Source organism: Crassostrea angulata, chromosome 7 (assembly GCF_025612915.1).
Source record: "Crassostrea angulata isolate pt1a10 chromosome 7, ASM2561291v2, whole genome shotgun sequence".
Lineage (NCBI taxonomy): Eukaryota > Metazoa > Mollusca > Bivalvia > Ostreida > Ostreidae > Magallana > Magallana angulata.
Window position 1 is genome coordinate 25,984,982 of NC_069117.1, and position 144,179 is coordinate 26,129,160.

The 144,179-nt window shown below is 32.4% G+C and overlaps 3 protein-coding genes across 6 annotated transcripts in view; all 3 read left to right on the forward strand.

Moving 5' to 3' along the window:
* The first annotated feature begins 4,049 nt into the window (after positions 1 to 4,049).
* Positions 4,050 to 13,531, forward strand: LOC128157219 (uncharacterized). 4 transcript variants are annotated; one of them, XM_052819672.1, is made up of 23 exons: positions 4,050 to 4,204; positions 4,452 to 4,669; positions 4,835 to 4,975; positions 5,245 to 5,406; positions 5,648 to 5,803; positions 6,066 to 6,212; positions 6,371 to 6,499; positions 6,745 to 6,885; positions 7,185 to 7,334; positions 7,728 to 7,886; positions 8,081 to 8,218; positions 8,338 to 8,499; positions 8,767 to 8,904; positions 9,006 to 9,155; positions 9,491 to 9,619; positions 10,070 to 10,207; positions 10,371 to 10,475; positions 10,716 to 10,868; positions 11,443 to 11,547; positions 11,640 to 11,844; positions 12,063 to 12,119; positions 12,330 to 12,425; positions 12,544 to 13,524. In XM_052819672.1, the coding sequence occupies exons 2-23, from the start codon at positions 4,479 to 4,481 to the stop codon at positions 12,811 to 12,813; spliced, it is 3,222 nt and encodes a 1,073-aa protein (XP_052675632.1). In that variant the 5' UTR covers positions 4,050 to 4,204; positions 4,452 to 4,478; the 3' UTR covers positions 12,814 to 13,524. The 4 variants fall into 4 exon arrangements, with proteins under 4 accessions (XP_052675632.1, XP_052675633.1, XP_052675631.1 ...); XM_052819671.1 differs by lacking the exon at positions 4,050 to 4,204 and having other exon boundaries at positions 4,248 to 4,669; positions 12,544 to 13,521; XM_052819673.1 differs by lacking the exons at positions 4,050 to 4,204; positions 12,330 to 12,425 and having other exon boundaries at positions 4,247 to 4,669; positions 12,544 to 13,531.
* A 5,815-nt stretch (positions 13,532 to 19,346) lies between these two features.
* Positions 19,347 to 107,226, forward strand: LOC128191702 (uncharacterized). The gene is made up of 25 exons (XM_052863909.1): positions 19,347 to 19,554; positions 38,727 to 38,819; positions 47,462 to 47,566; positions 62,223 to 62,264; positions 62,396 to 62,473; positions 62,565 to 62,705; positions 76,316 to 76,450; positions 77,382 to 77,522; positions 78,099 to 78,233; positions 79,132 to 79,272; positions 96,969 to 97,103; positions 98,045 to 98,185; positions 98,761 to 98,895; positions 100,109 to 100,249; positions 100,731 to 100,865; positions 102,219 to 102,335; positions 103,241 to 103,381; positions 103,596 to 103,730; positions 103,817 to 103,927; positions 104,420 to 104,563; positions 104,693 to 104,755; positions 104,913 to 105,111; positions 105,715 to 105,771; positions 106,601 to 106,696; positions 106,816 to 107,226. Exons 1-25 carry the CDS (start codon positions 19,514 to 19,516, stop codon positions 107,086 to 107,088), a joined length of 3,075 nt encoding a protein of 1,024 aa, XP_052719869.1. The 5' UTR covers positions 19,347 to 19,513; the 3' UTR covers positions 107,089 to 107,226.
* Positions 107,227 to 115,117: 7,891 nt separating this feature from the next.
* Positions 115,118 to 144,179, forward strand: part of LOC128191701 (uncharacterized) — a 78,787-nt gene continuing 49,725 nt past the window's right edge. The window contains exons 1-9 of the mRNA XM_052863908.1: positions 115,118 to 115,150; positions 122,089 to 122,145; positions 122,308 to 122,385; positions 124,588 to 124,662; positions 125,546 to 125,620; positions 128,902 to 128,976; positions 135,370 to 135,444; positions 142,385 to 142,456; positions 142,671 to 142,745. Coding sequence (XP_052719868.1) covers positions 125,610 to 125,620; positions 128,902 to 128,976; positions 135,370 to 135,444; positions 142,385 to 142,456; positions 142,671 to 142,745 — 308 coding nt within the window. The 5' untranslated portion in view covers positions 115,118 to 115,150; positions 122,089 to 122,145; positions 122,308 to 122,385; positions 124,588 to 124,662; positions 125,546 to 125,609. The remainder of the gene's footprint in view (positions 115,151 to 122,088; positions 122,146 to 122,307; positions 122,386 to 124,587; positions 124,663 to 125,545; positions 125,621 to 128,901; positions 128,977 to 135,369; positions 135,445 to 142,384; positions 142,457 to 142,670; positions 142,746 to 144,179) is intronic.

Below are 144,179 nucleotides of genomic sequence, written 5' to 3' on the forward strand. Positions count from 1 at the left end.
AAGCATTCCGCTGTGAATGTGTATTAAAGCAATATGAGCAGCAATTTTCATGTTGAAATTGTTTTTACAAAAATGTTTTTTCTAGTAAAAAGACAAAAAAGGTCATGTCTTATAAATTTCTGTTATCCATATTTTTGTGGGCAAAGCCGTTAAGAAGCCTTAATTGGAACAAAATTGAATTATTGTCGTCCTGTACAAAGATTGGTTTGCTATTATATAAATAGTGCCTGTTTGGGAGGGTAACAGTTGAAATTGACACCCCGAGAAAACCATTGTCAACCAACGCGAAGCTGACAATGGTTTTCGAGGGGTGTCAATTACAACTGTTATCCTCCCAAACAGGCACTATTTATTTTGTTATACTGAATGTCTTTTTTAAAATTTTTAAGAAAATTTTACTGCTTTTATATAGGAATAACGTGAATTCTACAGCGAACCGTACGCGCATAATTTTCGCGCATGTAACATTTTTTAATGTTACCCGTTGCCAAGAGCGTTGCTAACGCTGAGGGTAATAGTAAATATTATTAACTGCGTCTTAACCAATCAGATTTCAGTATTTAACATGAAAGTATAACAATATATTATATAATGACAAAAATCAATGATTTGTTCAAATCCTATTTATCATAAAAGTTCAAGTTACATGCAGACTTATTATACTGGCAGGTTTTTGTACAAAAATAAAATTATAAAAAATACAGCTCATATCGCTTTATATAAAGATAATGCTGAGTTTTTTTTTTATTTTCTGATGTTCAATTTTATCTTTAAACATTTGATAATTTTGTCTATACAATAAGTTTTGTTAACAGAGTTTTTTCTATTCCTAATTTGTATTGAGAATATCCTTATTGTTCAACAAAGCTGAGTAATATATGTTTTTTTAACTTTACTCTTCATGTCATGGACAGAGTATTCAGAATTCAGAGCCAATCCTTGGGTGAAAACAAGTACACGTAACAATATGAAAAATCGAGCATATAGAAACATATCCAGAACCATAAAGCTATGAATCTTAGACTTAAGTCAGAAATGGTACATTCTTCATAAAACCACTGAAAAAATTGAAAAAGATATGTGAGTGTCATCATAAAAAGTTGTTAATAACAATTTTAAATGTTATAGCAAAAACAATCATTTAATGACTGAATTTTTTTTACTTTGGTCTGAAATTCCTTTAAGTTCCTGAGGACAGTCTGTGGGAAAATTTTTGAGATCAAGATCAAATCTTTGGATATTTGACATGTTTATCTATCTGCAAATGTCCGTTTGGTCTACAAGTTTTGTCATCACTTTTCAACACTGCCAAAACATGAAGGAACATATGTACAACCATTTTGCGTCCAAAAAATAAGAATTCAAAAAGTATCCTGTTTTGTCACATTTTAATGTATTGAACATTGAGCAGATTTACAATCTCTAGATTATAGTTTGTTTCAACATCGTGTGAAACAAATCTGTACGTTTGAAGTCTAGCTCTGTCAAAATGTCAAATACCTGGAATTTTGATCGAGATCATATAATTATAAAAAAGATAATGCAACTAAAACCTAAGTTGGTAATTAACTCATCTGAAAAGATTCTAAATTTCATTACATTTATTTTGCCTATAGACGTACATCGATATCGCAAAAACGAATGAAAGAACACCTGTACGATACATTATTCTTTGATGTACATTTTCATGAATCTGAGCGTCAAATTCGTAACTGCGCACATTTTTGCTTGACTCCTCAACTTTGTCTTTTGCAGCCATCCCAAACTTTCACTTAGAAATCAATGGCAAGTATCGGAATATATAAAGCATTTTATAACTTATCTAATCGAGTTCATCGAAACAAATGAAAAATATGCTCGAATGGATATGATGGTAGTGAATATTGCAAAAAAAAATACAGTATAAACCATCCCTTTCGATTGATCTGCTAATAATCACACCATGTATATACATGTATGCATCCATAAATTGAAAAGCCTGAAAATGTGTCTCAAAGAAGAATTATGTCTTGTAGCAATCGTCCTGTAGCCTAGGAAGTTTTTAAAATTTAAAATACACGACATTTTGGAACAAAATGGTTTATATGTTTACAGCAACAAAATAAAATTACGTTCAGCTGAAGGTCAGGATAATTAACCCTTTTTTTTTTTTTTTTTTTTACAATCCAGTCATCTTGGATAGATTTTTAGCACGTTATTGTCATTCAGTGTTTTTAGAACGTTAGATGTAGTTTTTAATATTTCAATTTGTATTAAAAATGCAAGCAGGTATGAAGATATAAATAGTAGTCAATTTTTAGGTTGTATAACTTGTTTATCTCAAGTCAAGAAGCCTGACTGAACAATATAATCTCGATTAGACCTTGAATATTGTGCACTTTTGCTGCACTAATTACATGCAAGTAGGTCACCAATGTAATGTACGATAAGTTCCGTTCCGACAGTGGTTGCGTCGTTTCAGGCGACAATGTAAATACTTCAGTAAACAAATGAAGTAAACGGCGGTATTTTTAGGTCATCAGTGTTAAAGGGTTTTTAGTTCATTGTCGTGTTTTTTCAAATATGTTTCATATTATAATTTTGTAATGATCAGTTAATGTCGCATTTACTGTTAGACTGATGTCATCATGAATCTTGGAGACAACTGTGTTTCTAAAAACGTTATGCGTGGATATTACTCGAGTTCAAAGAGGTGGGGTGGCTGGGCAACCGATATATTTTTATGTAATTAACATTGCAGCATAAGCCTCAGATGAACAAAGAGTGGCTATTTTAAGGATTACGGATATTGAACAATTGCTACGTGAACACCATAGTGAGCGTACATTTATATGTAATAAGGGAACTAACCCATTTAACAGTATGACCTGCTCAGATCAGATATTGAGAAAGTTCCTTTTACCTCCCGTTGTACACATGATAGTTAGAAACAGCCAGTTTTTTCTTCTGGGAATTTAAAAGTACATTTTTTTAATATTTAGATGTATATTTATATTTGCAAGCATCATTCACTCCTGAAACACATGAGTTGTGGAGTTTCTCTTGGAAAGCAAAGATTCTGGTACATTTAATACTCAAAATACGTTGCCAAAGGGCAATTTTTCCAATCAGTAGCTTGTTTTTAAAGAAAAAGAATGTGTGTAAACGTTTTTTTATACTTTTTTAAAAACTAGGATTTTAAGGAAATTTTTTTTTCTAGAAAGCAGGTTTTTAAATTTTTTTAATTTTTCTAGAAAGCGGGTTTGTAAAATTATTTGATAAGAAAACTTGAGATACATTTAGCAAGTATTAAAATAAGTGTTATAAAAAAATTAAACATGTCAACATTATAAAAATGTATTTTGAAATTTTTTTTTAGAAGACTTAGGTCTTCTGTAGCATAATTGTCAGCTTAATACGTACGTTAACATTTTGATTTGTCATTATCATTTAAAACATTTCCGGGCGAATTCATCACTCGCACTCGATGATAAAAATGTCTTTTTTATAACCTTTGTTGTTTATCGATTTCTATAAAAACTACTTTTTAAAAAAATTTAAAATGTAATAAGTCATTTCTACATGTATGTGTGGGAAAATTATAATTTTATTTTGAATTCAGGATCTACGAGGAATTATAGTATTCGGATATTTCGTGAAATCAACGGACATGTTCCAAATGAAGAGAAAACAAGTTGAAAAGAATTGCAAGAGCGAAAGCGAGAATAATGTTCGCTTGATCCCCTATATCTCTATCCCTGGATGTAGGGATGATAACCTAAATCACAAGAAAGTAGACCGATCGATAATCACGGAAGCAATTGTTTCCCGTAAAAGAAGTATTTACACTGCGCTTTTGATAAATTAATCCGGAATATCCAGGTGTTATTCAAATCTATGATCTGAATCCTATCGCATTTAAAACGATATTGATATCGACAACTTATCAAGAAGTCAATACTTGCAAATACATTAGAAATTTCACGCGGTACAAAACAACTTTAGTGCGTATTTTGCTTTATTGCCCCTCTTCTCATTTATTTATAAGTTAGTGCGGGATTTGGGGTTAGCGGTTTTCTATATGCCAGGAATCGTTACGGTAGCAATTGTGAGTGGATATCGCACAGAGTGTGTCCTGACATTGGAAAAAAGAAGACCAGATCTAAATCTTCTTAATATGTTTACAATACGTATGTCTTCGGAGATGTAATGGGATCAGAACGAAGTAAGGGACCTTTAATTGTCTTTAGTCCGGTCCTCTTTAAATTCTCTTTGTTGTTCGCTGTCGCAAGACCAGCTCTGTATTAAAGACAATCAGTTTTAAATTTAAATGCAATTCTGTGTGTATGTCAGGAAACTTTTGTACTGCCCTAAACAAATATTTAGTGGGGGTATTGCCACAAGTCGGGTCCTTAATTGCATTTGAGTAGCGATTTCACATTGTCAAATATGGAGTCTTTGTTGTTTAATAGAGAAATATTTTGATATCAAATTGCAATATGAGCGACGAGGATCCGCAGTTTCAAGGCCTACATGTAGGTACCGCACCGATTGACTTTGATTTCCTGCAAAGTTTGGAAAGAAATTTAGATTCTGGCGGAGAATCAGCGGAAAATGGAAGGAACGTAAACTCCACACTTAGCCAGCATTCGGAAGAAATGGCAGATATGATAGACTACGGGATTACGTCGTAAGTGGGAATTTTTTTTTATTAGCTTTTTGTGTTTGCTTAATTAAGTTTAAAATGTTTACTTTAAATCTGTGACATTATTTGGATAGATAAAATGTTTAAAGAGGGTTGATATTTCTTACACCACACATCACTCCCCTTTCTTCTTTTCACCCCCTTATCTAGACAACCTGCAAGAAAGGAGAATATTAAAAAGAATACTAAATCTCAAACCCATACTTGTCACAATGTGCGCAATCGGCAAACAGCGAGGGAGAGTTCTAAAAATTCGAAGAACGCACGGCGACCTCGAAGTGGAGGGGCTAAGTAATATTTATTGGTTATCATTGACTATATTTTAATTATTGTATTAATAACATCATTTTAGTAAAAAATCTTTTAACGTTAAACTTTTTTTTAAAATGTGGAAATAAGGATAAGTACCGTAATGTTTACATGAGTATGTTGCCGATAATTGTAGGAAAATGGTTATATACAAGTAATTAAGAAAATTAATTCTTACAATATGAAAAAAAAAGATATTATTAAGAAGTAGATTTTGTAAGTAATATTTTTGTTTTTTGTTTTTTGTTAAGATCCCCGGAGAGAAAAGTTACAAGAGGAATATCAATAAATGTGAATCAACAGACTGTCGAGATGAGAAGGAGGGTGCTGGACCTGGAGAAGGAAGTCGATCTTTTACGGGGGGAAAACGTGTCCCTCCGGAAACAGCTGACCATGCCCCACCCGGTCAAAAGGTCAGCGGGATTTCTTTATTTATTTATTTTTTTATTAAAGGCGCTTAATTTTAATTATTAAATACATGTATATGCAAAAAAAAAATCATGTGGCAGTATTTTCAAATGCCGAACAGTTTAAAAGAAGTTTTCATTGTGTCATGATTTTATATATCTTTGATGAATTTATGCTTTTCAAATGAAATGTGTTAATAGAGAATTTGCAAATCCATAAGTTATTATTAAAATCTTTTATAATTAGGTTGACGGATGAAACCATTCACAGCAGAATTCAGTCAGGGATGAAGAAGGAGAAGAAACTATTTGAAATATTGTTGTCAGACAACGAACGGAAGTTTCACGAATTAGAATCAAAACACAGGTATCTCATAGAGGACAAAGACACCTTACAATCCAGGTAAATTCAGGTCTGAAAACAGTATTTGTTCAAGAGTGGTAGAAACATTATTTTACGTCGTTAAATTGAATATATCTTGGAGCACGTGAAGTACCGAGGGCCTTATATTGCATTGTAGAATTATCTATGACAGATTTCGACATCTTGTATTTTTCATACAAATTGAAATCATTAAAAAGCAATAACTTCTTCTAACCTTTATCGAGTCTTTAAATTTTAAGCACATTTTAAGCTTAAGTTTGATGATAAATGATTTTTGCAGGATTCGGATTTTTGAAAAAGAGACCGAAAACCACATTAGCACACTTCAGCAAACAAGAAAGGAGCTCTTCGCTGTGTCAGAAAATAACAAGGTGATAGCAGAGGAAAATAGACTGTTAACGAAAGAAAACCATGCCCTTAAATCTAGGTAAAACTGTGATTATTTATTGAACAGATCCTAAATCCCACCTTTGTCTGAAAGATAACGATCAATCTTTCAAAAATGTTGTGGATTTAAAAAATCAATATTTTTAATGTGTTCCTGCTTTAATTCCTTGGTTAAAAGTTTTAACTTAATTAACATAGAATGCAAAAATTGGAAGCAAAATCCACGGAGAGTTCCGAACATGAGTTGATTCTTCGACAGCATATAAGAGAGGAGTACGAAAAGAAGCTCCGAGTGCTGGAGAAAGAAATACTGGCTACGATCTCAAAGTACTGAATGTCAATGTTGGTCGTTTGTCGCCGATTAATGGCATTGCAGTGTTTTGTGTAATTTCAATGCAATATACATTTTTAAAAAAAAAATAACTTTCTGTTTTATTCTGGACAATATATGACCAGATCAGAAAATGCTATTTTCATAAAAATATATCTTAAGAAAAGCAAGCAGTATTTTCAAATGTTGAAATAGCATGCTTTATTCTGATAAATGTAGTCCTGATTGTTGTTTTTCTCAGAGGGGACAAGAAAAAAGATATGCACAGAGCCAAAGGTAAACAAGACCTGGACATAGTGACGGAACATTATCAGGCCGTGATTAAAAATCTACAAGCAGACAGGGAAAAGGTGCAGAGGGAGAGAGACGCGGCTATCTTAAGGTACCAACAACAGGTTGTTTGTTATATTTTGTTTTAATAGGATATCTACGGTTGATAGGGTGATAAATGTGTTTTCAGCTGATCACATTAAAGGCTTGTAAAACTAAAGTTGTGATTAAAGAGAGATAACTCTATGTTTGCTTAGCCCTGCACTTTCATTGTAAAGACGCAAAACTAGTAATATTTAATTACCTGCCATTCTTTCAGTTTATTGTATGAATTATTTAATGACATTTTCAAGTATTTAACTTTCAATGAACTCACATTTCTAAATCAAGAACAACTAACTATTTTGAAAGAGTTCATCAATACAAAGAAAAATGGAGCGATAAATGTAAACGAGATGAGATTAAACACAGAGGGAAAATCCAAGTTCTCGAAAGACAAGTTCGTGAGATGGAGATGGAGAGGGGCTTCCTGGAAGAGGAGAAACACTCTCTAGAAGAAAGGTATATCTTTAAAATATCATATTCACTATTATAGCCAACACAGCCTTATGCTTAGGAGCGGACAGGAATAAGTCTTCACTAGCCAAATATAGTATTCCCTCATTAAGAATTGTTTCCTTTAAACTTTTACATATGAAAACGATAATGAATTATATATTAAAATGTACTCATCTTATGGAAGAGAATTTTCGCCAGAGAAATTGTGTTAACTAAGAATCATGCATTTGTCAATGATAAATAAATGCATGTTTAGAAATAAGTGGATTCAAATCGGACTCTTTGCTAGCAAAGATGTTAAAATCAAACCCGTTTTCAGTGATTGTGTGTGTGTGTGTTTTTTTTTTTTTTTTGTTTAATGATAGTTTTAATTCTTCACACTCTTTATATGTACAGAGTCGGTAAACTGTTGGAGAAGAATGAACAAGAGGCGGACACCCTGATGCAGATTGGAGACGTGCTACGTAAGCACGACAACGACCTGGAGAAACAAGTCCAGGAGTTACACCACGAAAAACAGGAATTAGACAAAGAGAAAGAGATACTACAAGAACAGTAAGGAACGAATCCATTTTACTTTGTTTTTACATGTACAACATGTATGTTGTATATCTTATCAATTAATTATAATATAGTATAGGTACAGTGTAATTCATTGTATAAGTTAAACAATCTATATGCTTTTCTAGAGTATTACTTTATTATGGAAAATAGTAAAGTGAACTAAAGATGTTTAATTATCTTGACAGAATATTGCTGCATGAAAAATCCCGAGAGAGCATGCAGTTGCAGCTAAAGACCACCAGAGAGGTTTTAGAAAACAGGATAAGTGAATTGTACCTGAAAAATGAACGGCTGCAGACAGAAAACGCAGAACTAAAAAGATGGTATGGGACACCACTTAAATTCAGTGATATTTGAATGGCAAATTGATCCGATGTTATTATAATTATCATCACGATTTTTACTAAGTAAATTAGGAACAGTTTCGTACTCTTTTTTCTAGTACGGATGCCAAGAAAGGGGATTGGATACGCACTATATCAGATATTATGGGATATGAAAAAGCCTCAAAAAGTGAAAAAGAGACCCAATTTCAAAATATGATAGAGACATTTCAAAACGAGAAGAAAGAATTGGATGGTGAATTAAATTTTCTCCGTGAAAGGTATTCAATATGTGAAGAGAACATTTGTTCTATTATTTATTCCAAATACCCTTATATGCATGTGTAATATATGAATGTATGATCGATGATAATTTGGATCATGTGTAATATATGAATGTATGATCGATAATAATTTGGAGCATCTTTTTTTTTTAAATTTCATGACAAAATATCACTTCATCTTAAAAAAAAAAGACAAAATACTTAATAACTAGAAAATGAATGACATTATCTACGGTGTTATGATACTTTTTTTCAAATATCAAGGTTAAAAAATATTGAGGAGGAGAAAGAAACAGCTCTTACTTCAAAAGAAGCTGCTTCCAAATCCCAGAAAGAAGAACTTGAAAGATATCAAAAAGAGTTAAAATCTCTAATGGAAGAAAAGAATATGTTAATCAAAAGGTAAAATGATTTTAATGTATAAAATAAATATAAATAAGTCGTGCATGAATTATAAGACTTTGATTTTTACTTTAAATAAAGTAATTTTGACTGAACCAAAGGTTTAAAGAAATTGAAAGGAAAAAGGAGGATATAAAAAACGAAATGGAAACATCAAAACAACAAATGAAGACAGAGTTTGAAGAAATGATTGACAAACTTAGAGACGAAAATAGTGTTTTAAGACAGGAAAAGGAATCCCTCCAGGCTAAGTAAGAAGCCGAGAAGCTCGTTTTCTTTTAATTAACTTAAATGATAAAATAACTAATATGCTCTCGATGAAATTCTTATAGCAATCATCATGATATTTAGACGTACTTTCAATATCACGTTACATGTATGACAAATTTATTTTATGTCACATTGTGAAAATTGAAGCTTAATTTTAAACAAAAAATATGATTTTTATAATTAATATATATATGTATATATATATTTAATATATATTTAATAATATATGATTGAAACAGATTTTAATTGATAGATATTTGTTTTCGGAGTTTTATAAATGATTAGTTGATAGCATGTATTATATGGATTATGATAGGGTAGATGAGTTGGAATACACCCTCACAGTGAAAGACATAGACGACGAGGAAAACACACAAAGTGACATCGCTAATTTCCAGAAAACAATTGAAGATCTACAAGAACAGGTCACAAAAGAAAGGCAAAGGTTTGTATCTGTGCATACAAAATAGAACCGTTTTAACAAGAGCTTGGACTTTAGGTAGTTGTGTCAAACAGCAATGTGACGCAGACCTGCATGTCTATTTCATTGCTGGCCACTCAGCCATTATACATGTAGCTCTGTGAAATCAACAAGATTTGTCTGGCTTTTGAGCTAAGACTACGCAATCGGTGTATATTTCGCTTGAAACCGCGTCATTTTTAACTTGTTTTGACGCAAGAAATAGATAGCTTCGCCCAACTTAAAGTCCAAGGTCTTGTTAAAATTGTTCTAAACAAAACCTAAAACCGGATCAGAGATACGTTTCTTTTCAGATAATACGTTAAAGTCTTAACCATAAGATTCTTATCATAAGTAACAGTCCTTATAATTATATGGAATTTTTCTTATTTCTATGGCCATGGATAAAATTATGATTTTGATTTAAAAAAAAAGATTCCATGAAAAAGAAGAAAAATGGAAAATATTTAATGAGGCACAGTCTGAGAAAGAGGATGCCTTGAATATTAGAAACGCTAGTCTGGAGAGAACCGTACAAAAGTATCTGAGGGAAATCGACACCTTGAAAAATAGGTATGGAATACAATGGTTTGATTTTGAAGCAAGATTTCTTTTTAAGCTTTCTGGTGAAATGTACATGTAGGTCTAAATTTTGATTTTTGTATTGATTGATACGCACATGCCAAGCAAGCTTCTTGCCAGTCACAACGCGTTTAGATATTTGATGCCATTGTAGAATTTTGGATCACGAGCAAGGAATAGGTCATTATCAAAATCAAATAGAACACATTCTTCAGGAAAAAGCTCTAATTCACAAACAATTAAAAGAGTACCAAAACAAGTAAGTAGAGGAGCCAATTTTTACATATTTTTGATTGAACATTAGAATCTATGTTTGCGTTATTTACATTCACTATCACAAAGTGCTTGCTTTCTTCGTAGAAAAGTGTAAAGTGTATGACTTGTTTCCACCAGCATTGTATTTTTTTTCATCATTGAGGAGTGCTAATATTAATATGGCATACTGTACACATAACAAAATGAAGAAGTTATAAGAGGTATTTTTTTTTAAACATTTCAGAAAAGAAACGACTGCGAACGAGGAGATGGTGTTACACATACAAACAGAAAGTAAAAAACTGAGAGAAATCGAGGAGCAGTTGGAAAGAGAAAACCAGGATCTGAAATCAGAGAAACTTACCTGGGAGGTGGAGAGAAAGAACCTTGAAGAGAGGTATATGACGTTCTGTTACATACATGTACTACTAATGATAGTTGTATACTGAGAAAAATAGTTTTGCCCGAATTTTAATACAGTTAACAAGGCTAGATAGTCGTGTGTTTTAAAAGAAATTGATTGCATTCAACATTACATGTATTAATTTTGATATGGAATTTTAAAAATCAATCAAGTGATTTTACTGTGCCATGTTTACAAGAAGTTGTAAATTCGTAGATAATTGTAGGCACCGACTAAATTGGATATTGGTCACCTTAACTCCTTAAATTAAAAAATGCTTTAAAATCGGACTTTAAGCTTGGCTGCAAGTTTTCTAAAGACAAATGAGAACTTAATTGCTTTCATTGTCATAATACCAATTGATAGCATATATTAGTGAAAAGGTCTACAAATTATCATACATGTCTTGTTTAAATTGTAATTCAATGTCTTCTTGGTATTGTTTGTTTTCTACAATGTAGGTGATGTTTTTAAAATACACTTTGTCCACCTCCTCTTTGAGAATCCGCTTCTAAGTGTATAGAAGTAATGGTGGTTTTTTATACTTTAAAGTTAAATTTTTCAACAGAATTAGGTCAATGGAAAACCAACTAAAGTTAAAAGAAAGTAAAGTCACCAATTTGACACAGGAAAAAGCACAGTTGCTTCAACAAAACGAAGCTATACAATCTAGGTAGGTCTTCTGCTTTGAAAAATGAATTGTTTATGGATTGTGTTATAAATGTGAATCAATTTAATTTGTTATCGTACTTTATTTTATTGAAGACATAGAGGAAGAGAATCAACAAAGATGAATGGTGACGTCAGCGCCGTTATACGCGGTAGCGGTATTGACGTCATGGATCTCGGTCAACGTTTCTCTGACCTGTACGAAAAGGAGTTCCTGGAATCCCTGAGATCGTTAGTCAGTGATTCAGAGCTTTGTCTGGATGAGGGAGACGCCATAGAAATTCTATTAAACATATTACAGGTAAACACTTTTATTTGCTAAAAAGTTCATTATAACGCTACATTTTTATGCAAATGCAACAAATGCGAAGAAATTTAAGAATACAGTTACTGTTTTAAAAAAAACAATGGTTTCATAATCTTTTTCATTTTTGTTAAAAAATATAATTCATATTCATTTTTCTTTCTTTTTGTTATCTACACTACATGTTAGTGTATGTCTTATTTTGTCTTATTTAGACAATCATCAAAGATTGTGAGCGATTGGCAGAGGAACAATTAGATGATTTACAAATGGTTAGTATTACATTTACCTTTTTTTCATAAAACCTGGGAAAGCATAAACATATCATTATCAAGTCATTCATTTTGCTTTTGCTTCAAATTGCATTTTGGATTGGTCACATCGCACACTGCAGAAGGAACAGTTTGTTGTTTGATTATCATATTGTGTGAAGAAGTGTTTATCATTGTTAACGTGGAGTGGGTTCATTATATTACATGTAGGTAATGGGTATGGATGTGGAAAGTGAAGAAAACTTAACAAAAATCAGACACATTAGAAATTTCATGGCAGTGGACTGTTTGTCTAATATTACAAAGGTATGATGCCAGCAAATCATTCATCTTATTTTGAATTATAGTTCGACCACAGATTCTAAGACTTACATTGTATGAATTATGAATGTAGTTTTTATTGTTCCCAAAATTTTGTTTACAGAAAATTCAACAGGGGACATTAAAGAAATCCTTTGCAGAATACATTGAACATTGTAAAAATTTCGTGGAAAAGGCCATTGTGCTTTGTTGGTTGATGAAGAACATGGAAGAACCAATTAGATTAGACTTTTCTGTGAATCACGGGGATACCATGAATGAACTAAAGTATCAGTGCTATTCAGAGTCAGGGAAGGAAATTGACTATATGGTTTGGCCAGTCTTGTTGTTAAAAGGAGAGGTCCTACAGAAAGGAGTTGTTCAGACGAGCTAATGTGCGCTATATCGAAGTGTTTTTTTTATTCTGGCAGTTCATTTAAACTTTAAAAATTGATTTATATAAAATAAATAGAAATTGTCCAATATTGATTTCTAAAAAATGAAAAAAAAACTTGTTTTAGACGAAAATGACGGCAAATCAAGATTAAAATAGAAATGTACAATGTACGCAAAACAATCCCATACACGAAATTACAGGTAAATTATTGTTTTGTGTGAACACCATTCTATTTATTCCTACACAATGTTATAGTGTTAGACAGAGAAGGCCATCACATCAAATGATTGTTTTTAACAGTGAGTGCGCCCATCTTGTTATTTTCGATTTAAAAATGATTTTCATATTTAACAGTAGTGATCTCATCGAAACAAGAAAATTTAAAATATGTTCGTTTCGTCCCATTTCCCCATGAGCAATTTATAGCACAGTCACATGGATCAGCCGCTCATGAATTCAAAACAGATTACAAAAGAGCAGATTTCGAATATTGCATTACAAACAACTTATTTTAGATCCGTCTTTAAAATAAGATATTGCAAACTAGTTATGGATAGGGTTGATTACTCTCAAAAGTAATCGATTAAATTACAATTACATTTGATTTTAAAAGTAATTGATTACAAGTTGATTACATCCATTTTTATAAGTAAATGATTATATTTTATTACTTTTTTCATGTAATCATGATTACTTACGATTACTTTAGATTACATTGCTAGTATTTATGTTTTAGTGTTTCCCTTTTAAATGCTTAATGTTTTGAAGATAAAAAACCTACATGTTGACATGACACTTCTTCAGATTTATTTACAAGTGTTTTCAATCATTACAATACATTATCATTACTACATGTATTTGATTCACTTAGATCTTTCTTTGACTCTCTGAATACACTGTGACAGTTGGTCTTAGGAAACTCAAAATGTTGGTTAGCAAACACATTTATCGTAAATGACACTTAATAATGTTTTTCAGTATATAATTCAGGGTTGGCAAAAAAAAAATTTTTTAAAAAAGCAGCCGGGAATGATCAAATTTCACAGGACAGTGGAAATAAAGTACAACTACATATACTTTAAATCAAATCTACTAATTAGAATGTAATCAGAACACGTAACTGTGCCTATGATATAGCTTTGATATTAATAACTGGCGGCTTTCATCTATGTTTATCCCAAAATATTTTTGCCGCATATTTTCTTAAATTGTTCTATGTCTATAAATACCACTGGGTTCATATGATGTCCATTCGATAGTATGAAAAAATCCCAAGATTTCCCCTTTGAAACGCCCCTCTAGCTTGTCAGGTTTCAATACACAGATAAAAATAAAAAGCCTTTGGGGATTTTGCATTACATCAGCCATTAAATAGCCCGGATGATAACGTTGAAAAAATGTGTGAGGTATTCAGAGTGATCATGACTTCCGAGCGCAGAAAAGATGTAAACAGTCCCCATTATAAATCTCCGTAAGAAATCGGTTTTCGTTTCTGTGAGTTTTTATGAGTGAAAAACAATAATATGTCAATGAAGATATCTTGAAAATTTTCTCTTTCGTCGATTTCATTGCACTTGAAGTCTTCTCTCACGGGTATGTTTATTTTTATCAAAAATCGTCAAAATGTGCGGCATAAATATCCTGGGACAGACTATAACAAATAATCAGAACTCATTTTATTCATACACCAGTGTCATTTGAGTCAAGTATAGGTGCATATGCAGTTGCTATAAACATAAATCCCAAAGATCCAGTTTAAAGTTTCTTTGTTATTCACAGTGTGTGAAGAAGGCAGCTAAGAATATTGTGAAATGTAAAGAGTGACTGTGTTACTTACATTGTACCTCAGTATGCAACCTACCTAAGAAGCAAGCCAATTAGCTCTACTCAAAGAAAATACCTCTCTAAAACAGGAGCACATAACTGTCAAGAGTCAATTTGTTTAAGCAACACATTGTTGGATTGTTGTTTGTATCACCGACTGTGATTATGAAAAATTTTGAATTTATTGTCTGCTTTGAATGATTAAAAAAATGTAAACTACAAAACTTGGGATGGGAAAGCTGGACTGAAACTATTCTGCAATAAGGTGCTAAGAGAAAAGGATAATGGTGTATTTAAGATTCATAATTCATACATGTACACTGAAATCGCTAAAAATGTTAAATTCACTTTTTAATTCGTATTTTTATGTTTCCTGTCAATATCTGTTTCCCAAAACACGTTTTACATTGAACAAATCAAACAAATATAGAATTTAAATTGTAGTCCCAGTATTTCCTAATCTAAAGAAATTCAGTAGTATTTCCCAAGATGAGATATACCTATATTGATTTTACCAGTGGTAAGTAGACATTGTTTTAAAATGATTCTAGCCAATTTAAAAACTAAGTCTTATTCACCGAATACCTCTAATAAATAATGATTTCAAGCATTATGATGTAATCATAAAAGTAATGAAAAGTTATCATAATTAAAGGACTTTTTCTTAGTAATCGATTATATTACGAATACATGTAATTAGAAAAATGGATGATTACTGATTACCCATAATTATTCAGCAATCTGTTATTTATTATACATGTATTGTATTGTATTGTTTATTGGCTAAATTCAAATGAATTATAAGCTGTTGAAACATATGTACATAATTATAAATATATAATGCTACACTCTATCCAAACAAAATCAAACAGTTCGCTATTGACGTTAAACAATATTCTAAAAAAATATTATTCATACATGTACATTCATAGGAGGAGAGACCCTATAAATCAATAAATCAAATGATTATAATAATGATAATAATGATAATAATAGTAATATTAATAATAATAGTGATAGTAATAATACATCAGTTGGATGTACTAGTTATCCGACATCCCGTTTTTTACCTGCCTCACGCAGAAACATTGCGAGATGGCACAATTGTTTGCGATTATGAATGGCAAGGAGTTGAACTAACTTAAACATTGAAGGACGAGACCAGTAATATTTTTTTAAATACAATACCCGTAGACTTTTATAAAATGGACAGATAAGTATGAAATGGAATTCATCCTCGACTTCACCTAAATTACAATATTTACAGATACGCATCGATCTGACAGTTCCATTATAACGGCCTTGCTCTACCAAAAGCATATGCGATGACAGTCTATATTTTGTTAAAAGGACAACAAGGTTTTCCGGAATATTTTTACTCAAATAAAATTGTAACGAAAAAGTGTCAGGCAGATACTTGTACAATAAACATTTAGAGGATGACTCGAAAAATGCGTCTCTTTCCTGGATAAAAAAATCAGACAACCTCTGCTTTACAATTTTTAAGAAAACATTAGTGTTAGCCACATTTTGTGAAAGCCAGACTTCATGCATACCCAGAGATACTAATAATTCTCTGACATTAAAACACCATGTATTTGGTATCAACTGTGAGACCATTTCCTCATATACATTGCGTAATATACAATTTTCTGTTTTAATCAATTTCAACCAATACTTAATGATACGCAATTTACGTATAATACTCATAGGTAGACGACCTAACTCTGAATAAACCATAAAGTTTGACGTACATTTTTTAACTTTCAAAATTCTTTTACAAAAATTTGTGTGAACTCGTTCTATTTCATCACCAGAATGAAAACCCCATATCTCGGAGCCATAGTTAAGAACGCTAGATACATAGGTGTCAAAAATGCTTGATTTAGTCTCAATATTTAAATAAGTTTCATTACATAGTTTTAGAATACCAAACATACATTTCCTACCCTGCATTGCAATTGTTTTCTGTGTAACATTAAAATTCCCATTAAAATTCAAATTGATTCCTAAATAATTGAAACAATTAACAACCTCAACATGCTTTTGGTCATAGGTCCAAAAATCATTTTTACACATTCTACCCGCATGTCGAAAAACAACTATTTTAGTTTTATCTGTGTTCACACCAATATTCCAATCATTACTAAATTGATACAATTGATTCAACATACCCTGTAGACTCTCCCTTGAATTAGCTATTAACACAGTATCATCAGCATACATTAAAAGAAAAAGCGAAAGGTCTCTGAAGTCAACAGGTTCACAACAACTTCGAATAAGATCCATTTCAAAATCATTTATATATAATGAAAAAAGAAAAGGCGACAAAGCCTCTCCTTGCATAAGTCCAGTTGTTGACGAAAAATAATTTGACAGTTCAGACTTATATCTGACACATGATTTTAACTCACAATAAATATGCTTAATAATACTTAACAACTTTCCCGTGACTCCATTTGTAGCAAGTTTGTATAATAACTTGTTTCTATTCACACTATCAAACGCTTTTCTGTAATCAACAAAACAACAATATAATTTCTTTTTCTTTTTCAAATATAAAGATACTAAACTAGTAAGTGCAAAAATGGCATCTGTGGTACTATGACCTGGCTTAAACCCAAACTGCGCATCGCTTATGATACCATTGTCGTCAGACCAGCGAAGTAATCTATAGTTCAACACTGTGGTAAATATTTTTGCCAGATTACTAACAAGAGTTATTCCCCTGTAATTGTTAACATCATTGGTGTTACCTTTTTTAAGAAGTGGAATTATTACACCTATAGACCAGCTCCTTGGGAAAGTACCTGCATCCAAAATTTTATTAAAAAGTCTAACTAAAACTGGTAAAAAAAACTCTTTAAATTTAACAAAATATTCATTTAACAGGTGATCTGTTCCGGCAGCTTTCCCACATTTTAATTTTTTTAATACTGAAAGTAATGTACATGTAGCTGATTACGATTACTGATACATGTAATAATTACCCTATCCCTGACCATAGTCCTTCCATTGATAAATAATTGACAGTTTAATCTACAATAGGGTTTTATATATTGCCATAAAAAGCGGGGTTCAACCTGTATGATAAACATTAGAAAGCTAATGAAATTGTTACAGAAATTCAATCCGATAAGATTATTTTCAATAACAATAATCATTTTGATTTACATTGACCGTGGATACTACATATATGAATAACGTTGTTCTCTATTCTCCCTCCTTACAAGTACTAGATTAAAATGCAATTGTATGAAAACAATTCAACTACAAGTATGTTCTAACATAGGCGTCGAAACCGAGGGGGGGGGGGGGGTGTTGCAAAATTAGACCTAACCATCAGGCACATAGCATCAGAGGGGGCCAGCCCCACCCTACTTTTTCTCGCAGCAAACATAATTTTTCTTAAATTAATTAGACTTAACTCACTATACGTTAAGTGCCTTTATGGAGAGTAAGCCAGACTCCTGTTGTTAGGGCCCTTGTTATATCCCGTGTAATCCCCTATTGCCCATATTAGGAAATTTCGGTAAAAACATGCGCAAATAATCCGCGTTACGACCTCCTTTTGCTGCTGACGCTGGCCGGGATAAGACGCATTAACCCCTCCCGCTCTCCCTTTAGCTTATTTTAAATATTTTTAAATTGTTAATGTAATACAAATTATCCCGTATGAATTATTTTATTGATATTGTAATTTTTCTTTAAGACAAATTAAACAAGTATTTTTATGTAGTTGTCTCTTGTTGCTGCTGTTGTTTTTTCGTATTTCAGATATTGATCACGTCTCACCAACAACCTGTATCACGTCATGGCTATGAGGGATTTTGGTGTTCTGCCGAATTTTGAAAGGAGTCTCGCTGCACATTCTGTTTTAGTCCAGGGTCTGCGGCCAGTAATATGGGCTCCTGCCATTTTCATTTAATTTGCTACATCATATTCTCGTGTGTGAAGTCGATGTAGTTCATTGCCATTTGTCATTGTCATTTTATATAATACAGTTTTATTCCAGGTAAAATCATTTATCATAAACAACGTCAGTTCAATATCATTTATCATTGTCTTATAAACACTTCATTGACTTATAAAACATTATCATTGACTTGATTATTGTTTTATACATATCAATTTATCATTGTTTCATTTATGTACAATAAATAATAAAGCCATGACAGGAACTGCCAAAACGTTTTCTTTTACTCAGTTCTGTCGAAATAACTTATTAAAAAATTGAAGTATCAGGAAGATGCCGCCCCCGTCCCCACATTTTCGGTAGAATATAAGGAATTGAAATGAAAATAAGGAAATGTTAAGAGTGATATTAAAAAAGTTTTAGGTATACTACGCCGCTCCCCCCCCCCCCCCCCCCCCCCCGATTAGGAATTTCATGATTTTGGGAATATTTTGTTTTCTAGTAGGTAAGATTTTTAGGGATTATAGGTATACTATGCTACCCCCTCCTCACCCCCTACGGATTTGGAATTTCATGAATTTGGAAATTAGTCCTTTATTTTTTGCTTGTCAAGATTTCTGATGATTAGCCTAGCCCCCCCCCCTTTCAATTTGCTTCCGACGCCTCTGTTTACAGCAAACCCATATTGATTTTATTATAATAAAGTACTATTAGTAATATTCCCGGCGACATGTTCTACAGAGCGAAAGCTCTGCCTAAAATTCCCTTTAATTTGGCAAGCGCTCGCGAGCAATCGCTCTGCTAAACTCGCCTCTGAAGACCTCGAACCTTATACTGAAAATACCGAACCAAAAACGTAACTCGAAGTAATGGAGAAGAAGCAAGTATGTTGCAGGGATATAGACCTTCAATGAGGACTTGATAGGAACTAAATTCTAGCTAGAAGTGGAATAAAAAATGGCACAACCAGGAATCAAGATCCCTAACGAGAATCCCTCGTAAGTTCATTCATTTTTTGGCTCGTAATCAAAAGGTAATAACCAATGTCTAAAACGAAAGTAGATGAAATTTAATAAATACCTTGTCTGTATATATATTTTGAATAGAACACAAACTGTATGTGGCTTATTTAGTAATTGAATCAGATTATAAGTTAACTCTAGATCTTATAATTTTTTACAATTACAATGTAAAAGAATCATATACATGTACATGACTGTATTAATTAAGATTGCCTTTATCTTTCACGCAACAATTCATTTTACAGTCTTATTAAAACATAACATCAACTATTCTATACCTATCCTATGGATACATTAAGGTTTATTCTTTTATTGAAATACACAAGAATTTAAAGGCCACAAGGACGTTTGCATGATTTGCATCAATTCTAATTCAAATAGCTATTATAATTAATTTATTGACGTCTTCTTTTTATGTAGATGTACTTTCGATGTTATCGTTGCATGGATTATATCTTGATCGATTAAAACTTAAAAGGCTTTAGATTCCGATGGAAAGTTACATATGGCTCGACAGTGGGATCATTTTATGAATGAACTATCTATACTACTATATTAAAATAATAGACTCGAATTTTGTTTTATATATTCTAAACGTCATTGGTACTTGAAGATTACCAATTTGTTTTTATTTTTTCTCAGTTAAGCTTTGCTTATTAATAATCCACGAAAGTTCCTGAAAAATATTCCGGAAATCAACTGGATTTTTTTGGATTTTACAATCTTGCTTTTGCGCAATACATTCACGCTAACGGGATCTTTAGTTTATGTTTCCACAATATCAGATATTTGCATGAACAAGCTTATCTTTTAAAAAGATTGGTGAGCTAGCGCTGTAGCCATCATAAAACACAGAAGCAGATTCCTAAACATTGGTTTATATGTCTGAATCGATTAATTAAATAGGATGGCACAGTGGTGTACTGGAATTGTGCTGGAACGGGGTCTCAATTTAGAACTGTGAATCTAGAGGCATGGCATAGATCATTGATATGCCTTGACTACAGTCGGCATTATCCTGTTATTAACATCGCGATGCTGATAATTTTTGACGTTATTTTACGTAACGTCAGAAGCGTTAAAATTATCAATACATAACGTTACTCTTTATACCTTTTTAAAACATCAGGATGATGCATCTGTGTAGAATATTACAAAACATAATATCACTTATGTGCATTCCAGTACTTCATCGCAAATACACTAAATATTCATACTTTGGCGAGAATGTTTCGTCTCTCTATATATACTCCTGTTATTGACATCGCGATGCTAATAACAGGAGTATATATAGAGAGCGAGAATAATTCGTCCCTTTATATATTCACTCTGAAATGGCTGGAAATTATTAGCATCGCGATGCCAATAACAGGGGTTTATATAGAGAGACGATGTTAAGAAATCATTATTAGAACTCCACGAAGGGAAGTATTCCCGGGAAAGAGGGTTTCTTTGGGGGGTCCATCAAAAAAACTGGGGCTTGGTTTTTTTTTTTGGGGGGGGGATGTCACTGTTACAGTGTTCAGTTCATCCGAAATAAAGCTGGATATTATTAGCATCGCGATGCTAATAACAGGAGTATATATAGAGAGCGAGAATGATATATATTCACTCTGGAATGGCTGGAAATTATTGGCATCGCGATGCCAATAACAGGAGTATATGAATGATTCGTCTGTCTATATATTCACTCTGAAATGGCTGGAAATTATTAGCATCGCGATGCCAATAACAGGAGTATATATAGAGAAACGATGTTCAGAAATCATTATAAAAACTCCACGAAGGGAAGTATTCCCGGGAAAGAGGGTTTTTTGGGGGGTCCATAAGAAAAAAAACCTGGGGCTTGGTTTTTTAGGGGGGGGGGGTGTCACTATTACAGTGTTCAGTTCATCCGAAATAAAGCTGGATATTATTAGCATCGCGATGCCAATAACAGGAGTATATATATAGAAAGCGAGAATGATTCGTCTGTCTATATATTCACTCTGAAATGGCTGGAAATTATTAGCATCGCGATGCCAATAACAGGAGTATATATACATGATATAGAGAGCGAGAATAAATCGTCTGTCTAGTTATTGTCCCGTTATCGGCATTCCTGTGTAATGACAATGGATTTAAAGTCCGTGCATTTAAACCTCGTCCAAATTTCACGCATTCTTCTACGGAATAAAGAGCAAGAATGTAAATTTACTCACAAACCCATCATTATCAATATAAATTATGACATTTCTTGACATATTATTCAACGGAATAAATGGTATACATTACATACAAGAAACAACTTCGCATTTGACCTTTATTCCGTAACAAAGTGGATTTTAATGATAAAACCCCAATGCCATTTTCCTTCACGGAATAAGCATTAAAGATTGAAATGGACTCGATATCCGACCTTTATTCCGTAATGAAATACTTTTAAAATACAACTTTGGTGCCTGATTCTTCATCTTAATACGACATGGATTAACATATATCTTAATATATTTTACCTTTATTCGATCCGTAGTAGGTCATTACAAAACAAAATGTTACTGTCGTTACGCTTTAAATACCGTTATGTACAATACAGAGAAACACACAAATATATACATTTTAATAGATTCAACAAATAATAACGTGAACTTTATACTTTCCCTCTTAAAAGATAATATCATAAAAGTATTACAAGTGGGCCTACAATTGACGTTAATAACGTCAACAACGTCAAAAATTATCAGCATCGCGATGCTAATAACAGGATAATGCCCTACAGGGCTATATATTCACTCTGAAATGGCTGGAAATTATTAGCATCGCGATGCCAATAACAGGAGTATATATAGAGAAACGATGTTCAGAAATCATTATAAAAACTCCACGAAGGGAAGCATCGCGATGCTAATAACAGGATAATGCCCTATCCTGTTATAAGCATCGCGATGCTGATAATTTTTGACGTTGTTGACGTTATTAACGTCAATTGTAGGCCCACTTGTAATACTTTTATGATACTTATCTTTTAAGAGGGAAAGTATAAAGTTCACGTTATTATTTGTTGAATCTATTAAAATGTATATATTTGTGTGTTTCTCTGTATTGTACATAACGGTATTTAAAGCGTAACGACAGTAACATTTTGTTTTGTAATGACCTACTACGGATCGAATAAAGGTAAAATATATTAAGATATATGTTAATCCATGTCATATTAAGATGAAGAATCAGGCACCAAAGTTGTATTTTAAAAGTATTTCATTACGGAATAAAGGTCGGATATCGAGTCCATTTCAATCTTTAATGCTTATTCCGTGAAGGAAAATGGCATTGGGGTTTTATCATTAAAATCCACTTTGTTACGGAATAAAGGTCAAATGCGAAGTTGTTTCTTGTATGTAATGTATACCATTTATTCCGTTGAATAATATGTCAAGAAATGTCATAATTTATATTGATAATGATGGGTTTGTGAGTAAATTTACATTCTTGCTCTTTATTCCGTAGAAGAATGCGTGAAATTTGGACGAGGTTGCAGGTGTCATAACAGTATTTCAAGTAACATTTTGTTTTGTAATGACCTACTACGGATCGAATAAAGGTAAAATATATTAAGATATATGTTAATCCATGTCATATTAAGATGAAGAATCAGGCACCAAAGTTGTATTTTAAAAGTATTTCATTACGGAATAAAGGTCGGATATCGAGTCCATTTCAATCTTTAATGCTTATTCCGTGAAGGAAAATGGCATTGGGGTTTTATCATTAAAATCCACTTTGTTACGGAATAAAGGTCAAATGCGAAGTTGTTTCTTGTATGTAATGTATACCATTTATTCCGTTGAATAATATGTCAAGAAATGTCATAATTTATATTGATAATGATGGGTTTGTGAGTAAATTTACATTCTTGCTCTTTATTCCGTAGAAGAATGCGTGAAATTTGGACGAGGTTGCAGGTGTCATAACAGTATTTCAAGTAACATTTTGTTTTGTAATGACCTACTACGGATCGAATAAAGGTAAAATATATTAAGATATATGTTAATCCATGTCATATTAAGATGAAGAATCAGGCACCAAAGTTGTATTTTAAAAGTATTTCATTACGGAATAAAGGTCGGATATCGAGTCCATTTCAATCTTTAATGCTTATTCCGTGAAGGAAAATGGCATTGGGGTTTTATCATTAAAATCCACTTTGTTACGGAATAAAGGTCAAATGCGAAGTTGTTTCTTGTATGTAATGTATACCATTTATTCCGTTGAATAATATGTCAAGAAATGTCATAATTTATATTGATAATGATGGGTTTGTGAGTAAATTTACATTCTTGCTCTTTATTCCGTAGAAGAATGCGTGAAATTTGGACGAGGTTGCAGGTGTCATAACAGTATTTCAAGTAACATTTTGTTTTGTAATGACCTACTACGGATCGAATAAAGGTAAAATATATTAAGATATATGTTAATCCATGTCATATTAAGATGAAGAATCAGGCACCAAAGTTGTATTTTAAAAGTATTTCATTACGGAATAAAGGTCGGATATCGAGTCCATTTCAATCTTTAATGCTTATTCCGTGAAGGAAAATGGCATTGGGGTTTTATCATTAAAATCCACTTTGTTACGGAATAAAGGTCAAATGCGAAGTTGTTTCTTGTATGTAATGTATACCATTTATTCCGTTGAATAATATGTCAAGAAATGTCATAATTTATATTGATAATGATGGGTTTGTGAGTAAATTTACATTCTTGCTCTTTATTCCGTAGAAGAATGCGTGAAATTTGGACGAGGTTGCAGGTGTCATAACAGTATTTCAAGTAACATTTTGTTTTGTAATGACCTACTACGGATCGAATAAAGGTAAAATATATTAAGATATATGTTAATCCATGTCATATTAAGATGAAGAATCAGGCACCAAAGTTGTATTTTAAAAGTATTTCATTACGGAATAAAGGTCGGATATCGAGTCCATTTCAATCTTTAATGCTTATTCCGTGAAGGAAAATGGCATTGGGGTTTTATCATTAAAATCCACTTTGTTACGGAATAAAGGTCAAATGCGAAGTTGTTTCTTGTATGTAATGTATACCATTTATTCCGTTGAATAATATGTCAAGAAATGTCATAATTTATATTGATAATGATGGGTTTGTGAGTAAATTTACATTCTTGCTCTTTATTCCGTAGAAGAATGCGTGAAATTTGGACGAGGTTGCAGGTGTCATAACAGTATTTCAAGTAACATTTTGTTTTGTAATGACCTACTACGGATCGAATAAAGGTAAAATATATTAAGATATATGTTAATCCATGTCATATTAAGATGAAGAATCAGGCACCAAAGTTGTATTTTAAAAGTATTTCATTACGGAATAAAGGTCGGATATCGAGTCCATTTCAATCTTTAATGCTTATTCCGTGAAGGAAAATGGCATTGGGGTTTTATCATTAAAATCCACTTTGTTACGGAATAAAGGTCAAATGCGAAGTTGTTTCTTGTATGTAATGTATACCATTTATTCCGTTGAATAATATGTCAAGAAATGTCATAATTTATATTGATAATGATGGGTTTGTGAGTAAATTTACATTCTTGCTCTTTATTCCGTAGAAGAATGCGTGAAATTTGGACGAGGTTGCAGGTGTCATAACAGTATTTCACTGAAGGTTCACGTCAAAACATGGCTGAGCCAAAATAATTCCCGAATTTTCCCTTGAATTCGGGGCGTTTCCGCACGCGACAGGAGCTGATTTTTTTTATGAGCTGAAAAACAATGTGTAAGAGGTCTAACTATCCCATTTTTGTAATAATGCGAGGTCATTTGAATTTTTGATGCGTGTTGTTTCCGGAGGGGGGTGAAAAGGCCCGGGCTTGATTTTCAAGCACATGTGTAACTTCGAGGTAAACAAAGTCTCACGCCTTGCTGGATGCACGTGTGTATTTTGCTAAGAAATTGTAAATGAAGCGTTGTTTAAAAAGATGTCAAGAGGATTTTTTCCAGAAGTTCGTTTTGAATTTTTAATCTGTATCTAAAGTTGTGCAATTTTGGTAAGAATATATAGTAAAATTTAATACTGTAGTGCAACCTTAAATGCACGGACTTTAAATCCATCGCGATGCTAATAACAGGATAATGCCCTACAGTCACACCTCACAGCCTTATTAGCATAATCGGAACCTTTCTAGTTTTTATATTCACGAAAGAATGAAAAAACCCGAGAAAGTCAAACCTTCGTCGGGATTTTAACGAGACCAGTCTAATACTCATGAAAATCGAGAGAGGAGTTTAATGGAAAAAGTAAGTAAATGTTTTTGTTTCTTATATTGGCAAGCTTTTAAATTATTTAAAGTTGCAGAACAATTGTTTATTAATGTGAAGTCAAAGTTTGGGGTGATTAGCCTTATCTTGTTAAATTTTGTTCAGCATGAAACAGTCTGAACAGCAATCCTCGATTTTGTCAACAATCTAAAACGTGCTAAGGAGTAGTCATTTGTCGGTAAGAACATACTTACTTACATTGTTAAACTACTCAAAAACTCTTTTAAAAGCCTACAATGCATTAAGCTGTTAAGTCTAGTACACATTTTACAAAAATGTCGATAATAAATGGTCGTTGTGAAATGTGACTTGAAAGACATGTTTTAGTATGAAATGTGTATGCAGGTGTATTATAGTCAGTTTTTACACATATTGTTACGTAGCATACGCTAAAAAATATTGGTATGTTTTTCCTAGAATATTGAGTTTGAGTCAATCATGCTTTCAGTCATTTCCATACAGAATTTCCTCGACACGTACAATGTACACTGTACATGTGGTTTTGATATCTGTATCTCATTCAAATTGTTAACTTTATGTCTTATTTATCTATTAACGATGATCGAGAGGGTTTATGATTCAAGCGTCTGCATTTGTTATGTAAATATAACATTATACGATTGAGAGTATGAGAGAGATAGACTCAGAGAGAGAGAGAGAGAGAGAGAGAGAGAGAGAGAGAGAGAGAGAGAGAGAGAGAGAAATTACAGTGTACATGTAATTGTTATTGATTGCCTTGCTTCCATGAACCATATATATATATTTCAATAATGCCACATTGCACTAGAAATATTGCTGACAAAGATGTTGAGAGAGATCATGGAGAGAGAGAGAGAGAGAGAGAGAGAGAGAGAGAGAGAGAGAGAGAGAGAGAGAGGAGAGAGAGAGAGTATGAAAAGCCATAACAAATTTATTGTTATATGTCATTTCCCACTTAATGAGTTGTTATAGCTGTTATCATGATAATGTTTTGACCAAGTCTCAGATACTGCATGTGCCCATAAAAAAGTGTAATCTAGGACACACCCTTTTGTTTTGATAATGACAGCATTTAGCTTTGTAATGATAGCTAGTGTATCTTTTTTCTTCTAATCTACAGATTTACCTGCGGCTTCCAGATGATCTGAAGATCGGGAATATAGAAAATATTGTCAATTTGATATTGCTAATGACCCAGTCATGTCTGCTGAAGCCCAGAAGGTACTTCTTTGTCATGTAATAAACTTACAACTTGTCTTCCATATGTAGATATATTTGGTTTAAGCTGATTGAAAGCCAAGCAAGGTCTAAATAGCTACAATGTCTTGTGTAAAAGGGAAAGGTTTATATGGGCATCTTGTTGCAAATCTGCTTGATTATCTGTAATTTAAGGGGTAGGGAACCTCTAAAAGGAATACCAGGAGTTTGAAAATATTATAAACTTTAAGAGATGTGTTTTACACTCTCTGAGAAAATGGGATTTGCAGAAATCCCATGAATTTCTTATGCTGGAAATATGTTTTCAGATTAGTTTTTGTTATTGACGCAATCATATTTTGGTGTACATATAATGTTGATAGTTGAAACTCATATAGACAATCATATGTTACATAAGTGTTACATAAGTGTTTATGACTTTGATCTTTGTTCAATATATTTAATATCTTTCTGTCCACTGGATATCTAAATATCTTTGAAGTTACACCATTGAAGTTACACATTCATTACATTTATCATGTGTGTGCAGAATTGATTGAGCCAGGTTTCCTGATGTTGTCATATAAGTGATACATTGTACTGCTTTAAAAAGTATATATCACTTGTGACTTACTGGTATATTAGTACATATTTCATTTGTAAAATCATTTGACAAATTTAAAGTGTCTTGTAGTACTGAAATGTTTTTATGGCTTTTAAAATTACTGAAAGTACACGCACATGATGCAACTATCTTTTGACGCTGTATATATATATAACAAAAAGAAACCGTCAGCTGGGTTTAAAATTAGTGGCAAAATGATGTAATACATGTATGTACAATATTAGAAAAGATTACATTGTTAGTAATTGCACATTCCATAAATAACTTCATTGAATATATACATGTAAGTATTTGATGACTGCACAATGTTTGCAAAAATTACATATAATTCTCTTAACACTTTATGTTTATTCTATTTCAGTTTCCAGACCATGACATTAATGAATATTTCTTGAATGGAATGCATGAGGATTAGAATGGAACCTTATTCTGCCTTTTTACCAACTCACACCATCTTTTCAAGATTTATGGAGCCAACCACAGAAGAATTTGTTCTATACACATCATTCATAACATTCTTATTTATGTTACATAACGTTAAAGCTATACACGCTATAATTTACGTCAATTTTGAATGACAGTGAAAACGCATGTGTTTGTCTACTTATAAAAGTTATCCTTAATCTGTAAAGTACAATGGTGAATTCCATCTCGTTACAAAGATATAGATTTTTAATTGTTTATTTTCCTGCCAGGAAAATATACCTTTTCATGAATATTGATGAAGGAAGAGCGAAACCGACCTCATTGCGCATGTCCGCGGAGAACTAGGTGGTCGTTATTGTTTGCCTAATTAAATATCCAACTTGATTTTTAATATGCTTAACAGTAGTTAATTTGAAATACATACATGTATAATGAGTAAAATACGTTTTGTCATTCACGATACCCTTACTTCTGCATTAACACTTATAGGATCTATAAATAGCACATAGGGGAAAAACACAGGTGTACGTCATTTTTTTAAAGGAAGTATTCATATCTACTCACAGGCTTGTATTTTTTTCTTTTGTTTGTACTCGTATATCGGACAAATTTATGCTTTACTGAAAATATCCTTTCCTTTGTGATACTATCACAATTATGAAGATGTTGACCCTTCACCAGTTGTGGTATGATAGACTAAATTTAGCTGTCGATATCACGTGATAGATTGATATTCACAAGGAGGCATTACTTTCCTGGGAGGAAAATAAATATTTTTTATTGTTTAATATTTGATATATTTGTTACGTGATCGAATTGAGCAGTATAATTAACAGCATAAAGGTAACTTTTATTAGTAATCAAACACATACATTTTCCCCTTTATTCAAAATTGACGCAAATTATAGCGTGTATAGCTTTAAATGTTACTGGATGAATTGTGTTCACATAATGAATACCAGCAAACTTTTTATCAAGTGCACTTAATTTGTATTTTTCCTACCCATCCATCTAACATATGTTTTTATATAACATATTCATATACATGTAAAATTTTTGGAAACAGCTATTTTTTTTAAATTGGAATTTAGCCTTACTATTTTATTATTAGGTTTTTTTAATATACTCTTTTGTATACAAACAGAACAAAAATACTTAGTTACAATGGGAAATGGACATAATATATATAAAAGTGTCTGATAAAAGTATAGGTCTTGTTCATGAACAGAAGAAATTGACAGAAAAATATTCAGTTTTAGCCATGAAATACAAATATTAATATTTTTTAAGAATATTATTTAATCTAAATAAGTTATAAAAGTTTTTTTCCTTTATTCCAATGTTTGGAAACAAATCCAATATATAATTAAAATTGCTGTACAGTATATCCTATTGATTCCTATAATATATCACTTTAGTTTCTTGAACAGCATGTTTATTACTTCTTTTTTCTTAAAATGATGTATACAAGGTCATTAATTTATTATCATTATATTCAACTAGATACAAATAGGCCTTCTGCAACCTTTTCATTGTTTAAATGGTATGGAGTTTTAATTACCTTTCATATGAAAAATGACATCTAAATCTTATATTGCTGTACATTATATCCTATCCATCTAATGTATCACTTTATTTATGTTGAACTTTGTGTCTATTAGTATTATGATTTTTTTAGAATGATATATGCAATTTCATTAATTTATTTTTCATTTTAAGGAAATTCATTTTAAAAAAGATCTCTTACAACCTGTGTATTTTTTTTCAGTTTACATAACACAGTGTATTAATTGAATGTAGTTGTGTAGATTTATACAGTCATGTACCTACAAGCAATATACATTTAATATTCACCAGGTACATGTAGCAGCCTACTATATTTGATAAATAAATGTACTTCTTTCATGCCTTTTTCATGCCTTTTACTCATTGTTATATGTATTATTTATAATTAAAATACTTTGAAAACTTTTCTCAATTTATTTATTTTAATAAGATTAAGAAACGGACTATATATATATAGTTAATGCACGTTTTCAAGAGTTGTCTCTATTGGGGACAATAATGAGTGCTCCCCAGGGTTCATGACCCTGAATATTGAGTAGGCTGTGAGGTGTGACAGTGACTGTAATTTCAATTTCGAGGTGAACATTTTCAAGAACATTGGTACTGTTTTGTAGCAATCGTATCTTCTCGGGCCTTTCCGGTGTAACGAAGAATTTTGACCCGGGTTGAAAATTGACTCATTTTTTTAAATTTGCTGGAGAAGTGTACAAATATAAATAATTCTAAAAAATTACAATACGTCATATTATTTAATTTTGGTTTTACGTTCACCCTGTAAATTGAAACTTTGATATTGTTCATTGTAAATTTTCTCCAAGTCGAGTGGGTGTAAATAAAAAAAAATTACAGTATGTCATATTGAGATTTTTGTGTTTGCACCCACTCAGTTTGTTAAAACTGTGACTATCTGAATTTTGTATTCACACCCATCCAGCCAATAACAGTTTACAAAATGATGAAATGCTAACATGATTGTACTCTTTCATGAACAATGCTGTAGTAACTATATCTTGAAAGCCGATTTTTGGTGTTTTATTTGTTCCGTTAATATAACTTCTGATGTAACTAAATATCATCAAATCGCTAATTCTTGGTATTAGCAATTCTGCTTCATGATCGAATCTGTAGCAAGTTAGCAACCTAATTTTTGTACAGGATGACAATAGAATTTTGCTTTAAAGTTTCTAAATTACTTTGGTCGCAAAAAGAAGATGGGTGAATAAGGCATGTTAACTGCCTATACGGGGAAAGATAAGATACTATAAAATTAAGATATGAACAAATATCATAATTTCTTTCTAAATTCAAAACATCGATTTATAACCTTTAAATATGTTAAATATTTAGAATAGGTTGATTTAAACTGGCGTATGCGTGTCAAAACCTCCAAATAGTGTCATTTTTATAACTTCAATGCCTTTTCTTTTATAGAGTGGGTCTGGGCTCCATATTTTTCTCAAAGTCTATATAAGATTTAAAGGAAATCAAATCGATTTCAATCAACAAAAACGTGAAGAGATGACCCACTATACTCTAAAAATGTCATTTTGTATCCCAACAATTGAACGGTTTAGAGAAATACTACAAGTCCGTAAATTCGTGGTTGAAGTTGCATTTAGCATTTAACAATGAAGTTTGTCGTGACTGATATGGCTCAATGGTTAGAGCACCATACATTAGGTAACATTCAGGGATGGGGTAATGGTAATTTGTAATGGTAATTGAGTGTAATTAATTACAAATTTTGATGTAATTGAAAGTAATGTGTAATTGGCCAATTTTTCAATTACATGTAATGGTAATTTAATTAATTACTTAAAAAAAAGGCATGTAATTCCAATTACTTTTCAATTACTTTCAATTACACACTGATGTACATATAAATATGAAGCTGTCCACTACCCATTGTTCCCAACACTATCAATGGTACAAGATCAAGTTAGAAAGAGTAGTTAAAAAGCATTAAACTATTATAATATAATCGTATATCATACTAAATATTTTTCAGAATGAATTTTTTTCAGTGATTCAATATTTAATCATAAGTTTCCCAAATTTAATTAAGTACATGAATTTGATGATTTGCTTGATCTCTTTTTTTTTAAAATACTTATTTCCCTTCTTATTAGAAAAATTAGTGTGTCAATTATCATCGAGTTAGATTAAAACATCACTGTTTAATTTACGAACAAAATCAGTGTTAAATAAACTATCAAGTCATGCAGCCTAAAATACATAGAGCTCAAATGCATGGCTTCCAAGTTTTTTATGCCTAACATGTCCACAGGGTGTGTTCCCTTATTGCAAACATTTGATAATTAGGTAGAGGACAACAGGTGTGAATTGTGTTTTGATAACAATTATAGTCTGCCCTCTACCTGAGATTAACCTGTACTTTGGCATTGTATTTACAAAGAAAAAAAATAGTGTATAAAAATGCAAAGGAGAAAGTTTTCATTTAATAGTTTTGCATGCAGGAAATACTTGAGTTGAAATGATAGGTGTAGGTTAGGGGGTATGATTTTCAAATGTTTATTGAATTTTAAGGTGGTATGAGACACCTCCATATTGTGACTACCGGTACCTGCGTTTTGAAATAAACAATAAAACCAAATTAATATTTTTTCTTTCCAAAAATTGTTACTTATCAAAGCAGTTAACAAATTCTCAAACAGTGTCTCAAAGTATTTTGATAATGATGAAACTTTATTCACATTATAGACATACGTCCTTAGATGTTTATGTGTTGTAAATAAATCATAGTTTTATTAAATTTTTATGAATTTCAAAATGTAATTTGTAATTTAATTAATTACATTTGCAAAGTAATTGTAATTTAATTAATTACATTTGAAAACTCTTGTAATGGTAATGGTAATTTAATTGAAGAATTTAAGCAAGTAATCGTAATTTAATTAATTACTTTCCATTGTAATTGACCCCATCCCTGGTAACATTATAGAACTAGCGTTTTTAGGTTGTGGGTTCGATACCACCAAAACTTTAGAATTTATTTTTTTTCTTATCGTTTGATAAAATATTTAAAAGTGATTGTAGTTAGAAATTGTGCTTTTATAAACATGTAATATAACATCATCTAGTATATTTGGTTGGAAGAAATTATTTTGAAATTGTTTTTACAACAAAAACAAATGGGCATTTGCGCTATCTTGTTCCCCCACCTTCTTTATCATAAATTTACTAACAGTAATTGTTTTTGTCAATAAATTGGTAAATTGCATTTTTTGAATAGAAATAAGTAGTGGAAGATCATACAGCAGAATTGGAGTAGATGATTGGCCTTCCTATCACAGCCACCTATATTATTAATTTAATTTAAACATGTTTAATGTGTATATTATGTGTATATAAGACATGAGGTACTTGAATATTAAATAATTATCTGAATATTTATCATATATTATTGTATGACATATTGTTGGTAGACATGTTCACTCACACCTATATTAACAAACATATCACCTTCATTTATACCTGCAGAAATGAGATTTTCATGATCCAGCCCATTTGAAAAGAACAATAAATAAAAGGGAGCTGTATATTAAGTAAATATACAGGACTGGTATAATACTTAAATAGGTTTATACAGTGTACCTTAAGAGAATCAAAAACGCTTTGGAGATCTAATATAAGTATAAACATGGGAAACATTTTTACAATTTTATCTATATGTAAAATCAGAACTACCATAAAGTAAATAGTTCATATAAAATGGTGCACTAATGTCAATAAGTTGTTTAAAAAGTTCGTCTCTTTGTTGAGTGTATCTTGGATATCCAGGGGAAAAATCACATTTCCTTCAGATTCAGACCCACAGTATAAACATCGACTCACATCAGAAAAAAAAATCCTTAAATAAGTAAGCTTTACTAGCTTTATTCCGTAATTGACGTAAAATAATATTTCCTATTGTCTTAACTGAAAGGTTTGTAAGCTCTAGGTATATTTTGTGTTTTAAGTTTTGACTTAAAGAAAGATAGAGTTGATGAAATTTTCTTTTCTGCATGAAGATTGTTCCATAATTTACATGTAGACGGAGCAAAGCTATTGTAATAAGTATATAGTGGTAGATAGTAAGAAAGCTAATTCGATATATGATTATATGCGTGTTCAGTAAGAAAATATGATTGAATTCAAACTAACATATCTTGTGGTGCTAAATTATTCTTGTAGAATATAATTAGTTTACGGTTATCCCTGCGAGATTGCAAGGTTTCCAAATTAAGCTCATTATATAAAATAAGTTTAGAAGAATTAACTCTGATCCCTGTCACTGTCCTGGTTGTTTCAATTTGTACATGTTTAAGCAATTCGGATTTTTCCTTGATACAGCTGCTCCAAACAACATATCAATCAGTTGTATACTTTTCGCATACTGTGGTTTCATTAATATTCAACGGCATCAATTTTCGTGGATAATGTGAAAATCACAGTTTCAAGTCACAAGGGGGGGGGGGGGGTGGCGTAGTATATATCTTATTTTCATATCAATTTTTTACATACTCCCAAAAAAGTGGGGGGGGGGGGGAACTCCATGATAATTCAATTTTTTATATGTAAATTTTTAAAAAATTGATGCTGCAAGAAAAAGTGGGGGGGGGGGAGGGGGGGGAGGCCCCCCTGGCCCCCCTTGATGCTACGTGCCTGCATTTAATTTCGTGGACCAACTAAACAACGAAATCCACGAAAATTGGTATTCAACGAATATTGGTGAAACCACAGTACCTTTTCATGTATATACCAATAATATAATTAGATCAACCATCCTCCGACTGTATATTTAGATGCAAACCTACTTTTGTTTAAATTGATACCATTTTTGTTGTAGAGGGTATATGTTTTTAATTTTGAGAAAATATATTGCGTTAGTTGCCTGCGTTTCTAATTTACAGGTAAATAATAGAATTGAAAACTCAAAATAATAGAAATAAATTGCATTTTTAAGAAGAACTATGACTGTATATATGCAGAAAATTGGATGGTTCTTCAATAAAGTTAATCATACAAGTTTATGAAAAATTATTTTTAAGTCGTAAAAAATTAAAAACATGTATAAATATGTATCTGCTGTATATATACGTATAAAAAAAACAGTATACATGAAAAAGGATAAAAATATGACAACTATTCATTTATTATTTTGTCAGTGAAATATTCTGACTTCTTCAAATTAAGCATAGGTATCTGACATTATATCCTTTTGTCTTGATATAAATATATATACCCTTTACCCAATAAAGCAGTATAGAGGTTATATATTTTCAATTATTAGAAAACTATACAACGTCAGGTGCCTGTCGAATAGAGCTCTGTTGAATTGCCTTAAAAGTGACGATAACGGGCAATGTTTGTTAGATATATTTATCAGAGATTGTGACAGGTTTAAACTTTAAATTCTGTCACATGAGGGAATGAAAACCATGTCACCTATGTAAAAAATTATGCTAGCCCTACTCGCCTGCTCCATTCCGAAGCAAACGGTCATCTTCTTAGCTTTATTTACACAGTATTGTAATAATAAATGGATATCATATTTTCAATCTAAAAACCAAATGATTAATTGGACATATCAGCCTAAAAGAAATTAGCCACGTACACATATGTATCGACAGTATGTACATTTTAACACTAAAACTTTCAAATATGTGCATGATTGTACATTTAAACGGTGTAGAGTAAGTTCCAGTTCAGATCAAAACTCTGAGGTTTGGGTCAATTCTCAACAGGATCAATTTTCAACGGGTCGAGGTCATCAGAGTTTAGAAAAATCTTTCTCATACCGTTGAAAAATGACCCCGGGTATAAATTTCACGATTTTGATCTCAATTTTCAACGTTGAAAAATGACCCCCCGGGTCAATATTCAACATTGAAAAATGACCCCCGGGTCAATTTTCAACCCGGGTCAATATTCTTCGTTACACCGGCAAGCTCGAAAAACATATTAACCGAAGTTGTTTTCCGAGCTTGAAGAAATTTAAGATAAAGCTAGCTTTTTATCATTATATTGAAAATAACTTTGCATTATAAGACCTACTGTTACTTTTTGACATTTCATTTCAAAACTTCATGTGAAGTGATAAAACGAAATTCAAATACAGTTTATCTGCAGTAGTACAGTATTCCCAGAATTCCCTAATATGGAGTCGAGCATGCGTATTCCAGTGAAAAAGACTGACGTAGTTACTAGCGCTCGAGGGCGCTAGCAATAAACTCAGAAATGATAATAAAAATACGGGTAAATTTTCATTGTAAATTTGCTATATATTCTGTTCATATATATTATATAATGATTTCTTATGAGAGAAAGTATGAAATAACAATTAATATACATTTCAACTAAGTACTTGCTTTTGTCTTCGTGATGACAAAAATATTTGATTACATGCAAAAAAAAATTCACATAAAATTTCTTAAGAGAGTAAAGATAGAAATTCAATATGTTTTATCGTAAAAATGAAAAATGTCCTACAGACCCAGTTTTACGATAAAATGCGTTCCGTGTATTGTCTCTGTAGCAAAGATAATACGTGTACGTTGGTAAAAAAAAGTGTTGAATTCTGCCATTACATGGATTAAAATTATTAGATGAAAGGTATTTACAGTCTCAAAAAGGTTTATTATAATGAATTTAACTGTTATTTTCAAGGCAACTTCATTAATTTTCTCTAAAATCGTTCCGGAGCGATATCGATTCTGCAATTTTCTGCTACATTACGGGTATATGGAATGCATTCTATAATAGTGGTGAGGGCCTGTCCCGAGACACGGTTATATTATTCAAACTAAGGAAAGTGTAGTGAAACTAATAGCATTATAAATGTCAATAATACGGTGTGTCGATGTACATCTATTTCGTAAATGTCCGATATGCAATGTCAACCCGTGCAAGTAAGCACGGGTCAAAGTCTAGTAATAGTTAAAAACAATGTTGAAAAACAAATATCGTTTTGTATGTACATGAATTAAAATAAACAGAATGCAATGCCTGTTATGTTATATGGCTTCGTCTTCTTTCAAGAATTGAAAATTTGTAGGCTTTTTTTAATAATCATTTGGACAGAAAAGCTGAAGCACGTAATTATAAGAGAGCATCCTCAAGAAATATAAGTTTGCCCAAACCATGATTATCAGAGGTAGAGTGAGCCACAATTATGGAGGGTTGAATTTTTTTTTCCATATAAGAAATAAATAGATATGATAATAAGAAAAGATTTTTTGAAAAATCTGGTCAAAAGCCAAAGCAACAATAGGGGGTTGATGTTTATATTGGATAAATTTGAAAATGTTTGAAGCAAGATACAGATACTTAATTTTTTATGAGATATCCCCTTTTATTAAATTATTTTGTTTATTTAATGAGTACCATGCCATTCATTATGTCTAGCATTGTCAAGTAATGTGGAAGCGTTGGGTATGTGAGCTTGCTCACTTTTTCTTTTATGTATATAGAAATACCTGTTTTCACAACTTAGTACAGAGCTGACAAATATGGGAACTTCATCAATAAAACATAGAGAGATTTCATTATTTACAAATCTAAAAAAACACGGTAAGAAAGCTTATCAATTGGTTTGCCAAGATCAAGATAAAGAAAGCACACAGACAGAACAACGTTTAAAATATATGAGGTATATAGTAACGCATATTATGTGCTATGTATAAAGAAAAAAATGTTTTCGAAAATAAGTTTTGGACAGTTAAAAAGAAAATGGTGTAGTTTTAAAAGGGTTGGATGGTTTTGGTCATTTTAAGACTGCAATAACATCCTTAAGAATAAGAATAACTCTGTATAATAATATAGCGAAATATCCAAATTTTAAGCCTAAAATATATGTATTTTTTCTTTACTAGATTATAGTTTATAATTATAGTCTGTCCCAAGATATTTATGCCGCACATTTGAACGAATTTAATATATATATATGAAAGAATTGCAAGTGAAATCGCTGAAAGGAAACATTTCGAAGACATCTTCATTGAAACATTATCGTGACCGATTTCTTACGAAGATTTATAATGGGTAATGTTTACATCTTTTTTTAATTCGAACGTCACTCGAAATTCCTCGCACAATTTTCAAAGTTATCATCCGCGTAAGTTTATATCTTTTAATGGAAAATTCCTGTAGACTTTTTATTTATTTTAAGCCGTGTATTGAAATCTGACAAGCTAGAGGGGAAGGGGGGGGGGGGGCACAGGGGAAATCTTTGGATTTTTTATACAATTGATTCAATGAACTTTGTTTGAACCCAGATGTATTTATAAATTTAGAACAATTCAAGAAAATGTGCGGCATAAATATCTTGGGACAGACTATAAACAAATTATATTAAAATATTTATTGAAGATATGATGATAATTAATTTGTTGACCACACAGCCTCCTTAACTGTACTTTCCAGTCGAAAAAAATCAGATGGTCTGCCTTGGTGCAGTTTCTTACGTGTTAAAAGTTACAAATTGCGGCGCACAAAAACCAGTTTTGGACTGATTAACCTTATTTTCACAAAAACTCTATTATAATATTAATTAGTTCCAGTAAATTTGTCAGACAATTTACTATTGTTGTAGTTGCTTTCTGATTTAGACCTTTTCTTTAAATAACACCCTATCCGACCTCGGAAAATGAAGAATGTTAAATTCTTTGCATGTAAATAAACTTCATGTACATCACTTCATTTTAAGGGGCTGGCGATGGTGTTTGAAAAATATCAGAGGCAAGTTTATTGACAATATCTGTAGTGAAATGCCCGTCAAACTTTTTGGAATCGGATATTTGTAATGAATGTGTAAAAATACAGTGTAAGATTAATTAGTCCAAAACATATTAAGTTTTCCATATCTTAAGTATGAAGGACATTTATAAATGATATATTTCAATATGTTACCACAATTTTTGATAAAGTAAAATTGTTAAATGTAATTACTACTAGTATTAAACTTCCATTATGATGAAATTTCTATATTGCTACACTGTATTCACATTTTTATGATAATATTTTAATATTGGCTTGACAGATTGCAGAAAGAAAATGACGAATGCAAAAAAATACAAGAACTATCAGTTGAAAGGGAGAAAAAACTCAAAGAACAGCAAGAAGAATTGGAAAAGTACGCATACATTTGTAACTAGCTTTTATTTTTTAAATGCACTAAAATCTAATACGCATGAATCGGCCATTTAAAGTGTATCTATGGAGTATTTTTATATACTGAACCAAAGTTTTCTAAGTGCTCACGAATTACAATGTATTGAAGTGTGTAAGAACGATGTGTGAGGGACTAGGGCTGAGTTTCACAAAACTGTCGTTAAGATTTATCACGATACATATTTTAAGATTGTAAAAAGATCTGACTTGTGACAATCATAAAATATATCAGATCCATTTCACAAAACTATTCTAAGTATTAGAAATCTCAAAACAGTTCATAAAACAAACCTAATTCTTAAATATATTAAAATATATTAAAATAATAATTACTATTTGTTTTCATTTTGTCTATAATTTTCATATAAGCTTTCTTATGCTCTAAAACCTCCATTAAATGAATGTCTTTTACATCTTTTGCTGAACTAAGATGTCCAAAGTCATAAGTTAGTTAGATCTTAGTCATAAGATACTTCTGTGTCTTATGTATTAATAACGCGGTCAGTGATTCAATTCGAAAATTATACGACTACTAGCTGAAAAAATGGCCGAGATAGTAATTTTGTTTCTTCGCACATTGAACAAAATGCTCATTATTCAAATATTTTAGCTAAGTAGTCTAGTTGACAACCCTTACGAAACAAAACACACAATTTAACACTCAAATATCAGTCTATCTTTCTACAAAATAAAGAATTTACATTAAAATTATCGAATAACTATGATCGTTGATTTGGACACATGTCCAAGCAAACAAGTCTTTTGAACTGTAAAGGACTATATATGGTATGGGCCTAAAATGGCCCCCTAAAGGGAATATCATTATTTTACTGTAATTCTTTGTTTTCTTTGTAAAGATATATATGTGATGTTTTTACTTAATGTTCATTTTGATTCAAGTGCCAACAATTTAGAAATACGGCATTGTAAGGACAACCTTTTCCCGCCATTTTTGCATTTTTGCTTAAAAGAGCTTGTTTTCAAGCAGTTTTTCTTTCAGGAAACATAGAGCGCATGCTTGAACCATCAAAATATTTTAATCAGAGATGTATATAGGTAAGTCTAATAAATTACAAAAAATTTGTCCTGGTTCAAGCATGCGCTGTTGCAACCACTATTGAAATAAAACCACTATTGAAATAAATTATTTCAATACTGGTTGGGAATGCATTTCATTAGAAAAATTACTTTGCAACCACTATTGAAATAAAACCACTATTGAAATAAATTATTTTAATACTGGTTGGGAATGTATTTCATTTGAAGAATCACTTTACAACCGCTATTGAAATACATCCACTATTAAAAACAAAATATTGAAATAGTGTTCAAGGATGTATTCCATTTTGAAAATCAATTTACAGACACTGTTGAAGTACAACTACAATTAAAATTATTTTTTCAATCGTAGCCTAGAATGAATTTCTTTGTTAATATTTCTTTGAAAATTTATATTTTTTTCTTTAGATTTCTCTTCTACAAACATATCATGTCCTATGATATTATTGTGAACATCTTGTAAATTGCCAGAGCTTCTATTCAAACTCCCTGTATATTGAATAATAATTTATTGATAAATATTATTATAAATATCACTATTGATATAATTTTTTTCAATAGGGGTTGGGGGTTTATACACTACGACCACTATTGAAATATATTATTTCAACAGTGGTTAAGGATGCGATTCATTTCAACCACTATTGAAATAATTTATTTCAATAGTGGTTGGAGATACCTTTCATTTCAACCACTATTGAAATAAAGTATTTCAATATTGGTTGATGATGCATTTAAGTTTTATGTCTATTATTATGTCTGTTTTTAACACTTTCCTTTCTGCTAGGGGAGTTTCTTAAGAAAAGAAGTATGTGTTATGAGATGATGAATTCCTTTTTGATTATGATATTCTTTGATTTACCTCTATATGGTCATGTTTCCCATACCACCTGTCATCTTAAACCGAAAGTGTAATACACAGTCGGAATAATAGGCATTAAAATAACATCCTGCTACTACTGAAATATTTTATTTCAATAAAGGTTGTAATGAACCGCATCCTTAACCACAATTGAAATATATTATTTCAATAGTGGTTGTAAAGAAATGCATGCTTAACCACTATTGAAATAATTTATTTCAATAGTGGTTATAATGAAACGCATACCCAACCACTATTGAAATAATTATTTCAATAGTGGTTATAATGAAACGCATACCCAACCACTATTGAAATAATTTTTTTCATTCAATATTGGTCTTAATGAAGTACATCCCCAACCATTATTGAAATTATTTATCTTAATAGTGATATTCATTATTACATAAATCTATAAGGATATATAATCTATTAATTATTTTTTAATATACAGGGGTTTTGAATAGAAGTTCTGGCAATTTACAACGTTGTCTTTTAGTAGAAATAATTTACAATTTCCATAAACATGATATATCTATAGAAAGAGAAAGGTAAACAAAAATATGAAAACAATTCTATGTGTTAATCTGCGAGGATTGGTTTTTTTCTGCACAACAGTGAAAATCCTAAAATAATTACATTTATATACAGTTTTCATTATTATTACCGTAAATTATGCAAGTCTTTAGTACCTTAATTGTGTATTTGAATTGTTTTTAGATAAAAAGAAATGAATATGCATGTCTGCGATAATTGGTTATTTACTTCTACACAGCAGTGAAAATTGTAACATATTTGTGTATTTGATATTATTCGTTAGATTTCGTGCATTTCAAAATAGTTTGCAAATATGATATAAAACTTCTTTCTTTCCAAATGTGTTACATAATAGTGATTAAATAGTTATATTTATTAGTAATTCATTCCCATCTACGATTAAGAAAAATAAATTTAATAGTAGTTGAACTTTAATGGTGTCTGTAAAGTAGTGTTTTTTATCATGAAATACATCCCCAACCTCTATTAAAATCATTACTTGGTTGTATTTCAATAGTGGTTGCAAAGTGATTTTTTTTAATGAAATACGTCCCCAACCACTATTGAAATAATTTATTTCAAAAGTGGTTTTATTTCAATAGTGGTTGCAAGGTGATTTTTCTAATGAAATACATTCCCAACCACTATTGAAATAATTTATTTCAATAGTGGTTTTATTTCAATAGTGGTTGCAACAATGCGCTCTATATTTCCCATTCGTAAAAAGATGTGAAAAATGTCAATTTTCGTCTGATTTTGATTGAATTATAGAAATAGCGTCACTTCTGACGTCATATACAGCAAGTGAGTGCAAATAAACCAAATATATATGTGAAAAATATATTTTATATCAACTCTTCTAAATTATAACATAACATGTTTTTGTACCCGAAACACTGAAATAGTGAATTATGGGGGCCAAATTTAACTCTTATCATATATATATTTCAACCAAATTTGGCACAAAGCATCCTTATGGAAAGGCAAATATAAATTGCAGAAATGAAAGACCGATCTTGATTCAAAGCGGAGAAAACCTCGAAACTGTAGAAAAATGGAGTGCATTTTTAAAAATCTTCTTCTCAAGAACTACTAAGTCAAATTCAACGTAATTTAGCATAAATCATCCTTATGGGAAGGAAAAAATAAAATGCAAAAATTAAAGGCTAATTCTGTTTCAAATTTGAGTAATTTACGAAAGTAATAATAAGACAGAGAGAATGGGGTCAATCAGTTAAACTTCGGGCTCGATATTTCATATATCGAAAACCAGTTTAGAGGACCAGTCAATGTTAGAAGCAGCCATCTTGAAGTTGAACGGAGATTAATTTAATTTGGTTGTTGTGCAACAGTTTACGTGCGAAGGGAAAATTTGAAACATCCAAAATATATTTGTGCCGTTTATGTGAAGTAAATTGAGGTTAAATATTTCAGTGCGTTGACATTTTCATTTGTGACGGTGGTTTTACATTGTAGCTTGTTTTGATTTTCGTTTAGCATGTTTAGTTTCTTTTTTGTAACTTGAGAGGAACTATCGTATTTATTTTAGAATTTAAAATTTTTACGTGTAGACCGGTAAATCAGACAGCTGATTGTTTACATGTACCTGCGCACAATCTGATGCACTAACAACATATCATAGAATATTATTCATTATGTTGGTACATGTCATTCGGTACGATTTCTACGTAATGGTTGATTAATGTTTTATTAAAATGCTCAGCAATTTTAATCTAAACGGAGACTATTCTCGCTGCTAGAAATATATCAAAGTACTGAAGAACTGACGGGAGTTGATTTTGTCGATGTTTATTTATTTTAAAATCAATGATATTTTGCATGACAAGTACATGTAGTTTCTAATTTGAATTATATACGCACATTTTTATAATATGAATTTTTGGACTTTTTCGACAAGAATGTCGAGAAACCCCCATATGAATCATGTTAAATAATATTTTTTGATAAAATAATTCAATCAAACTATGTATCAGTAATAGAAATATTTCTCGAAAATTGTATGGATCCAAGCAATATTGAACTCTTCTCTCGTTCAATCAAACGCTCGACTGACACCGTAAATCTCCGACAAGGATTTACGGAGACAGCCGAGCGTCGAGTTGAACGAGACTATATTGAACTCTGGCGTAGGAATACATACGACTACAAAAATATTTAAATTGTTCGTACCATTTAAAATCTGACTATTTTCAAGGTATTTATAAATACGTTTCCTTGAAAAACAATGCTTCAGCATACATTACATTGAATTTATCGATTATTTTCAAGAACTAAGTCTTGTCAGCGGTGATGATTTGTGCTGAGGTCCAAACACTGTTTCACTTTCGGGTTGTCTGAGTAACTGCATAGGAGAGTTGATTAAAATCAACTCCCAAAAAGTATACATATATGATGAAAAATAAATTGTTTTTTTTCCCTATGTTTTAGTGCATTTTTCTCTTGTTTTAATTGTTTACAAATTTCTTTAATTTTACTAACCTGCATCTTCGGTCTACTTTGCTCCCCATCAAACCTTGGCGAATTTCATTACGAAAACTTGGTGATGTGGTGGCGCTATCTAGCGAGCAACTTGAGTTGAGCCCCTTGCATGTTTACATTTCAATCGAATTAAACATCGGGTTATATACACACCTCGGCATTAATACAACTTGAAAACATGTTGACTACCGGATATTGGAACATAATTAACGATGCTTTTAAATACGAATTAAGTTATAACCTAGGGAAAACACGGAATGTTTTATTCATATTGTTTTATAAGGACCTGTACCGGGAGTGAAAAAGTCGCTGAGATTTATATGAAAGCTTTCATGTCATAAAACCAGGTATCGTTGTTGTGAATATTGCGGACCAAAAGAAATTAAATAAAACAGAGCTCATTGAACCTTTAAAAGCAATAAGCAGGAACGTATATACTGACAGGATAGGCAACTTCTACATTCGCCATGTTTACTTCCCATGCTATCACGCTAGCCTTGACAAGTTTGTAGAACTATGTTCAATCCCAGTAAAATATACAGGTTTTTAAAGCGATCTGGTTCGACCATCGTTGGGGAGGCACTGTACTCGAGAACTTGTGTCACAACTTGTTATAAGCACCGAATGTTTTATCAAAGATCACACGTGTTTTCTTTTAAAGTTTATATTTACAAGTACTGCGATTGGATCAGCTACTTGAGGCTGCAGCCAATCATACAACGGAGCTTGTCACCGAGTTTTCGTAATGAAATCCGCCAAGGGTTTATGGGGAGCAAAGTGGACCGAAAACCCTTGGCTAGCGAAGATGACTAAAATGAGAGTCAAGCTTTGAGTTACAATCAAAATACAGAGCTTTGCGCACAATGCTACTTTATGTTTGTACACAAAGATAAGGTCATGCTTTAGCTCGTTTATATTTTAAATGCAGCTATGCTGAATAAGAAATACCAAGTTTAAAAATCTTAAATGAATGTAATCAGCTCATGTGAACAAAAACATGACCCAAACCAAGCTATGTATCTTGCTTATAATTCTACGATTGACGCTGAAATTTTGGTTGATCAATAGAAATGTCTTGCTAAAAGGATCATATGCTGTAACATCTTTCTGGTGACCCTTCTTCAACGATGAATTGCATAAAATCTACACAAATTTTTGATAGTTTTTCGAACACAAGTAAATGAAAACGACGTCTTTTAAATAGTTTCCATAGTCCTGACACATTATCATAATGAGGATAAAAGCATTATCGATGTTCTTAAAAAATATTGCGACAAAAAAACATTTTTTTTTTAAAGATGAAAATAATGGGTGGGCCTAAGTACAATAGAGCGACATGCTTGCCAATACATTAATTTGAATTATTGTATAGCTCTTTAACATATGTGACAACATTTTACAGTTACGTTCAGTCTTCAATCAAGTGAGTATGGATATGAAACGTCACACAAAATGAATTCATGCCTGGTAAATGACAATTGTTTATAATGGAGAAGGCCAATTAAATTTTTTGATGTTTTTAATTTGAGGAATTTAGCGCGTTCATTCTGGTGCATTGAGGTAAACATTTCTTCTTTCACATATATGATTTTTTTAAATAAACTACAATAACTAGTAAGTAGTGGAGGGAGAAAATGTACCTTGATGCTCACCTGTATTTTAATCGTTTTATAAAGTGATTGGGGGGCTAAAATAAAGGGAACTGGATGTTAACCGTAAACACCAACTGAAAATTTAGTTATTTATATTGCATATGATCTTATTTTCGGTAAAAATGTTATTCCATAAAGGGAAATATGTCAAAGATTAAGTATATGCAAAAATAAGTGTAAATTCGAATATTAATTTTTCGTTAATCTACTGAGGGGCACATGGTACAATATCCTTTGAACTCCCATATCAAGCCAATGTTGCTCAGGTGAGCAATGTGGCCCATTGGGCCTCTTGTTTAAAAGTTTTTTAGAGTTTTTTTTCATTACTTCACTTAGTGTATTTTATTTTAATTTGTCATTATACACTCACTTTAAAAATAATTGTTTTTGGAAACATAAAAAATATGGCTGAAAAGCTTTACCTGATAAAATGATTCATAAAGTATTGTTCTAGCTACACAAGGAAAAATTAGCTGCTTGACTAATTAAATACACAACCCTTTAAATAGCATTTTAGTCAGGTGCTCTACCACTGAGTTAAGAAAGTTGGTCTTCACAATCCATATAGGTCACACATCTTCAGTATAAAAACTGAATGCCTGATCTATATAATACTTCTGCTTGCGTGTTTTCTTAGTAATTATTCATATATAACATCATTTAAAAACATAATCACAATTAAAATGTAGTATTGTTTACCTACAAATAATTTTTTGTATCATCTTATAAATAAAAAGACAACTGTTAATTGCTCTTCAAATAATACTTGAATTAAACATACATATAGTGATTACTTGTATGAATGGATTCAGAACTGCAAATAAATATAACTTGCATGAAAAAGGAGCATACATATACATATTTAAAGGGTTCTGATAAGGAAGGAAATAGTTAAGACTTGAATATGTTGGGCTGTTTAGTTACACAAAAATACTTTAACCAAGAAATTGCTGAGTAAGAACCAATATTCAAAGAAACATAAAGTTTACCTCTTGACAACATAGTTACATTTCCACTGCTCTCAAATGGATCTTCTTGTGAAAAAATTAACAAGTTACGAGTAAAGAAAAAGTACTTTAGAAAATGCGATTTGTGAAAACAGCATAGAAGCAATATAACATAGTAAACAGTCATTTTTACCCTGTTGCAATCGTAAAGATTATAGATAGGCCACAATAAATAAAATCGCCTGCACTGATAAAGACATTTTAAATCATTACACAAAGTATGCAAAGACATATTCTTTACTTTCATTTTGAAACAACAATTTATCATAAATAATGTGGGATCCACAGAAATATTACATACATTGTACATATATTCCAACAATTTCTCTATCATTGTACAGTACCGATCAGACCCAATCTAGCAGAAAGTAAACCCAAAGTAAACCCTGGGTTTACTTTCTGGGTTTACTCTGGTTTACTAGAGTGGGCCCAGAGTAAACCCAGAGTAAACCCCAAGTAAACCCAGAGTGGACACAGAGAGTAAACCCCGATTAGAAGTATACCCTGAAAGCAGACGCTACATGTGTATTCGAAATATACAAGGGGCAAGAAACACAGGCCGTGAGATGATCGGTACTGTAAGTGTTAAAACAACAACGTAAGAAGTCAATATAGAATGAAGCTACACATACATGTACAGCACTATGGTTGTTTCTTGCTTCTTGATTATCTTTTCCTATCATTTCTCATTTTACAACAATCATAAGTATTTTGAGAATAATGTTCGAGCACTTATACTTCCGCAATAAATTTCACAGCATCTTTATAAATTGCGGACTCGTCTGGAGGGTAAGTCTAATTAACGTTAATTTGAACATTTTGGATATATTACAGACTTTGCAATTAAATGAAACCATACCAAACACATCTGCAGGGTTTATTAAATTTAAACACAGTTTACATTGTATTCGTATTATTATTATTTATTATAATTATTTATTAAGTAATTTTAAATATGGTTTAGGCATGTTTTCCCTTTCTTTATTTTCAGGATGCATAGAGAACTTGAAAAATATAAAAAAGACAATAATATATTAAGAAAAAAAGCTGATGAAAAGGAGGACAGTATAAGGGAACTTCAGAAAAAGCTAGACCAGTAAGTAAATGGGCTGTATAAAATAATTCTTACAAATAAGACTGTTACAGGTACATCATATAATACAATATTATTCTGACAAAGGCAGTCGAGTTGCATGAACTTCTAAATGCATGAATGCTGGTTGTAGAGACTTATTATTCATTAGAAGTCGAAAGCACACATGGCAGTATTTGAAGATAAAAAGGGAATTACATGTATATATTTTGATGATTTTATGTCCTATTAAACGAATGTATAGACTGTAGTGTCGGCAGAATTTATGCATTTGCAGTATCTTACATGTAGGATCTTGGTTACATGTAGCTTTTAAAAAGAGAATCATAATTGGCATACTTATATAATAAAAAATTAACATTAATATACCCTATTGCTTTAACTGTGATTTTGACTTTTATTACAAACAATATCCGTTTTATGTCACAAACCATGATCGACCTGACCTGAAGGCATTTGGCATGTTTAAAGATTTATTCTATTTTACATAATTTATTCAGCAAATTTAAAAATTCAATTTGGCTCGACATGCTCTTTGAAAATAACACATTGTACACAACTTATAGAACAATGTTTTCCTTCATTAAGGTAAGCTTTATTAATATAACTTGTGAAATACATGTACCTTTCAATAATATCATGTTATATAAAAAGGTGCAGACTGTGAAACGTATCAAGGCACACGGATATATTTCTTCCGTTTTATGTCTCCCCTTTCAAAGGGGAGACATATTGTTTTTGTCGACTTTCTTTTTCTTCTTATTTAAGGTCTTCCGTTTCCAACGGAAGACCTTATTGTTATTCTTCGGTTTCTTTTTAGGGTCTTCCGTTTCCAACGGAAGACCCTCTTGTTATTCTACGGTTTCTTTTTAGGGTCTTCCGTTTCCAACGGAAGACCCTCTTGTTATTCTACGGTTTCTTTTTCTTTATTAGGGTCTTCCGTTTCCGACGGAAGACCCTCTTGTTATTCTATTGTTTCTTTTCCTTATTATTATTTTATTTTTTATTTTTTTTCTGACTTTTTTCGAACGCTATTTCTCGTGAACTACTCGACCGATTTGCATGAAATTTACAGGACATATTGAGCATCAAACGTACTTGATATTATAAAAATTTTGGCTGATGACGTCACTTCCGGTTTGAGATTCTGAGGATTTAGTGAATTTTTCAGGACCATTTTGTCCACGTAACTCCTCAAAAAGTAATTGTGATAGAAACGTGAAATTTTCAGGGATTGTAGATGAATGTCTGTAGATGATCCTATTTATTTGATATTTTGAAAAATGCGCAAAGCGCCGACGCTCGCCCGAGCTCAAAAATTGGCACCAATATTTTTAACGTAATTTTCGCACATTTTCTGTTCTAGCTTTTAATGTGTAAATATTTTGTTAAGACATGTAATGCAAAAGTTGTTCAAATTTACTACGACTTTCGTTTGATTCCAAGAAAAAGGGGCTGGCTTCTCAAATTAGGGGCCAAAAGGGCTCTAAAGTATTTTTGCAATAACTCTTTACTGAACAAATATTTGTTATCAATTATAGAAGCAAAAATGTTTATTGTACAGCTGTTTATCTATACAGTACCATATCTAAGTCATATTTTACGTAATTAGGGGTTTCAAGGGGCCAGAAGTCCTAAAATTCGATCATTAATATATGAAAAAGGAGAAATATTTTGAAAAGCATTGTAGAACAAAAGTTGCTTAAAATAATGTTCTGTACAATATGCCACCTTAATTTTTTTTGTTCATGACCCCATTTAGGAGATAAAGGGCCGGCCCCTAAAACACATTTGTAAAGATATCCTAAGATCGGTTAACATTTCGTGAACACTTGTTGAACAAAATATGTTTATTTTTGCAAGACCTTTCATTTGATATCAAGAAAAAGGGGCTGGCCCCTCCAATTAGGGGTCAAGAGGGGTCTTAAATCTTCTTACAAGAACTGTTTACTGAACAATAATTTGTTATTAATTATAGAAGCAAAAATGTTCATTGTACAGCTGTTTATCTATACAGTATCATACCTAAGTCATATATTACGTAATTAGGGGTTTCATGATGCCAGAATTTAAAACCTTGATCATTAATATCTGAAAAAGGAGAAATATTTTTAAAAGCAATGTAGAACAAAAGTTGTTCAAAATAATGTTCTGAACAATATGATACCATAAATTTTGTTGTTAGTGGCCCCGGTAAGGAGTTAATGGGTCGGCCCCTAAAATACAGTTGTTTAGATATCTCGATAACGCTTAACCACTCGTGAACATTTGAACAAAATGTTTATATAAGCGAGACCTTTTATTTGATATCAAGAAAAAGGGACTGACCCCTCAAATTAGGGGCCAGAAGGGCTATTAAGCCTTTTTTTAATAACTCTTTTCTGACCAATAATTTGATATAAATCATAAAGCGACAAAGGAGCTTTTATTAAGCTTAATTTAAAACTGAAATCCGTTTTAAAATTGGACGATGCATTACAAAATATTGGGATTTAAAAATCGAGTTTTCCGGAAATTTTGATTCCACGTTCTTGGTTAAGAAAATAGTGTTATGTTAAAAGTTAAATCAACTCGTACCTTAAATGATTCGGAAATTTTTCATTCGTACTTGAAAACATTCGGGACTTTTTTTATTAAGTCGTTCCAGATATTGTAAAGGTTTTTGTTAATTCGTTCTTGAAATCATTCAGTCATTGCTAAGTCGTACTAAGAATTATTCGATTTTTAAAAAATATTTTTTTTATTTTCTTTGTTGTTGGTTTTAGAACTTTGCTTCTTACAGGACCTTCTATCTTTACTCTCGACACCACCGGAAGACCCACTCGTTGCTTTGCAACGAGCTTTGCTCTAGTTCTTATTATTCTTTTTTTTCTTTTTCTGACTTTTTTGGAGCGTCATTTCTCAAAAACTACCCAACCGATTTGCACGAAATTTTCAGGAGTGATAGAACAACGTCGTCGCTACATATTGTTAAATTTTCAAATGATGACGTCACTTCCGGTTTCAGATATAGACGATTTTGTAAATTTTTAAGGGTCATTTTGTCCACGCATCTCCTCCGAAACTAATCAAGGTGGAAGCTTGAAATTTTCAGGGATTGTAGATGAATGTCTGTAGATGTACCCCCATGCTTCCAATTAGGAAAATTGCTCATGGCCTTGAAGCTCGCCTGAACCTGAAAATTAGCACCAAATTTTTCCACGAAATTTTTCCACATTTTCTGTAATACCTTTCGATGTGTACATATTTTGTTAAAACATGTAATGCAAAAGTTGTTTCAATTTACAAGGGCTTTCATTTGATATCAAGAAAAAGGGGCTGACCCCTCAAATTAGGGGCCAAGGGGGCTCTAAAGTCTTCTTACAATAACTCTTTACTGAACAATAATTTGTTATTAGTTATAGAAGCAAAAATGTTCAATGTACAGCTGTTTATCTATACAGTACCATATTTAAGCCATATGTTACGTAATTAGGGGTTTCAAGGGGCCAGAAGTTCAAAACTTTGATCATTAATATCTGAAAAAGGAGAAATATTTTTAAACGCAATGTAGAACAAAAGTTGCTCAAAATAATGTTCTGTACAATATGCAACCTTAAATGTTTTTGTTTATGACCCCATTTAGGAGTTAAAGGGTCGGCCCCTAAAACACATTTGTACAGATATCTCAAGAACCGTTAACATTTCGTGAACACTTGTAAAACAAAATATGTTTATATTTACGAGACCCTTCATTTGATATCAAGAAAAAGGGGCTGGCCCCTCACATTAGGGGCCAAGAGGGCTCTAATGTCTTCTTACAATAACACTTTACTGAACAATAATTTGTTATTAATTATAGAAGTAAAAATGTTTATTGTGCAGCTGTTTATCTATACAGTACCATACTTAAGTCATATATTACGTAATTAGGGGTTTCAAGGGGCCAGAATTCAAAACTTGATCATTAATATCTGAAAAAGGATAAATAATTTGAAAAGTAATGTAGAACAAAAATTGTTCAAAATAATGTTCTTAACAATATGATACCAAAAATTTTGTTGTTAGTGGCCCCGGTAAGGGGTTAAAGGGTCGGCCCCTAAAATACAGTTGTTTAGACATCTCGAGAACGGTCTACAATTCGTGAACACTTGTAGAACAAAATATGTTTATATTAAAGAGAACTTTTATTTGATATCAAGAAAAAGGGGCTGGCCCCTCAAATTAGGGGTCATGAGGGCTACTAAGTCTTTTTATAATAACTCTTTTCTGACCAATAATTTGATATTAATCATGAAGCAGCAAAGACGCTTTTTTAAAGCTTAATTTAAAACTGAATTCCTTTTTAAAATCGAACGGTGTACTACAGAGAAATCGGAGTTTAAAAATTGAGTTTTCCGGAAATTTTGATTCCGCGTCCTTGGTTTGAAAAATAGCGTAATGTTCAAAGTAAAATTAACTCGTACCAAAAATAATTGCTAAGTCGTACTTGATCACATTCGGATTTTTTTGTTAAGTCGTTCTTGAAATTGGAAAGGTTTTTGTTTAGTCGTACTTAAAATCATTCGTATTTTGTTAAGTCGTACCAGGAATAATTCGATTTTTTTCATCTTTTTATTTTAGTTACTCTTGTTATTGGTTTAAGAGCTCTGCTTCTTACAGGAACTTCCAGCTTTACTTCCGACATTAACGGAAGACCCACTCGTTGCTTTGCAACGAGCTTTGCTCTAGTTCTTTATTCTTATTAGGGTCTTCCGTTTCCAACGGAAGACCCTCTTGTTTTTCTACTGTTTCTTTCTATTATTATTATTCTTAACATTCTTTTTCTGCCTTCTTTAAAGCTTTATTTCTCAAAAACTAATCGCCCGATTTGCACGAAATTTTCCAGACTTATAGGACATCGGAGGGGATAAATGTTTTTAGTAAAAAAATTTGTTGACGTCACTTCCGGTTTCAGATATTGACGATTTTATAAATTTTTAAGGGTCATTTTGTCCACGCATCTCCTCCATAACTAATCGAGATAGAAGCTTGAAATTTTCAGGGATTGTAGATGAATGTCTGTAGATGTACCCCCCTGCTTCCAATTATGAAAATTGCTCAAGGCCTCGAAGCTCGCCTGAACCTGAAAATTAGCACCAAATTTTTTCACGAAATTTTCGCACATTTTCTGTAATATCTTTTGATGTATAAATATTTTGTTAACACATGTAATGCATAAAAGTTGTTTAATTTTGCAAGAACTTTAATTTGATATCAAGAAAAAGGGGCTGGCCCCTCAAATTAGGGGCCAAGATGGCTCTAAAGTCTTCTTACAATAACTCTCTACTGAACAATATTTTGTTATTAATTATAGAAGCAAAAATGTTCACTGTACAGCTGTTTATCTATTCAGTACAATACCTTAGTCATATATTACGTAATTAGGGGTTTCAAGGGGCCAGAAGTTGAAAACTTTGATCATTAATATCAGAAAAAGGAGAAATATTTTGAATAACACTGTAGAACAAAAGTTGTTTAAAATAATGTTCTCAACAATACGGAAACTAAAATGTTGTTGTTGGTGGCCCCGGTAAGGAGTTTAAGGGTCGGCCCCTAAAACACATTTATACAGATATCTTGAGAAAGGTTAACAATTCGTGAACACTTGTTGAACAAAATATGTTTATATTTGCAAGACCTTTAATTTGATATCAAAAAAGGGGCTGGCCCCTCATATTAGGGGCCAAGGGGGCTCTTAAGTCTTTTTATAATAACTCTTTACTGAAAAATATTTTGTTATTATTTATAGAAGCAAAAATGCTCATTGTACAGCTGTTTATCTATACAGTATCATACCTAAGTCATATGTTACGTAATTAGGGGTTTCAAGGGGCCGGAATTCAAAAATTTGATCATTAATATCTGAAAAAGGAGACATATTTTTAAAAGCAATGTAGAACAAAAGTTGTTCAAAATAATGTTCTGAACAATATGATACCATAAGTTTTGTTGTTAGTGGCCCCGGTAAAGAGTTAAAGGGTCGGCCCCTAAAATACAGTTGTTTAGATATCTCGATAACGGTTAACCATTCGTGTACATTTATAGAACAAAATATGTTTAAATTAGCGAGACCTTTTATTTGATATCAAGAAAAAGGGGCTGACCCCTCAAATAAGGGGCCAAAAGGGCTATTAAGTCTTTTTATAATAACTCTTTTCTCACCAATAATTTGATATTAATCATAAAGCAACAACGAGGCCTTTTTTATGCTTAATTAAAAACTGAAATCCGTTTTAAAATCGGACGATGCATTACAATAATATTGGGATTTAAAAATTGAGTTTTCCGGAAATTTTGATTCCACGTTATTGGTTAAGAAAATAGCGTTATGTTCAAAGTAAAATTGTTTAGTCGTATTTGAACACATTCGGATTTTTTTGTTAAGTCGTTCTTGAAATCAGAAAGGTTTTTGTAAAGTCGTCCTTAAAATCATTCGGATTTTGTTAAATCGTACCAGGAATAATTCCATTTTTTTCATCTTTTTATTATCGTTACTCTTGTTATTGGTTTAAGAGCTCTGCTTCTTACAGGAACTTCCAGCTTTACTTCCGACATTAACGGAAGACCCACTCGTTGCTTTGCAACGAGCTTTGCTCTAGTTATTCTTTTTTTTCTTTTTCTGACTTTTTTGGAGCGTTATTTCTCAAAAACTACCCAACCGATTTGTACGAAATTTTTAGGAGTGATAGAACGTCATCGTCGCTACATATAGTTAAATTTTTGCATGATGATGTCACTTCCGGTTTCAGATATAAACGATTTTGTAAATTTTTAAGGGTCATTTTGTCCACGCATCTCCTCCGAAACTAATCAAGATAGAAGCTTAAAATTTTCAGGGGTTGTAGATGAATGTCTGTAGATGTACCCCCATGCTTCCAATTAGGAAAATTGTTCAAGGCCTCGAAGCTCGCCTGAACCTGAAAATAAGCACCAAATTTTTCCACGAAATTTTTGCACATTTTCTGTAATACCTTTCGATGTGCACATAATTTGTTAAAACATGTAATGCAAAAGTTGTTTCAATTTTCACGAGCTTTCCTTCGATATCAAGAAAAAGGGGCTGAACCCTCAAATTAGGGGCCAAGGGGGCTCTAAAGTCTTCTTACAATAACTCTTTACTGAACAATAATTTGTTATTAATTATATAAACAAAAATGTTCATTGTACAGCTGTTTATCTATACAGTATCATACTTAAGTCATATGTTACGTAATTAGGGGTTTCAAGGGGCCAGAAGTTCAAAACTTTGATCATTAATATCTGAAAAAGGAGAAATATTTTTAAAAGCAATGTAGAACAAAAGATGCTTAAAATGGTGTTCTTGTCAATATGCTACCTTAAATGTTTTTGTTTATGACCCCATTTAGGAGTTAAAGGGTCGGCCCCTAAAACACATTCGTACTGATATCTCAAGAACAGTTAACATTTCGTGAACACTTGTTGAACAAAATATGTTTATATTTGCAAGACCTTAAATTTGAGATCAAGAAAAAGGGGCTGGCCTCTCAAATTAGGGGCCAAAAGGGCTCTAATGTCTTTTTACAATAACTCTCTACTGAACAATATTTTGTTATTAATTTTAGAAGCAAAAATGTTCATTGTACAGTTGTTCAACTATACAGTACCATACCTTAGTCATATATTACGTAATTAGGGGTTTCAAGGGGCCAGAACTCAAAACTATGATCATTAATATCTGAAATATTTTAAAAGGCAATGTAGAACAAAAGTTGTTCAAAACATTATTTTGAACAATATTAAACCAAAAGTGTTGTTGTTAGTGGCCCCGGTAAGGGGTTAAAGGGTCGGCCCCTAAAACACATTTGTACATATTCCTCGAGAACGGTTTACAATTCATGAACACTTGTAGAACAAAATATGTTTATATTAGCGAGACCTTTTATTTGATATCAAGAAAAAGGGGCTGGCCCCCCAAATTAGGGGGTACAAGGGTTACTTTTTATGATAACTCTTTTCTGACCAATAATTTAAAATTTATTATAAAGGAACAAAGCAGCTGTTATTAAGCTTAATTTAAAACTGAAATCCGTTTTAAAATCAGACGATGCATTAGAGAGATATCGAGGTTTAAAAATTGAGTTTTCCGGAAATTTTGTTTCCGCGTCCTTGGTTTAAAAAATAGCGTTATGTTTATAGTAAAATTAACTCGTACCAAAAATAAGTGTTAAGTCGTAATTAAACACATTTGGATTTTTTTGTTAAGTCGTTCATGAAATCAAAATGGTTTTTGTTAAATCGTACTTAAAATCATTCGGGTTTGTTAAGTCGTACCAGGAACAATTTTTTTCATCTTTTTATTTTAGTTACTCTTGTTATTGGTTTAAGAGCTCTGCTTCTTACAGGAACTTCCAGCTTTACTTCCGACATTAACGGAAGACCCACTCGTTGCTTTGCAACGAGCTTTGCTCTAGTTCCCTATTATTAAGGTCTTCCGTTTCCAACGGAAGACCTTATTGTTTTCGTACGATTTCTTTTTCCCTATTATTATTATTTTTCTTTTTTTTCTTACAATTTTTGTGCACGCGATTTCTCAGAAACGGCTCGGCCGATTTTCATGAAACTTTCAGATCTGTTAGATAATAATCAAAACCTGATAGGTTTTATATTATATTGATGACGTCACTTCCGTTTTTGAGAAATTGACGTTTTAGCGATTTTTAGGGGGGTTGCTTGTCCGTGGAACTTCTCCTAAACTATAAAAGATATCGAGTTCAAACTTTCAGGGATAGTAGACAAAAGAATGTAGATTTGTAATTTTATTTTCATTTTGATCTGTCTTGAATAGCGCCGAAGCTCGCCTGGACCCGAAAATTGAGATGGAAAAAACGTTGAAATTTTTTCTGGTTTTCTTTAATTATCTCTTTTCTGAAAACTATTTTGTTAAGACATGTAATGTAAAAAAAGTTTCTATTTACAGGACCTTTTCTTTGAAATCAAGAAAAAGGGGCTGGCCCCTCAAATAAGGGGTCCAAAGGGCTCTCAAGTCTTTAATCTGTAGCCCTTTACTGAGACATATTTTGTGAAAGGTTATAGAAGCAAATATGTTTATCTTACAGTTATGTATCCAACCAATGTAATGATTTCTTTATGTGTTTCGTAATTAAGGGTTTTTAGGGGCCAAAAGTCAAAAATTTCGATCACCCATATCTCAGAAAGGAAAAATATTTTGTAATGCAATACAGAAGAAAAGTTGTTCAAATTAATGTTCTTAACAATATGCAACCTTCAAAATTTCGTTAAACGACCCCTTTAAGGAGATAAGGGATCGGCCCCTAAAACCTTCTTTGTCATATATCTCCAGAACGGTATCGGTTTTCTAAACACTTGTTGAACAAAATTTGTTTAAATTTAAATGACCTTTCATTTAATATCAAGAAAAAGGGGCTGGCCCCTCAAATAAGGGGATCAAAGGGCTCTAAAGTCTTTAATCTGTAGCCCTTTACTGAGAGATATTTTGTGAAAGGTTATAGAAGCAAATATGTTTATCTCACAGTTATGTATCCAACCAATGTAATGATTTTATTATGTGTTACTTAATTAAGGGTTTTTAGGGGCCAAAAGTCCAAAATTTCGATCACCCATATCTCAGAAAGGAAAAATATTTTGAAATGCAATATGGAAGAAAAGTTGTTCAAATTTATGTTCTTAACAATAAGCAACCTTCAACATTTTGTTAAACGGCCCCTATAGGGAGATACAGGATCGGCCCCTAAAACCTTCTTTCTCATATACCTCCAGTACAATATCTGTTTTCTAAACACTTGTTGAACAAAATTTGTATAGAATTCAATGACCTTTCATTTAATATCAAGAAAAAGGGGCTGGCCCCTCAAATAAGGGGATCAAAGGGCTCTAAAGTCTTTAATCTGTAGCCCTTTACTGAGAGATATTATGTGAAAGGTTTTAGAAGCAAATATGTTGTTCTCACAGTTATGTATCCAACCAATGTAATGATTTCATTATGTGTTACGTAATTAAGGGTTTTTAGGGGCCAAAAGTCCAAAATTTCGATCACCCATATCTCAGAAAGGAAAAATATTTTGTAATGCAATACCGGAGAAAAGTTGTTCAAATTAATGTTCTTAACAAAATGCAACCTTCAAAATTTCGTTAAACAGCCCCTTTAAGGAGATAAGGGATCGGCCCCTAAAACCTTCTTTCTCATATATCTCCAGAACAATAATGAATTTTTAAACACTTGTTAACAAAATGTGTTCAGAATTAAATGTCTTTTCATTTGATTCCAAGAAAAAGGGGCTGGCCCTTTAAATTAGGGGATCAAAGGGCTCTTAAAGAATTTTATCTATAGCCCTTTAATGAGAGCCATCTTGTGAAAGGTTATTAAAGCTAGATTAAGTATAATACGTCTACATATCCTAACAACACAGGATGAATCACTGCCATTCAGTCAACTGAATGTTAACTGAAAGCTCTGGAAAGGTGACTGAATGACACAGCTATGCCATTCAGTTACCGTTCAGTCACATTTCAGTTAACTGAATGGCAGAGGTTCATCCTGTGCAATATGATGATTTGCTCTTGCGTTACCCAATTAGGGTTTTTAGGGACCAGATGTAACAAGTTTAATATTTTCAATCTTATTTGGAAGAAATGCAAGTATTTTAAAAAGCAATGTAATAGAACTAAAAAGCAATACTTTAAAGCATTAGTACTTCACTCCTTTTTCCATATCATGTTTTGATGTCGAAAATCAAAAGTCGATGATGTCATATTTTCTTCTAAAAATCGGACGGAAGACCTCCTCGTTGCTCGCAACGAGATCGTGTCTAGTTTTTATTCTTTTTTTTTCTTCCCATTTTTGTGCACGCGATTTCTCAAAAACGGCTCAACCGATCTCCATCAAATTTTCAGATGTGATAGATAGTGGTCTGAACCTGATAGCAAATTTTTTGCATTGATGACGTCACATCCGTTTTTTAGATATTGCGATGTTTCTAATTTTTATATGGGTATTTTGTCTGCGGCCGTTCTCCTAAACTATAAGAGATTTTGAGCTCAAATTTCTACGGTTGGTAAAGGAAAGATTGAAGTTTTGCATGATTGTTGTTTTGTATGTTTAGCACTATTGGCGCCAAAGCTCGCTGTGGCTCGAAAATTGACATTAAAAAAGCGTCGTTAATTTTTGTGCTTTTATCTCTTTATCTCTTTTCTGGAAAATATTTTGTTAAAACATGTAATGTAAAAAAAGTTGATATTTACAAGACCTTTCTGCTGATATCAAGAAAAAGGGACTGGCCCCTAAAATTAGGGACCTTGAAGGCTCTAAAGTCTGTTACCCATAGCTCTTCACCAAGGGATATTTTGTAATAAATAATAGAAGCAAATATGTTTATCCCACAGTTATGTATTCAAGCAATGTAATGATTTTATCATGTGTTACGTAATTAAGGGATTTTAGGGGCCAAAAGTCCAAAATTTCGATCACCCATATCTCAGAAAGGAAAAATATTTTGTAATGCAGTACAGAAAAAAAGTTGTTCAAAATGATGTTGTTAACAAAATGCAACCGTCAAAATTTCGTTAAACGGCCCCTAAAAGGAGATAAGGGACAAGCCCCTAAAACCTTCTTTCTCATATATCTCCAGAACGGTAACGAATTTCTAAACACTTGTTTAACAAATTTTGTGTAGAATTAAATGACCTTTTATCTGATATCAACAAAAAGGGGCTGGCCCCTCAAATTAGGGGACCAAAGGGCTCAAAAGTCTTTAATCTGTAGCCCTTTACTGAGAGATATTTTGTGAAATGTTATAGAAGCAAATGTGTTTATCCTGCAGTTTTGTATCAAAGCAATGTATTGGTTTTGTCATGTGTTTTATAATGAGGCGTTTTTAGGGGCCAAAAGTCCCAAATTTTGATCACCCATATCTCAGAAAGGAAAAATATATTGAAATGCAGTACAGAAGAAAAGTTGTTCAAAATGATGTTCTTAACAATATACAACCTTCAAAATTTCGTTAAACGGCCCCTATAAAGAGATAAGGGATCGGCCCCTAAAACCTTTTTTCTCATATATCTCTAGAACGGTAACGAATTTCTAAACACTTGTTGACAAAATGTGTTCAGAATTAAATGTCCTTTCATTTGAATCCATAAAAAGGGGCTTTTCCCTAAATTTAGGGGAGTAAAGGGCTCTAAAATCTATTATCTATAGCCCTTTAATGAGAGCCATTTTGTGAAATGTTATAGAAACAAATGTGTTTATCTTATAGTTATGTATCAAAGCAATGTAATGATTTTATCATGTGTTACGTAATTACGGGTTTTTAGGGGCTAGAAGTCCAAAATTTTGATCACCCATATCTCAGAAAGGAAATAAATTTTTTAATGCAGTATATAAGAAAAGTTGTTTAAAATGATGTTCTCAACAAAATGCAACCTTCAAAAATTCGTTAAACGGCCCCGATAAGGAGATAAGGGATCGGCCCCTAAAACCATCTTTCTCATATATCTCCAGAACGGTAACGAATTTCTAAACACTTGTTGACAAAATGGGTTCAGAATTAAATGTCCTTTCATTTGAATCCAAGAAAAAGGGACTTGCCCCTTAAATAAGGGGATCAAAGAGCTCTAAAATCTATTATCTATAGACCTTTATTGAGAGCCATTTTGTGTAAGGTTATTAAAGCTATATTAGGTATAATACGTTTATATATCCTAACAATATAATGAGTTTCTCTTGCGTTACCCAATCAGGGTTTTTAGGGACCAGAGGTAAAAGTTTGATCTTTTCTATCTTAATTGAAAGAAATGCAAGTATTTAAAAAAGCAAGAGAACTTATAAAAAGCAATACAATAAAGCATAAGTACTTAACTCATTTTTCCATAACATGTTTTGTTGTCGAAAATCAAAGTCGATGATGTCATATTTTATTCTAAAAATCGAACGGAAGACCTCCTCGTTGCTCGCAACGAGATCGTGTCTAGTCTTCTTATTCTTATTCTTCTTCATCCAAAATTTGTCCAGGCCGTAACTTAAATACCCTTTGACATTAAGACTTCAAACTTGGAACATAGGTAGATGGTATTGAGAAGGAGTGCACGCCACCAAAAGTTTAGACCTTGACCTATTTTGTTTTTCAAGGTCAAGCTTTTCATAAAAAATATTGTCCGGACCATAACACAAGACTCCTTTAACATACAGACTTTTAACTTGTATCATAGATAGATGGTATATAACCTAGTTGAACCTTACCAAAATTTTTGACCTTGACCTAGAAATTTTATTTCAAGGTCAAATTAGAAAAAACTTCATTGTTCAACTCCTAAATATACTTTGACAGAAGGACTTCAAACTTTAAACAAAGAACAATAATAATACACTTTGGTGTAATATTGAATAAAATTTAACATTGACCTTGTTTTACTCAAGGTCAAATTAAGAAAAAAATAATAAAATTTTGTCTGGGTCATAACTTTAATACCCTTTGACATTAAGACTTCAAACTTGGAACATAGGTAGATGGTATTGAGAAGGAGTGCACACCACCAGAAGTTTTGACCTTGACCTATTTTGTTTTTCAAGGTCAAGCTTTTCATAAAAAATATTGTCCGGACAATAACACAAGACTCCTTTAACATACAGACTTTTAACTTGTATCATAGATAGATGGTATATAACCTAGTTGAACCTTACCAAAATATTTGACCTTGACCTAAAATTTTTATTTCAAGGTCAAATTAGAAAAAACTTCATTGTTCAACTCCTAAATATACTTTGACAGAAGGACTTCAAACTTTAAACCAAGAATAATAATAATACACTTTGGTGTAATATTGAATAAAATTTGACCTTGACCTTGTTTTACTCAAGGTCAAATTAAAAAAAATAATAAAATTTTGTCTGGGTCATAACTTTAATACCCTTTGACATTAAGACTTCAAACTTGGAACATAGGTAGATGGTATTGAGAAGGAGTGCACACCACCAGAAGTTTTGACCTTGACCTATTTTATTCTTCAAGGTCAAGCTTTTCATAAAAAATATTGTCCGGACTATAACACAAGACTCCTTTAACATACAGACTTTTTACTTGTATCATGGATAGATGGTATATAACCTAGTTGAACATTACCAAAATTTTTGACCTTTTTCATTTCAAGGTCAAATTAGAAAAAACTTCATTGTTCAACTCCTGAATATACTTTGACAGAAGGACTTCAAACTTTAAACAAAGAACAATAATATTACACTTAGGTGTACTATTGATTTATATATGACCTTAACCATGTTTTACTCAAGGTTAAATTAAGAAAAAGATAATAAAATTTTGTCCTGGTCTGGGTAACATATAGCTGACATCATTCTTTTTCAATTGTTAAATTTGCCCCATATTACAATCCTTGGGGAGAAGGGGAGACATGTGTTTTTTTGTTAAAAAAACAATACCCACTAGTTGAATTTGTCAGTAATAGTTCAAAACAGGTGTAATTTTGGAAATGGCGATATTATATCATAATATTTATTATTATAATAGTGCTTTTGAAAGTGAATCTGAAATATCTATTATTCACTAAACGTAATTACAAAAAAAGTTTGTATTGAAATATATATACCATTAATATCTTTTTGATTCTTATTTTTTACTTTACATAGTTATCACCAACTTAAATTGGAAAGGAACCACATTTTAAGCAGGTTGGTTTGTTACACATTCCATTACGTATACATTCTTTATACACACAAGTAGCACAACTAGATGTACGCAAATAATTGAAAGTTCGATTTCATTTTATATAAACTTAATATATGTCTTTATTTCATTGAAGATTAAATTCAGTGGCGGGGGCCAGACAGAACATCCACTTTCCTGAAATAGATATTGCGGAACAAAGCAACAATAATAGGTCAACAAATCGGGAAGATTATAACAGTTTTTTCGGCTTTTTATGTATTTTATTAAATCTTTTTATGTTAATTAATTTTTCTGACTCGCAGATCGGAGGAAAATGATTCGATCTTATCAAAAGATAATAAGAATATTCAAGATCCCAAACTCCAAGCTGCTGAAGAAAAAATTCAAAGCCTTCAAACAGAAAATTCTTCATTAATATCAGCCTTGGCAAAGAAATCTACAGAGTAAGACAAGATCATATATTCCTACCATGTATAATTAAATTGATCATTTCAAATTTGCATCATTTACATAATGGACAAGCTTTGAAATTAAATTTGTAACTAATTAAATATATATTCTCAAGAAGGGGTTTTAGTTTTATGGCAATTTATAATACTGTGGTTTCATCAATATTCGTTGAATACCAATTTTCGTTCGATTTCGTTGTTTAGCTGATCCACGAAATTAAATGTTCATCGAAGTGCAATTTCTATTAATATTTTGAATTGATAGGGTAATTGGCCACGAATTTACCTAACCTTGAAACTGTGTTTTTCACTTCATCCACGAAAATTGATACCCTTGAATATTAATGAAACCAAATATATTAAAAAAATATCATTAACACAAGCTGCATATATTCATTTGTCATTTGTATTACGTCATTTTAACCAGAAACTACATTCTTAAAATACATCTTTCATAAATGTTGTTGTACAATGTATTTTACATAAAATGAATACCATACGAGCAAATAAAACAACTTGCAGAAATACAAAACAAATACAAAAGAATTAATTTACTGTGATATAATGATATTCGTCGTTATTAATTTTCGGAGATTAAATGAAAATTAGACTTTAAAGAATATGTTACTTCGTGGATTGCAATTCTAATGACTAAATCATCCAATTAGAAATTGCATTTGAATGAACATTAATTTACCAGATCTAGAACATCTTAACAACGTCATACACAAAAATGACAATCAACAAATATTGCTAAATCGTAAATTTTAACGATTTACTTTTGAACAAGTGAGCTAACAAATTGGCAATTTTATAACTTTTTAAAAATATGAGAACATGCACCCACTTCATGCATTTTTAACCCTTTTCAGTAAGGGTACACTCTGTATATCAAACCACGTGAAACCACAATGACTCTACCCGAATGAAATAGGACTTAAAACGTGTATATTGAATATTGTTCGTCTAATTGTTTAAGTGTTTTTGTTAATACAAATTAATGATAGCTACAATACTTGGGCTTTTATCGATGGAATTTATATGAAGTAAATGATTAAAACTTGTCTCTGCATTTTCCTCTGTGTTTCTACGGATGGCGTTTACAGGCATGCAGAGGGGTGTTGTCGTTTTTGGAGCAGGTGCCCTTTGTTGGCCATATCTAACGCAGCACTGTTAAGGTGTACTAGTACAAAAATATCAACATATTTAAACGTTAACAAGTAAAAGCTTTCCAAAAGGTGTGCTTTACTAAACAAAATAATTCAATGGAAGCATGTATAAATTAGGATATCTAATTGAAATGAGTTTTGATGTTCGCTGCTGTTCATAAATTCATAAACGGTATATATACATTTTCGGTAATTTTCTTCGATTTAGTGCATGCATATATGTATAATTCATTTGAAATTAATTTAGTTCATTATTTCAAATTATCTTAGTAATGTATATGCAAATAATATTGCTTGTAGTCTTAAAAGCTGATGATAAAACAGTAAAATTTTAAATTGTCTTTCAATTGCTTTAATCGGGATAACACACGTGCATGGTGAACCTTCCTTCTGCTTGATAACTCTAGCTCACTGTTGCTTTTTACATCCCATAGAATGATTTCATTAATTGCGATTGTAAATGTTCACACGCTACACATGCATCAATTTATATTTTTTTATGACAAATCTTGATATTGCTTGCTCTTATTGCCTACACAATTTCCGAAAGGGCAACTTTCAAACCTTATATATACTTGCAGCTGACGTCATGACGTCAGACAATAATCAATGCGTCTATTATTTCAAAATATTTGTGTAAAGCTGTTAAATGATTTCAATTTCAAATGAAACAGCATTGTAAATGCTATTTTGTATTATACTTAATGCGGTCCACTGAATTGATAGTCACGTGATATGCGTTGATAATTCTCCCGAATGGAGTTCATAAACTAATTTCAATTTCAATATCCTTATTTGATTAAACATTTTAATTGATAATTAAAGTCACCTATCTTGTAGAGTCTTAAAAAGTGCTGCTGCTTTGTTTAGAATTCGTCATTTATTAGAATATATTTGTAATGGATATACATATATGCCTCTGACATTTCTGTATGAAAAAAAATCAGACAGATTCGAGGCCCGTTACGGCCGAGAACTGTCTGGTATTTTTTCATACAGAAATGTTAGAGGCATATATCGTACTAAAACCACTGCCATTGAATTTCATTGTTGATTATCGGAGACGGTCCGATTTTGAAGGATATCAGTACTGTAACCACTGGTAACGGTCTGATATTAAGAAGCTCAATAATATCGGACTGTCACAAAGTCAGGTAAAATTTTAGACTGCTGGAACAAAGGAATTACATAACAGCAGTGTTTTAACAAAGAAAAAATCTCCTGTTTGAAATGTATATGACCTTCGCTTAAATTAATAATTTACGTTTGCATTAAGTCATTCTGTAGAGTTCTTCAAAGCAGCAGCACATTTTAATAATTTAAAATAAAACATCCCTTTAATTAATATTAAAAATAACTAGATGCTGTCATTAGCCAGTAATACCCGCACCAAGTGTTTGCCCCTAAATAACACTGTTTTGTACCAGTTTAATTAAAAATGAAGGCCACATGCAATCTCCAGTAATACATTTAAAAATTATAATTTTCATAACTGAAGGATGAGATCCCTTCAAATGAGCAGCACTTTATGTGCAATTTGGGGTTGAACTGTTTGCAGTGAATTTTCGGTTAATCAATAATCTTAACATTTCATGTCATAGAAAGTATAACGGTCTATACAATAATTACAAACAAATTTAAAATTAAATAATGCCCCCTCCCCGTGGCGGTTGCCGGTTTTAGATTTGCTTCTGTGTGCCTACATGTGCATCATCGTGTACACAGATTTAAAGAAGGGGTGGGAGTGAGGGGTCCACCCCCCCCCCCCCCCCAATGAAAATTCATTTATATATATCAATTGTAAAATTAACAAAAATACACATTGGACCCCGATGCTCTTACAGACATGTAAACGCCCTAACCCATTGCGCTTCAATGTTAGGTAACATTATTTGGGGGTTAAATATTTAATTAATATTTATTATACTTTATTGTTTATCTCAATAGAAAGTATACATCACAATATGCAGGTGTCCTGCACCAACTTAAAGCTGTTATTTACCTAATCAAAATAGTGCAAGTGGATTTGAAGAATAGATCATAAAATTACATGCATGTTACAAATAACTGATTTTTGTCTGAAGTTACGTACACAACACAGGTCTGCAGGTCTCATTAGCAGGTACTAGTTTTACCCAGCTCTTCGATTAGATGGGTTCACGTGTATACATGCATACATGTCTGTGTTTTCCATATGCAGTAAAGGATTGGTTAAGATCAGCTAAAGGAATTCATTATTGTGTTTTAATTGGATTATCATTATGATGTTGACCAATATAGGTAAGCATAATACATGTAGTAGCAGTAGCACGTACAATTTAATGAGATGCCAGCATACATACCCCATTTTTACCCTGTATAAGCAATTTCTTATTAAAGGACAATGTGCGGTTTTATGCATTTTTTGCCCCCAAAATCAAAGTTTTAGGAAAGGCTTTAAAAATAAGATGAAAGATAGTTAAAATCATATTGGAAATAAAGGTGTAAAGGGTTATCACCACAATGACGTCAGAAAGTAGAAATGACGTCATGAAGATTGCATTATTTTGATTTAAAATTAATGTTTTGTAGCAAAATATGGGTGTTTTCCGATGGTTTTTCGACTGGGAAACATCGAGCGCAGGCTTGCTCAAGTACCATTTTTTAGTATAATGTGTAGAACTATCTGAATAAAAAGATATGTTAAAATTGAACTTGAGCAGACCTGCGCTCTATACTTCTGAATGCAAAATATACAGCAAAAATAAGAATATTTTCATTTGTTTGCAAATTTGCGGGAATTGGGCCATTTAGGTGACGTCATAGATACACAGCGAATGAGCAATGATATAGACTAAAACCAAGATTAAAGTTATAGGCATCCTCTATACAATGGTGAAGATTTTATTTTTATACAATACTATTTAAAAATTGGTTGAAATCGGGGGCAGATATTTGACCATACCACACTTAGTCCTTTGTGTATTACATGTAAGTAAGTGTTACTAGACACTTATCATTTTTATATGAGTTATAATAGGAAGGAAGGAGTATTTCTTTCTTAATGTATTATAATGCATCAAATACAATGTAGGTCATGAACTTATGGGACTGTTCTGGTCATCGAAGTGATCAGAAAAATACAAAATATCTTCTAATGTCATTATGCTGCATCAAATGGTGAAAAGTACATTAATGACCCCAGGTGTTGTCTTTAACCCCCCCCCCCCCCCATGAAATAGGAAATGATGATACACTGTATATTTTGTTAACATCTGAGATCTGAGATCCTCATCCCTAAACCATTTAAATATTCTTGCTCTGTGTCATTGCGCGTAAAATTGTGTATAGAGTATGCCCCCTTGGAGACACCCTGACATTCTAGAAGTATTTTATCTTATTCATATGTTACAGTAGTGTTTGATCAATGTTGGTAATTCCTAGCCTAATGATGTCACTGCTTAATTTGTTTAGGAGACTTTACAATTGCCCCAAATAGGCGAATACACATGCATATAACATTTTGTTTATAAAAATCTTAAAAAATTGAATGAAGTAATTTCCAAAATGTTAATGTGCATCAGGAGAGAAAAAGCAATCAAGAAATGATTTAAAATTTGCTACTGCACACATGTAAGAATGTATTAAGAAGACTGAATCTTTAGAACCAGGTTAGAGGGGGGGATGTGAATGTGGAGTATAAACATTTATAATTTGAATCATTGATTATTATTAATTCTTACTTGTCAATGAATACTAGTTATTGATCCTAAGGTAGAAATATGACCTCTGATCATATCTCAATAGATCATTTGTCAATTATGCAAGGTGTAATGTAATTTTTTTAAAGAATAACATTTTTTACCAGTTTACATAAGTTTTTAGACACCCAAATTATATTTTGATTTTAATTGATCATTCGACAATTAAGGGGGGGGGGGGCAGTTTATATTTGAGTTTGTTTGGGGGTGGGGGTTCGAAGTCATATATTTGACAATTTTTTAATGTGATTTAAAATAAGACTAAGCGATACTACAGTCATGAACATGAATAGTATAGAACAAAATCTAATACAATCTAATACATGTATATATACATAGGAAGTATTACAAAACATAGATGATTGATCTATATCTGGGTTCTTAAATTGAATCATATATCATGTACATATTATATTATTGTTTCTTTGTTCAAGGCATTTCAGATGGTATGTAGGTCATGATCGCAAGTGTTCTTCCTGAAATTATCAAATATCATAAAAACCATTGAGATCCCCACCTTAATCCAAAATAGTATTCCTCCTTAGGTCTAGCGCATCAGATCATTATGGCATGTAAGTCATGACCCTAAGGGATCATCCTGACCCCCTTAGAATCAGAAATTGTCAATTATCTTTAAATTATTGATATTTGATGATCCTATCTCTATTTAATCTTTATTATTACGCTCCCGAATGAAATTTGGAGACTTATTGTTTTGTATGGTTCTTAATACATGTATTATTATTAAGGTCTTCCGTTTCCAACGGAAGACCTTGTACTGATTCTGTTGAAGCTATTTCTCGTGAACTACTCTACCGATCTGCATGAAATTTACAGGACGTATTGAGTATAAAAAGTACTTGATAGTATAAAATTTCTGGCTGATGACGTCACTTCCAGTTTGAGGATTCAGTGAATTTTTAAGGACCATTTTGTCCACGTAACTTCTCAAAAACTAATTGCGATAGAAACGTGAAACTTTCAGGGATAGCAGATGAATGTCTTTAGATGATCCTATTTATTTGATATTTTGAAAAAATGTACAAGGCGGAGAAGCTCGCCCGAGCTCAAAAATTGGCACCAATTTTTTTTTCACGAAATTTTCGCACACTTTCGGCCCTAGTTTTTAATGTGTAAATATTTTGTTAAAACATGTAAAGCAAAAGTTGTTCAGATTAACTAGATCTTTCGTTTGATTTCAGGAAAAAGGGGCTGGCCCCTCAAATTAGGGGCCAAGAGTGCTCTAAAGTATTTTTGCAATAACTCTTTACTGAAAAATAATTTGTTATCAATTATAGTACCGAAAATGTTCATTGTACATCTGTTTATCTATACAGTACCATACCTAAGTCATATGTTACGTAATTAGGGGCTTTAAGGGGCCAGAAATCCGAAACTTTGATCATTAATATCTAGAAAAGGTGAAATATTTTGATAAGCATTATAGAACAAAAAATGCTTAGAACAACGTTCTTAACAATATGCTACCTAAATAATTTTTGTTGGTAGCCAGATGCAGTAAGGATTTTAAGGGTCGGCCCCTAAAACACATTTGTTCAGATATCTTAAGACCGGTCAACAATTTCTGAACACTTGTTGAACAAAATGTGTTTATATACAGTATTATGAAAGCATTTGTAAAAGAGTTTAGGATGAACGGTTATAACAGTTAATAGAGTTATCTTTCCTTGCTTCTTCATAATGGAGTTATCCTCCTCTCCTTTTAGTAATTATTCAGTGAAATTTAATATAACTTAATAAAAAAAAGTTGTATGATCAAAATATTTTTGCAACTTTTTTTTTTCATTTGAAACAAAAACAGTTTTTGAACTTTCTATATAAACATATAGTCTAGCTTGTTAATAGTAAAGTAATGATTGGCTAACGAAAATCACTGATAAGCAGTACATATATAAATCATGTAAAATGATTTTGGTATAAATGCCAGTCAGTGATTAATGTTTATTAAACAGGAAAAGTCAAAAACACATTTTAGCTTTTAAAGCTGTATTTTTTTAAATGCCCGGAGGAGAGTTTCTGTCTGCCATTGGGGAAGGGGGATGGAAGGTTGTTTTAAATGAAACATGCATACTAGCCACCTTATTTTAGTTTATCTATGAAAACATATATACATAAAACATATCTTGAAAGTTAACAAATATGAGAAAATAAATTTTCATCAGAGCCTTGCACCTTTTCAATATCACTCTCTTATGATTTTTAAGTTTTTCGCAAAATTATAGGTCTCATAGTCCTCTTTGAAAGATTTCAGGCAGCGGGGTGGTCATCATTACAATATCATAATTGTTCTACTCCAAAATAAAACTTGATTTAATCCATTTATGAGACTCCTACACAGGTTTGTGTATGGGCTATGGTACTCAGGTGACCGTTGTTATAGCAATTAATTGTAAAGTTTGTATTTTATCTAACTATTTCGAACTAAAGAAGTACAGAAATTTGAATTCAAAATATTTTACGATTTGTATTTAAAAACAAACATAATCCATACCATGAAGGTTCTCCTTTTGACGTTTAGAATGACATGTTTTGCTTTTTTGAATAATTGCTAGATCATTGATTTTCAACAATGTTTTATCAGCAACCAAAGTGCCGAAATTCATTTATACAAGTTATGACTTTGAATAGAAATATACACGTCGAATAAACACTTAATTCAGATAATACACAACTTTGATATGAATACCACACTCGCGTAATTCGTAAATGAATATGAAAAAAACCCCATAGAAAACGAGAGTTTTTCTAGTCGTTAGTCAGAGGCGATGGCTGAATTTCTTATCACATTTTGTCTGTTGTCCGTATGTCCGTCTATTGGTAAACTTTTCACATTTTCAACATTTTCTCAAGAACTACTTGGCCAATTTCAACCAAACTAAGCACAAAGCACCCTTTGGCAAAGGAGATTCAACATTGTAAAAATTAAGGACCTCGTCTATTTTCAAGGGGAGATAATTAGGAATTATTGACAAATTTTGAGAAATTTTCAAAAATCTTCTTCTCAAGAACCATTAGCCAGGAAAGCTGAAACTTGAATGGAAGCATCCTCTAGTAGTGTAGATTCAAAGTTGTGAAAATCTTGACCCCCAGGTGTAGGCTGGGGTCACAATGGGGGTCAACTTTTTACAAAGGGATATATAGAGTAAATCTTTAAAAATCTTCTTAGAAATTAATCAGCCAGGAAACCTCAGACTTGTGTGGAAGCATCCTCAGGTAGAATAGATTCAATTAAAAGTTGTGAAAATCATGACCCCCCGGAGGTAGGGTGGGACCACAATGGGGGTCAAAGTTTAACACAAGAATATATATATATAGAGAGTAAATCTTTAAAAATCTTCTTCTCAGAAACTAATCAGCCTGGTGATTCTCTAAAATTGTTTAGACCATTGTCCTCACAAGGGGTTCAGAGTTTGATGTACATGTAAGTTTAAATTCCATATATTAACAATTGTTTAGGATCTTTTTGAGAACTGAAATCCTCAACATGTGATATGACTATAAAATCATCCTGTTAGAAAAGGGACTAATGATTATAAACATAAGAATATCCAGGAGGAAAATGGATTTTATGTATACAGAATCTACATGAATTATACTACATTTTCCAGATAGTTTGTATTATGACTCTATTAAGCGATTTTATCATACCTATTGTTCCTCAGGTGAGTGATGTGGCCCATTGGCCTCTTGTTGTATTTTCAAATTGGTTCTTCGTCTCTAAATTTTAACAAACAGGTTAAAAACACTATTTGATTATGTACTGTATACTAAAACAAGTACTATTTTTATGCTCTTTCCGATTTGTTGAAATTAATATATATGTTCATTATATATATAGTCCCTTTTATAGCTCACCTGAACCGAAAGTTCAAGTGAGCTTTTCTGATCACCCGTTGTCCGCTGTCCGTCTGTCTGTCCGTCCGTCTGTAAACTTTTCACATTTTCGACTTCTTCTCAAAAACCACTGGGCCAAATTAAACCAAATTTGGTACAAAGCATCCTTATGAAAAGGGGATTATAAAATGTTTTAATAAAGGGCACAGCCTATTTCAAACGGGAGATAATTGCGAAACAGTGAGTATAGGGTGCCTGTCTTTAAAAATCTTCTTCTGAAGAACCACTGCACCAGAAATGCCAATTTTTACACACAAGCTTGTATATATAGTGAAGATTTTCAATTGTAAAAATCGTGACCCTCGGATCAAAACTAGGGACCCAGGCGGGTTTCAAAGTTTAACATAGAAATACATAGGAAAAATGTTTTTAAAAAATCTTCTTCTCAAGAACCACTGCACCAGAAATGCCAATTTTTACACAAAAGCTTGCATATATGTTGAAGATTCTAAATTGTAAAAATCGTGACCCCCGGACCCCAGGCGGGGTTCAAATTTTAACAAATACATAGGAAAAGTGTTTTCATGACTGTTGTTCCATTTATTCAACTAAATTGTGCACCAAAAACCCCAACTGTGTCTCCCTGATTATTGACAACTCATTGCATAAGTATATAAGGTTGTTTAATCAAGAAATGACGAATGAATACGATAAGGTGTAAAAATTTACTAAATATTATTTTAGTTTATCGCTTACATTTAATTTGGATACCGTGCCCGATAAAAATAGAATTATAGATATGTAAATTGATTTGTTATCGGGCACGGTCTCCAAAGTAAATGTAAGCGATAAATTTATCTTGTGATTTTGTTGCAATATTGCAGCTAGTTTGGTTGAGCATTATAGATACGGCAGATCAACGCACGTGGTGTGGATTTATTTATAAACAACCATACCATAGATAATCTTGTTTCACACGGGAATTAAATTTTTAAAAAAGTATGTTTTATTATAATTAGGGAAACACTGTTAATGTGTTTCCCTCGTATACAAATAATGAACCCGTAAAAGTTGCTCAAAAGTGTTTAAAGCAGAAAGAAGATAATTTATTTTTGAACTTTGACATTTCTTCGATTTTTGTAACCATGATGAGTTATGATTCATTGTATTACAAATGCATCACTACGTATTTTATAAGGAAATATACTGAGTATACAATCACATGGTGATGTTAAAATTGCATATAAAAATATAGTTGCATATTGTGGTATTAATGGACTTATTGTACGTACGACCTAACTCAGACAGCGCGTGCACGGATCTCTATCTCGCGGGATCCCTGGTCGAGGACGGATGAACCCATGTTTTATGTGTATTTGTAATTTAAATTAATGATACCTATTTTAAAGAGAATGTCAGCTCGAGGCCTTTGTGGGCGTTCCGGCCTTTGATACATGTATGTATAATGAAGATTCTAAATTGTAGAAATCGTGACCCTCGGACCAAAACTGCATCCCCAGGCAGGGTTCAAAGTTTAACATAAAACTACATATGAAAAATGTTTAAAAAATTTTTCTCAAGAACTACGTATACTGCACCACAAATGCCAATATTTACACAAAAGGTTGTATATATAGTAAATATTCTAAATTGTAAAAATCGTGACCCCCGAACAAAACGTGGGGCCCCAGAAGGGGTTTAAATTTTAACATATATAGGAAAATGTTTAAAAATCTTCTTCTCAAGAACTATAATGCGACTGTTTGGGATATTACTATGCATACATGTACATCCTTAAATAATGTAGATTCTAATTTGTAAAAATATCCTAACTCCCGGACAATTGGTGGGGCACCAAGAGGGGTTCAAAATTTAAACATTTTAAACAACATAAAGGAAACGTTTAAAAATTTTCTTTTTAAGAACTACAATGTTATAGTTTGTGGAATTTCTATGCATGCATCCTTGGCTTCTGTAGATTCCTAATTGGTAAAATCGTGACCCCCGGACCAATACTTGGGCTCCAAGAGGGGGTCAAAGTTAATTATAGAAATATAAAGTTAACATGTTAAAAAATCTTCTTCTCGAGAACTACAATGCTTCAGTTTGTGAGATTACTATCATGCATACAACCTTGGATAATGAAGGTTCGACAGTTTTAAAATAATGACCCCTCAGGCTGGACTAATACTGGGGACCCAAGATGGGTTTAAAGTTAATTGTAGAAGTATATATGGAAAATGTTTAAAAATCTTCTCGAGAACTACAATGCATCAATTTGTCAGATAACTACGTAAGCATCCTCAAATAGTGTAGATTAGAAATTATAAAAGCCGTGACCTCAATCTAATACCGGGGCCCTAAGAGGTGTTCAAAGTTTAGCATAGAAATAATGAGGGAAAATATTGAAAAATCTTTTTCTAGGGAACTATAATGCTTCAGCTTGTGAGATTACTATGCAAGCATCCTTAAGGTCAGACACGTTTCTCGAGAATCTTGTTTGTATCTCCTCGTTATAGAGAGTTCCAATAAATAATATTAATTTTACAATTATTTTAAGAATGATTACAATTTAATAAGATGTGGCTATGTGTCTAGATGGCCCTGTGGTTAGAACCGTGGCCGCTAACTGCCAGAAGCATACAGTACCGATCAGACCCGACCTAACACCAAAGTAAACCCCAACTAAACCCGGGTTTACTTTTGGGGTTTACTTGGGGTTTTCTCTGGGTTTACTTTTTGAAAATTTGGGTCCACTCGGGGTTTACTTGGGGTTTACTTTGAAACTCCTTTTGAGATCAACTGCATGCACTGAAGTGTGAAGCAGACTAGTATTGTATCTTACCATCCTATTGCCTGTAATTACTACCCTTTGTATATTCCGAATACACAGTTAGCGCCTGCTTTCAGGGGTATACTTCTGACTGGGTTTACTCTCTGTGTCCACTCTGGGTTTACTTTGGGTTTACTCTGGGTCCACTCTAGTAAACCTGAAGTAACCCCCGGAAGTAAACCCAGGGTTTAGTTGGGGTTACCTTTCTGTTAGGTTGGGTCTGATCGGTACTGAATATGTTCTAGAGGTCGTGAGTTCAAATCCCCGCTCCGGCCGAGATAGAGTTCCTATATAGTGAATTTTGCTGAGCCGTATATGTATTTATTTTTATATCAGCAATTCAAGTGTATATATAGGAAATTGCATACTATAGTATTTTGGAGAAATGCCTGGTAAGGTAACCTAATATTTTGCAAGAAAGCTTGTCAAAATAGTAGTAAACCATCAACAAATTCCTGGAAAAAGTTATACAAAATTGAGGAACGTGTCGTCGGCCTTATATAATGTACACTGTAGATTCAAAATAATTAAAGTTTAAGCACTGGACTAATACTGTGGCCCCAAGAGGGGTTCAAAGTTTTACATAGAAAGATATATTGAAAATGTTTTTAAAAGTTTTTCTCGAGAACTATAATGCTACAGTTTGTGGGATTACTATGCAAGGATCCTCAAATTGTGTAAACTCTAATGTAGTGGAACCAAGAGTTATCTTTCTTGATGTTCTGTACAGTCTGAGAGTTATTCCTCTTGAAGTGGAACTCTTCTACGTTCAGTTTTTCAGGCTGTGTACGTGCGGTCCCACCGCAGTGCTACACATTTTCATTCCTATGTTACTATTTATGTTGTTCAAGCCAACCATAAACCTCGGACCAATATTGGGTCCCCAGAAAGGGGTTCAATGTTTAAAATAGAAAAAGCATATGCTTCGAAATGTAATGTTACAAGGAACTGCTGTTCAGGTGAGCGATGTGGCCCATGGGCCTCTTGTTTAATTATGATAATTTTAATCTAAGTTTTCAAAAAAGAAGCATTTCACTGTTTTCCAAAAACCTTGGGGTTTTATAAACAAAAAAAAAATTACCAAATGTAAGATGATAATAGAGTTTTGCAGAGTATAAGAATTACTTTAATTAACCTACTTAGGATCAAAAACTTGTCAAAACAGCTCACAAATGTAAAAGAAAATGCTGAAAATCAGACTGACAGTTTCTCAAATACTCTTTGTCACAAAAAGAAAGAATTGGAGTCCGTATGCATGCAGTCATTTCATGCATATCTTTTACATTTTCTGCTATGCTATGGTATGCAATTTTAATGATATGCTATGAGATTTGTATGCTATGCTATGAGATTTGTATGCTATGCTATGAGAAATTAAAATGAAGGACTTAATGATATGGTATGTCATGCTATGCTATGGTATGCTATGAGATTTGAACAAAAACTCCTCCATACACAGAAGAGTTCCACACATTTCGATGTAAAAAAATAAGAAGCTAAAATTTACTACAAATCTTTTATGTGAACATTTATTTTTTTAAAATAAAAACATTCAAAACCGAGTTAAAATAATGTTGTATGCTATGCAATGGTATGATTTGACGAATGCGATTCTATGAGATTGTATGCTTTGGTATGAGATTCCAATGCTATGCTATGAGATTTCAATGCTATGCTAAGAGATTTCAATGCTATGCTATGCTATGGTGTATGTTGTAAAAGATATGCTTGAAGCGACTGCGTGTTTTCTGAATTGTAGAAGATCAAAATCAAAATTCTAATATTCAAGAATATTAAAAAGTGTTATATTTGTATTTCCGTAAAGTTTATTATCTAGGAAAAAAAATCAGTTAACGCAAGCTACACTTTTTTATCTTTTATCTCCTTCGTATCTTTATAAAGGTAGTTGAAATCATACATCAATAAAATATCTTAATGCATATTAAATGTTCATGTATCAAAATTGGCAATTGTTATAATATTGATGTTACAATTTTCTTTTCTAAGGATTGAAGACCTCTTAAACAAAGATAGAAACCTGCAGAAATACAAAACAGATGCAGAGCACAAAACCAGCACGCTTATGAACGCCTTACATGACAAAGAAACTGAAATTGAAGCTTTAAGCAAGCAGTTAGCAAGGTTAAAAGTTTTTTTTTATGAATGATTGAAATTTACATCTAAGATGAGAGATAATACTATAATCGCCCCTTTCGCCCTCGTTGTCAGCGGGCGAATTTAAGACTAGGCGAACTTCAATGTTTCAAATTATCTCTCTTTAAACATAACTGTGTCTGGGTGAAGGGGTAAGAAGGGGCAAAACTGTTTGAAATTATAGATGGACGAAAATAACACGAGGCGAAAATAACCCTGTTTACAGTATTTGATTGGCGCTAAACTTTTGATAAGCCAATGGAAAAGGGGGATATATACTATATAAGTTAGTTCATATTTAGTAAAATTCTGGCAATCTAGAAGGGGTTTGATCAATTCCCTTCTTCTGCCGCCTACATTCTAAAAGCTCAACGTTGACTGCAGATTTCAACAAACTGTCATTCAGAATTTGCTGTTTTGGCATGGCGCCTATTATTGTGATTGTTTAGTATCAGTTTTATGTAAGAAGCAAATGAGTATACATTTATAAATGCCCTGGCACACAAAGGTTACCGACTTTTTTATATAGCACGGAAACGAATAGATGTTAATAACATATATCTTTAAAAGCAAATATGGCACTGCCCATTCTGTCAGATATTGTACAGGCCGGGGCGCTAACGCGCGTCGGAACGTCTTATTTGTGACGGAATGGACAATTTTTGACTTAAATCACTTATCAAAGCATTTCAAAATTTAGAGAACGTTTTTAATGAAACTATCTTGATGATTTTTGTAACTTACAGCTTATCATTTTGCATGGACAATATTTGAAGTTCAATATGATGTATGTAATGTATGTAAAGAAAAAATGGAACTGTAGCAGCAGTGAAGATTGTTGACTGTTTTTCATGTAATACGTTTTCAGTTGTATTTGATATGTGTCTTTGTCGTTATTTTGTAATTTATTATTTTGCAGATCTGAGGAAAATGTTTCAATCCTATCAAAAGATATACAGAATATCCAAGAGTCCAAACGCCAAGTTGCTGATGAGAAACTTCAAGACCTTCAAACAGAAAATGGTTCCCTAAAACTAACTTTGGCAGAGGCAACTACAAAGTAGGATTTGATGATCATATTTATCAACTAAAATCAACCAAAAGAGCTCACAATTCTTTGTTTTGTTAACAATGCCTAGGCCGTTTTCATGTTACCACATTGATAGCTGACAAGAAAATAAAATTTTAAGACAAAATTTAAATATGACAAACACTATACGCTTTTTTAAAAAAACTAAAATGAAACTTTTACTAAAATATAAAAATTAATGTAAACAAAGATTTTGGCTGAAATCGTGGCCATGCCTCTTACACACACTAAAATGTTATTTAGAGTTAGTTTTACAAACTTGGTTAATCCATTTAGACAATAGAAACAATTACTACGTCAAAACGGTTATTATGTTTTAAATATCTATTTATAAAATATCTTTACATTTATTTACAAAGACATTTCGAACTTTACATAAAGAAATGCATAACAAGTGCAATTTGTTATTTTTCAGTCTTTTTATCTCAGCTACTAATTTCATTCAGGGGTTGTATACGTAAAAGTATATATTTTAAATTTCTTTGATTACTCATGTACCATAAGGAAAACGTAAAATCTAAATTAATATTTTGTTCACTCTTGAAGGATTGATGACCTTTGGAACAAATGTACAAACCTGCAAAAATACAAAAGTGATACAGAACTTGAGATCGGGACGTTATTAAATGTTGTAGAAGAGAAAGAAACTGAAATTGAAACTTTACACAAACATCTAGCAAGGTACATGTGTATACAATCTTTTATTTTTATTTTTTTACGGATTGTAAGATTATTTACTTATTTGTTCATCTTATTTCTTAGTTTTAAGTATAATGTATATTGCATTACTTGATACAATGTGTCAAATCATCATCATGTGTTCAGGTCTGTTTATCCTTTTTAAAGCGCTAAGCAAAGCTAAGCGCTTTATTGTCGTTAGACTTCTACTTCCGGTGCCCCCTATGAGCAGAAATATGCATCATTTAAACTGGTTAAAAAATCAGTTTCAGGGGTTAATGCAAGCACATTGTTGCACGGGCTATAGTGAATATAAAGTTTGGGCTATTGTGAATCCAAGGTGCGGGGCTTACGTACATCATTGCAGGGGCTGTCAAACGGGTGTGCAGTAACATTAAACAAATTTTCTGGGTGTGACATTAAAATAATAGCAGACGGTTTCTGATCTTGATTGTTAGATCCAAGGACAGGCTTAAGTATTGAGTAGGCCAAAGCCGGCTAGAGTCTCAGGGTTGTTTGTACATATTATATTTGTTACGGGTCTTGGCCAATGTAGTCGTGCGTGGTTACCATGGTTATACAGTTTAACATAGATTTTGCTGCGTTATGTAGTATTAGTTTGTGTCATATCATACATATTAAGAATTGTATGTAAATTTTAACTAAACTAGTAAGATATTACAACATGATACGATATTGTATTCATTATATTACTTGTCATATTAAAGAATATAAATGTTGATATATACGAGTATGTATTATATATGACTTTATATATAAGACATGATCTTGTTGCCTCACATAGGGATACTAAGTCAAAAGGAGCTTTATCTGTAAAACTTTTTGAAATGTTACCTGTTTTCAATTTTTGCTGATATATTTTTTTCTATCTGGCTTGCAGATCTGAAAAAAATGTCTCAATTTTATCAAAAGATATTAAGGACATTCAAGGTTCAAAACGCCAAGCTGCTGATGAGAGAGTTCAAAGCCTTCAAACAGAGAATGCTTCCATAAAATTAGAATTGACAAAGGCAACTACAGAGTAGGATACAATTTTCATATTAATTGTGTTCAGATTAAATAATCATGTAATATCATTTTGCATACGAATATTTTCAGAAATTGGGAATGTGTTAAAATTTGAATAATAAACGAATCGATCGAGATATTGTATTTACAGTTGATTTGCAATTCAAAGAGTTAATATTACCTAAACAGTATATTTACAATGATAGATGAATCAGTGAAATCATCAACCTATCTCTTTATCAAATTGTTTGATGATCATAATTTTTCTTATATATTAGTTCAAAGTTAATAATGTGTACCCAAGAAAAAATAAAACAATTGCAGAACAAATGCATTTTTAGCTCACCGAGACGAAGTCAGGGGGAGCTTATGCTATACCCTCGGCGTCGGCGTCCGGACCTGGTTAAAGTTTTTGTTGCAGGTCCTGTATCTAAGCTCTTACTTGTCCTATCTTCACCAAACTTGCATGGATGATGCATCTGGACCTACTTATGGACTTGAAAGACTTGGATGGAGGAGGTTAAGGTTGTTGGACCAGGTTAAAGTTTTTGATGCAGGTGCCCTTTGATAGCAATATCTAAGTTACTGCAGGTCCGTACTTCACCAAACTTGCATGGATGGTGTGTCTTATGATACTGATGCACCAGACAGGCTTGAGTGCTGAATCTGAGCTATAGGTTTCGGATGCTGAAGGTGGTTAAGGTTTTTAGAGCTGGTTAAAGTTTTTGTTGCAGGTGCCCTTTGATAGCAATATATAAGTTACTACTGGTCCGTACTTCACAAAACTTGCATGGATGGTGTGTCTTATGATACTGATGCACCAGGCAGGCTTGGGTGCTGAATCTGAGCTAAAGGTTACAGATGCTGAAGGTGGTTAAGGTTTTTAGAGCTGGTTAAAGTTGCCCTCTGATGATTATATCTTAGTTACTACTTGTCCTAACTTCACCAGACTATCATGGATGCACCATCTTATGATACTGATGCACCAGACAGGCTTGAATGCTGGATCTGAGCCATAGGTTTCGGATGCTGGAGGAGGTTAAGGTTTTTAGTGTTGGTTAAAGTTTTTGAAACAGGTGCCCTCTGATGATTATATCTTAGTTATTACTTGTCCTAACTTCACCAGACTTCCATGGATGGTGCGTCTTATGATACTGATGCACTTGACAGGCTTGAATGCTGAGTCTGAGCCATAGGTTTCAGATGCTGGATATGGTTAAGTTTTTTGGAACAGGTCACATGTTTAATAGATAATAGTACTATTTCAAACTTGCACAGTTGATTAAACTGTAATATGAATGAATCAAAGAGGAAGCTTCAGATGCAGAGCTTGATCTCCATTATCAAGGATGCTAAAAAGTATATCTTAGTTATTACAGGTCCTAACTTCACCAAACTTGAATGGATGGTGTGTCTTATGATACAGATGCACCTGACGGGCATGGATGTTGAATCTGAGCCAAAGGTTGCGGATGCTGGAGCAGGTTAAGGCTAGTGCCCTCTGATGATGATATCTTAGTTTTTACTGGTCTAAACTTCACCAAACTTGCATGGAGATGCGTCTTATGTATACTGATGCACCTGACAGGCTTGAATGCTGAATCTAAGCCATAGGTTTCGGATGCTGGATGAGGTTTAGTTTTTTTGGAACAGGTCACATGTTTTTGTAAGATGATAGCTTGCATAGTTGACTTAACTATATTATAAATGAAACGCAGATGTTGCTTCAGATGCAGAGCCTGATCTCCATTATCAAGGATGCATAGGAAATTTCCTACCTCAATTAAACCTGCTCGAAAGATACATGTGATTGTTGATAAATGATATAACATGATTCCTATGATATAGTATTGTATAGTATGAAACAATATTGTTTAATATGATACAATATAATATCATATGTAATATTATAAAAAGTTATATAATACGATATGATATTGTATCAATTTTTTTGATATTTTATGTTATGAGTAACTGTATTGTATATTATGATACAATATTATATAATATTGTATTGTATTATTGATTTATTGTTTTATCACATGATACTAATACATAAATATTGCAAAATATAATATTGTATCCTATGATGCAATATTGCATATTCTATAATATTGTATCATACGATATTGTATAATATGATATTAGTTTCTGTAATATAGAATTATATCACAGGAATTTGTATAATATGATACTGTAATATTATATAATATCGTACCATAAAATATATGATATTGGTTTATAATATGATGTATTATCACATCACATGAAATTGTATTGTATGGTATTGTAAGATATATTATTGTATCAAATGATACAATATGTATAATATAATATTGTATTATATAATATGTTACTTTATCACATAATATTGTATCATTTGATATGATACAATGTTGTATCTAATTATATTGTATCATATGATACAATATCATATTATGTAACAAAAATGATACAGTATCATACAATATCATACTATATTATACAATATAATATCATATGTTTCAATGTTATGATGTATTAAATAATATGATATTGTAATATTATACTATATTGCTTTATATATTATGATATTGTATTATTTGATCAAATACAATAATGTATAACACAATACAATGTCATATCATTCGTTACAATATCATATCTCATCATTGTTTATTATGGTATTTTATTGTATTATATGATATAATTCTCATAACTGAAGGATGAGATCCCTTCAAATGAGCAGCACTTTATGTGCAATTTGGGGTTGAACTGTTTGCAGTGAATTTTCGGTTAATCAATAATCTTAACATTTCATGTCATAGAAAGTATAACGGTCTATACAATAATTACAAACAAAATTAAAAAAATTAAATTATGCCCCCTCCCCGTGGCGGTTGCCGGTTTTAGATTTGCTTCTGTGTGCCTACATGTGCATCATCGTGTACACAGATTCAAAGAAGGGGTGGGAGTGAGGGGTCCAGCCCCCCCCCCCCCCCCAATGAAAATTCATTTATATATATCAATTGTAAAATTAACAAAAATACACATTGGACCCCGATGCTCTTACAGACATGTAAACGCCCTAACCCATTGCGCTTCAATGTTAGGTAACATTATTTGGGGGGTAAATATTTAATTAATATTTATTATACTTTATTGTTTATCTCAATAGAAAGTATACACCACAATATGCAGGTGTCCTGCACCAACTTAAAGCTGTTATTTACCTAATCAAAATAGTGCAAGTGGATTTGAAGAATAGATCATAAAATTACATGCATGTTACAAATAACTGATTTTTGTCTGAAGTTACGTACACAGCACAGGTCTGCAGGTCTCATTAGCGGGTACTAGTTTTACCCAGCTCTTCGATTAGATGGGTTCACGTGTATACATGCATACATGTCTGTGTTTTCCATATGCAGTAAAGGATTGGTTAAGATCAGCTAAAGGAATTCATTATTGTGTTTTAATTGGATTATCATTATGATGTTGACCAATATAGGTAAGCATAATAATGTAGTAGCAGTAGCACGTACAAGATAATGAGATGCCAGCATACATACCCCATTTTTACCCTGTATAAACAATTTCTTATTAAAGGACTATGTGCGGTTTTATGCATTTTTTGCCCCCAAAATCAAAGTTTTAGGAAAGGCTTTAAAAATAAGATGAAAGATAGTTAAAATCATATTGGAAATAAAGGTGTAAAGGGTTATCACCACAATGACGTCAGAAAGTAGAAATGACGTCATGAAGATTGCATTATTTTGATTTAAAATTGATGTTTTGTAGCAAAATATGGGTGTTTTCCGATGGTTTTTCGACTGGGAAACATCGAGCGCAGGCTTGCTCAAGTACCATTTTTTAGTATAATGTGTAGAACTATCTGAATAAAAAGATATGTTAAAATTGCACTTGAGCAGACCTGCGCTCTATACTTCTGAATGCAAAATATACAGCAAAAATAAGAATATTATCATTTGTTTGCAAATTTGCGGGAATTGGGCCATTTAGGTGACGTCATAGATACACAGCGAATGAGCAATGATATAGACTAAAATCAAGATTAAAGTTATAGGCATCCTCTATACAATGGTGAAGATTTTATTTTTATACAATACTATTTAAAAATTGGTTGAAATCGGGGGCAGATATTTGACCATACCACACTTAGTCCTTTGTGTATTACATGTAAGTAAGTGTTACTAGACACTTATCATTTTTATATAAGTTATAATAGGAAGGAAGGAGTATTTCTTTCTTAATGTATTATAATGCATCAAATACAATGTAGGTCATGAACTTATGGGACTGTTCTGGTCATCGAAGTGATCAGAAAAATACAAAATATCTTCTAATGTCATTATGCTGCATCAAATGGTGAAAAGTACATTAATGACCTCAGGTGTTGTTTTTAACCCCCCACCCCCCCCCCCCCCCCATGAAATAGGAAATGATGATACACTGTATATTTTGTTAACATCTGAGATCTGAGATCCTCATCCCTAAACCATTTAAATAGTCTTGCTCTGTGTCATTGCGCGTAAAATTGTATATAGAGTATGCCCCCTTGGAGACACCCTGACATTCTAGAAGTATTTTATCTTATTCATATGTTACAGTAGTGTTTGATCCATGTTGGTAATTCCTAGCCTAATGATGTCACTGCTTAATTTGTTTAGGAGACTTTACAATTGCCCCAAATAGGCGAATACACATGCATATAACATTTTGTTTATAAAAATCTTTAAAAATTGAATTAAGCAATTTCCAAAATGTTAATGTGCATCAGGAGAGAAAAAGCAATCAAGAAATGATTTAAAATTTGCTACTGCACACATGTAAGAATGTATTAAGAAGACTGAATCTTTAGAACCAGGTTAGAGGGGGGGATGTGAATGTGGAGTATAAACATTTTTAATTTGAATCATTGATTATTATTAATTCTTACTTGACAATGAATACTAGTCATTGATCCTAAGGTAGAAATATGACCTCTGATCATATCTCAATAGATCATTTGTCAATTATGCAAGGTGTAATGTAATTTTTTTAAAGAATAACATTTTTTACCAGTTTACATAAGTTTTTAGACACCCAAATTATATTTTGATTTTAATTGATCATTTGACAATTAAGGGGGGGGGCAGTTTATATTTGAGTTTGTTTGGGGGTGGGGGTTCGAAGTCAAATATTTGACAATTTTTTAATGTGATTTAAAATAAGACTAAGCGATACTTCAGTCATGAACATGAATAGTATAGAACAAAATCTAATACAATCTAATACATGTATATATACATAGGAAGTATTACAAAACATAGATGATTGATCTATATCTGGGTTCTTAAATTGAATCATATATCATGTACATATTATATTATTGTTTCTTTGTTCAAGGCATTTCAGATGGTATGTAGGTCATGATCGCAAGTGTTCTTCCTGAAATTATCAAATATCATAAAAACCATTGAGATCCCCACCTTAATCCAAAATATTATTCCTCCTTAGGTCATGGCGCATCAGATCATTATGGCATGTAAGTCATGACCCTAAGGGATCATCCTGACCCCCTTAGAATCAGAAATTGTCAATTATCGTTAAATTATTGATATTTGATGATCCTATCTCTATTTAATCTTTATTATTACGCTCCCGAATGAAATTTGGAGACTTATTGTTTTGTATGGTTCTTAATACATGTATTATTATTAAGGTCTTCCGTTTCCAACGGAAGACCTTGTACTGATTCTGTTGAAGCTATTTCTCGTGAACTACTCTACCGATCTGCATGAAATTTACAGGACGTATTGAGTATAAAAAGTACTTGATAGTATAAAATTTCTGGCTGATGACGTCACTTCCAGTTTGAGATTTTGAGGATTCAGTGAATTTTTAAGGACCATTTTGTCCACGTATCTTCTCAAAAACTAATTGCGATAGAAACGTGAAACTTTCAGGGATAGCAGATGAATGTCTTTAGATGATCCTATTTATTTGATATTTTGAAAAAATGTACAAGGCGGAGAAGCTCGCCCGAGCTCAAAAATTGGCACTTATTTTTTTTCACGAAATTTTCGCACACTTTCGGCCCTAGTTTTTAATGTGTAAATATTTTGTTAAAACATGTAAAGCAAAAGTTGTTCAGATTAACTAGATCTTTCGTTTGATTTCAGGAAAAAGGGGCTGGCCCCTCAAATTAGGGGCCAAGAGTGCTCTAAAGTATTTTTGCAATAACTCTTGTTAATTTGTTATCAATTATAGTACCGAAAATGTTCATTGTACATCTGTTTATCTATACAGTACCATACCTAAGTCATATGTTACGTAATTAGGGGCTTTAAGGGGCCAGAAATCCGAAACTTTGATCATTAATATCTAGAAAAGGTGAAATATTTTGATAAGCATTATAGAACAAAAAATGCTTAGAACAACGTTCTTAACAATATGCTACCTAAATAATTTTTGTTGGTAGCCCCATGCAGTAAGGATTTTAAGGGTCGGCCCCTAAAACACATTTGTTCAGATATCTCAAGACTGGTCAACAATTTCTGAACACTTGTTGAACAAAATGTGTTTATATACAGTATTATGAAAGCATTTGTAAAAGAGTTTAGGATGAACGGTTATAACAGTTAATAGAGTTATCTTTCCTTGCTTCTTCATAATGGAGTTATCCTCCTCTTCTTTAGTAATTATTCAGTGAAATTTAATATAACTTAATAAAAAAAAGTTGTATGATCAAAATATTTTTGCAACTTTTTTTTTTCATTTGAAACAAAAACAGTTTTTGAACTTTCTATATAAACATATAGTCTAGCTTGTTAATAGTAAAGTAATGATTGGCTAACGAAAATCACTGATAAGCAGTACATATATAAATCATGTAAAATGATTTTGGTATAAATGCCAGTCAGTGATTAATGTTTATTAAACAGGAGAAGTCAAAAACACATTTTAGCTTTTAAAGCTGAATTTTTTTAAATGCCCGGAGGAGAGTTTCTGTCTGCCATTGGGGAAGGGGGATGGAAGGTTGTTTTAAATGAAACATGCATACTAGCCACCTTATTTTAGTTTATCTATGAAAACATATATACATAAAACATATCTTGAAAGTTAACAAATATGAGAAAATAAATTTTCATCAGAGCCTTGCACCTTTTCAATATCACTCTCTTATGATTTTTAAGTTTTTCGCAAAAATTATAGGTCTCATAGTCCTCTTTGAAAGATTTCAGGCAGCGGGGTGGTCATCATTACAATATCATAATTGTTCTACTCCAAAATAAAACTTGATTTAATCCATATATGAGACTCCTACACAGGTTTGTGTATGGGCTATGGTACTCAGGTGACCGTTCAGGCCTATTGGCCTCTTGTTATAGCAATTAATTGTAAAGTTTGTATTTTATTTAACTATTTCGAACTAAAGAAGTACAGAAATTTGAATTCAAAATATTTTACGATTTGTATTTAAAAACAAACATAATCCATACCATGAAGGTTCTCCTTTTGACGTTTAGAATGACATGTTTTGCTTTTTTGAATAATTGCTAGATCATTGATTTTCAACAATGTTTTATCAGCAACCAAAGTGCCGAAATTCATTTATACAAGTTATGACTTTGAATAGAAATATACACGTCGAATAAACACTTAATTCAGATAATACACAACTTTGATATGAATACCACACTCGCGTAATTCGTAAATGAATATGAAAAAAACCCCATAGAAAACGAGAGTTTTTCTCATCGTTAATCAGAGGCGATGGCTGAATTTCTTATCACATCTTGTCTGTTGTCCGTATGTCCGTCTATTGGTAAACTTTTCACATTTTCAACATTTTCTCAAGAACCACTTGGCCAATTTCAACCAAACTAAGCACAAAGCACCCTTTGGCAAAGGAGATTCAACATTGTAAAAATTAAGGACCTCGTCAATTTTCAAGGGGAGATAATTAGGAATTATTGACAAATTTTGAGAAATTTTCAAAAATCTTCTTCTCAAGAACCATTAGCCAGGAAAGCTGAAACTTGAATGGAAGCATCCTCTGGTAGTGTAGATTCAAAGTTGTGAAAATCTTGACCCCCAGGTGTAGGCTGGGGTCACAATGGGGGTCAACTTTTTACATAGGGATATATAGAGTAAATCTTTAAAAATCTTCTTAGAAATTAATCAGCCAGGAAACCTCAGACTTGTGTGGAAGCATCCTCAGGTAGAGTAGATTCAATTAAAAGTTGTGAAAATCATGACCCCCCGGAGGTAGGGTGGGACCACAATGGGGGTCAAAGTTTAACACAAGAATATATATATATATATAGAGAGTAAATCTTTAAAAATCTTCTCAGAAACTAATCAGCCTGGTGATTCTCTAAAATTGTTTAGACCATTGTCCTCACAAGGGGTTCTGAGTTTTATGTACATGTAAGTTTAAATTCCATATGTTAACAATTGTTTAGGATCTTTTTGAGAACTGAAATCCTCAACATATGATATGACTATAAAATCATCCTGTTAGGAAAGGGACTAATGATTATAAACATAAGAATATCCAGGAGGAAAATGGATTTTATGTATACAGAATCTACATGAATTATACTACATTTTCCAGATAGTTTGTATTATGACTCTATTAAGCGATTTTATCATACCTATTGTTCCTCAGGTGAGTGATGTGGCCCATTGGCCTCTTGTTGTATTTTCAAATTGGTTCTTCGTCTCTAAATTTTAACAAACAGGTTAAAAACACTATTTGATTAAGTACTGTATACTAAAACAAGTACTATTTTTATGCTCTTTCCGATTTGTTGAAATTAATATATATGTTCATTATATATATATAGTCCCTTTTATAGCTCACCTGAACCGAAAGTTCAAGTGAGCTTTTCTGATCACCCGTTGTCCGCTGTCCGTCTGTCTGTCCGTCCGTCTGTAAACTTTTCACATTTTCGACTTCTTCTCAAAAACCACTGGGCCAAATTAAACCAAATTTGGTACAAAGCATCCTTATGAAAAGGGGATTATAAATTGTTTTAATAAAGGGCACAGCCTATTTCAAACGGGAGATAATTGCGAAACAGTGAGTATAGGGTGCCTGTCTTTAAAAATCTTCTTCTGAAGAACCACTGCACCAGAAATGCCAATTTTTACACACAAGCTTGTATATATAGTGAAGATTTTCAATTGTAAAAATCGTGACCCTCGGATCAAAACTAGGGACCCAGGCGGGTTTCAAAGTTTAACATAGAAATACATAGGAAAAATGTTTTAAAAAAATCTTCTTCTCAAGAACCACTGCACCAGAAATGCCAATTTTTACACAAAAGCTTGCATATATGTTGAAGATTCTAAATTGTAAAAATCGTGACCCCTGGACCCCAGGCGGGGTTCAAATTTTAACAAATACATAGGAAAAGTGTTTTCATGACTGTTGTTCCATTTATTCAACTAAATTGTGCACCAAAAAACCCAACTGTGTCTCCCTGATTATTGACAACTCATTGCATAAGTATATAAGGTTGTTTAATCAAGAAATGACGAATGAATACGATAAGGTGTAAAAATTTACTAAATATTATTTTAGTTTATCGCTTACATTTAATTTGGATACCGTGCCCGATAAAAATAAAAATAGATATGTAAATTGATTTGTTATCGGGCACGGTCTCCAAAATAAATGTAAGCGATAAATTTATCTTGTGATTTTGTTGCAATATTACAGCTAGTTTGGTTGAGCATTATAGATACGGCAGATCAACGCACGTGGTGTGGATTTATTTATAAACAACCATACCATAGATAATCTTGTTTCACACGGGAATTAAATTTTTAAAAAAGTATGTTTTATTATAATTAGGGAAACACTGTTAATGTGTTTCCCTCGTATACAAATGATAAACCCGTAAAAGTTGCTCAAAAGTGTTTAAAGCAGAAAGAAGATAATTTATTTTTGAACTTTGACATTTCTTCGATTTTTGTAACCATGATGAGTTATGATTCATTGTATTACAAATGCACCACTACGTATTTTATAAGGAAATATACTGAGTATACAATCACATGGTGATGTTAAAATTGCATATAAAAATATAGTTGCATATTGTGGTATTAATGGACTTATTGTACGTACGACCTAACTCAGACAGCGCGTGCACGGATCTCTATCTCGCGGGATCCCTGGTCGAGGACGGATGAACCCATGTTTTATGTGTATTTGTAATTTAAATAAATGATACCTATTTTTAAGAGAATGTCAGCTCGAGGCCTTTGTGGGCGTTCCGGCCTTTGATACATGTATGTATAATGAAGATTCTAAATTGTAGAAATCGTGACCCTCGGACCAAAACTGCAGCCCCAGGCAGGGTTCAAAGTTTAACATAAAACTACATATGAAAAATGTTTAAAAAAATTTTCTCAAGAACTACGTATACTGCACCACAAATGCCAATATTTACACAAAAGGTTGTATATATAGTAAAGATTCTAAATTGTAAAAATCGTGACCCCCGAACAAAACGTGGGGCCCCAGAAGGGGTTTAAATTTTAACGTATATAGGAAAATGTTTTAAAATCTTCTTCTCAAGAACTATAATGCGACTGTTTGGGATATTACTATGCATACATGTACATCCTTAAATAATGTAGATTCTAATTTGTAAAAATATCCTAACTCCCGGACAATTGGTGGGGCACCAAGAGGGGTTCAAAATTTAAACATTTTAAACAACATAAAGGAAACGTTTAAAAATTTTCTTTTTAAGAACTACAATGTTATAGTTTGTGGAATTTCTATGCATGCATCCTTGGCTTCTGTAGATTCCTAATTGGTAAAATCGTGACCCCCGGACCAATACTTGGGCTCCAAGAGGGGGTCAAAGTTAATTATAGAAATATAAAGTTAACATGTTAAAAAATCTTCTTCTCGAGAACTACAATGCTTCAGTTTGTGAGATTACTATCATGCATACAACCTTGGATAATGAAGGTTCGACAGTTTTAAAATAATGACCCCTCAGGCTGGACTAATACTGGGTACCCAAGATGGGTTTAAAGTTAATTGTAGAAGTATATATGGAAAATGTTTAAAAATCTTCTCGAGAACTACAATGCATCAATTTGTCAGATAACTACGTAAGCATCCTCAAATAGTGTAGATTAGAAATTATAAAAGCCGTGACCTCAATCTAATACCGGGGCCCTAAGAGGTGTTCAAAGTTTAGCATAGAAATAATGAGGGAAAATATTGAAAAATCTTTTTCTAGGGAACTATAATGCTTCAGCTTGTGAGATTACTATGTAAGCATCCTTAAGGTCAGACACGTTCCTCGAGAATCTTGTTTGTATCTCCTCGTTATAGAGAGTTCCAATAAATAATATTAATTTTACAATTATTTTAAGAATGATTAAAATTTAACAAGATGTGGCTATGTGTCTAGATGGCCCTGTGGTAAGAACCGTGGCCGCTAACTGCCAGAAGCATACAGTACCAATCAGACCCGACCTAACACCAAAGTAAACCCCAACTAAACCCGGGTTTACTTTTGGGGTTTACTTGGGGTTTTCTCTGGGTTTACTTTTTGAAAATTTGGGTCCACTCGGGGTTTACTTGGGGTTTACTTTGAAACTCCTTTTGAGATCAACTGCATGCACTGAAGTGTGAAGCAGACTAGTATTGTATCTTACCATCCTATTGCCTGTAATTACTACCCTTTGTATATTCCGAATACACAGTTAGCGCTTGCTTTCAGGGGTATACTTCTGACTGGGTTTACTCTCTGTGTCCACTCTGGGTTTACTTTGGGTTTACTCTGGGTCCACTCTAGTAAACCCGAAGTAAACCCAGGAAGTAAACCCAGGGTTTAGTTGGGGGTTTACTTTCTGTTAGGTTGGGTCTGATCGGTACTGTATATGTTCACTGTATATGTGTACTGTGTATAGAGGTCGTGAGTTCAAATCCCCGCTCCGGCCGAGATAGAGTTCCTATATAGTGAATTTTGCTGTGCCGTATATGTATTTATTTTTATATCAGCAATTCAAGTGTATATATAGGAAATTGCATACTATAGTATTTTGGAGAAATGCCTGGTAAGGTACCCTAATATTTTTCAAGAAAGCTTGTCAAAATAGTAGTAAACCATCAACAAATTCCTGGAAAAAGTTATACAAAATTGAGGAACGTGTCGTCGGCCTTATATAATGTACACTGTAGATTCAAAATAATTAAAGTTTAAGCACTGGACTAATACTGTGGCCCCAAGAGGGGTTCAAAGTTTTACATAGAAAGATATATTGAAAATGTTTTTAAAAGTTTTTCTCGAGAACTATAATGCTACAGTTTGTGGGATTACTATGCAAGGATCCTCAAATTGTGTAAACTCTAATGTAGTGGAACCAAGAGTTATCTTTCTTGATGTTCTGTACAGTCTGAGAGTTATTCCTCTTGAAGTGGAACTCTTCTACGTTCAGTTTTTCAGGGTGTGTACGTGCGGTCCCACCGCAGTGCTACACATTTTCATTCCTTTGTTACTATTTATGTTGTTCAAGCCAACCATAAACCTCGGACCAATATTGGGTCCCCAGAAAGTGGTTCAATGTTTAAAATAGAAAAAGCATATGCTTCGAAATGTAATGTTACAAGGAACTGCTGTTCAGGTGAGCGATGTGGCCCATGGGCCCCTTGTTTAATTATGATAATTTTAATCTAAGTTTTCAACAAAGAAGCATTTCACTGTTTTCCAAAAACCTTGGGGTTTTATAAACAAAAAATAAATACCAAATGTAAGATGATAATAGAGTTTTGCAGAGTATAAGAATTACTTTAATTAACCTACTTAGGATCAAAAACTTGTCAAAACAGCTCACAAATGTAAAAGAAAATGCTGAAAATCAGACTGACAGTTTCTCAAATACTCTTTGTCACAAAAAGAAAGAATTGGAGTCCGTATGCATGCAGTCATTTCATGCATATCTTTTACATTTTCTGCTATGCTATGGTATGCAATTTTAATGATATGCTATGAGATTTGTATGCTATGCTATGAGATTTGTATGTTATGCTATGAGAAATTAAAATGAAGGACTTAATGATATGGTATGTCATGCTATGCTATGGTATGCTATGAGATTTGAACAAAAACTCCTCCATACACAGAAGAGTTTGACACATTTCGATGTAAAAAAATAAGAAGCTAAAATTTACTACAAATCTTGTAGAGGTGTTCAAAGTTTAGCATAGAAATAATGAGGGAAAATATTGAAAAATCTTTTTCTAGGGAACTATAATGCTTCAGCTTGTGAGATTACTATGTAAGCATCCTTAAGGTCAGACACGTTCCTCGAGAATCTTGTTTGTATCTCCTCGTTATAGAGAGTTCCAATAAATAATATTAATTTTACAATTATTTTAAGAATGATTAAAATTTAATAAGATGTGGCTATGTGTCTAGATGGCCCTGTGGTAAGAACCGTGGCCGCTAACTGCCAGAAGCATACAGTACCAATCAGACCCGACCTAACACCAAAGTAAACCCCAACTAAACCCGGGTTTACTTTTGGGGTTTACTTGGGGTTTTCTCTGGGTTTACTTTTTGAAAATTTGGGTCCACTCGGGGTTTACTTGGGGTTTACTTTGAAACTCCTTTTGAGATCAACTGCATGCACTGAAGTGTGAAGCAGACTAGTATTGTATCTTACCATCCTATTGCCTGTAATTACTACCCTTTGTATATTCCGAATACACAGTTAGCGCCTGCTTTCAGGGGTATACTTCTGACTGGGTTTACTCTCTGTGTCCACTCTGGGTTTACTTTGGGTTTACTCTGGGTCCACTCTAGTAAACCCGAAGTAAACCCAGGAAGTAAACCCAGGGTTTAGTTGGGGGTTTACTTTCTGTTAGGTTGGGTCTGATCGGTACTGTATATGTTCACTGTATATGTGTACTGTGTATAGAGGTCGTGAGTTCAAATCCCCGCTCCGGCCGAGATAGAGTTCCTATATAGTGAATTTTGCTGTGCCGTATATGTATTTATTTTTATATCAGCAATTCAAGTGTATATATAGGAAATTGCATACTATAGTATTTTGGAGAAATGCCTGGTAAGGTACCCTAATATTTTTCAAGAAAGCTTGTCAAAATAGTAGTAAACCATCAACAAATTCCTGGAAAAAGTTATACAAAATTGAGGAACGTGTCGTCGGCCTTATATAATGTACACTGTAGATTCAAAATAATTAAAGTTTAAGCACTGGACTAATACTGTGGCCCCAAGAGGGGTTCAAAGTTTTACATAGAAAGATATATTGAAAATGTTTTTAAAAGTTTTTCTCGAGAACTATAATGCTACAGTTTGTGGGATTACTATGCAAGGATCCTCAAATTGTGTAAACTCTAATGTAGTGGAACCAAGAGTTATCTTTCTTGATGTTCTGTACAGTCTGAGAGTTATTCCTCTTGAAGTGGAACTCTTCTACGTTCAGTTTTTCAGGGTGTGTACGTGCGGTCCCACCGCAGTGCTACACATTTTCATTCCTTTGTTACTATTTATGTTGTTCAAGCCAACCATAAACCTCGGACCAATATTGGGTCCCCAGAAAGTGGTTCAATGTTTAAAATAGAAAAAGCATATGCTTCGAAATGTAATGTTACAAGGAACTGCTGTTCAGGTGAGCGATGTGGCCCATGGGCCCCTTGTTTAATTATGATAATTTTAATCTAAGTTTTCAACAAAGAAGCATTTCACTGTTTTCCAAAAACCTTGGGGTTTTATAAACAAAAAATAAATACCAAATGTAAGATGATAATAGAGTTTTGCAGAGTATAAGAATTACTTTAATTAACCTACTTAGGATCAAAAACTTGTCAAAACAGCTCACAAATGTAAAAGAAAATGCTGAAAATCAGACTGACAGTTTCTCAAATACTCTTTGTCACAAAAAGAAAGAATTGGAGTCCGTATGCATGCAGTCATTTCATGCATATCTTTTACATTTTCTGCTATGCTATGGTATGCAATTTTAATGATATGCTATGAGATTTGTATGCTATGCTATGAGATTTGTATGTTATGCTATGAGAAATTAAAATGAAGGACTTAATGATATGGTATGTCATGCTATGCTATGGTATGCTATGAGATTTGAACAAAAACTCCTCCATACACAGAAGAGTTTGACACATTTCGATGTAAAAAAATAAGAAGCTAAAATTTACTACAAATCTTGTAGAGGTGTTCAAAGTTTAGCATAGAAATAATGAGGGAAAATATTGAAAAATCTTTTTCTAGGGAACTATAATGCTTCAGCTTGTGAGATTACTATGTAAGCATCCTTAAGGTCAGACACGTTCCTCGAGAATCTTGTTTGTATCTCCTCGTTATAGAGAGTTCCAATAAATAATATTAATTTTACAATTATTTTAAGAATGATTAAAATTTAATAAGATGTGGCTATGTGTCTAGATGGCCCTGTGGTAAGAACCGTGGCCGCTAACTGCCAGAAGCATACAGTACCAATCAGACCCGACCTAACACCAAAGTAAACCCCAACTAAACCCGGGTTTACTTTTGGGGTTTACTTGGGGTTTTCTCTGGGTTTACTTTTTGAAAATTTGGGTCCACTCGGGGTTTACTTGGGGTTTACTTTGAAACTCCTTTTGAGATCAACTGCATGCACTGAAGTGTGAAGCAGACTAGTATTGTATCTTACCATCCTATTGCCTGTAATTACTACCCTTTGTATATTCCGAATACACAGTTAGCGCCTGCTTTCAGGGGTATACTTCTGACTGGGTTTACTCTCTGTGTCCACTCTGGGTTTACTTTGGGTTTACTCTGGGTCCACTCTAGTAAACCCGAAGTAAACCCAGGAAGTAAACCCAGGGTTTAGTTGGGGGTTTACTTTCTGTTAGGTTGGGTCTGATCGGTACTGTATATGTTCACTGTATATGTGTACTGTGTATAGAGGTCGTGAGTTCAAATCCCCGCTCCGGCCGAGATAGAGTTCCTATATAGTGAATTTTGCTGTGCCGTATATGTATTTATTTTTATATCAGCAATTCAAGTGTATATATAGGAAATTGCATACTATAGTATTTTGGAGAAATGCCTGGTAAGGTACCCTAATATTTTTCAAGAAAGCTTGTCAAAATAGTAGTAAACCATCAACAAATTCCTGGAAAAAGTTATACAAAATTGAGGAACGTGTCGTCGGCCTTATATAATGTACACTGTAGATTCAAAATAATTAAAGTTTAAGCACTGGACTAATACTGTGGCCCCAAGAGGGGTTCAAAGTTTTACATAGAAAGATATATTGAAAATGTTTTTAAAAGTTTTTCTCGAGAACTATAATGCTACAGTTTGTGGGATTACTATGCAAGGATCCTCAAATTGTGTAAACTCTAATGTAGTGGAACCAAGAGTTATCTTTCTTGATGTTCTGTACAGTCTGAGAGTTATTCCTCTTGAAGTGGAACTCTTCTACGTTCAGTTTTTCAGGGTGTGTACGTGCGGTCCCACCGCAGTGCTACACATTTTCATTCCTTTGTTACTATTTATGTTGTTCAAGCCAACCATAAACCTCGGACCAATATTGGGTCCCCAGAAAGTGGTTCAATGTTTAAAATAGAAAAAGCATATGCTTCGAAATGTAATGTTACAAGGAACTGCTGTTCAGGTGAGCGATGTGGCCCATGGGCCCCTTGTTTAATTATGATAATTTTAATCTAAGTTTTCAACAAAGAAGCATTTCACTGTTTTCCAAAAACCTTGGGGTTTTATAAACAAAAAATAAATACCAAATGTAAGATGATAATAGAGTTTTGCAGAGTATAAGAATTACTTTAATTAACCTACTTAGGATCAAAAACTTGTCAAAACAGCTCACAAATGTAAAAGAAAATGCTGAAAATCAGACTGACAGTTTCTCAAATACTCTTTGTCACAAAAAGAAAGAATTGGAGTCCGTATGCATGCAGTCATTTCATGCATATCTTTTACATTTTCTGCTATGCTATGGTATGCAATTTTAATGATATGCTATGAGATTTGTATGCTATGCTATGAGATTTGTATGTTATGCTATGAGAAATTAAAATGAAGGACTTAATGATATGGTATGTCATGCTATGCTATGGTATGCTATGAGATTTGAACAAAAACTCCTCCATACACAGAAGAGTTCCACACATTTCGATGTAAAAAAATAAGAAGCTAAAATTTACTACAAATCTTTTATGTGAACATTTATTTTTTTAAAATAAAAACATTCAAAACCGAGTTAAAATAATGTTGTATGCCATGCTATGGTATGATTTGACGAATGCGATTCTATGAGATTGTATGCTTTGGTATGAGATTCCAATGCTATGCTATGAGATTTCAATGCTATGCTAAGAGATTTCAATGATATGCTATGCTATGGTGTATGTTGTAAAAGATATGCTTGAAGCGACTGCGTGTTTTCTGAATTGTAGAAGATCAAAATCAAAATTCTAATATTCAAGAATATTAAAAAGTGTTATATTTGTATTTCCGTAAAGTTTATTATCTAGGAAAAAAAATCAGTTAACGCAAGCTACACTTTTTTATCTTTTATCTCCTTCGTATCTTTATAAAGGCAGTTGAAATCATACATCAATAAAATATCTTAATGCATATTAAATGTTCATGTATCAAAATTGGCAATTGTTATAATATTGATGTTACAATTTTCTTTTCTAAGGATTGAAGACCTCTTAAACAAAGATAGAAACCTGCAGAAATACAAAACAGATGCAGAGCACAAAACCAGCACGCTTATGAACGCCTTACACGACAAAGAAACTGAAATTGAAGCTATAAGCAAGCAGTTAGCAAGGTTAAAAGTTTTTTTTTTATGAATGATTGAAATTTACATCTAAGATGAGAGATAATACTATAATCGCCCCTTTCGCCCTCGTTGTCAGCGGGCGAATTTAAGACTAGGCGAACTTCAATGTTTCAAATTATCTCTCTTTAAACATAACTGTGTCTGGGTGAAGGGGTAAGAAGGGGCAAAACTGTTTGAAATTATAGATGGACGAAAATAACACGAGGCGAAAATAACCCTGTTTACAGTATTTGATTGGCGCTAAACTTTTGATAAGCCAATGGAAAAGGGGGATATATACTATATAAGTTAGTTCATATTTAGTAAAATTCTGGCAATCTAGAAGGGGTTTGATCAATTCCCTTCTTCTGCCGCCTACGTTCTAAAAGTTCAACGTTGACTGCAGATTTCAACAAACTGTCATTCAGAATTTGCTGTTTTGGCATGGCGCCTATTATTGTGATTGTTTAGTATCAGTTTTATGTAAGAAGCAAATGAGTATACATTTTATAAATGCCCTGGCACACAAAGGTTACCGACTTTTTTATATAGCACGGAAACGAATAGATGTACTGGTAATATTAACATATATCTTTAAAAGCAAATATGGCACTGCCCATTCTGTCAGATATTGTACAGGCCGGGGCGCTAACGCGCGTCGGAACGTCTTATTTGTGACGGAATGGACAATTTTTGACTTAAATCACTTATCAAAGCATTTCAAAATTTAGAGAACGTTTTTAATGAAACTATCTTGATGATTTTTGTAACTTACAGCTTATCATTTTGCATGGACAATATTTGATGTTCAATATGATGTATGTAATGTATGTAAAGAAAAAATGGAACTGTAGCAGCAGTGAAGATTGTTGACTGTTTTTCATGTAATACGTTTTCAGTTGTATTTGATATGTGTCTTTGTCGTTATTTTGTAATTTATTATTTTGCAGATCTGAGGAAAATGTTTCAATCCTATCAAAAGATATACAGAATATCCAAGAGTCCAAACGCCAAGTTGCTGATGAGAAACTTCAAGACCTTCAAACAGAAAATGGTTCCCTAAAACTAACTTTGGCAGAGGCAACTACAAAGTAGGATATGATGATCATATTTATCAACTAAAATCAACCAAAAGAGCTCACAATTCTTTGTTTTGTTAACAATGCCTAGGCCGTTTTCATGTTACCACATTGATAGCTGACAAGAAAATAAAATTTTAAGACAGAATTTAAATATGACAAACACTATACGCTTTTTAAAAAAAACTAAAATGAAAATTTTACTAAAATATAAAAATTAATGTAAACAAAGATTTTGGCTGAAATCGTGGCCATGCCTCTTACACACACTAAAATGTTATTTAGAGTTAGTTTTACAAACTTGGTTAATCCATTTAGACAATAGAAACAATTACTACGTCAAAACGGTTATTATGTTTTAAATATCTATTTATAAAATATCTTTACATTTATTTACAAAGACATTTCGAACTTTACATAAAGAAATGCATAACAAGTGCAATTTGTTATTTTTCAGTCTTTTTATCTCAGCTACTAATTTCATTCAGGGTTGTATACGTAAAAGTATATATTTTAAATTTCTTTGATTACTCATGTACCATAAGGAAAACGTAAAATCTAAATTAATATTTTGTTCACTCTTGAAGGATTGATGACCTTTGGAACAAATGTACAAACCTGCAAAAATACAAAAGTGATACAGAACTTGAGATCGGGACGTTATTAAATGTTGTAGAAGAGAAAGAAACTGAAATTGAAACTTTACACAAATATCTAGCAAGGTACATGTGTATACAATCTTTTATTTTTATTTTTTTACGGATTGTAAGATTATTTACTTATTTGTTCATCTTATTTCTTAGTTTTAAGTATAATGTATATTGCATTACTTGATACAATGTGTCAAATCATCATCATGTGTTCAGATCTGTTTATCCTTTTTAAAGCGCTAAGCATAGCTAAGCGCTTTATTGTCGTTAGACTTCTACTTCCGGTGCATCAAATTACCGCCCCCTATGAGCAGAAATATGCATCATTTAAACTGGTTAAAAAATCAGTTTCAGGGGTTAATGCAAGCACATTGTTGCACGGGCTATTGTGAATATAAAGTTTGGGCTATTGTGAATCCAAGGTGCGGGGCTTACGTACATCATTGCAGGGGCTGTCAGGCAGTGAGGAGGAAAGATATTGCCTAAAGCTGAAATACATGTATAAAAAATCTAATCGATTCTTTCTAACTAAGCTTGCACAAAGTAAATTTGCTTTAGAAACAAGCTAGGTTAGCGCTTTTTAGTACTATCAGTACTTTGATTAATAAGGGGTCTGTAATGCAACCGATCAGTCTATCTGCTCGTTACTTTTTCTATCTGTTCGTCCGTTCATCCGGTCAAGAATATCACTCGTCGGGAGCATTTTTTCTCTTCCTCTGGTGAACCTGGCTTAAACTTTTCTCAAATACTACTTATGAGAAACGGGTGTGCAGTAACATTAAACAAATTTTCTGGGTGTGACATTAAAATAATATCAGACGGTTTCTGATCTTGATTGTTAGATCCAAGGACAGGCTTAAGTATTGAGTAGGCCAAAGCCGGCTAGAGTCTCAGGGTTGTTTGTACATATTATATTTGTTACGGGTCTTGGCCAATGTAGTCGTGCGTGGTTACCATGGTTATACAATTTAACAGTGATTTTGCTGCGTTATGTAGTATTAGTTTGTGTCATATCATACATATTAAGAATTGTATGTAAATTTTAACTAAACTAGTAAGATATTACAACATGATACGATATTGTATTCATCATATTACTTGTCATATTAAAGAATATAAATGTTGATATATACGAGTATGTATTATATATGACTTTATATACAAGACATGATCTTGTTGCCTCACATAGGGATACTAAGTCAAAAGGAGCTTTATCTGTAAAACTTTTTGAAATGTTACCTGTTTTCAATTTTTGCTGATATATTTTTTTCTATCTGGCTTGCAGATCTGAAAAAAATGTCTCAATTTTATCAAAAGATATTAAGGACATTCAAGGTTCAAAACGCCAAGCTGCTGATGAGAGAGTTCAAAGCCTTCAAACAGAGAATGCTTCCATAAAATTAGAATTGACAAAGGCAACTACAGAGTAGGATACAATTTTTATATTAATTGTGTTCAGATTAAATAATCATGTAATATCATTTTGCATACGAATATTTTCAGAAATTGGGAATGTGTTTAAATTTGAATAATAAACGAATCGATCGAGATATTGTATTTACAGTTGATTTGCAATTCAAAGAGTTCATATTACCAGAAAAGTATATTTACCAAGATAGATGAATCATTGAAATCAACAAACCATCTATTTATCAAATTGTTTGATGATGATAATTTTTCTTACATATTACATTAAAGCTAATAATGCGTACATTAGAAAAAATAAAACAAACATGCTCTAATTACAGAACAAGTGCATTTTTTTTCATTACGATCCAGGATTCCCAGATATTTTTACTGGTTTGTTTTTTCATAACGATGTTGATATATACATTGAATCCTTTTGGGGTTTTTTTAAAATAATTTATGAGTTTGAGTTTCAAATTTATTTTTGTTTACTTTTGAAGGATTGATGCCTTTCGGAATAAGTGTACAATGCTGCAAAAATACAAAACAGATACAGAGCATACGATTAACACATTGTTGAACGCCGTAAAGGAGAAAGAAACTGAAATTGAAACTTTAAACAAACAACTAGCAAGGTAAATAGTTTTATCTACAGTTGTCTTTACAGACACTGAAATAATATAAGGAATTAAATCTTAATTACACTTTGTAAATACAAATGTATGTATATTAATATTAACTTATTAATGCATATAATGTACCAAATTATTATATTTTTATATACTGAACACACGTTCTAAGTGTTCATCCAGTAACTGTTTTGACTCTATGAAAAAACACAAACATTTTGTTAAAATTTTATTCATAAATAGAGATGCTTGTGTCTATCGATTGTTGCGTTAAAATCAGCTAAGTTCTTCATAAGACTTTGTTGCAAACACCTCTTTGCATAACACACTCTCAAAATAAAAACTAACACTAGAAAATTTGTAATGGCATCCTCCCCGGCCTCTTATCTTTGCAAAACAACGTTGCCCCATTAAAACATTTACCTCTAAATTTCTGTTGCCAGACTTGTCGTGCTTTTCTTTCTAAGTTATAACACCCTTCATCACCATCAGAACTTCGTGGCTTTATTTTGCCCAGTCAGCTCTGGTAATCAATGGTATTTTAGTACCCATGCCTAAATTGCGGTACGATGTTTCTGAGCCAGTACTTGGACTCCTTTTGGACCTCTGGCCCATAACTGTTCCGTTTTAAGGTGGTCGCGGACTGTTTGCCGTGATAGAATTCATTCATTTAACTTGCCGGCTGAATACTACGTACGTATCTCTTATTTGGCCATGAACTACGTAGCGATATTGATCTCTGATTGTGACAAGATACCCTTCCGATTTCCAATTTCACCCATGCAGGGCTTTCGGATTGGTGTTGGTTGACAATGGAAATTACGTACCTAATTTACCCAAACAAATACCTTAAGATATTTCACTTTTCATACTGATTACCAAATTATTAACACAATATCGAGGACAATATGAACAGTATATTACAGTTGAGTTCAATTTGTCGTAGGAACAATTTAGGCACAAACATTCCAACAGCCCTGGTTCTTTTTCAATGGTCATTCTGCCCATATTTAAGTGTTTTACATTTGAGACTTTTAACAACGAGTGATATCAATCGCAAAAGTAACCATTAACATAAAGAACGTGCTGCAGAGTACCAATATTTTTTGAGGTTTCGTCCCAACGAATTCTTTGTACATGTATCGGCATGGTCTTATTATAGATTTGCCATTTTTAAGAAGACACAACTTACATTTAATTACTTTAAAATTATTGTTTGGCTATCTATTTTGTATTTACAATGATTACGATCTTACACGCACAACGTCTCATATAACAAATACTTAGTTGAAAATTGATGTCTTACTTGTTATCTTGTTTGATCTGCAAAAACCAAGAAGTTTTTTTACTGCGTTTTAGGAAAAACAAAGAATTATCAAAAGACAAAGAAAATGCCGAAAACCAGAAAAACAGACAATCTAAAGCTCTTGACGAGAAAGAAAAAGAAATCGAGATCATGCGAAATGATATAGCAAGGTAATACGTAGCTTAACATGTAATAATACAACCCTATATATCCCTGATATAGTAGTCGATAGTCATCGTTGAAAGAACTTTCTTGTTCAAGTTTATTTATACTATTATATATACACATGAGATATATGGAAACCAAAATGCTTTCATTATTTTTATCATCGGATCAAGAATACCCCTTGTTATTAAAATTCAAACAAGTAATGTAATTTTCTCCACATAATTGTCTGGGAATATAAACGGTGGAATTATTCCATTTGGCAATTTTATCTTTATTCGAAACACTTAACTGATGTAAGTATCATTCAAATCCAAATTAGAATAACAATTTTGATGACAATGCTACAATTAGTGGTACAATCTATCGAAGTATGAAGAAAGTATTGGATTTGCATCCCATGATTAATAAGAATTCAGACGAGACTTTATACACGTTCGTTTATTTTTATTGTATATGTACAATTGTCCTATAGAAGTAAATCTTAAAAGGTTTGGATTATTTTGTCTGGTTTAAATTTTGAGTATGAGTAATTGTTGTTTTTAAGAAATTTTGTTTTGTTTTCTATTTTCAAAATCAAAAATGAGATTTTTTTAACAAAAAATTTCTGCAAAACGTTACGTAATTCATAGGCATTTTTTTTTAAAGTATTAATTGATTGATCTCTATTTTTCGATTATATGTCGCTGACTACTTTAAATTTTAAATCAGTCGTGTTTTTCATTCCTGAGAAGCAACGATAATTGGTCAAGTATTAATCGTTGCCAGTTATGACTTAATTGGTTATGTATACATTGTTATGGCCAATGAACCTTGAAGCTTGATATATCATTTGGTATCTGCAAAAATCCATTATTCGAGGTGTGAAACATTTACTTATGTTGTTTCAAAATGTGATTTTCTATCATAGATATAGAGATAAAATTTGGACCTTGACCAAAACTGTTGAGGATATTAAAGGATCAAAAAGCCAAGCTGCTGATGAGAATATAAAAGACCTTCAAAAGAAAATTGGTTCTTTAAAATCAGAGTTAAGAAACGCAACTACTGAGTAGGGGTCATTTTTTCCAAATTTGAAAATTATATATAACAGTTTTAATTGGTGTGAATTTAAAATAAATGTCATTTAGTTGAAAACTAGATAAATTTTTAGTTTATGCGAAGCTCCACTAAACCACATCTTATACATTGAAACATTACTTGAATTGAAAGCGGAAAAGAAAAACGAAATATCTCTAGTATAGCAAATTTTTATTATTTTACAGGATGAATGATTTGTCTTACAAGTATAAATGCCTTCAAAAGGACAAAGAAAGTGCAGAATATACAATTAACAAGTTGTTAAGGAATGTGCAAGAAAAGGAAAAGGAAATAAGCTCATTAATTGAAGATCTAGCTAAGTGAGAACTAAAAGAGTATATGCTTATGATGTGAACATGCATATCGGAGCAAATGGGTTAATGTATATTTTTTAAATACTTTTTAGTGCCAATGAAAACGAAGATAGAGAGGAACATGCTGCTTCTGCAAATACTATACAAAAGCTTAATGATGAAAACGCCTCCTTAAAATCAAAGTTATCTCAATTGTCACATGAGTAAGTTTACCTAAAGTTTTACATTTTTACTGCATACATTAAGTCTGCAAATAAGATAAATTTCAAATGGCCCATAGAATTTGTGCATTTGTGTGTTTGTTGTTTTTTTTTTTTTTGGAATGGGGGGGGGGGGGGGGGGTTGCAAAACATTTGGTCAGAAAGGGTAAAAAATTTAATTCTTCTAGAGAGAATAACTAATGTTTTTTTTTTGTAAATTACAACTTTATGTACAACACAGAACATTTCACTGCAAGTGGACATTAATCCTATTTACATTCTAGTCATAAAGCATTAGACAACAAAATACTAGATTTAAAAGTTTTAATTTAAGAACCACTAGTTTGACTACTGATGTAATTCAACATCAGGACGATATAACATTAATCTATTTTACCTTTATATTTAAATAATATATTTCTTTATAACTTTTCAAACTTTATTGTAGAAATATAACAATTTGTTCTTTTAAATTACGTTTATACATTTTATAAGGACTGAGAAGAAAGTATATGCACTTATAAAGGAAATAAAAAGTCTACAGAAATCAAAAGGAACCAGTTCAGAGGAGTATAATGCAAGAAAACTCTACGAAGAAAATGAGTTTCTAAAAGCGCAATTAGATCGTACTTCAAGAAGGTAAATACTGAAAAGAAATCCCACAGGCTTAAAATAATTGAAGTTTGAGTTTGTCATAACTTTGAAATTTATTTCCTGTTTATGATAAATCAATTGAAAGAGTACATTTCTTATTTTCCTATGATATAGTTATGAACAGCTCAGAAAGGATTATAATGAGGTGAAGCGAGAAAGGGACCATGCATTAAACAGGTTAGCTTGTTTTTACAACCTTGATTGTATGTGTGGCGAGTTAAGATACTATTTTTTAATCTACTTCGCTAGAGGTGTTTTTGGTAGGTTTTTAATATATTTGAGAAACTTAAGGTATGAACGTTTAATTGATACAAATCATTCTCGTGCATCCAAGATTGAGATCCGTAGCAGGGGAGAAGCTGAGGAACAACAACCCTGGGATAGCTGACCTGAGTGATGAGAATCGGCCGATAAACTTGGGAGAAAAATTCAGCCAGCTCTATGATGACCAATGGACTGATGCAATTGAACACCTGGAAGAAATGGGTTATAGCGAAACAGACGGAATACGGCGTCTCCTAGATATTCTTAAGGTTAGTTTTATGGAAAGATAAAAAAAAATTATTTCATTTTTTTTATAATTATAACTGACAGTGTAATGATTTTCAGTTTTATTCTTAACATTAATTAAATCATAACTACAAAATACATACGAAAGATAAAAGATGACTATATGAACATTAACTTGATGTTTGAAATGAATGGTCTGACATTCAAGCCTGAAAATTGTAAGATACAAACTCTTATACTATTTACTTTAATAACATGGAATTTTTTTCTGCTTGTATAACTATGATATCGAAGTTTTCTTTTATACTTCTTGTTCATGTAATAGTCTCTTGAGTTTATGTCTTTTAAAATATGTTATTGTCATATAATTTTAGCATTTTATCTTACAAAATTTAAGATCAATTCCATTTCCATTTCCTTTTTAACTATAGATAGTATTTAAAAACTGTATATAATTAAAAAAATACTGTTGAAATGTTCATACATCTCTTTCTCACTCTTTTATTTTCTCGAGCGATCGTTTGTAGTATACCTCCTTTTGATTTCCTTACTTGACATTTAGATGTGTTGAAGATTTACTGTCACCCGATAACACTTTCTGGAATCATACGTTTAACATTTTGTAGGCTGTGTTCGATGAATGTGTTAAATTATCAGACTTCCACTTCAATCAACTAAAAGAGGTAGGCTTTTGTCTTTTGCACATGGGTATAGACCACTAATGCATAGGCGGTAATGTTAACGTTAGGGTTCATAGCTCCGGTCCTAATTTTCGTTCAGCAACGAAGGACCTCTTGAATGAAAGCTCATCAAATTGTCTCTTTCCTGTTAAAATTTCGTGGTTTGAAGTCAGATTCGTTTTCCGGCAAAATGCGTCTGTATTGAAAAAGTCTGAAAACGAAAGTAAAAGTAGGGAATTTTTCAGTTTTGGAAAGGGTGAACATCAAACAATTTCAATTCTTTTCTTCAAATGATAATTCAATTTTGACACTTGTTTTAAAAGTGAAAATCCTCTTTTCTGACATGTGTCAAGCATTCTGATTTAAAATGTCCCAATAAATGTATATACACTTTGCAAGTATAGGGACTATTTTGCTTACATGCACTACTTTGTTGTCCTACCAATTCCAAAAATAGTTAGAGGGATAAACCCACATGTGAGCTTGCTTGTACTTTCTCGCTGTAAAACGAGAGAAAGAGACAATAGAATGAGTACATAAACGTGAATATAACAAAACTGTGCGCAGAATTATAATGAAAATGTTAAAAAAGATTACTGAATATGAAAAAAATATTAATGCGAATAAAGAGTCAAAATGAAAATTTTGATTTTTAATATTTGTCGACCATTCCTTTCTGTCAAAGTCTATCCAAAATCTATATTAGATAGTCCTGCGGGCTTTTTCCTTCTCTTTGTTAATTTCGCGCGCTGTAAAAGTCTTTGAAAATAGTGAACACATACTGTTTTTCTTACTTGTTTGTGTGTCTAAAATACCTACTTTGATTAAAAAGTTAACTGGAACATGGCGCCTACCAAATGACCAGTTGAAAAAGTTGATAGACTTTCGCAAAGCCACGGCAATACATTCGGTAGCCAAAATTAAACAAGTATGTCAACTTTTCTTTTAATTTAGATTTATACAGTCTCAGATTCTCTATTTACATTAAAAGTATTTACAATAAAAGTTATCGTTAAACTGCCCTGCATTTTTTCGGTAATTTTGCAGGTTGTAAACGACTACATGAGTACAGCCTTCAGCAAGGAGAAAGCTGCCTGCCAGACCTACATCAACCGAAGCATAGAGCTATGTTGGTTGATGAGTGTACAGGATCCGCCAGTCGTCATTGACTTCATTGCCGTCTACGGTCAAGCTATTGACGATAAAATTTTACGAAAGTTCACAAAGACAGGCTCTAAGATTGACTTCTTGGTTTGGCCTGTGATTCGATTGCACAAAAACGGACCTTTACTACAAAAGGGTGTCGTGCAACCAATTTAGATACATATGTTAATGGCATACTTTATATTTATACATACACGCCTTTTGTTTTTTAAATATTATTGTGTACATTGATCTCCTTTTTACCTGAACGATTCTAAAATGTGTCTGAGAGATAAAAAATTATTCTTTGTCGAAGTTCTTTTAGTTGTTGAATATTATCATAAACAAATGTGTGGTCAACAAGACCACGCACGCAGTGCTTTTACTCTCTGTGCCCCTGTATATTATATTATTAAACCATAAAATCCTGAATCTTTTATCATAGGTGGTGGTCTCAATTCAATTCAATTCAATTCTTTATTCACTCAAGACCAGTTCACTGGTAATATGAGGTTCAACAAAGTACATACAAATGAATTAAAAAAACAGGCAAGGATCACAAGTACGATAGTAGGAATATTTTTTTTTAAAGTTGAGTAGTACGTCAATACAGTAGGTTGTATAAGTTTGTGTTAGGAAGAGCAGACTTTAACATTTTTCTTAATACATTTTGACAACGTTTTCAGCTTTTTTAAACAACATTTTAGTATTCATCAGCTTGTTAAATTTTATTTTATTTGGGTTTTCAAAGTATCCCTTGGAAAAAAACAAAACATTTTTCTATCTTTTGCAAAATGCGTATATTCTCAAATAATATGATATTCATCTCTATTACAATCACACATTGTGTATTTTCTTAAATTTTTGTCAATATAATTCCATCTACTTGTTTGTATTGGGATTCGATGGTTATAGGTTCAAATTTTGTAAACGTGATCCGTAAAGCTCTTGGTAAAATCAACAAATACCTTTCTAAATTAAAGTTCGTTCTAAAAATTCTATAATTATAATTATACTTTATGTTTGATTTTCCTATATAAGACAACCTACATGAGTTGAGTATATCTGACGTAAATATATTGGTCTATCACGCAATTTAATCATTAGTGATCAAATTACCTTATCTTATAATTCTAATTATTCACACATTTATTCTGACAAACATTTGTAAGTTTTTTTTTACAGTTTATTTTTGTTTTAATGGTGAAGACCTCGTAGGTTGCCAGAATGTGTATCTGAACCTTTTGTATCTATTGAAATACAATTATAAATTGTTTTCCCTTGGACTGAAATGTCACACTTTCATTGGTTTAAAGATAACACGTGATTTCCTCATATATCTCTATATTTGTTCTGTGAGAAATAATATTAGGCAATATGGCCGTCATTGGCCGACGCTTCGCTTACTCATTTCGACATTTCATAGTATTTAATACATAAACCACATGCCGTACGTTCTTAACGTATTTGGAGTAGTTGCCCTTTGAAATTCTTTAAAATTAGAGTAGTTGCCCTGTCACATTGTTTTGTCTTGAGCAGAACAACATGGCAGCGCCGAAATTTGCTCAAATCTCTGCAGAGGAAAGGAATTTAACATTTAAAATTGAATAGCAACAAAACATTGTAAGTAAACATGGGTGAAACAAAGATATTCAAGGGGTATTTGAAAGGAGAGATTGAACATTTTGAAAAGTTTAAATGTGTTAAAGTGGACGAGGTGTTAGGCATCTTGTACATGGCGTTGCGTAGATCATCGCTATTTGTGAATATATATGTCGCTTGATAGTCCTCGAGAAAACAAAACACTTATTAGGATAGTTACTGGCTCACTACGGAAATATATTGGGTAGAAAAATCTTATAGACGGCTCGGCTTCGCCTCATCAACTATGAGATTGATCAACCCAATATATTTCCGTAGTGAGTCAGTAACTAACCCAATAAGTAATAATATATTCAAATCAATCTTAAGTTGTTGTACCAGAAACGCTCATTGAAAACCAAAGTAAGAAAAATTACCGAACCGTAAATTTTTCTTGAAAATAAAATATATGATCAAATCAATGTATTTTTCTTTCCATAATTTATTTTGTGTTGTTTTTTGCAATTTTTTTTTTTTTTAATCGCAAAATTATTGCGTTTAAACGCAAAACAAATATTGTGTTTAAACGCAAAGTTATTATTGCGTTTAAACGCAATATATTTTGCGAATAAACGCAAACGTTTTTGCAATTAAATGCAATAATTTTTGCGATTAAACGCAATGATTTTTGCGTTAAATCGCAATTAATTCATTTGCTTATATATACACTTTGTATATGTACCAAGTCCTTGATTTTATGACAACACTGGACACATCACAAAGACTCAAATTCTGGTTTTCACTTGGATTAACTTATAGTGAAATAGTAAGTTGTCATAACTTGAAAGCATCAGGCATTTCTAAGCAAACGTATCCTGAAAAGAAGGATCGCGCTATAAATAAATACAAGAGAGAGAATAAGTCTTTTCTTATATTTGTTTCCAAATTCTTCCTTAGAGATGACATGCGAAATGGCTATTGATGGATGCACCAGTGATGTTTGCTTGCCGGATACTTTGTATCTAGACTGTGAAAAATAGTTGGATTGAAAAAACGGAAAAGACTCCATCGCAAAGAGCATATAGTCAAGGGGCCTTATAAATAGAGGCATGTCGATTCGTGTGACAAATTAAAACAAATGGAACTTGCACAAACAGTTGCATTGATGGTTATACTATGAAAATTTATTGTCTCCAAGATATTATCAAATTGAATAGGTTATATAACCTTTTCAAAAAGTAAAATCATCTATTTGAATAGGTGATTTCATCTATTCACACTCAAAGAGTGATACATGTATCATTTTTTTCAACAATGTGATATCCCTTGTTCACATCACAAGATAAATAAGTGATTGATAGGTAATAATACCAATTCTAATAAATGCTATCACTTTTTCAAAAGGTGATATCACTAATTCAAATCAGTGATATAACAATTACAATAAATGCCAAATTTGACAATGATATAATAAAGCATTATGGATGGCAGTAATACAGTGTATGTGCGGACTATTTGATTTTATTGAATAATTAAGATTCGATTATGAGAAACAATATGAAAAACCATTAGAAATAGAGGAGAGAGCACGACGAAAAAAGCGAGAAATGTCTAACATAACGTTAATATGAACAGATTGACGGATGATTGTGGCATAACATAAGTATGTCCTACTTATGCATAACATAGGTATGTCATAAACCTCTTCTTTTGGTCTGAATAGAAAAAGTCATGTCCAAATTAAAAAAAAACAGTTTTGCAATAAAACGCAATAACTATTGCGTTTAAACCCAATACCTTTTGCGATTAAACGCAACGATTATTGCGTTTAATCGCAAAATTGTTGCGTTTAATCCCAAAAACGTTTGCAATACTTTTGCGTTTAAACGCAAACCTTTGCGTTAAAACGCAATGTTCTTTGCGTTTAAATACAATAGCTATTGCGTTTTATCGTAATCTTTTGCGTTTTAACGCAAAACTTATTGCGATATAACGCAAAAGATTGCGATTTAAACGCAAAAGCTTGTGTGTGGGTGTGGGTGTGTGTGTGTGTGTGTGTGTGTGTGTGTGTGTTTACTTGCATATCTAAAATGTGCAGTTCTGTAGTGCCCTACAACTAATTTATACGTTATTTTAAATATTTTTACAGAGTTGACCCATGTGTAGATCTAAATTATCATGGTGTTTTGGTTTGTTTTTTTACGTGTTTTATACCACCCCTTCTTCAGTTCTTGATCCGCCAATGCGAGCATATGTGTTACGAGGTACTTATTGTACAGTATTTGTTGTGACGTACATAGTTACTTTTATAAAAACAATTTCTGATACATTAAACAGTATTCTTAATGCAATTTATATACTTTTTTCAAAAATTACAATGGTACACAAATACTATTGAACGTAATCAAAGTCGTTTCCAGGAACGCTTGAGGCAAGCGAGGTAACTCTTGAAAATTTGATCAGCTAAATGGAGGGGATACGAGTTTTGCAAGCACATTATTAGATTTTGGTGGGCAGAACAAACTGACAGCTGATGGATTGACCAGGATGATTTGTTACTAGGAGTAGATATAGAGATGTCGAAATCAGGACATAAGACCCCAGATTTGTAAGTGTTAATTATCGTAGATTTAGTTTGTTTTTAAATTTTAAAAACGAAAGTAGAATTTTCAAAAAGGCGCACGTCAATGTAACTTGGTGATTTACAAGTGATTTTATTAAACGTTTGAAATAATTTTTTCATTGTTATAGGTCTATACAAAAAAAATCATTGTTTGGATGTTGTGTAGGATTGTGAGTGTGTGGGTTTATGTGTACATACATATGTGTACAAGTTCAAGAAAATCAAGCTGTTCTTTATTTATGAAAATAATGCAATTTATCACTTGAAAATGGGTATTTATATTTGTGTTTTATCTATCTAACATAGGAAATGTTTTATGTATTAAATGAAAATACAGTCAATGTTATTGTTGGAACTGAGAAATGCAAAACATGCACAAACATGCCGTAATGTATACATTTAAATTTTGAGCGCGACCTGAGGGGCAGATAACCAGGTTTAAATCGAAGTAGGTCACAACCTAGTTTTAAAGTTATAGATATTTCAAAAGCCAGTTATTGAAACATATAGGAGGATAATAAAATGCAAATGTATACTTTATTCAAATTTGCTTGAATATCCCTTATAAATGTAGATGTTACTGGTTTTATTATTATTCAACTTTAACTCCTTTGGGTTTTTTTTTCAAGTTGACTTTAACTTTTAAATGGTAAAAGAATGTACCCGGGGGCCAGTTCTATAAAAATTAAGACGAAAGGGGGTGATACTATTATCTTCAAAGCTAGGCCTTCCGATTCTGAGCGGATTTCATTGAAACTAATTGAAGTTTCAATATATGAAGATGTCGATAGCAGGTTTTTTTAAAATTTGTTTCGGTTTAGGTTTTTTCGGCCATTGCAAGAAAATTTTCTTTTGAGGTTTATTTGATACCGGCACCAGGGTTAATGGTAAAGGGAGCTGAATCCCGTAGGTCGTTGTGTGAAAAGATATGTACTAGGATAATTATGACAGTGTGCACAGATGTCTGTCATATTTGCAACAATTTGTTGTAATTTTTCATACATAAATATAAGAAAATAGTTTCTCCTGCCGAAAAGGTTTTGCACTGGATTTAACATTTTCATTTTATCTATGATTAACATCAAAGTTAGTAAGAATCTAATTTATATATTAATACAATGTAATATATTATTTAAAACATTTGTTTTTGTTTCTATTTCTTTCTCTCCATCGCATTCTTTGTCTGTCTTCCTCTCTTCCCAATTATCCGTTTTTCATTGTATTTATTTATCTAAAAGGGAGAGGGGTAAGGGAAGCAGCCGAAGATAAATAGTTCTAACTTCTTATCTCAAAATCTGCGATGGATACCACCCGTTTGATTAATCTTTACTTTTTAAAACGGGTGATGCGTTCGTGACAGAACTATTTTTTAAACAATCCCTCGCTTCAGCGCTTCAGTGACCTAATTTTTAAAGGTTTCCTGTCTATTCCACATCACTTATAATTGATTTAATATGAATTTGTCCAAGATTAAAATTACAAAAATGAAAACCCCCCATTGGTGTGTAGTTAAGAAAACTGCAAATCAAAATCACGTTAGCTATCAAAGAGTTAATCCTAACGGCGTGCTGAAAACAGAACGCTTTGGTTGTGTTTTTATACACCAGAACTTAACGAAATAGTGCCTCTCAAGACATTTATTTTACCACCAGTAAGCATCCTTATTCAATGTTTTTAATAAATTTTCCAATTTCAATTTTAAAATTCTCTCTAAAGGCATGTTTTACTTTATTATAATAATCGTGTATTACGTCATCAGATTCAGAGAGGAGTGAAATGGATTCGGAAAATCACAGTATGGTGATCCAAAAAATCGAATCACATTCGTAAAACTAAACAGTATCAAGAAAGGAAAATTAGTTTTTATTATTATTTCTGCCAATTCAAATAAAACCATGACAAATTGACAAGGCGGCAGTTGCCACCCACTTATAAATTTTACCCAGAATAAAAAGGAATACTTATCTGATCATATATATGTATAATAGTTTTAAAAAATTTTACCACAATATATTAAGCAAAACAACAAACATTGAGGTCATTTCTCCCCTTCGCCCATACGGCAGCAAAGTTAATCTTTTGAATCCTCCAAACCCGATCATATATGATGACTAGTTTATTTTTTTTTATATAGAATTTGCATCTGGTTAACTTAATATATCTATTACGTTTTTATTTTTACATTTTTATTTTCAATTTCGTATTCTTATAATCATATACATGTGTATTAACTTTCTTATTCCAACGTCAACATATTCTAACATTGGTTTTCTAATTAGTAAAAAAAATTAAAGTATAAAAAAGATACTAGAAAAGATAGCAATAATTATGAGAAATCGACTTATGCATGTACTACCTAAATAATGGAATGGTGCTTTCATACCAGTATTTCGGCTGAGAATTGTCAATTGTTTCAGGTATAAACATTGTACGAATTAAAACTTTATTATACAAATCGGAGCAAAATTTTTTATAGCGTTTATTGATTAAAAAATAACCCAAACAAAAAAACTTGAAGTCCAAAACATCCTGAATTTGAACTGAAATGAGTCTAAATTTTGTAGAGCCAAGACCTGAGCTTCCGTGGGTTGGAGTGGGTGGGTTAAGTTAGAGTAATAATATTGAACTTCTATTTTCATCTTATTCAAAACATATCATAATACATTGTAGTAAAATACACATTCAAAAGATAAAATCAATCTCTTCACACCGATTTCTTCATAAGTTGTAGTGGTGTTGTGTTAAACATGAAAAATTGTGTCTTGAACTGTGACGTGAAGTTGTCGAAAAATAAAAAGCAAATTTCCCATGTATGCACAAAAATTACTACATGGGTACTTTACTACCTTAAAGCATATAAAAAAATATCCGGGGATGGGGTGTGAGGAGCATATAATACACAGGAGGGGCGCTATCCTTCATGATCTTTGAAATGGACAAATATTTCAAAGGTCATTGTGCTGAACGATTATCATCTCTTTTTTAAAACATGTCAATCTAACTTCAATCTGTGCATACCCATGTTTAATTAAGTAGAAATAAAAAAATATTACATGTAAGAAAGATAAGATTGGAAAACACAAAGTTCGAGTTAGAATAGAAAATGAAGATAAAAATATTAAATGAATTAGGAAAAACAAGAAATTATATTAAGAATTGTGGCAACGATAATGTATCATTAATGTATTTCAGCTTTCCAAACCAATTTAACCTCAAAATGTGCTTCTAAAATCTGTTGTAATTTTTTGGCGCGTAATCGTCGCACCCATTCCGACTTTATTATCAAAGTGCATAATTTCATATTTACCTTAAATGTAAGTAACAAATCTATGAAAAATCTTTCTTATAAATGAAATGATACGAATTGTATTATTATATCATCGGTTTCATATATTTGCTGTATCTAAAACTGCAAATATCTGTATATTCTTTAATATTATAATTCTCTCGTGACCATTAAAGTCTATTGGCCTCTGGTTAACCAAATAAGGATGAATGTATTATTAAACAATTATGCAATTGTTCATTGACGGTAAACATACACGATTTTCATTTTAAGTTTATCTGCTGTAACATCGGAAGATTCGACTCCTCACTATGCAAAAAGCACAACGGAGTCAAGAAACAAAGAAAGAAACAAGTTAGTACTAGTATTGGAAGATGTACTGTATATAAAACTTACATGGTTTTTGATGTTTTTTATTCACATGTTTACATATATATTCATATCAAGTACAGTTTCCTTTGTACAGGGATAACTCGTCAAGCAAAGAAAACATAGCCTTTCCCCCTGTGATTTCATAAATTATCGCATATAATTGATGATAAATAATCATATAAAAATAAATTCTTCAGTTAGTTTGAGTATGATCTTCTTACTAAATGTTCACAATATAGTTAATTCCAGTGAATTCTGAATATTAAACAAACTAAAATATTTAATATCTCTTAGCGAAGACACATTATGTTTACTTACATTTTACATTTAATTTACAGGGTTCAAAAGAATAGGATATCCCCTTCAAGAAGTCCGAGGTAAAGCTATGAATATTTTGTCAACAAACTATAATTTTACCAAGTACGGCACCTCGGATATGATGAGTTTTACTTCGTACATTATACTATGTTATTCTTGTAATATATAAATAGTGCCTGTCTGGGAGGGTAACAGTTAAAATTGACACCCCGAAGATAACATTGTCAACCGACGCGAAGCGAGCAACGAGTGGGTCTTCCTTCCAATAATTTATTTTCACATGATTTAAAAAAGAAAAAAAAATATTCAAAATATTTAAAATTCATCCTATCATTTCGAGACTTATTATGTTCTAAAATTATTCTGAAGTCATTTTAACGCAATTAAAATGAGTTTAAAAATTTTGACAAATTTAAAACTCATCCAATCAATTCGAAAAAGATGTCATCAGACGCAGAATTGTAAGCGCTACCTGAATATTATGTTTTAAAATTAGTCAAAGGTCATTTTAACACGATTTAATTAAACTTAAAATTTTCAAAAATTTTAAAAATCATCCAATCAATTCAACAAAGATGTCATTAGACGCAAAATTGTAAGCGCAACTTAGTAATCATGTTTCAAAACTAGTCTGAGGTCATTTAACGTGATTTAAATGAAATTAAAATTTTTGAAAATTTTTAAATTTATCCAATCAATTCGGGAAGGATGTCATTAGACGCAGAATTCTAAGCAAAACTTAAATATCATGTTTTAAAATTAGTCTGAGGTCATTTTAACGCGATTTAAATGAGTTTAAAAATTTTGAAAATTTTTAAATTCATCCAATCAATTCAAGAAGGATGTCATTAGACGCAAAATTCTAAACACAACTTAGATAATATGTTTTAAAATTAGTCTGATGTCATTTAATTACGATTTAATTAAATTTAAAATTTTCAAAAAAATTAAATTTCATCCCATCAATTTGAAAACGATTTTATTAGACGCAGAATTGTAAGCGCAACTTAGTAATCATGTTTCAAAACTAGTCTGAGGTCATTTTCACGTGATTTAAATGAAAATAAAATTTTTGAAAATTTTTAAATTTATCCAATCAATTCGGGAAGGATGTCATTAGACGCAGAATTCTAAGCACAACTTAAATATCATGTTTTAAAATTAGTCTGAGGTCATTTTAACGCGATTTAAATGAGTTTAAAAATTTTGAAAATTTTTAAAGTCATCCAATCAATTCAAGAAGGATGTCATTAGACGCAAAATTCTAAACACAACTTAGATAATATGTTTTAAAATTAGTCTGATGTCATTTAATTACGATTTAATTAAATTTAAAATTTTCAAAAAAATTAAATTTCATCCCATCAATTTGAAAACGATTTTATTAGACGCAGAATTGTAAGCGCAACTTAGTAATCATGTTTCAAAACTAGTCTGAGGTCATTTTCACGTGATTTAAATGAAAATAAAATTTTTGAAAATTTTTAAATTTATCCAATCAATTCGGGAAGGATGTCATTAGACGCAGAATTCTAAGCACAACTTAAATATCATGTTTTAAAATTAGTCTGAGGTCATTTTAACGCGATTTAAATGAGTTTAAAAATTTTGAAAATTTTAAAATTCATCCAATCAATTCAAGAAGGATGTCATTAGACGCAGAATTCTAAGCACAACTTAGATATCATGTTTTAAAATTAGTCTGAGGTCATTTTAACGCGATTTAAATGAGTTTTAAATTTTTAAAATTTTTTAAAATTATCCAATCAATTCGAGAAGGATGTCATTAGACGCAGAATTGTAAGCACAACTTAGATATCATGTTTTAAAATTAGTCTGAGGTTATTTTAACGCGATTTAAATGAGTTTAAAATTTTTAAAAAATTTAAAATTCATTCGATCAATTTAAAAAAGATGTCACCAGACGCAGAATTGTAAGCGCAACCTAAATATTATGTTTTGAAATTAGTCTGAAGTCATTTAAACACGATTTCGGACGATGCCGAATCTGACGATGAAGACCAGGACCCTCAAAACCGCGATGTTGATTAAAGAGACATTTTTTGTGTCTTTTTTTCTGTGTATCTTATCAATTGTTTTACATATGTCTCATAACCTCAGCATCCTCGCATGGAATGTAAGAGGCATCATGTCCTCTTCATTATGTTTGTCAAATATGCTTGATCTTGTTAAATGTGATATTGCTATAATATCTGAGCACAAACTTAAGTGTGACAATGTTTCATATCTGGACTCTGTCCACCCAGACTACCTTAGTTATGTTTGTATAGAACCTACTGGTAACAATACATCTATACAGTGCTCTCGCTATTTGGGTAAAGGGGGCATTGCTATTATGTACAAAAAGGAGCTTGAATTGTCTATATGTCCGTTAACAGATTTAGATTCTACTCGCATCATTGGAATAGAACTCAAAACGTCATGTGACCGATCTTTGTTCATTTTTGGGGTTTATCTCCCCTCTGATAGTGCTATTCAGCCATATGCATCAGAACTGAACCTTTTGGAAGATCTTGTAGCTCATTACTCATTACTGGGTGATGTAGTAATTGGGGGTGATTTCAATGCTAGCTCTTATGAAGAAGACCTTCAGCATACAAATTTGTATAAATCAAAATTGTTAAAGGGATTTCTCACACGTAACAATATAGGACGTCCTCGTGCTGATTTTAGTACATCTGGTTCAGGCTATACATTTACCTCAACACAGACTACTCTAGATTTTATATTTTGTAGTAGTTCTCTTTGTAAGCACGTTAATTCGTACCATGTGTATGAGGAAGGTTCATTTAGCTGTACATCAGATCACCTCCCAGTTGCAATTAATATTGATATTCATGTTAAAAATCGTATTTTACATAAATCGTTTAAGAGCTTACCTGCATGGCACAAAGCTGAATCTTGTAAACTTGAACAATACCAAGAGCATGTTTCTAGAGAGTCTGCTTGGTTATTAGATAGACATCTTGATTGTGTTAATGACATTGAAAACTTTTGTTCTGATCTAAATTATATGTTACATGACGCTGCGTCCACAACAATTCCAACTTCCAAATATAGACCATACTTGAAACCCGAATGGACACCGAAAGTCAAGCATCTCCATGCCCTAGAACGTCAAAAACGCAGAATATGGATAAGTGAAGGACGGCCCCGTGGCATGTGTCATGAATCGTATAAAAACTACAAGCGTGCTAAAAGGGATTTTCGGAATGGACTCCAATCTGCACACGACGAATTTACGACAAAAGCGTTCAAGGACATTGACGAGGCTTCCGAATGCGACGTTCGACTCTTCTGGAAGTTGATCAAGCGCCAGCGACCTCGAAGCTCTCGCTCCTATCCAGAAATAGAACTCGGAGATGACACATTTACAGATCCTAGTGATATTGCTAACGCATTTGCACATCATTTTAAAGACGTTTACAACCCTAAGGACAACGACTCGTTCAACCCTGTGTTTTACCAATCTATTGAAACCCTGTACAAATCCTTAAAAACCGAAACGATGCTTAACAACTTTTTTCCTGGAGGTTACATCAGCATGGACGAAATCTCCACACTTATTCGTGATCTGAAACGTAGAAAAGCTCCAGGAAAAGATTTCATCCAAAACGAACACATCATTTATGGTGGCTCAGAACTGAATCTCTGTTTGCTTCATTTATTTAACTGTATTATTAAATCTGGCCAGATCCCAGATTCTTGGAAAAGGGACATTATTGTTCCCATACACAAAGGAGGTAATAAGCCAAAGAAATCCCCAGATAGCTATAGACCGATAGCTTTACTCCCTTGCCTTTTAAAACTGTTTGAAAAGACTTTACTTACCAGGATCAAAACCCATGTTCTATCCTCATCCGACTTTCCTAACGCCCAGCAACAGGGATTTCAACCCAAACTCGGCTGTCTCACTGCCTCTTTTAACCTTCAAGAAACCATTTTTCACAACATTGAACGTGGAAGTCCGGTATACGTTGCATTCCTCGATACTCAAAAAGCATTTGATACTGTCTGGAGGCACGGTCTAATGTACAAGCTTCATCGTCTTGGAGTTTCTGGGCGGTTATGGACTTTAATTGACGACTGCCATACTGGTACATCTTGCTCTGTCGTGGTGAACTACACTAACTCTGTTTGGTTCCCTGTCTCACAAGGAGTTCGCCAAGGAGGCATACTCTCAACTTTTCTCTATCTTGTGTTCATCAATGACCTTCTCCAAGAAATTCAAAGTCAATGTTCAAATACGGGAATCTACAACATCGCTAGCTCCAACCCCACGCTTGCAGACGATATATCTTGCATCGCCCTGACGCCTGTAGTCATCCAAAACATCCTTACCACCGCATATAAGTACTCCACAAATTGGAGATTCAAATTCAATGCAGATAAATCAAGCGTTCTTAGATTCTCCTCTTCATCAATTCGAAACCAGTCGAATCTCTCATGGCTTCTCGGAAATGAATCTGTCGAATTATCGGAATCATACAATCACCTAGGAATCCTCCTGCAATCTAAACTGGTCCATACCGAAAAAATCGAAAACGGATGTAGAAAAGGGAGACAAGCGTACTTCGGTATCAAAATACGGGATCATCTTAATCCCGACACTTTATCCCGACTGTATAAAAAAGTTGTCCTTCCATCTATTCTCTACGGATGCGAACTCTGGTGCGACCTTCGGCAACGAGATCTCCAAGCACTCAGCACGCTCCAACATTTCATATGCAAAAACGCTATGGGCCTTCCAAAAACAACGAGATCGGACATTTGTGAATCTCTCTTCGGACTTCTTCCCATATCATCCGAAATTGATAAAAGAAAACTTCTTTTTTTCGGTCGATTATGTGATCTAGACACTAAAACCCTTACCAAACAGATATTTCTACATCGACTGTTTTCCTACCTACAATCCCCCGAACGCAAACAACTTGGCTTTATTCACGACATCATTGCTCTCATGCTTAAGTACAATCTTTTTCAATACCTCACAGTTTATCTTCAAGTTGGCTATTTTCCCCCCGAAACTTCTATGGAAAAAATCCGTAAAAGAAGCAGTAACGAACTCTCATATTGACTCAAGACGCCATCGGATGTTTTCTGACCCAGATTTTTACCTTTTCAGTAAGATAAACGCAGGAAGACCACCTTCTGCTATATGGAAAATCCCATCCAATGTTTTCGAAATAGAACTTTGTAAATTTATTGTTAAACTATGGACACTTCCTGAAATTTCACCGGAAATTTGTCTTATGTGCAGCAACAATTTTACCAACGTCTTTGAGCACATCTCCACCGTTTGTCCAGGGACGTCTGCATTTCGAGAAGCTTGGTGGGATACAGTTATCGAAAACTTCGACATCTCTCTTAGTGCTGAACTCAGTGGTCTCTGTACACGTGACCTCTACCTCTTTTTGCTCGGGTCGAGACTTTTCTCCAACATTACAGCTAACTTTGATTTACGCACCTTGCACATCCTCAACTTCCGCTTCTTGAGGGACACCGCAGCATGGTACAACCGATACCTGTGTTCTATTCAAAACACGACGTAAATAGTCAAGAATAGTCATGATACTTTTCTACACTGTGCACATTGTTATATTTGTAGTTTACATCAAGTCATACTCAAATGGACATCCCCATGTATATATGTTTCTGTTTTTGTTTTCTTCGTCATTTTTTTTTTCTTCGATGCCAAGTGGCAATAGGGTAATATAGTTTTTCTTTTCTTGTTTGTGTGTGTGTGTGCGTGTGTGTAATGATTTTTGTATATTGTTCTTTGTAAAATTTCATGCCACAATCTCCTAAGGGAGGAAATAAAGAAAGAATGAATTGGACACAAAATTGTAAGCGCAACTTAGATATTATGTTTTAAAATTAGTCTGATGTCATTTAATTACGATTTAATTAAATTTAAAATTTTCAAAAAAATTAAATTTCATCCCATCAATTTGAAAACGATTTTATTAGACGCAGAATTGTAAGCGCAACTTAGATATTATGTTTTAAAATTAGTCTGAGGTCATTATAACACATTCCTTGAGTTTTAAAATTTAGCTTCCTTACTCGGAATTTCCGGACAATGATTTTCCTCGTGAGGCTAGATGTTAATGTCATCTATCATTTCTGAAAATTTCAGCTTCTTATCTTTGCTTGTTATTGAGGAAATGTGTGGACAAGGAGAATTCGTCAAAAACGTGTTCTATATTTTGACCCCAGCTAGCTTCCGTACTCGGAATTTCCGGACAATGATTTTCCTCGTGAGGCTAGATGTTCATGTTATCTATCATTTCTGAAAAATTCAGCTTCCTATCTCTGCTCGTTTTTGAAGAAATGTGTGGACAAGGAGTATTCGTAAAAAACGTGTCCTATATTTTGACCCCAGCTAGCTTCCGTACTCGGAATTTCCGGACAATGATTTTCCTCGTGAGGCTAGATGTTCATGTCATCTATCATTTCTGAAAATTTCAGCTTCTTATCTTTGCTCGTTTTTCAGGAAATGTGTGGACAAGGAGTATTCGTAAAAAACGTGTCCTATATTTTGACCCCAGCTAGCTTCCGTACTCGGAATTTCCGGACAATGATTTTCCTCGTGAGGCTAGATGTTCATATCATCTATCATTTCTGAAAATTTCAGCTTCCTATCTCTGCTCGTTTTTGAGAAAATGTGTGGACAAGAACTTTTTAAAAAATGACAAAATGGCGGATAAGTCCGAACCGGAAGTGATTTTTACAAAATAAAAAAAAAGCGTATCAGCTTTTAATAATAATAGATCGATGCTGAAAATTTGACAAAAATCGGACCACCCATCTCCGAGAAAACTTCTGCACAAAAATTGTAAAAAAAAAAAAATAATAAAAAAAAAAGTGAAAAAGAAACATTACAATAATAGAAGGGTCTTCCGCTGAAGACGGAAGACCCTAATAATCACACTTTGATTTATGTAGTGAAGTGTAGTTATCAAACTACTTTTAGGTTTTGTGAGGATTCCGATTTACCCCAAGTTACTTGCAGGAACTTGGAAATCAAAGTGTAAGACACTTAATTCACATTTATTGGAAGCAAATGAAATTATATCATCTATGATGATGCTATCATTTTCAACTAATCCGTGCTTCAGGCTTTTTCGACCATCATTTACTGAAATAGCCAAAAATAACCACATTAAATCTTAAGCATATATATTTTTTTCAGTAGTGTTTATGACCATGAACCAAACTTATTCACACGCAGTCAATCATCGAATAATGCAAGAGGTGTCTTCAATGAGAGGTTAGATTTAATATCTAAAGTATCTTATCAAGGTACAAACTATAATTTATCAAAGCGTATTACTTAATAATAACATCTCGTTAAAGTGTTCTATACGCGATGTTCTATTACATTGTATCACATAGAAGCAATGATATGCGAAAGACATTATTTAAAGAGTTTATTTATGGTTAATTCTTATCGCAAATCCAACATGGATGTACACGCTGCTACCGATGGACTGATGCGTTGAATGATGACACTTTTGGGATCGCGAGTTGCAGTTTATGAAACAAACATTTTTATTGGCCGTTTAGTAAGCGCCAACTTTTACCTGTACCGTGGTATTGATAATTATGCAACAACTATCAGCTGTGTCGCGTTTACTCTGTATCGGGTCTGCAAAAACTAAATCACTGCAATGACTGACGAAGAGTTCTCACAATAATCTCTTCTTGTTTTTATGGTGTAAGCAATTGTCAAAAACACACTGTTTAAACAGGTTTCCCATTACAATTTTTTTTAGCACAATGCTTCTTCGTTATTATATTCAATCATTTTTAACACATCAATTTAAGTTAAAGCAGTATTTATTTTGCTGTAGCTTATTCCAGAGATTTCACAACAGATACTGACAATAATTGTTACATAAATTGCATTTTATTGAACTTCAATCCATTAATGACACACTTCTACAAGTGTGCATGTGTTTTCAAACATGTACACAAAACTTGAAATTTACGGCACAGACGTGTTCAATTTTGGACTGATTTGTGTACTTATGGACTTAATTTGTAACTCACTCAGTTTTTTGAAACATTAATTCTATTACTGATGTTGACGCTTTACTTTCTCTCAAACACGCTAATCGACGTCGGATTGTAAAGATCACGTGAAGATCGAGTCGCAATTTTACAGTTTTACATTTATATATATCAATAAACCACACTTCTTCATTTTACCGAGCTGGTGACGATGTTTCAAAGATTTTCAGTACAGATTTATCGAAGCAAATAAGTGAAGACGTATGATGTAAAACATCTAGTAATGGATTACAAGACGTGTCAACCCGAATTTTCCCGTGGGTCTACATTTTGCAGCAAGATTTTTGTGAGAAAAACAGTCTATTCAACTCATGCGATTTTTTCACATTTGGTACATTATGAAGGGTAACGTACATATGTAAAATATACTTGTTCACCAAACAGTTTCTGGCGAATTTCTTCAAAATAAACTAAATAACGTACGTTATTCGATGAGCGAAGTCCAATCTGTGATTTCAGTCGATATGTGCCCGTCCCTGCAGTGGCGTCGGAAGCCAATTGAAAGGGGGGGGGGGAGGGGGTGCTAGACTAATCCTCAGAAATCGGGGGGGGGGGGGGGGTAGTATACCTATAACTCCAACTTTTCAATATTTCAATCTTTTCAAGGTAATTTCAAATCAGTTATGTTTGCTGCGAGAAAAAGGGGGGGGGGGCTGAACCCTCTATAATACTATGTGACTAATAGCTAGGTCTGACTTTGCAAAAAAAAAGTGTGGGGCTAAGCCCCCCCCCCCCCCCCGGTTCAGACGCCTATGCCCTGTTTTAAGACAACTTTTTCTTTGTTTTTTTTCACTCACATTATTTACACATGTGCGTAAACATTGTCCCGTTTGTTCTCAAATAACTCTGTATGTGGTTTTTAACTTGCAAGTACAACTTTGTTAGAATTTTTCCTCTCTGACATTTGTTTCCACGTGTTAACATCATGTTCTCAACATGCATTTGATAAATGGGCGGGTTTATATAAATGCGCCAATCAGAATCTTTGAATCGCAATTGAAAGACACACCGAATGGAAAGTGTCATCACTCAACGCAAGCAACATCGGCCGTAGCGTGTACATCCATGTTGGATTTGCAATAAGGTTTTCGATCGACTGTTTCCTGTTAAAATGTCATTCAGCATAAAAGGGTTATACATGTAAATAGGGAAGCCTTTCTTTTTGGTTTGATATTAAACTGTACTCAAAAAGGGTATCTTAAATTAGATATAAATATTAATATTCCTTAAGAGTGTTTGTGAAACTTCAAACCGTGTGTTTTAGTTTAAGTTTTTTCTGTTTACTATTCGATTTGATGTAATTGTAGAGTTCTATGCATCATGCTGTTCTTATCTAACGAATGAAACTTTAAAGATTTCTATATTGATACAATATTTTGGGAGTTTTCCTGTTTTTTAGATTGGAAAGTGAAATCAATAACTACAAACGAATATTATCTGAGAGGGATTTAGAAATTGAAAGACTGAGATGCAAGTGAGTGTAATAAATATAAGAGTTAACAAGTTAGTCTTCATCTCACAACGAACAGCCTTGAGTTTATTAACCATTCAGAAAAACATTAAAATATAATGTAGAATATTGATTTAAACTATCACAGTACGATTGAGCATCACGTAACTAGTCCTATTGATATATGTTATTAGTTTAAGCAGATTCCGTCCTTAGACTTAACAATTCATTATGAAAGCAAGCTTGAAGGAATGTGTAAAAATTAATTGTTACTCAGAAATATATGGTAGGTATGTGATAAAACCTAAGGGACTCATCAACATGATTGATCATAATCTTAACTTTTAAACTAATGGTATAATTATACTTCATCTGCATTTTTCTTCTCATTTCAGTAGAAATATATTCATTTATTTTATTCCTTTTTGCTGGATTATAAATATTTCATCTACTAAGTACTTTTTCTAATTTGTTTGTTTATTATAGACTCAAAGTATATTATGACCTTAAACAATTACTGGTATAATTTATAAATTTTTCTATTTAATTTTTTTTTTAGAGCAAATGAGCAAATATTAATAAAATATTCAAATGATTGATTATTGATATTTATGTATTGTAGTTAATCAGAAACGAAATGATTTTTTTTCCACACATTTGCCTTTTGAAAAGAAAAATGGACAGTATGTTTTTAGTTAGTGTAATTTGTTTTTAAACAAACTTGGAGAAGAGCAGTTGCTCTTGCTAATGAGAGGGAAAACCGATTATTTATTATTCAATCTTTACTGTAGGATACTATTTTAATATTTTGAGTGTTTTGTAACGTACATGTACTATGAATTATTTAAACAAGTATTTGGCAATAAGTTTTAAAGTATTGACTGAAAATAACCTTGTTTTTCTTTAGAATTGAAAATGACAAGGAGGTATACAAGAAGCACTTATTCTCAAAACATAAAGAAATAGAGATAATGAAGAGCAAGTGAGTACAAAAAGTTAAAACGAAATACCATGTACATATATATAACCTAAGAAATAAATCCATAACTTTGGATTATCAAACAGTGGCTAAAAACTATCGAATCGGCATTGAAGCATAGACCTTGAAATATGATACATAGTTTTCATAAAATCATATTTTCAGTTGGACATGTAAAGTGTCAATAACCCAAGAAAAAAACTGTTCTCTGATATGAACTTTGAAAACTTTAACATTTGGTTTTCTTAAAGGGGAAGGAAAGTCAAAACATTTTAGCTCAACTAGACGAAGTCGGGGGGAGCTTATGTTAAATATGCGTCCGGACCTGGTTAAAGTTTTTGTTCAAGGTCCTGTATCTAAGTTATTACTTGTCATATCTTCACCAAACGTGTATGGACGATGCATCTGGACCTATATATAGACTTGATAGACTTGGATGCTGAATCTGGGCCATGATTTTCAGATGCTGGAGGAGGTTAAGGTTTTTGGAGCAGGTCAAAGTTTTTGGTGCAGGTGCCCTTTGATAGCAATTTCTAAGTTACTACTGGTCCTAACTTCACCAAACTTGCGTGGATAGTGCGTCTTATGATTCTTATGCACTTGACAGACATGAATGCTGAACCTGAGCCATAGGTTTCGGATGTTTGATGAGGTTAAGGTTTTTAGAGCTGGGTAAAGTTTTTGAAGCAGGTGCCATCCGATGGTTATATCTTAGTTATTACTGGTCCTAACTTCACCAAACTTGCATGGATAGTGCGTCTAATAATAATATTTATGCACTTGACAGACATGAATGCTAAACCTCAGCCATAGGTTTCGGATGTTGGATGAGGTTAAGGTTTTTAGAGTTGGCTAAAGTTTTTGAAGCAGGTGCCCTCCGATGGTTATATCTTAGTTATTACTGTTCCTAACTTCATGGATGATGCGACTTATGATACTGATTCACCTGACAGGCTTTAATGCTGAATCTGATCCTTGTTTTCGGGTGCTGAATAAGGTTAAGTTTTTTGGAAAAGGTCACATGCTTTATAGATAATAGTACTATTTCAAACTTGCATAGATGATTTAATCATAATATAAATGAATCGCAGAGGTAGCTTTAATTGCAGAGCCTGATCTCCATTATCAATGATGCTAAAATAATCTCCTACCTCATTTAAACCTGCTTGATAAATGTGTTTATTGTTAAATGATATAACATGACTCCTTTGATATAGTACATTTGTATTGTATGATATGATACAGTGTTGTTTTATTTGATACAATATCATATCATATTATATTGTAAAAAGTTATATGATACGATATGATATTGTAACATTTTTTGTACATTATGATATTATATTGTATCATGATATGGTTTTGTATAGTATTGTATATTATGATGCAATATTGTATAATATGATATTGTATAATATTATTTTATCACATACTGTTGTTTCATATGATATTGCAATATATATAAAATTGTATTTTACTAAACAATAATGTATAACATATTTTCGTATCATATAATAGAATATGATATTGGTTTATATAATATGATACGATTTCACATGAAATATTATTATATGATATTGTATCATATACTTTGTTACTAAATTACATGACATTGTATCATATGATATGATAACATATGATATCAAATTATATTGTATGACATGATACAATATCATATAATGTATCAAATATGATACAATATTATACAATACAATATCAAACTATATTATACAATATAATATCACATGTTACAATATTGTGATGTATTATATGATATGATATTGTATCATATAATTCTATATTGTATCATCTATTATATAGTATGATAGTTTATTATGTGATCATATACAATAATGTTTATCCATGCTGGTATATTGGTTTAAATTATCACATGTGGTTATGTTGTTTTGAAATTAAACAACATAATGAAGCTTTTAATGCACGGTTGAAGTTAGAGAAATTGTATTTACTGGAGGCTCTGGAGACTGTTGAGTGGCAGTGGAATTCCTTCGTATTAAAAACCAAAAAGATTAAATATTTTGACGGCACACCTGTCTGAATAATAATCTAATCCGGTTTGATTTACAGACAATTTTTGCAATACTTGGAATCTGTTGACATTTTCCACAACTGCACAGAGATAGTATATTTAGATATTTCAACAAACATGCTCCGTTAAGTCAAAGGTAAAAGAATGGTCTCAAATCGACATTGTTTCAAATTTTCTAGAACTTGTCATTTATACCGAATATATATGACGATTTGCTAATAATGATGCTATGTTGATAAAACAAACCGGAATAGATGGTGTGACGTCATAATTTAAAATTCAATGGCTGCTGCCATAGCGACAGGAAATTTAAATTAAGCGATTAATTTTCTTGATTAATACGGTTTTTATTGAAAATAAATACGATTTACTATTGTGTAGATGATAATGCATAGATTTATTGTAAACACATTTTTAGTTTCCTTCTCCTTTAATATATTGAATGTATAATCTCAATCTTTGCGTAGTAAAGAAAAATTCATTCACAAATTATTTGTCCACTTGCAGATTGGTTTGAATTTAGTTTGTAAGCGGAGAAATCAGATATTCAACATCAGAACGAGTATACAATCAAAATTATTACACTATATATTGCAGAATTATCATGTAATTTTTATAAATGGAAGTGACCTTTTGAAATTAAAATAAATCATATATTTATAATAGTTTGTATTAATTATATAAATTTTTCATCACCACTTCCTTCAGATTGTATTTTTCATAACGTCAAAACATCACGATAACAACTCCCATAAAGCTGACAATAATGAAACCGTTGCAGTAATATTATTTCATTTCAAACTTAATTATTTATTCTGGTTTTTTTTTTGTTAATTGTATTTGATTTCATATATGATGTGAACATATTTTTTCAGGGTAAAAATGCGCTGCATTTTCAATATAGTGTAGAAGACTGCGCATTGAAAACTCCTTAATGATATAATAGATTTCAATGCCCAAACATATACATATTCATTAAAATATTGTTAAATGTTTGTCAATTTCTCAGGGTAAAAGGAAAGTAAGTTGAATTGTTTTGATAGGCATGTATAATTTCTTAGTCGTCAAAATAGAACGAAAAAGACATCAAAAACATACTTGCATTTGTATTGTACTTTACTCATTTTATGCATCAATTACCTATGATTAAACTTGATATCACGTCCATCATATTTAAAAAATTGAATGTTGAAAACTAAAATATTGCACTTTTTAAATAAACCATATTTTTCAGTTTGGGCAATGACCACAGAGACTGCAAAAAGCGTTTATCAGTAAAAGATAAAGAAATTGAAAAACTGAAGGGCATGTAAGTAAAATGGGTTTTTGATTTAAAACAAAAGTGAAAATAAAGTTACTGATTAACATACAAATTTTCATAATTTTGAACCGACATGATCTACATAAATGAGAATAGTGTTGATTACATTCTGAACTATTATGATTTTAGTCTTACAAATTGTATTAAGTCGCCAAACGTTGCTTAGTGTTTTAGTGAGTTTGCGAATCAAATAGGTTTTTAGCTCACCTGAGCTGAAAGCTCAAGTGAGCTATTCTGATCACATTTTGTCCGTCGTCCGTCTGTCCGTCCGTCTGTCCGTCTGTCCGTCTGTCCGTCTGTAAACTTTTTACATTTTGAACTTCTTCTCTAAAACCGCTTATCCAATTTCAACCAAATTTGGCACAAATCATCCTTATGGGAGGGCGAATATAAATTGCAGAAATAAAAGTTTGATCTGTATTCAAAGCGGAGAAAACCTTGAAACTGTAGAAAAAAGGGGGGTGCATTTTTAAAAATCTTCTTCTCAAGAACTACCGAGGCAAATTCAACATAGTTTAGCATAAATTATCCTTATGGGAAGGAAAATATAAATTGCAAAAATTAAGTGGAAATTTTGTTTCAAATCTGAGTTATTACGAAAATAATAATAAAGGAAATGCGTGTTTCAATCAGTTTAATAGCTTCGGGTTCGGCATCCGGTAAAATGATTCCATACTTCTAAAACGAGGTTCTTTGTTTAAAGCAGCCATGACATTATGCGAAAAAGGGTCGATCTGACTATGATGAATTTGCTTGTTGTGCAACAGTTCGCGTATGAAGGGAAATTTTGAAACATACAAAATATATTGGTGCCGATTTTGTGAAGTAAATTGAGGCTAAATATTTCAATGCGTTGACAGTTTTCACACATGACGTTGGTGTTAGCTTGTTCTGATTTTCGTTTCGTTCTCATTATGCTTTGTAACCTGGAAACTATCGTCTGTATTTCGTGATTTTTACGTATCAAATCAAACAGAGACTTCGGTAAATCAAACAGTTAACTGTTTACCTGCGCAAATTAAGCAAAATCGGATGTAGGGGACGGGTACTGAAATACAATTCATTCTATCGGTAATTCGGCATTATCTTTTGCGTAATGGTACATGTAGATTAATGCAATAGGTTTTGTTGAGATGCTCGGCATTTTTTCGAGTTTATTCAGTTTAAATAGAGTTTGATATCGCTGACGGAAATATGTAGGTATATACATGTATATATATATGATTCATTTCGAAAAAATAAATTGTGTTCTTTATTTGTTATACATGTAGTGCATGTTTCTTGTGTTTAATTGTTTACAATTTCTATTTACTAACCATATTTGAGTGTTAAGCTTCGAATTATAAGCAAGATACAGCGATTTGCTCACAATTCTATGTTTGTACACAGATCTTAAAAACTAAAGCTTAAAAAAGTAAAATATTTGTCAATATTTATTAAGAAAATTTTCAAAGTCTGTTCTTCCAGAAACCAACTTTAACAACTTATTGTATTGTAAACTTAACCTTTTTAGCTCACCTGAGGGTGGGGCCACAATGGGGGGGTCGAAGTTTAACAAATGAATATATAGAGTAAATCTGTAAAAATCTTCTCCTCAGAAACTAATCAGCCAGGAAAGCTGAAACTTGTGTGAGAGCATCATCAGGTAATGTAGATACAAATTTGTGAAAATCATGATCCCCGGAGGTATGGTTGGGCCACAATGAAGGATCGAAGTTTTACATAGGAATATATAGAATAAATCTTTAAAAATCTTCTTCTCAGAAACTAATCGGCCAGGAAAGCTGACACTTGTGTGGAAGGATCCTCAGGTAGTGTAGATTCAAAGTTGTGAAAATCATGACCCCCGGGGTACGGTGAGGCCACAATGGGGGATCGAAGTTTAACATAGGAATATATAGAGTAAATCTTTAAAAATCTTCTTCTCAGAAACTAATCAGCCAGGAAAGCTGAAACTTGTGTGAAAGCATCCTCAGGTAGTGTAGATTCATAGTTGTGAAAATCATGGCCCCCGGGGGTAGGGTGGGGCCACAATGGTGGATCGAAGTTTAAAATAGGAATATATAGAGTAAATCTTTAAAAATCTTCTTCTTAGAAACTAATCAGCCAGGAAAGCTGACACTTTTGTGGATGCATCCTCAGGTAGTGTAAATTCATAGTTGTGAAAATCATGACCCCCGGGGGAAGGGTGGGGCCACAATGGGGGATCGAAGTTAAACATAGGAATATATAGAGTAAATCTTTAAAAATCTTCTTCTCAGAAACTAATCAGCTGGCAATGCTGAAACTTCTTTGGAAGCATCCTCAGGTAGTGTTGATTCAAAGTTGTGAAAATAATAACCCCTGGGGGTAGAATGGGGCCACAATGGGGGGTCGAAGTTTAACATATGATTAAATAGAGTAAATCTTTAAAAATCTTCTTCTCAGAAACTAATTAGCCAGGAAAGCTGAAACTTGTGTGGAAGCATCCTCAGGTAGTGTAGATTCAAATTTGTGAAAATCATAACCCTGGGGGTAGGTTTGGGCCACAATGGGAGGTCGATGTTTTAGATAGGAATAAACAGAGTAAATCTTTAAAAATCTTCTTCTCAGAAACTAATCAGCCAGGAAAGCTGAAACGTGTGTGAAAGCATCCTCAGGTAGTGTAGATTCATGGTTGTGAAAATCATGATCCCCAGGGGTAGGGTGGGGCCACAATGGGGGGGTCAAAATTTAACAAAGGAATATATAGGGTAAATCTTTAAAAATCTTCTCAGAAACTAATCAGCCAGATGTTTCTTTATAATTGTTAAGACTTTGGCCCCAGGACAATTCTTTGGCCTCCCGAGAAGGTTCATAGTTTGATGTACGTTTATATCTAATATATAAACTATTGTTAAGGATCATTTTGAGAACTGCAATACTCAACATATGATAAGACTATAAAATCATCTTGTTAGAAAAGGGACTAATGATTATAAACATAAGAATATCCAGGGGAAAATGGATTTTATTTATACAGGATCTACATGTATTATTGTACATTGTCCAGATAGTTTGTATTATGACTCCATTAAGCTGATTTTATCATACCTATTGTTCCTCAGGTGAGCGATGTGGCCCATGGGCCTCTTGTTATTCAAATAGGGGGGGTTAACTTTGATTTTGATCTGATAGCTTACGTCAATTTTTTGTTCGCTGTTTGTCTGGCGTCAATTTGTTTGTCAGAAAACTTATAACATTGTCGACTTTTTTCAGACCTAAAAAAAATTATGGATTTTTTTAATAGAGTACGGGGGGAGGGGCATTGATTTTGATCTAAACGCTTACGTGAATTTTCTGTTCGGTATTTGTCTGGCGTCGATTTCGATTCGATTTCGTTTTTAACAGACAACTTTAACATTGCCGGCTTTTTTCAGACCTATACATGTTACATTTTGGTACAAAAGGTTCACAAAAGCGACATTACTTAGAAAAATGAAAATGAGATGTCGTATTCTAAAAAGTATGGTTTTTTTATAGAGTACATTATATTGGCCTGCGATATCAAAACTTTCAGAGAGTTTGTTACAGATTTATTGATTGTCATACGTTAACAGCCTTAATTAAAAGAGGGTAACCAAAATTCAAAAGGTGTGCCATTTATATCGGAAAGAGTCACATTGGAGAAACTAAAAGCTCCGACTGTATAAAATCAACAAAAAGCGAGGAATTGTACACAATCTTACTAACAGCAAAAGTGAGAGAAGTGTATTTGGTATGTTTTAGATACCATTCAAATAACTTTAAAGTTAATAAAAAAACAACTTTCAGAAGTTATTATTAAAACAAATAGATCTTACTTGTAAGTTTTTGCCCTCTATGATGTCGTAATAAATACAAAACGCAGAAGTTGAAATTATGTTTATTATCTAATTTGATTTATGATCTATAAAATAAAACAAACTAAAACAAATTTTATTGTGAATATGTTTTATAGAATACAGATAAAATATGAAAAACTGATGTGTTTTGATCTGCGGGTTTAGTTAACGTTCAATTATATGAAACAAATATTGCTATAAAAAAAGTCATAATCTTTTACAAAAATAGGAATTTTAACGAATCTTAGTTGTGAAATACACAAGTAGCACTGGTAGATTAATTAAAGTAGAAACAAAGAGAGTTGTACGCCGAAGAAGTCGTAACCTGTAGAACCCATACTCTTGTATTAGGGTACGGGTTCTTCTAGAGAAATCAGGTACGACATCTCTAAAACAACTCTTCCGCTGGAGAACATTTTTTGTTCCTGTTATCCTATTAATAAGCAATATTAAATTGGAAAGAATTTAAACAAGAGGCCCATTGGGCTTATCGGTCACCTGAGTAACTTCAGTGTGGCTTTTGCAATGCATATTCATGTGCATTATTAATATAGGGCTAATGAAATATTTTTAATATTCCGGTATTGTTTAACCCAATACGGTTTCAAAATTCTAAAACAAAATATTTTGAAATTGTAGCATAATATACAGTGACATACTTGAACAAATCTTTAAAGTACAAAAAAATAATAATAAGTGTTCGGAATTACACCACCCTACTCTTTATAATTATAAGAGCCCTGCCAGAGCTCCAGACCTAGGGGCCATGAAATTCATAATTTTGGAAGAGGCACTCTTCCTAATCATAACGATGTACTTAATTCATTAGATTAATACTGTAATGAAATGTACGTTGTTCTTTTATACAAGTACCTGCTTATGTGTGTAAATGACATTTGACCCTGGTCCAATGCCCAGCACATTACCGCTTTAGAGTAGTCAGTCAAGTTCTTACCACGTACCCGTTTTAATATATACCTGTCTTTGTCTTATGTACCATGCACGTACCATGCACGTTCCGTGTTCAACTTAAGGGAAGGCTTATATCCTTATTTATTATATATCTGGTATAAAATACGGGGTTTTTGCACCCCTGATATGAACAATGGCACGCGCTTTTATACCCCCCATCCGTATCATCACCCTTTATTTCACCCTTCATTACACCTTTCCGGAACACCTTTGTACTTTTTATTCGGATTACCTCAGATCTTATTCTCTTTTTCTGTGCCTAGGTAAAGTTGAAACCATGACGTCATTATCTGAACATTTCAGTATAGATGACATCACAATACTTTTGAACGTCGAAAATTCGTGTTTTGATGATAGTGATATAATGTTTTTTGCAACGTGAAAATAAAAACTAGCTTTCTAAATTCAAATATATAATAAAAACAACAATACATGTCAAAATCTGTATCACATCTCTTATCAACCCTCGATTAATAGCAGGCCTCTCGCCTTCGGCCCTCGAGTTGATGGGTTGATATGAAATGTGATATGGATTTTGCCATGTATTATTATCTATATATTACATCATTTACATGTACCATGTTTGTATAATATTTCTTACACGACAATACCCAAGAGCAGAGAAGAGAATTTTCAAAGAAGTACTGCATTCATTTAGAGCCCCATCCTATCACCATAACCGACATGAACTTCAAATTTTAGTAAGAGGTGTTTTCCTCATCATAACTATGTACTAAGTTCATCTGCTAAATATCCAGGAACAACGAAGAAGATTTTTGAAGAATTAATGTATTTCCTTTTATAATCATTAGAGCCCTGCCCTAACACCAAAACTCCTGACCCAGGGGCCATGAAATTCACAATGTTGGAGAGGTATTCCTCCTTGTCATAACTATGTACTTATTTTATGGGCTGAAGAGCAGAAAAGAAAATTTTCAAAGAATTGATGTTTTCATTCTATAAAATCATCAGAGCCCAACCCTAGCGCCTGGGATTTTTTTTTAAAGATTGCATTAATCTTGATGGCCCACCTTGGTTGGGGGGGGGGGCTTAAATTTCACAATTTTTTCTCCCTTTACCCATAGATTCTATATGTCAAAATATATGTCAAAATAGTTCCAGAGAGCTTAAAATATTCAAAAGTTTACGCACGACGTACAAAAACAGATAGCAATAGGTCACCCGAGTGACTTAAAAAAATATTTCTTAAAACATTGGGTACGGGTTCTCCAAAAGGTTAATTGATAGAAAATGTTTGAGCAAGTCCTGCGTGTTCTTGTCATACAGCTGTTTGTATTGGTTTTTCGGAGTGCTTATTGGTTTACTCTTTCTATATACATATATTATTATTACTTATTACAATCCTCTATTTTGATTCCTATCAAGTTCAGTATATTTGATATATTGTCTCTGCATATTGCATTGGGATTTGATTGAATGACGCAATAAAAAAGAATCATTATTCCATATGTTTTAGATAAAATTAATATCTTTTAAATATTGAAAAAATGGATGTATTAATAAGGTCAGTAAGAAGTAACTGAAAAATTATATATAACTTTTGCAGGGTTGAAGTTGGAAACAATCGTCAAAAACCTAAAATGTTCAAATATGAAGAGGACAAGAAAAAACAATCCAATATGTAAGTTCAATTTACTATGACAAAATAGATGAAAAATGTGTTTATTGCAAAGTATGCAAAACAAATAGCATGGAAAATTCATGCATAACGATAAACATACGTTTTAAGGTCACTCAGCTGACCTCTTGCAATTGGTCTTCGTCCGTCATCGTGTGTTGTGCATTAACAATTTTACATTTTTAACTTCTTCTTGGACGGCCCTATGACGGTGCAAATATAGCCATATATGTTATATGGCATGTAATAACAACAGCGAGCAAGAGTTTTCAAGTAAAAGGGATGTTCACCATGCAGTGCACATGTGTAATCCTGATTTTAAAATAGATCAGCATTCCACCATATTTGAACGGTAAAAAAGGGGGAGGGGTCATCGCAACAAGTTTAACATATTGTCTATTACGGTACAATGTAAGAAATGATTGGTGTTGGATTATCATTATTACAAGAGAGTCATCAGTTTGGATGAACAACTTTATTTATACAGCTAGAATGTTTACTGGAGGAACTAAATCGATGAAACAACTTTATTTATACAGCTAGAATGTTTACTGGAGGAACTAAATCGCCAAAACGGGGTGTGACCCGATTTTCGTTAAGTTAGGCGATTTCATTAATCTTGAAAAGGGATCATAGCTCGCGTGTCTTACTAAATTTACATTACTACATTTAACAATTACTAATCAAGTGTGTTTCTTATAATTCCATAGATTTTTTCTAAAACATCCAATCCAAAGTATAATATACATGTATTTGGCTGTTACAAAACAAATGTCAAAAAATGTATCTGACCCCTCCCCATGGATCTCTGCCAATGGATGAGTTCATTCGTTGCCTGACCGATAATAGCAGGACTTCGCGCCATAATGTCTCATTCATAGTTTTTGCGCGCCGATTAGTTGACGAGTCCATTGGGATCATGCGAATACCACAGAGCACACCGTGTGTTTACATCACAGCCACGTAGCATCGGGGGTTGGGGTGAGGGGGAGCTGCTCCCCCTCCCAACTTTTTTGGCAACTGGCACTATTCTTAACTTCATATGATAAATGGACATATCATGGATTTGCCCCCCCCCCCCTTCCACTTTTGTAGTAGCATGCAATAAATGAAACTACAAATAAGGAATTCTAATTGAATTGAAGTTATAGTTAGGGTTTTGAGAATTCACCCTTTTTTAAATGCTTGTCAAGATGATTTTAATGAAACTGCTAACACACATTAAAAAACAATACGTGTTTGTATACCTTTTCATATTTCATATCGTTGTAATTTTTTAAAAATGCCTTTCAGATGTTTTTTGCATTTTAATATAACAAATACAATTTAAAAAACGACTATTTACTCTCCAGCTTTCAAGCTTACATGCACTTATATGATATGTATACATTCCTAAAAAAGGAATTATAAATAAAATAAATGAATTTCAAGTGATTTATATGTACATATTCTAGATCGATGAAAAGACTGACATTTCGTCTTGAATTTGCACGTTCCATATATAAATTTATGATCAGCATCGAAAATTAAAATTAATTTCTGACAAGATAGGCTAATTGATACATGCATGCTTCCATTGAATAATTTTGTTTAGTCAGGCAAGCTTTTTGGAAAGCTATTACATGTGCTTGTAGAAAAGTAATGATTTGCTAACCAAAATCACTGATAAGCAGTACATATAAATCACGTAAAATGATTTTGGTATAAATGCCAATTATAGTGAATAATTTTTTTTAAACAGGAGAAGTGAGTAACACATTTTAGCTTTTAATGTTGTTTTTTTTTAAATGCACAAAGGAGAGTTTTTGTCTCTCACTGGGAAAGGGGATGGAATGTTGTTTTAAATAAAACGTGCATACTAGCCACCTTATTTTAGTTTATCTATGAAACATATATACATAAAAATATCTTGAAAGTTAACAAATATGAGAAAATATTTTTTTTTCTGAGCCTTGCACCTTTTGAATATCAGGTCATACACTCTCTTATGATCTTTAAGTTTTTCGATAAAATTATAGGTCTCATAGTCCTCTTTGAAAGATTTAAGGCAGCGGGGTGGTCATCATTACAATATTATAATTCTTCTATTCCAAAATTAACTTAATTAAATGCATTTATAAGACTTCTCCACAGGTTTGTATATGACCATTCAGGCCTATTGACCTCTTGTTATAGCAATTATTGTAATATTTGCAATTGTATTTTATTTAACTGTTTCGAACTAAAAAAGTACAGAAATTTAAATTAAAATTTATTTACGATTTGTATTTAAAAACAAACATCAACAGAACCATGAAGGTTCTCCTTTTGACATTAAGGGTGACATGTTATGCTTTTTCTGAATAATTGCCAGATCATTAATTTTCAAAAATGTTTTATCCGCAACCAAAGTGCCGAAACTCATGTAAACAAGTTATGAGTTAAAATAGAGCACCAAACTATATATTCAAATAAACAATTCAGATAATACACAACTTTGATATGAATAACAAACTCATGTTATTCGGAAATAATTTAATTATGGTTGTAACGCGGCATTTGATTGGATAGAAAAATTTAGTTAAATTTGTATAACCTGGTTTGCACGTCACAAGACACGTCACAATGCACCGACGTACTAATTCACTTGACGTTACGTTTGAATTTTGAACATATTTATATCATTTTTAAAAGTAAAACGGACTCAATTTGTACAGCAAATTCCAGAAAATTAAATTATAAGGAATGAACTCAATATCTACCCAAGTTATACTCGTATAACCTGGGTTGGAGCAATTTACGCTTTTTTATAATCCGCTTCGCGGATTATAAAGCGTAAATTTCCCCAACCCAGGTTATACGAGTATAACTTGGGTAGACATTGAGTTCATTTCTTAAATAAATATGTAAAAATCATAGAAAATAAGAAAGTTTTTCTCATCTTCAATCAAGGCGATGGCTGAATAAAATTTCTCAGATTTTTGCAGGGCATACCTTCTACGGTTATTAGCCCACCTGAGCTTAAAGCTGAAGTGAGCTTTTCAGATCTTTTTTTGTCTGTTGTCCGTCTGTCCTTCTATTGGTAAACTTTTCACCTTTTTAGCTCACCGAGACGAAGTCAAGGGGAGCTTATGCTATACCCTCGGCGTCGGCGTCGGCGTCCGGACCTGGTTAAAGTTTTTGTTGCAGGTCCTGTATCTAAGCTATTACTTGTCCTATCTTCACCAAACTTGCATGGATGATGCATCTAGACCTACTTATGGACTTGAAAGACTTGGATGCTGAATCTGAGTCCTAAATTTCAGATGCTGGAGGAGGTTAAAGTTGTTGGACCAGGTTAAAGTTTTTGTTGCAGGCGCCCTTTGATAGCAATATCTAAGTTACTGCAGGTCCATACTTCACCAAACTTGCATGGATGGTGTGTCTTATGATACTGATGCACCAGACAGGCTTGAGTGCTGAATCTGAGCTAAAGGTTTCGGATGCTGGAGGAGGTTAAGGTTTTTAGAGCTGGTTAAAGTTTTTGTTGCAGGTGCCCTTTGATAGCAATATCTAAGTTACTGCAGGTCCGTACTTCACCAAACTTGCATGGATGGTGTGTCTTATGATACTGATGCACCAGACAGGCTTGAGTGCTGAATCTGAGCTATATGTTTCGGATGCTGGAGGAGGTTAAGGTTTTTAGAGCTGGTTAAAGTTTTTGAAACAGGTGCCCTCTGATGATTATATCTTAGTTACTGCTGGTCCGTACTTCACCAGACTTCCATGGATGGTGTGTCTTATGATACAGATGCACCTAACAGGCTTGAATGCTGAATCTGAGCCATACGTTTCTGATGCTGAAGGAGGTTTAGGTTTTTAGAGCTGGTTAAAGTTTTTGAAACAGGTGCCCTCTGATGATTATATCTTAGTTATTACTTGACCTAACTTCACCAGACTTCCATGGATGGTGCGTCATATGATACTGATGCACCTGACAGGTTTGAATGCTGAATCTGAGCCATAGGTTTCAGATTATGGATATGGTTAAGTTTTTTGGAACAGGTCGGATGTTTAATAGATAATAGTACTTTTTCAAACTTGCATAGTTGATTAAACTGTAGTATGAATGAATCACAGAGGAAGCTTTAGATGCAGAGCTTGATATCCATTATCAAGGATGCTAAAAAATATATCTTAGTTATAAATGGTCCTAACTTCACCAAACTTGAATGGATGGTATGTGTTATGATACAGATGCACCTGACAGGCATGGATGTTGAATCTGAGCCATAGGTTGCAGATGCTGGAGCAGGTTAAGGTTTTAATTGCTAGTGCCCTCTGATGATGATATCTTAGTTATTACTGGTCTGAACTTCACCAAACTTGCATGGAGATGCGTTTTATGTATACTGATGCACCTGACACGCTTGAATGCTGAATCTGAGCCATAGGTTTCGGATGCTGGATGAGATTTAGTTTTTTTGGAACAGGTCACATGTTTTATAGATGATAGCTTGCATAGTTGATTTAACTATATTATAAGTGAAACGCAGAGGTTGCTTCAGATGCAAAGCCTGATCTCCATTATCAAGGATGCTAAAGAAATCTCCTACCTCACTCAAACCTGCTCGATAGATAGATGTGTATGTTGATAAATGATATAACATGATTCCTATGATAAAGTATTGTATGCTATGAAACAATATTGTTTAATATGATACAATATTATATTATATGTAATATTATAAAAAGTTATATGATACGATATGATATTGTATAATTTTTTTTGATTTTTTATGTAATGATATTGTATCATGATATCGTTATGTATAGTATTGTATATTATGATACAATAGTGTATAATATTATATTGTATTATTAATTTATTATCTAATCACATGATACTATTACATCAGATATTGCAAAATATAATATTGTATATTGATACTATATTGTATATTCTATAATATTGTATCATACGATTTTGCATAATATGATATTAGTTTCTGTAATAGAGAATTATATCACATGAAATTGTATAATATGATACTGTTATATTCTATAATATCGTATCATACGATATTATATAATATGATATTGGTTTATAATATGATATATTATCACATCACATGTTGTATTGTATGATATTGTTAAATATATTATTGTATCATATGATACCATATGTATTATATAATATTGTATTATATAATATTTTACTTTATCACATAAAATTGTATCATTTGTTATGATACAATGTTGTATCAAATTATATTGTATCATATGATACAATATCATATTATGTATCAAAAATGATACAGTATCATACAATATCATACTATATTATACAATATTATATCACATGTTTCAATGTTATGATGTGTTATGTAATATGATATTGTAATATAATACTATATAATATTGTTTTATATATTATGATATTGTATTATTTGATCAAATACAATAATGATAACACAATACAATGTCATATCATACGTTACAATATCATATCTCATCATTGTTTATTATGGTATTTTATTGTATTTTATGATAAAAGTTGTAAATATGATAGGATGCAATATTTAATTTTAAATTATTGTATTGATTAAAATATAAACATATGATCATCGTACAATTTTTTAACAGATGATATACGATATTGTGTCAAAACAGAATCCATGAATATCCAAGATCATAAAGTATGATTTTCATTTAATATGATAAAGATGGTCTCATAAAGGTGAAATCTCATAAGGGTGATGTCTCGTCTCGGTGAGCTTTGTAATCTGTGATTACCTATGTTTAACATTTTCTCAAGAACTACTGGACCAATTTCAACCAAACTTAGCACGAAGCACTCTTAAGCAAAGGGGATTCAAAGTTGTAAAAATTCTTCTTTCAAGGGGAGGTAATTAGGAATTAATGAAAGAGAAATTTTCAAAAATCTTCTTCTCAAGAACCATTGGTTAGGAAAGCTGAAACTTGTGCGGAAGCATCCTCTGGTGGTGTAGATTCAAAGTTTTGAAAATCCTGACCCTACAGCTGTACATAGGGATTTATAAAGTAAATTTTTAAAAATCTTCTTCTCAGAAACTAATCAGCCAGGAAAGCTGAGAGTTGTGTGGAAGCATCCTCAGGTAGAGTAGATTCAATTGAAAGTTGTGAAAATCATGATCCCTGGAAGTAGAATGGAGCCACAATGGGGTCAAAGTTTAACATAGGAATATATAGAGTAAAGCTTAAAAAATCTTCTTCTCAGAAACTAATCACCCAGGTGATTCTGTATAATTGTTAAGACTTTGGCCCCTGGACAGTTTTTTGTCCTAACATGGGGTTCAGACTTCAGAGCATGATGTATATGATGTAGGTTTATATTTCACATATAAACAATTGTTATTTAGGGGGAAAATGGATATATTTATAGAGGATCTACATGAATTATACTACTTTTTCCAGATAGTTTGTATTACATGTATGACTCCTTTAAGCGATTTTATCATACCTATTGTTCCTCAGCTGAGCGATGTGGTCCATGGGATTGTTGTTGTATTTTTAAATTGGCACTTCTTCTCTAAATTCTTACAAACCAGTTAAAAACGCTATTTGATTAAGTACTGTAAAGTATTTGAATTAAGTAACATGACCCCTTATAGATTCAGATAATGACATAAATTTGAATTTTTTTATCATTGAAAATTTAAAAAAAACCACAATTATAATATGTCCTGCAGACTGTGTAAGCTGCATTGTGAAGGTTATATATTGAAACAAGGTACACATATTATGATAAACAATGAAGTTGTTCTTTTTTTTAATTTTAACATTTTCTTATTACTAATAATTAGTAATGTTATGGTTAATGGCATTATACGTATGCTAATTTTACCCTAGGTATGTGTTGTATCTTACATGTTGTCGATACTTTAGAACTGGCAAGGTAACTGTGAAAAGAGTAATGTGATCCATTTACCTCTTGTTTTTTAAGAATCAAAGAGCTTGAAATACAAGTAATACAGAACAGAGAAGAACATGATGATTTAAAAAGAAAAAAAATAGAGTAAGTATAGATTGTATCATAATTGATTAAGTGAAACTTCGTAGCACCTGTATACATTCTTATCGATTTATTGCTAATAAATTATTAAGGAAATAATGAAAATGTATGTGAATATTATGTATTGTATGTAATAATGAAATTTGAATTCATTTGCCAAAAATCTTAATGTTTGTAATATTGCATAAAAAGTACATGTATATGTTATGATTTACAGATATGAAAATAAACTTCAGGAATACTTAGAAGTTATTTCAACTTGTAAAGACGAAAAAGCAAGATTAACTTCAGAGTAAGTTGAAAGAATTTTAAGAAATATTTTTTTTTAATTTAAAAAATATCATGGCTGCAAAATATTCAATCCTCCTCTGATTTTGAATTCCTTCTAGAGAAAGGGTTCAAAGAATTATGGCTGTAAAATATTTAAAAACCCTTCTTATCATTGGCTATAGGAGAGGTATTTCGCAGCCATAACATTTTGAACCTCCGTTTAAATAAGAATTTGAAATAGGTAGAGGGTTCAGTATATTGCGGCCATACTATTATATTTACATTCACTTTCTTTCCCTCTATTAAATTGCTTTAATTGATTTGAGTGATTTTTACGCATAACACAGAAGACACAATTTAATCTGGTGCGTATAAATACATTCAGTATTCCTTCAATATGAACTGACTCTTCTCGCGACTTCAAACCAGATCACGACCTGATATTATACTTACGCTGATTATTATTTCATTGATGTAAATATGTTTTGACGGTTAAATGAATTCAATTGATTAAATTCTTAGTATACCAAAAGTAAATTCCTGAAATTACAGAAATAAAAATAAATATTGTGTTATTAGAATTTAAAACGCTGTGAACTATTTTTGTCAGCATAATTCGGCTGTTCCCGTAAATATAAGCATTGAATTATTTTTTTTTTAAAGAGGTGGTCTCATAACTGCAACGGTGTTTGCAAACAAATTATTATAACGCGCGTTATTCAATTTGTATGCACACACCGTTTCAGTTATGAGACCACATCTTTCAAAAAATAATGATTCAGTGCTTAAAGCTGACATGAATTCATAAAAGCATTAGGTCGCCATATTAGTTTCGATCGCTCCTCTACTGCCACTGGGGTATATATACCGGTTGAGAAAGTCACGGTCGGTTGCTTTCCGATCGAGGCATTCAGGTTGCACGGACTTCTAAATGCATGAACTATGCATTGTAGTAAAATGATTGTAGTAAAGAATAAAGAAAACAACAATCAATGAAATACAAAATATATTCATTTTGTGAAAGGATTTCCCAGATATCTTTATTATTTTGCACATACAGTGCTGCCTCACTACGCATTCACATCGAACACGTGTGTCTTTCATACAGAGTGAATAACGTCTGCATCTTTTTGAAAACTCCGGCGGCACCACAGCGAACACAGTAAATAAATGATAATAAATCCAAGAAAGTGACAACGTAACATTGTTTCCATCCGTTCCTTAAAAAACGCACCGTTTCTAACATCCATGCGATCATTGACATTGCTCGATCTGCCACAGTGTGTTGTTTGCGCATGTGCGATGATATATCATACACAGGAAAACGGTCCACAATTATCGAGAAATTTTATAAGTATCTGCGCCTGGATTTCAGTCTGTCTTGTTTCGTCGTGTATCGGATATATCTTGCCAGTGCAGTGGTTGTCATTATATTTTTCTTCAAAACGCGTTTCTA

What these genes read in the sequence shown, in the direction of transcription:
- LOC128191702 (XM_052863909.1), top strand. Translation starts at nt 19,514, where the DNA reads ATGGCACAACCAGGAATCAAGATCCCTAACGAGAATCCCTC. An exon ending in AGGAACCACATTTTAAGCAG is followed by an intron (nt 62,265 to 62,395) that starts GTTGGTTTGTTA and finishes ATTTCATTGAAG; the next exon opens with ATTAAATTCAGTGGCGGGGG. An exon ending in GTCTCCTAGATATTCTTAAG is followed by an intron (nt 105,112 to 105,714) that starts GTTAGTTTTATG and finishes AACATTTTGTAG; the next exon opens with GCTGTGTTCGATGAATGTGT.
- LOC128157219 (XM_052819672.1), top strand. Translation starts at nt 4,479, where the DNA reads ATGAGCGACGAGGATCCGCAGTTTCAAGGCCTACATGTAGGTACCGCA. An exon ending in AACGCAGAACTAAAAAGATG is followed by an intron (nt 8,219 to 8,337) that starts GTATGGGACACC and finishes TCTTTTTTCTAG; the next exon opens with TACGGATGCCAAGAAAGGGG. An exon ending in AAGGAATCCCTCCAGGCTAA is followed by an intron (nt 9,156 to 9,490) that starts GTAAGAAGCCGA and finishes GGATTATGATAG; the next exon opens with GGTAGATGAGTTGGAATACA.